This window comes from Engystomops pustulosus, chromosome 5, assembly GCF_040894005.1.
Source record: "Engystomops pustulosus chromosome 5, aEngPut4.maternal, whole genome shotgun sequence".
Lineage (NCBI taxonomy): Eukaryota > Metazoa > Chordata > Amphibia > Anura > Leptodactylidae > Engystomops > Engystomops pustulosus.
This window is the reverse complement of record NC_092415.1, coordinates 66322981-66467159: the sequence shown is the minus strand read 5'-3', so window position 1 is coordinate 66467159 and position 144179 is coordinate 66322981. Positions and strand designations below refer to the sequence as shown.

The 144179-nt window shown below is 42.0% G+C and overlaps 1 protein-coding gene across 6 annotated transcripts; it reads right to left on the bottom strand.

The window, feature by feature from the left end:
- Positions 1-52471: 52471 nt before the first annotated feature.
- MC5R (melanocortin 5 receptor) lies at positions 52472-140010 on the bottom strand. 6 transcript variants are annotated; one of them, XM_072154701.1, is made up of 4 exons: positions 87985-88223; positions 64601-64730; positions 61033-61105; positions 52472-53554 (listed from the first exon to the last, which is right to left on the bottom strand). In XM_072154701.1, the coding sequence occupies exon 4, from the start codon at positions 53466-53468 to the stop codon at positions 52494-52496; it is 975 nt and encodes a 324-aa protein (XP_072010802.1). In that variant the 5' UTR covers positions 53469-53554; positions 61033-61105; positions 64601-64730; positions 87985-88223; the 3' UTR covers positions 52472-52493. The 6 variants fall into 6 exon arrangements, with proteins under 6 accessions (XP_072010802.1, XP_072010800.1, XP_072010801.1 ...); XM_072154699.1 differs by lacking the exons at positions 61033-61105; positions 87985-88223 and adding an exon at positions 139897-139967; XM_072154700.1 differs by lacking the exons at positions 61033-61105; positions 87985-88223 and adding an exon at positions 139868-139888.
- Between the last annotated feature and the right edge of the window lie 4169 nt (positions 140011-144179).

The window sequence follows — 144179 nt, the reverse complement described above, 5'->3', positions numbered from 1 at the left end:
GCACAGCTGGGCCTTCGTGGGCTGAGGAAGTGGAGCTCCAGCAGGAGAGAAATGGGGGTCAGGAAGATCCACAGTGGATGGAGAGAGAGGGAGGGGAGGCGATGCCATCTGCGCCCCACTCCCCGGGTGTTTGGTCGGACACAGGGGAAGAATGACCGGCGACAGCGGTTGCGCACACCCCATGTCCCTCCCCCATGTCAACAGCGGTTTTTCCCTCACAATCGGGGCCATACCGCGTGAATGCTTCTATTGGCCATTCTGCATCTAATATGGCCTTTTCTCAGGATAAAGTGTCAGAGCCTCAATGAGTCATACTGTCCCAAGATTTTGGCGCTCTGACTGAATTACGTGCCTTCAGTTCCCATCTTCGTACCATTCCCACCAGGGATGATATGGAAAGCTATGTAGCCAGGTTGGAACAGTCTTTAACCGCTGAAATACATGCGGTTTGGGAGGAAGTTCAGCAGCTTGAATCTCGTGTAACAGCCACTGAAGTGTCCCAAAATGATCTTAGCGCCCGACTTGAGGCACAGGCTGCTACCATTGCCTCTCACTACTTACAGCTCCATCTACTGGCCGACCGAATGGACAATGCAGAGAATAGTGGGAGGTGCAACAATATTAGAGTTCGAGGGCTGTCCGTATCGGTGGAAACCTCTGATCTCCATAGCACTCTACGTTAGTTGTTCAACTGTGCTGGAAGTTCCGGCGGATACGCCTGTGGAATTAGACAGGGCTCATCATTCACTACAACCCAAACTGACTGCAACTGAGTAGCCAAGAGATGTCATATGCAGGGTGCACCGTTACCAATTAAAAAAGGCAATTATGTCCAAGGCAAGATCAGCTGGAGATATTACATTCCAAAGATCCTGTATCCAGCTTTTACCTGTTTTGTCAAAGTTGACCTTGCTTAAACGTAGGGCGCTGAAGCCCTTTCTGGAGGAGCTGCGTCTTCGAAACATACCCTACTGGGGTTTTCCTTTTCGCCTCCAGATTCGACAGGCCGATCGCAGATTTGTCATCAGACATCCCGGGGAGGTTCCTGCCGTGGCTGCAGCATTAAATATTCCGCCTCCTGCTATCCCGGAGTGGCCAGGTCTCTTGACTCCTCCGCAACAGGGGGGTGCTCCTCAACATGGGAGACCCCCCAGACGCCATGCCTGGCAAGGCCCGGGACAGGGAGGGGCAGGGGCGGGCCATGACAGTGGGCAACCACCCCCGGAATAATTCCGCCCCCTTCTCTGGGGGGGAAATGATGGCATGAGCTTGTTTTGATGCACTACAGGGGCCTCCATGAGGGTCAACCTGGAGCGCCATAATGCTATTTGTGTACCATGTCAGGGATAGACCCCCTGGGCTTATTAGATGCCTGAAAGTCTCATGGCTACCTGTTACTGTTCAAAGGTCTACTCTTCTTTGATGTCCTGTATTGAGTTGCCCTTTCTCTAAAATTCTTTCTTTGTTCTTAACACTGGTTTTGGTTACACTACCCACCGGGGACTCCCTGGCCAGCTCGTCTGACTGCGGTATAGAAAGTGTTGACTCCCCACCGTTCCGTGTTTGTCTGTTGATTGTTAGCTTCTCTTTGGTTTGTTCGTGATTGTCCTGTAGCTGTCCTGTTATTCTTCCCCCTTGTGTATTGTCTGTTACCCACTTACCCTTTACCGGATTCCTTCATCATAGTGCATATTAGGACAGGCCGTCTGTTGTTCCTTTACAAGCACAGCAGGGAGATAGAAGAGCTTCAGACTTACCATGGATACTTTACGGCTGGCATCCTTTAATGTTAGGGGGTTGAATGTCCCACAGAAGAGGTCACAAATTGTGTACGACATGCACAAAAAGAGAATTAACATCCTTTTCTTGCAGGAGACTCATTTTAGATCCAATAACGTGGCGAGCATCCGAGATCGTTATTATACACATTGGATCCACAGCGCCAACCCCGAGTCTAAATCGAGCGGAGTGTCAATCGCTTTTCACAAATCTCTGCCGCTCGAGGTCTTAGCGACTAATGTAGACGAGGAAGGCAGGTATGTTTTTGTGAAGGTAAGGGCCTTCGGGCAGGTGCTTACACTCGCTACCTGGTACCTCCCCAACAATAACCCAATTCCGACTTGCAGGACAATGCTGGGTGCACTCTCCGGTTTCATGGAGGGGCACTTGATAATGGGGGGGTGACTTTAACTTCCCCTTAGATCCATCTGTTGACACAACTCGGGGTCAGAGCGGTATCCCGCTCAACCACATACTCAGCCTCAGGAAAGACTTACACTCCCTACAGCTGATTGACGTATGGCGGATCCTACACCCCCAGGATCGGGATTATTCCTATTTCTCCCCCGCAAATGGTTCCTATAGCAGAATAGATTTTTTTCTCCTGAGCAACAATGCACTAGAAGGTCAATATAGATTAGTTTCCAAATGATGAATAAAAAGTCCAGATTTTTAGTTAGTAATCAAGTTAGTAAATAAAGGGCTTTTTACATAAATTGACCAAATAAATGCAATGGCCTGGATATATTATTATGTTTGCACTAAAAGAGAGGTCTTTTGTGGTTGGCTGACACATTATAAAATTGGGCATGGTAGTACTTATTCATTGTTTGTGACACATTTATGTTTAGACTCCGGTAGCACTGTGTCGCATGGAGTAGATTGAAAGGCGCCAACAAATAAAAGGTGCTTCTGCGTAAACACTTTTCCAAAACAGCGCAGTTTTAGGCGAAAAATTGAACAGCTCACGCCACTATTGGATTAGCTGGTGCAAACTGCACATTAGTGAGGCAACTACACTAGGTTAGTTTGCACCAGTTTTCATATACTTGGGCCAATGCCTCCATGCTGAGTAAGCATTCTGTTTATCCGATATAGAATTATATGTATATTTTTCTTAAATTCTCATATTTTTCTTATTGCTCCTTGAATGTGACGTGGGGTTACCATTAATTGTACAAGAAAGGTGAATATGTTATCTGATCAAATCTACCAGAAATAAACCTACATTATAATGCGACATAGGCATGAGAGTGAGTCATACAATTTATTGTATGGTTGATAATTGAGATTCATTGGTGTAAAATGAGGATTTATAAAGAAGGCAATTTATTTCAGCTATTCATATTCACTAAGCCTTATACTGGTGTCGTCATTCCTGCTGTTAATCTCACATTTATTCTACATTTTCTTTTTCACTTTTAGAAATATAGATTAGATCAAGCTATAGTAGTTTAGTTGTGCACCCACAAACACCTGTATATTGGGGTCAGGCTGGGATCAATGCAATTCCTACCCTTGGGTTGTACTCGAGTCAATAGTTTTTTCCAGTTTTTTGTGATAAAATTAGGTACCTCGGTTTAAACTCGGGTCAGCTTATACTCAAGTATATACGGTAGTCGAAAAGAAATATTTTTCAATTCTCTAATTTTGAAATGATTGATGAGGTCTGATTTTTTTAGATCAGGCTATAGTAGTTTAGTTGTGCACCAACAAACACCTCCTGGGGCAAAAGCTCCTTGGCTACATGTATAAAAATACTCCTGTTTAGATGTTGATAGTATATTTACTGGACCACAATTCACAATAATTAAAATTATTGTCTAGCAGGACTAAAAAAAACTTTGTTTAAATTTACAATTTAAATTGTGTGTAAACATCCGGACAAAAAGAAAAAAACTTGCTGAAATCAAACTTGGATGCCTGACATGACTCTGCAACCACTTTATCTACTTAAAACATCTCTAAGGCCTGTGACTGTCAAGACAACCACTCTATTATTGCATGTCATTAAAAGTTAATTGAATGATAACAAATTGGAGCTCAGCTTTCATTTTATAAACTGCTGAAAATGAAATCTGAGCTCTAATAAACAGTTTTGCTCGTAGACACTTTTGATAAATCTTCTTTATTGGTCTCTCACAGAAGACATGTCACAGAATGTCCCACGGTAGCCAAGACATAGGGTTTCCCACAGTAGCCAATAATCACAGTGCCCCCACATTAGTCACATTGCCCCCATAGTACCATTAATCATATTGACTCCCACAGTACGTAGTCATTAGTCATATTGATCACCACAGTAGCCATTAGTAATAGTATTGATTCTACTTAAAATTACTTTATTTAGCAAAAAAGTATAACATACCCATACCCCTTCTACTTTGAGTGATAAAGAAAGCTGTATCCAGCTAGTAATCAAGCTCACTTTTCTAAATTATGGATAAAAGGGGCGTGATGGATGTAGATCAGTAATGTTCCATCACTTGACCTCCTTAAGTGGTTAAAGTAGGTAACTCACCTCACCAGACCGCAATGGTGACCAGGAGAAAATCCACAAGAGCAGGGCACAAGAAAATCAAAGAATTCCTCTGGGAACACAGTCTCTACATTGGCGCCGAACCACACAGCCCAGGGGGAACCTCCTCAGTTGGAACAGAAGGCATCCTCTCTTCCTCCCCGAGACATGTACTCACCTCCAGCTCCCCACAGATCCTGACGTTGTCCAGGTTCAGTGCAGCAGCAGTGAGCCTGAGGATCACATCATCTCGGGCCGCCCGACAGGGATCTCTGTCCCAAGCTAGCGCCGGCCACTTCCACTTCTCTCTCCGCTAGCCCAGAGAAACAGATACCCCACATGTCAGCTTCAGAGCCCTCACCTAATGAGCTGCAGCTAATATCCAATGAAGAGGACCCCTTCTTCTCTATCCGCACATCTAACCAGGTGGAATCAGAAGCATTCATTAAAGACATGATGACAGTCCTGGTGGGGATTCCTGCAGTCAGACATGGCTAATATTGCACAACAGTTTGGCAGTAAGCTAGAAGAGTTGAAAAGCAGAGTAGACTAATTAGAAAACAAAATGGGTGAGCTGACAGGATCTCATCATGATCTTATAGAGACACACTATGCTCTGGCTGATGATGTACTGGTTATAAAACAAAAGATTGTGGATATCGAGGATAAGAGCCAAAGAAACAACATCAAATTCAGGGGGATCATCGAAACGGTAGCCCCTGCTGACCTGCGAGATTACCTAACAACCCTAATAAATTATGGTGCACATTCGGCGTCCTATACCTGACTCGAGTCGGGTATAGGACGCCGAACGTGCACCATAATTTATTTTAAGGCCTGTTTTTAATCTACTTTTGTGAGTATAATATTAAAATATTTTTCTTCACTAAATGAGAAGCTCTGCTGCACTATTTTTTGTCCCGTATCCCCTTTTCTCCTATGCAGACCACTACGGAGTAAAGCTGAACCAAAGGCGCTGAGACTGAGTTTCCATCTGGAGGAAATAGCAACTCACACACAGCCGCCCGCTGCACATCGCAAGTGGAAGTACGGGACCTACGTTAACACCGCAGAGCCAGCGACACATGGAGAACCTGATGACCTTATTTTTCCACCGCATCGCTTACTGGATTTAAGGTACTGTTTCTCTTTGGGTGTGTTATCACATGATGCAGAGGGAAAAACCCCTAAGACATTTTGTGACTACAAGGAATACTGAACTTCTATTCCTTCCCTTCTCTCATTGCGCCTTCATTTCTAAACAACTAGTTGGATCTTTAATTTCCAAATATTGCTTTGTTTCTTACTTGTTGTTGTAGAAGTGCTAAACATGCCTACTAAACTTTTATCTCACAATGTTATGGGTCTTAACTCACCATTTAAAAGATCCTCTATAGAGATGAGCGAACGCACTCGTCCGAGCTTGATGCTCGTTCGAGCATTAGCGTACTCGAAACTGCTCGTTGCTCAGACGAGTATTTCGCCAGCTCGAGAAAATGGCATCTCCCGCCGTTGTGATTTTTGGCGGCCAGAAACAGAGCCAATCACAAGCCAGGAGACTCTGCACTCCACCCAGCATCACGTGGTACCCTTACACGTCGATAGCAGTGGTTGGCTGGCCTGATAAGGTGACCCTGGAATAGACTAGCCCCTGCCCGCGCTGCTCGGATCATTCTCTGTCTGGATGCCGTTAGGGAGAGAGCTGCTGCTGGTCAGGGAAAGCGTTAGGTTGTTCTATTAGAATAGTGTTAGGCAGGAGTGATTCTACAAGAACCCAACAGCCCTTCTTAGGGCTGAAATAACGTTATATATTTTATTTTTAATTTGTTTGTGGCTGGGCTTGCTGGCACTAGTAGTGCAGCTAGTACCATATTGTGAGGAATTTGCAGGGAGACTTGCGACCGTTGTGTTTGGCTCTTAGTGACACACATATCCACCTCAAACACCGAAGTGGGACAATTTATTAGGGGTTTGATTTGAATTAGGCAGAGTCTGCTGATTTATTTTTTTTAACGTTTATTTACTTTTATAACTCAAAGTCATCAGGCACAGCACAACATCCAGTTGTGTGCTAACAGTGTAGGTTAGAAACTAGCCATAGCAATAGGATAGCATCATTTTGTTTAAAAAAAAAACAGTTTATACTTTAATTTTGAAAATGTTTAACCCGAGGGCTAGGGGTAGAGGACGAGGGTGTGGACGTGGGCGTTCAACTACTGCAGGGGTCACAGGCCGTGGTCCTGGGCGGGGTGAGACACCACCTGCTGATGAGGGAGCAGGGGAATGCCGCAGAGCTACATTCCCTAGGTTCATCATGTCTCAAGTTACTGGGACTCGTGGTAGAGCACTGTTGAGGCCAGAACAGTGCAAAGAGGTGATGTCGTGGATTGCGGACAATGCTTCTAGCCATTTGTCCACCAGTCGGTCTTCCACGCAGTCCACCCATGTCACCGAAATCAGCACTCCTCCGGCTCCTCCACCTCAGCCTCCTTCCCCCCAGTCTGCCCCCTCCCAGGAAAATTTGGCATTTGAACCGGCATACTCTGAGGAACTGTTTTCTGGACCCTTCCCAGAGTCACAAACCACTTGTCCGGTTGCTGCTGAGCTATTTTCCGATGCCCAGGTTTTCCACCAGTCGCAGTCTGTGGGTGATGATGACATTATTGACGTAGTAGAAGAAGTGTGTAAAGAGGTGTCGGACGATGAGGAGACACGGTTGTCAGAAAGTGGTGAAGTTGTTGTCAGGGCAGGAAGTCCGAGGGGGGAGCAGACTGAGGGATCGGAGGATGATGAGGTGACAGACCCAAGCTGGGTTGATAGGCCGGGTGAACACAGTGCTTCTGAGACGGAGGCGAGTCCTATACCAGAACAGGTTGGAAGAGGCAGTGGTGGGGCCAGACAGAGAGGCAGGGCCAGAGCTGGTGCATCAGCGCCAAATGTTTCACCTAGTCAAGCTCCCGTGGCGAGGGCTAGATTTTCAGAAATCTGGAGGTTCTTTAAAGAAACACCGGATGACCAACGGACTGTGGTGTGCAACCTGTGCCAAACCAGGATCAGCAGGGGTTCCACCACTAGTAGCTTAACTACCACCAGTATGCGCAGGCATATGAATGCTAAACACCCCACTCAATGGCACGAAGCCCGTTCACCTCCGGCCGGGCACACCACTGCTCCTTCCCCTGTGTCATCTGCTAGTCAGCCCCCTGCCCAGGACCCCGGCCCAAACACCTCCCGTGCGAAAACGCCATCTTCGCCTCCACAATCCTCCAGAGCATCCACCAGCGTTCAGCTCTCCATACCCCAGACGCTGGAGCGCAAAAGGAAGTATAGTGCAACCCACCTACACGCCCAAGCCCTCAATGTCCACATTTCCAAACTGCTTAGCCTGGAGATGCTGCCCTATGGGCTGGTAGAGACCGAGGCCTTTCGAAACCTCATGGCGGCGGCCGCCCCTTGGTATTCGGTCCACAGCCGCCACTACTTTTCCCGATATGCCGTCCAAGCCCTGCACCAGCATGTGTCAGACAACATCATCCGTGCCCTGACCAACGCCGTTTCTGACAAGGTCCACCTGACCACGGACACGTGGACGAGTGCTGCCGGGCAGGGCAACAGCAGGCGGTGCTCAAACTGCTGAGCTTAGGCGATAAAAGGCACACCACCAAAGAGCTATTACAGGGCATCACGGCGCAGACTGATCTGTGGCTGGCACCGCTGAACCTGAAGCCAGGCATGGTTGTGTGTGACAACGGCCGTAACCTGGTGGTGGCTCTGCAACTCGGCAGACTGACACATGTGCCATGCCTGGCCCATGTGTTAAATTTCACAGTTCAGCGGTTCCTCAAGACATACCCCAATCTGTCTGATTTGCTCACGAAGGTGCGCCGCATCTCTGCGCATTTCAGGAAGTCCAGCACAGATGCTGCCACTCTCAGGGCAGCGCAGTGCCGCCTCCAACTGCCCGCTCACCGACTGTTGTGCGACGTGCCCACGAGGTGGAATTCAACATTAACCATGTTATCCAGAGTTTACCAGCAGCGCAGAGCGATTGTAGACTGCCAAATGTCAACTTCCACCAGAACTGGTAGTCAGGTCAGTCAGCTTCCTCAAGTCTACAATGAGGAGTGGACGTGGATGTCTGATATCTGTCAGGTGCTGAGTAACTTTGAGGAGTCAACACAGATGGTCAGTGGCGATGCCGCCATCATCAGCCTCACCATCCCGCTGCTTTGCCTGTTGAAAAACTGTCTGGTCAGCATGAAGTCGGAAGCTTTGCGCTCGTCACAAGAGACAGGGGAAGAAGATTCCCTTGTTGATAGCCAAAGCACCCTCAGGTCTGTTTCTCAGCGCATATCGGAGGAGGTGGAGGAGGATGAGGAGGAAGAGGAGGAGAATGTTGGCGAGACAGAAGAGGGGAGCATTGTTCAGTCCTTCACTGTTCAGCGTGTATGGGCAGAAGAAGAGGAGTTGGAGGAGTTGGAGGAGGAGGAAATGGAGAGTCAGGCCAGTGAGGGGAGTGAATACCTTGCGCGTTGGTACTCTGGCGCATATGGCAGATTTCATGCTAGGCTGCCTATCCCGTGACCCTCGCATTCAAAGAATTTATTCCAGCACCGATTACTGGGTATTCACTCTCCTGGACCCACGGTACAATCAAAATCTTTCCACTCTCATCCCTGGAGAGGAAAGGAGTGTGAGAATGCATGAATACCAGCAGGCCCTGGTGCACAAGCTGAAACAGTATTTCCCTTCTGACAGCAGAGGGCATACTTCTGCGGGACAAGTAGCGAGGGAGAGTAGGCGAGCAGGCAGCTTGTCCATCACTGGCAGGGGTACGCTTTACAAGGCCTTTGCCAGTTTTATGTCGCCCCAGCAAGACACTGTCACCTGTCCCTAGTTTCGGCAGAGTAGGGCTGATCTTTACAGAAAGATGGTGAGGGAGTACGTAGCTGACCATACCATCGTCCTAAATGATCACACAGCTCCCTACAACTACTGGGTTTCAAAGCTGGACATGTGGCATGAACTGGCGCTATACGCCTTGGAGGTTCTTGCCTGCTCTGCCGCTAGCGTGTTGTCCGAGCGGGTTTTTCAGTGCAGCTGGTGGCATCATCACCGATAAGCGTGCACACCTGTCGACTGACAGCGCTGACAGGCTGACGCTTATCAAGATTAATAAAGCCTGGATTTCTCAGGATTTCCATTCTCCACCAGGTGAAGGAAGCTCAACCTGAATAATTTATGCACTCCTCCTCCTCATTTTCCTCCTTCTCCTCCTCTTTGTACACTAAAGCAGAGGAAACTGGCTATTTTTTGCCAGGGCCAACTGGCTCTAGCTATAGTACTTTATGGGGCAGATTTATCAAGCTGTCTGAAAGACAGAATTTTTCTAGTTGCCCATGGCAACCAATCACAGCTCCCCTTTAAAATATTCATGATCACTGGTAAAATGAAAGCTGAGCTATGATTGGTTGCCATGGGCAACTAGAAATATTCTGACTTTCAGACAGCTTGATAAATCTGCCCCTATGTTTTTAATTTTTCTGGAGGGCCACCTACCGGATCCTCTGTTTTAAACAATTTTTAGGAGTGCCACATACAGGCACTCAATCTATTTAATTTTTCTGGAGGACCACCTACCTGCTCCTCTGGTTTGAAAACTTTTTTGGACTGCCACATACAGGCACTATCCAAATTAAATTGTCTCCATAGCAGCCTCCACACGTCGTCTTTTTGGCTGCCTCCACACGTTGTCTCCATTGCTACCTCCACACGTCATCGCCATAGCTGCCTCCAAAAGTCGTCCATATAGCTGCCTCCATACATCGTCCCCTTAGCAAACGAGCTGTGTCAGGCAGAATTTTGGGTTGTTTTCATGGCTTCCACATCAAACTGGTTAACTTTGTCGCCACCCTGCTGTGTTATCCACAAAATATACTGGCAAACTTTTATCATTTACCGATATTATTTCAGCGCTTCTTGCGCATCTGTTTACATTCCCCTCACCCGCCATAACCCAAACTTATAAGAACACTACTACACTTTATCTTATACAAAAGGTTCTTAGAAGTGCTGTTTGGGGAGGAGCCGAGAGACAGGGGCTTGGACAGGCGAAAGCTCGCCTGGCAGCGGACCGCCAGCTCCATTCCAAGATCCAACTAACATAGTTTTAACTGCAGCATCTTTAATCTGCTACTACTACACTGCCTCCATACATCGTCCCCTTATCAAACGAGCTGTGTCAGGCAGAATTTTCAGGTGTTTCACCAGATACATAGTGGAACTCAGCCCATCTGTCGCCGCCATGCTGGAGACCTGAAGTTGCAATCATAGCAGCTCAATATGGATGCCCCATACTGTCACTCTTAATCATGGAACCATTTCCGAAAAAACTATTAAAAATAGAACCACTATGCTATTCCATTATTCCTACGTGAAATATTCAAACGACCCCGCCTGCTTTGAAAATTATAATTTTTTCAAAGTAAACGCTTCTGGCCCCCAGGCCCATTTTGGGTGGGGAGGAGCCAAAAGACAGGGGCTTGGACAGGCGAAAGCACGCCTGGCAGCGGACCGCCAGCTCCATCCCAAGATTAGGCAGCCTCAGAGGCATCCATGCATGCTGCCCCTACTTTTTCCTGTCCATTTTGCCTCCACGATCCTCCACAGCGTCCACCAATGTCTCCATGCGCAACTTTCAACTCTCTATACCCCAGACGCTGGAGCACGATAGGATATGCAGCACATCATCCCTTTATCAAACGAGCTGTGTCAGGCAGAATTTTCAGGTGTTTCACCAGATACATAGTGGAACTCAGCCCATCTGTCGCCGCCATGCTGGAGACCTGAAGTTGCAATCATAGCAACGCAATATGGATGCCCCATACTGTCGCTCTTAATCATGGAAGTCGTCTCCATGGCTACCTCCACATGTCGTCCCCTTATCAAACAAGCTGTGTCAGGCTCATTTTTCGGGTGTTTCACCAGATACGTTATGGAACTTGATCACTATGTCGCCACCATGGTGTGTTATCGACTAAATATACCGTCAACCTTTTGTTCACATAGGAAATCATTTCAGCGCTTCTTGCTCACCTCCTTTGGTTCCTCTCTGCCACCCATTGTTTTGAAGCCTGAGTCCATTTAGGGTATGTCGCCATGACACTCTCTAGCCTGCCACTGCTGCCGCTGCCTCTGCATGCCATCCCCTATAGTGTCAGGGTCAATTATTGCATATTTTAGATGCTATTTAGCCTCATTCATGGCCATGCTGTTGCCCATAATTTTGGCATAATCGTACGATTAAGCAGCCTCAGAGGCATCCATGCATGCTGCCCTTGCTGTTTCCTGTCCATTTCCGTGGTGTTTCCATCCTTTTCTGAGGTTCCCAGGTGTTTGGCCAAGCTGCCCTGTGCAGAGCTTTGGTCCCCTTGAAAAATGCTCGAGTCTCCCATTGACTTCAATGGGGCTCATTATTCGAGATGAGCACTCGAGCATCGGGAAAAGTTTGTCTCGAATAACGAGCACCCGAGCATTTTAGTTCTCACTCATCTCTAGTGCCAACACCAACCGCGGTTATTAGCGGTGGAGGTTTGCTGTGATATGCAACAAACCCCACCTGTGTATGAAAAGGGCTCAGCCCATGGGCTTAAAGACTCTGATGGGCTTGAGTTTGGAACTCACAGGGCCAAATTTATCAAAAGTAGCCTTTTGAGTGTGCCAGGGAAGTGTGCATCATCTTTCTTAAGGTACACCTTTAATATACAGCGTGTGACACAATTCTGTTGAGTCGCTGGATTAAATGTGTCACAAACTCTGACTTAGCACTAAAACACCAATTTAGTTGCACATTTTTTTCTGTCTTGGCGGCACAGTGCTGCATTACAAAACTGGCACAGAGACTTCTTAAATGTATCTTAAAGCTCCCAAGATGTTCTTTCTAGTGCAAAATCAGACTGAAAACTGAAGCAGTCACTTTAATACATCTGGGCCACAGTCCCCCATGGACATCCAAAAATATTTTTGACACCAATTAAAAATTTCCATTTGGTCACACACAAACACACACAGCTCTGCTACATCTTTAGACTCACAGACAGCTCTTCTACATCTATAAATTTAAATACAGCTCTGCTTAATCTATACAGTCACACACAGCTCTGCTCAAACCATTCCCTCACTAACACACTAAGCACTGCTGCATCCATTCACACACACACACACATTCATCTTCTTTGTAACTAGTCCCAGCCACAACTTCTTCTATGGCTTGTCTGGTCCCATTCCCATTCACTTAAAGACCTTGCAGTGATGCAGAGAGCATGTGCTCAATCACATGCTTCTGACATGACTCAAGGCCCTGGAAAAACAGGACAAGGAAGGAGAGAGAGATTAGTGTGGAGGCTCTGCTCTCTGGAGATTGGGTGAAATGCTTTGTCAGCATTTCACCTGATCTCCAAGACAAAATTCGGGAGAGTCTGGCAGTGCTGAATCCTCCTGACCATTGGACTATAAGACTCAGGCACTTTTTAGCAATATTTTTTCTTGATTAAAAAAATGTGTCTTAAAGTAAGAAAAATATGGTGATCTGGATTCCTATTTGAACAACTCTGCAAACAAAATATAGTTACAGAATATACTGAAAGTTTCTAATAAGATTACTATGAAATGTTTCAAACAGGGATATGTTACACAAGTCATTAAAACATAATTAAAAGATAAATTACTGTGTTAATTATAATTAGTTTTATTCCTTATTTTGAAAGATTAGCAGCATGAACTGTGCTAAAAGCCATAAAAATAAATCTATTCCTATAACCATAGAAATTATATGATATTTTGTCCAAAGAAAATCTAAGCTGCATTCTTTGTATAGCAAATGCAAATAACAGACAAAAATTGGTCAAGCAACAATAAATTTCAATTTATTGTGTTCTTTTTAATATTAAAAATTGTGAACATGAAATAGTTGCACCCTTCACTAAGACTCAATTATTTTCCTTGTGCTCAGTGATGGTAGCCAGTAGAAAGGGTAAAAAAGAATTGAAAAAATGTAATGGTTAAAGCATGGCACTGTATGAAAACTAAGATGTTACTAAGTTTTTACAGTATTAAAAATCATATACTATTTAATACAAGCTGCAGAATTAAGTATAGTATAGATTTATAACTATTTCTTTTTATGTTGTAGATTTAAAAAATCTGATAGCAAGGTTCCTATGTGATAATGGAAGAGACTAAATGTCTGGGAAAAATGATATAACTGATACAGTAGTTTCTTGTACTTATTTTTTTGTAATTTTTTCTGAACGTTGCATGGCACTTGAAACAGACATTAGATTGATGAGATGCTAAAGTGCTTTTATCACAGGAAAATAAATACATCTGTTATATAGATTGCATAGTGGAGTTTAGTGCAATGTGTTTTATATTGACACATTTGCTCTGTTCACACTTGTGCTAACGTGAAGTTTTTTCTTTTTCTCTTTTTTTGAGCTCTTTCATGCTAAAGTGCTATTATCATGTGACTAACTAGTACATGTATTTTATATATCGCAATAGAGATGTTTGATACATTGGCCCTGTTCATACTTGAAGTGAAGTTTTTTTTTTCTTTTTGAGCTTTGTATTACATTTTTATACCATGGGACCAGTGCTATTTAGGAAAAAACTTCATATTGTTGCACCTTCTAGTGTACATAACTTGTCAACATAGAAAGATCCCTTCTAAAAAAAGGGATTTCTGTGCTTTGTTTGTTTTGTTATATTTGAGTGTCTATTAGCCAACTGTACATAACATTTATTTTAGCTACGGTATTATCACACAAATTACCTCTGAAGAGTATTTTTGTATATAAAATGTATCAGGGAAGTGACATGGGAGAAGGGTGTAAGATTATTGAGGGTCAGTCTCGGTACTGCCCTTGTAAAGGTGGGAGTCATACTTTGAGGGCAAAAAGAGGGGCAGAATAGCCTCTGTACCGAGAGCCCAGACTTACCATATCCTTTACATATTCAACAGCTCTTTGTATGAGAATGAACCCCTTTAACCCTTGCACTCACTATACTACTCACTTCAATTTTCATTTTTCGTTACCCTACTTTCTCCGTATTTGCCATGAGCAAAAATCATATTCCCAGTGTATTATAACAGGGGAGGACATATTCAACTTTCTGGTTCTGTTTTTGAAGTAAAATACTAGAAAGGACTTAGGCCCCTTTCACACTTGCGTTGCAGATCACGTCTGATCAGGGTGCAATCAGGGTTTGGTCAGTGAAAAACTGACATTTTTCATCAGATTTTAATGAGTTTTCAGTCATAGTTTGTTCAGTGTCTCAGTTTTTCATGTGTGTTTTTTTGGCCATTTCAATTCATTTTTTACTCACAGTAATTGCACGTGAAAAAGACTCAGGACTGTGGTCTCTTTTCTATGGCAATTGATCAGTGAAAAACGCATTACACTTGCATTTATCTCAGAGTGCAATGTGTTTTTGACGCATCTCCATAAACTTGTATGGTGCGTTTTCTACGTGCAGGCCTCTTTCACACTTGCGTTGCAGATCACGTCAGAATCTGATCAGGGTGCAATTAGGGTTTGGTCAGTGAAAAACTGACAGTTTTCATCAGAGTTCAATCAGTTTTCAGTCAGAGTTTGTTCTGTATCTCAGTTTTTCACACATTTTTTTGGCAATTTCAATGCATTTTTCACGTGCAGATAATGAGCATGAAATAGACTCAGGACCGTGGTCTCTTTTCTATGGCAATTGATCAGTGAAAAAATGTACTTGCATTGGACTTTCATGTGTCACAGAGTGCGATGCATTTTTGATGCGTCTCCAAAGACTTGTATGGTGCGTTCTTCACGCACGTGACTTGCAAAAGTCTCTGAGATTTAAATGTTTGTTAAAAACAACGTGTGTGTGTGCATGAAAATAATGAAAGTCTGAAAAAAACATTGATTACAATGGGTGAGAGTGCAATGCAAGTTCTGTGCATCAAAAGGACGCACTGAACATGCGCGTGAAAAATGCAAGTGTGATATCTACCCCTGGTTTTAGCATAAGAACAAATTATCAGATAGGTTCTCTTCCTGAAAAAGGTACCGAACAGTTTATACAAAACATTAATCTTTAATCTTGCCGGCATCTTGCCGAGGATGTCATCGGGGAGCGGCGATCCGTCACCATGACAGCCTCGGGTTAACCCTTTCAATACAATATGCTATCAGCACATTGTAATGAATGAGAAGGAAATCCCAGGGAATGTGGTATGGTAGTATATGGTAGTATCGATCAGACAACCTAGGGTTAAAGTACCCTAGGGAGTCTGAAAAATAGAAAAAATTTAAATTAAAATATGTATAAAAAACATAAAAATTCAAATTACCACCCTTTCCCTAGAACTTATTTACTTAACAGTAAAAATCATAAACACATTAGGTATAGACCTAAATGCCAATTTTTCGCCATTTAAAAAAAAAATTCTATAAGTGATCAAAAGATCGTACAGTCCTAAAAATGATAACATTTTAAACATCATCAAAAGTCGCAAAAAATGATTCCTCCCAAAGCTCTGTATACCAAAGTATAAAAAAGTTATTATTGCCAGAAGATGGCAAAATCAAAAAAAGAATTTTCTTGTACAGGAGGTTTTAATTTTTTTAAATGTATGAAAACATTATAAAACCTATACAAATTTGGTATCCCCATAATTGTCATTCGGGGCGCACAGTGAAATCCGTAAAATCCAAGCCCACAAGAATACGACATGAATGCATTTTTTCACCAATTTCACTGCATTTGGAATATTTTTCCTGCTTCCCAGTGCCTGGCATGGAATATTAAAAACCACCATTTTGAACTGTGATTTGTTACGCAGAAAATAACCTATAACACAGTTCTGTACATGTAAAAATAAAAAAGTTATAGATTTTTGAAGGTGGGGAGTTAAAAATGAAAATTCAAAAACGAAAAAGGGCTGCGGCGGGAAAGGATTAATTCTGCATAACAAATTGCACTTTGCAGTGATGATATTTATTATTTCATGCCATGTACTAGGAAGCAAGAAAAAAATTCCCATTGTACCATTTTCTTCTGGCCTCAGTTTTTACAGCTTTTGCAGTGTACCCTTCTACATTATTCTTTGGTTCGGTACAATCACAGGGCTACTAAACTTATATAGGTTTTATTTTGTTTTCAAACATTTTAAACCCTTAATGACCGCCCTATTGGGATTCTACGTCGGTCATTAAGGGTACTTCTTCTGAAGAAAAAATATTATTTTTACATTATGGTGAGCGGGGGAAAAAAAATGCTAAAAATCCAAAATAAAAATTGATGATTTTATTTGTGTCCCCCTTGAAATAGTTAATAAAATCTCATGAATAAGCTATGGACCCCCTAAATGAATTATCTATACATTGTATCTCATTCCGTAAAAAATAAGCCCTCATATGTTTGCATTACCAAAAAAAATAAAAATGTATAGGTCGTACAATGTGACAATACAAATCTGCTGTGAATGGCGCCTCCATTCATTCTATACTTGGCCGTGCGCCTATACAGAAGTTTACCACCACATATGGGGTATCAGTAAACTCGGGAGGAATTGGGCATCAAACGTTGCAGTGCGTTTCATCATTTAATTTATTCTGAAACTGTCAGTTTGGCCTAAATGAATGTATTTTCCAAAAAAATTCCATAGTTTCTAAATCGCAGGTCCATATTGTTTTAACCCATGTGAAACACTTAAAGGGTTAATGGACTTAATAGAAGTTGTTTTATATACGTTGAGGGGTGAAGTTTCTATAGTGGGGTAATTTATGGGGTTTTACTATTATTTAGGCCTTACAAAGTCACTTGGAAGCTGAGTTTTCCCTCAAAATGTGAGTTTTGGCAATTTTCATGAAAATGAGAAAAATCGCACCTAAAGTTCTGCACCTCATAACATCCTAGAAAAATGAGAGGATGCATAAAATATCATCCCAACATAAAGCAGACATTCCATAAATGTAATTTATCAAGCTTTTTGGGTAGTTTTACTTCCTGTCTGGAAAGCAGAACATTTCAAACTTGGAAAATGAAGAATTTTTACAAACTTTTGCCAAATTTTCACTTTTTTTCAGAACAAATCGCAAAACGTATCACTTAAATTTTATAACTAACATGAAGCACAATGTATCACGAGAAAACATTCTCAAAATCACCAGGATATGTTAAAGCGTTCCGAAGTTATAACCAATTACCGTGAGACATGTCAGATTTGATAAATCGAGTCTGGTCATTGAGCTGAAAACTAGTGTCGGTGATAAGGGGTTAAAATGTTAAAACATAGTGTTTTTGCTAATATTTTTTTCATTTTTTCGGTGTATAGAGCTGTGTGCAAGATCAGCTGATATTTTCATTGCTGCCATTTTGAGGACTGTACAAACCTTTTGATCACTTTGTTGAATTTTTAATATGTTGCAGAATGGTGAAAAGTGTCATTTGCCCGCTATTTTCCCTTATGGGGTTTAATATTTTTTGATAGACTGGGCATTTTGGGATGCAGTGATACTAGACATATGAATGATTTAACTTGTTTATTTTTATATCAGTTTTAGGGAAAGGGGGAGATTTGAATTTTTAGGTTTTATTCATTTTTTAAATGTATTTTTACTATTTTTAAAACCCTCTAGGGTAGTTTAACCCTAGAGGGTGTCTGATTGATCCCTCTACAGTTTCACAGTAGATGGTAATTTTCCACATCATCTATTACAATGTGCAAATCCCACATTGTAATAGATATGCTAAAATGAGACAGCTAATGGTTAACAGCATATGGGTGTGCACAGTACTGTGCAAAGTTTTTAGGCAGATGAATAAGATGCAGAAAAGTAATGAAATGTATTTATATTTTATACTACATATAAGTTTTGGTTTATTCATAAAAAACAACATTCTAAGTGAATAATGGAAAGAGATCTATATTTTGTGTGATAACCCTTTGCCTTCAAAATAGCATCATTTCTCCATGATACTCCTGCACATCATCTTTTCGGGAAAACAAATCAGCAGGGAGCATGTTTCAAACCACAGATCTACTGTAGGCTGGCTTCTGTGTCTTCATGTCATCCCAGACAGGACTGATGTTGTTGAGATTAGAGCTCTGTGGGGGTCATAATGTGTCATCGCTTCCAGGGCTCTGTGTTCTTTTTTATGCTGAAGATAGTTCCTAATGACATTGGCTGGATGTTTAAAGTTGTTGATCTGCTGTAAAATAGATTTCTATCAATGCTTCTTTATATTTTTAACCCCTACTATTTTTTTCTGCATTTCCAATTGTTTTCTGATTTTTTACATAAGGAGAGGTTTGCTCTTTTTCTTATACAAATAATAGAATAAACATTTGCTCATCTAATAATTCCTCTACACCTTATTGGGCAATGTATATGTAGAATACCTGCCACCCAAACAATGTATCAGCTTGTAGATTGGGATATCAAAAAAGTAACACCAATCACATACCAAACACACAGATACATATGTCAAGAAATATAATGAATCTCTAGACTGCACTCACAACCTATTGGGCAAACCCCTAGTGGGAAGTGTGCTCTGGTCATATCGTATGCCCCTCAGTATATATAAAAGAACTAGATAAAAATCTGTACCATGCACTACTTACTGTTTTTACTCAACATGTGTTTATTGCATAAAATAGCACATCACTAATAATTGCTCTGCATATCATAAAATGAACCATAAAATTAAACATAAAATTTAACATAAAATAATTCATATTGTTATATATAATATCAGTGGGGCATTACGTACCTAATACTATCTATGGTGATATCCCACCGATATTATATATAACAATATTATTTTATGTTTAATTTTATGGTTTTGATTATAATCACTGCTGCACAGCTACCATAGGTGGTTGAGGGTTTTACTATTAAAGCAAGCCTGACTCCAGAAATTTAATTTTTAGCTGGTGACAGGTTCCTGTAAGCCTATGCTGTGCTATTTTAAAAATGCATATGTTAGCATTCTGAATCATTTCAGTAGTTTATAATAGTTTAATTTACATAATCTGGCTCCCTGCCAGCAGCATGCGATGAGTCCCAGAGGAGAAGGGGACAGCTGCAGCTTATGTGTGTCTGTGTCTCCTAATGTATTCTTCCTGTCCTCCACACCATCTGCTCCCCCTGCCTGCTGAATCACATGACAGGAAGTGAGAAGGGGTAAGGGAGCGGCATGAATTTGTAGAAGAGAAGATTGACCCAAGCACACACTGGATGGAGCTGCTCTCCCTCCCTTCCCAGGGCTCACAACACGCTGCTGGCTGGTAGCCATGTAATTTGAATTAAACTAATATAAACTACTTAAATGATTCAAAATGCTGACACAGGTATTTTTAGAATCTGCATAGCATAGGCTATTGGAACCTGTCGATAGCTAAATATAATATTCCTGGTGGCAAGTTCACTTTAAGCTCTACTTTTAGACACTGCTTATTAAGCACTTGAACATTTTTTTGGATTTGTATAGTAGTTTTTCAGATGTTGTTATATATTTATAACACATTTGCTGGTGGTATCCAAATATAGCATGTTGGAGAATTTTGGCAAATATAAACTTTGCACATCTCGGCTATTCTTTTTGTGCAAGCTTTGGTTAAGATGTGAGTTTTTGACACACTGCATTTAATGTATTTTTTATAGATCTGCAAATTACATGAAACTGTACATGACATGCAAAAAGGGAAATCTGTCTGGATATCTGTTTTCAAAGTATATGGGTTTTAGGGTTACACTTTAAAAGGTTCATATTTTCATAAATTTATGCTGTTTTCAATCATACCATTTAGAATTTTGAGCACAACATTGACATTTTTTGTCCTTACTGATATACTGAATACTGAAATAAGTGGTCCATGTTGATCTTCTTCTTATTCAGAAAGTATGGTGCAGTTAACTTTCTGCATTACATGTTAATTAAGAATTTTAATTAAAAACGACTACTTAACTGGATATTTAAAGAAGGCATTCATGTCTTTAAAGTTTTGAGTTGAATGTCAACAATGTGATAAGTTTCAGCTTTCACAAAACAAAGGGCTATAGCAGTTATTATGATATATTTTATGTTTTGATTTCAGTTAACTCAGTGGGGGACATGTTTTATCGTATCTGCGCCTAAAAAATGCCGGGATCTTTAGTTTTTTTTGGTGCAGAATTGTTGCAGATCATTTATAATGAGTTTGCGCCAGAAAGAACAGATGTTTCCAACTATCCCGACTCCTCTGTATTTTTTTGGCGCAAGTGGGCATGGACTAACTTTTCCACAATATCCGTCACATTTATGTGCATTTTGTCAGAATTTTTAGGTGCAATTTTTGGCGCAAAATTAAGGTGCAGTTCATGTAAGATTTTGGCGCACATCTCATTGATGTCGGCATTTAAAACATCAGGCTGTGCTTTCCGGAGACTGATCTCCAATGCCGACAGACGTGCTTGCGCCAGAATTAGTAAATATCCCCCCCCCCCAGTATGTTTCAAATGTGAAAATTTGCCTGGCTGGATACAAAATGCATCTTGCCTCCCTGCAATGAAAGGTGGGGCCTTGATGGATAGGACTTGTTTCTCTAGCACATCCCACAGATTCACAAACATATTGTGAGGGAATTTTAAAAGATTGGAGTATTGAATGCCATTCTTAAAGGGAACCTGTCAGCAGAAATTGATCTAATAAGCCGCTACCAATATGTTGCCAAATAGCTGAACACCTTCCAGATTATGTTTCTTTCATGACCCCGGGTGGTGGCATCATCCAGGAATTCAACTTCAAGTGAGATGTAAACTGGTTGTATAAAGTCAAGGAGGTGGAGATTTTAACACTGAAGTAAAGCTTTTTTCCTCAGTTACTGATGTAACACGTTATTGATGTATCCAGAGATATCAATAACCAGATCCGATGCATGATTTCAATCACAGAGGAGGAGGCATTCAGAGCTCATGACCTGGATGCCACCAAACTGGGTCAAAATCTAGAAGAATCAAAAACTAGAAGGTAATACGCTGTTTGACAATATACTGCTAGTGGTTTATTAGGCCACATTTTTTGATTATAGGTTCCCTTTAATCCCCCCTCCCCAGGCCCATCCCCCTTTTATCCAGGCCCCTTTCCTATCTGGGTATGCCCAGTTTAGGAGAAAGTGTGCCACAAATTGCATCTTTTTTCAAAACTAGTGGAAAAGGCATAGTAAATGTACGACTTGAAGATCTTTGCAATTTGGAGGCCAAGCCCTACATCCACGCACAGAAATCATTTGGTCACACTATAAAAGTCAGGTTTGCATATCCTCCTTAAAAAATAATACATTAATATATGGAATCCTTAATAATAAAATTATATCCAGCTTCCCGGGTCCTCATTAATTTTCTAATTTCCTAATTAATCCTCATTATTCGGTGCCCTCCTCATTAATTTACATTCAGCATCCCCATCATTAATTAATATACAATACTGCCTCATAAGTAATAAAATAATGAAACTTGTTAAACTGCTAGCAATCCCACACACTGGCGGCTTCCCCCTTCGGCCCCCCCATCAGCATGAGTTCCTGTGTGTCATGAGAAGGGGACATGTAGAGGAGGTTTCACTGCTGTGCTGATCACTCAATCATTGGTGTTTGCAACTTAAAAATGCAGGTGCTATTGATACTTTTTTGGTAGTTCGAGTTTACAAATTACTTTTCTGCTGGTACATACTAATGGTGAACCCCTGGACTCTCAGAGCTCACAGTAGTCGTGTGGTCTGTCATTATTGGAGAAACAGTAATCCCTTATTTGCATAAACTGTATGTTATATATCTCACTCCATAGTCGACCCATTGTTGCACTGTGGCAGTAAATAACACATTGTTGAGGTAGGTAGTATGAGTAAAAAAACCATTTGAATAAATGCTTACACCTAAGGGTTTCCAGAAAAAAATGACCAGAAGATCATAGTCCTTTAGCAAGCTGGTCTCCTTTCCATGTAGCTATACAGGAAAATGTGATTGACCATAAATGGTCACTACTAGAGATGAGCGAACATGCTCGTCCGAGCTTGATGCTCGGTCGAGCATTAGGGTACTCGAAACTGCTCGTTACTCGGACGAATACTTCGCCCGCTCGAGAAAATGGCAGCTCCCGCCGTTTTGCTTTTTGGCGGCCAGAAACAGAGCCAATCACAAGCCAGGAGACTCTGCACTCCACCCAGCATGACGTGGTACCCTTACACGTCGATAGCAGTGGTTGGCTGGCCAGATCAGGTGACCCTGGGATAGACTAGCCGCTGGCCGCGCTGCTCGGATCATTCTGTCTCTGGATGCCGCTAGGGAGAGAGCTGCTGCTGGTCAGGGAAAGCGTTAGGGTGTTCTATTAGCTTACTGTTAGGCAGGAGTGATTCTCAAAGAACCCAACAGCCCTTCTTAGGGCTACAATAACGTTCTACTTTTTTTATTTTAATTTGCATCTTTTACCATTTTGTGAGGAATTAGCAGGGGGACTTGCTACCGTTGTGTTTAGCTCTTAGTGGCACACATATCCATAGCAAAGACCGAAGTGGGAAAATTCAGTAGGGGTTGGATTTCTATTAGGCAATAACTCAGTGTCATCTCATCTGGCATAGTAGTGTGCTTCCTTTGATACTTGGCTAGAAAATAGCCATAGGAGAATACAAACAGCTTCTTGAAGCCTACAGTAGCGTTCTATATATTTGATTTCTGGTTGATCTGCTGGTGGCTGTAGTTTCTGCAGTGCATGTACTTGCCAATTCTGAGCAATTTGTAGTGAGACTTGCGACCGCTGTGTTCTGCGCTTAGTGGCGCACATATCCATAGCAAAGGCCGAAGTGGCAAAATTCAGTAGGGGTTGGATTTCTATTAGGCAATAACTCAGTGTCATCTCATCTGGCATAGTAGTGTGCTTCCTTTGATACTTGGCTAGAAAATAGCCATAGGAGAATACAAACAGCTTCTTGAAGCCTACAGTAGCGTTCTATATATTTGATTTCTGGTTGATCTGCTGGTGGCTGTAGTTTCTGCAGTGCATGTACTTGCCAATTCTGAGCAATTTGTAGTGAGACTTGCGACCGCTGTGTTCTGCGCTTAGTGGCGCACATATCCATAGCAAAGGCCGAAGTGGCAAAATTCAGTAGGGGTTGGATTTCTATTAGGCAATAACTCAGTGTCATCTCATCTGGCATAGTAGTGTGCTTCCTTTGATACTTGGCTAGAAAATAGCCATAGGAGAATACAAACAGCTTCTTGAAGCCTACAGTAGCGTTCTATATATAGATTTCTGGTTGATCTGCTGGTGGCTGTAGTTTCTGCAGTGCATGTACTTGCCAATTCTGAGCAATTTGTAGTGAGACTTGCGACCGCTGTGTTCTGCGCTTAGTGGCGCACATATCCATAGCAAAGGCCGAAGTGGCAAAATTCAGTAGGGGTTGGATTTCTATTAGGCAATAACTCAGTGTCATCTCATCTGGCATAGTAGTGTGCTTCCTTTGATACTTGGCTAGAAAATAGCCATAGGAGAATACAAACAGCTTCTTGAAGCCTACAGTAGCGTTCTATATATTTGATTTCTGGTTGATCTGCTGGTGGCTGTAGTTTCTGCAGTGCATGTACTTGCCAATTCTGAGCAATTTGTAGTGAGACTTGCGACCGCTGTGTTCTGCGCTTAGTGGCGCACATATCCATAGCAAAGGCCGAAGTGGCAAAATTCAGTAGGGGTTGGATTTCTATTAGGCAATAACTCAGTGTCATCTCATCTGGCATAGTAGTGTGCTTCCTTTGATACTTGGCTAGAAAATAGCCATAGGAGAATACAAACAGCTTCTTGAAGCCTACAGTAGCGTTCTATATATTTGATTTCTGGTTGATCTGCTGGTGGCTGTAGTTTCTGCAGTGCATGTACTTGCCAATTCTGAGCAATTTGTAGTGAGACTTGCGACCGCTGTGTTCTGCGCTTAGTGGCGCACATATCCATAGCAAAGGCCGAAGTGGCAAAATTCAGTAGGGGTTGGATTTCTATTAGGCAATAACTCAGTGTCATCTCATCTGGCATAGTAGTGTGCTTCCTTTGATACTTGGCTAGAAAATAGCCATAGGAGAATACAAACAGCTTCTTGAAGCCTACAGTAGCGTTCTATATATTTGATTTCTGGTTGATCTGCTGGTGGCTGTAGTTTCTGCAGTGCATGTACTTGCCAATTCTGAGCAATTTGTAGTGAGACTTGCGACCGCTGTGTTCTGCGCTTAGTGGCGCACATATCCATAGCAAAGGCCGAAGTGGCAAAATTCAGTAGGGGTTGGATTTCTATTAGGCAATAACTCAGTGTCATCTCATCTGGCATAGTAGTGTGCTTCCTTTGATACTTGGCTAGAAAATAGCCATAGGAGAATACAAACAGCTTCTTGAAGCCTACAGTAGCGTTCTATATATTTGATTTCTGGTTGATCTGCTGGTGGCTGTAGTTTCTGCAGTGCATGTACTTGCCAATTCTGAGCAATTTGTAGTGAGACTTGCGACCGCTGTGTTCTGCGCTTAGTGGCGCACATATCCATAGCAAAGGCCGAAGTGGCAAAATTCAGTAGGGGTTGGATTTCTATTAGGCAATAACTCAGTGTCATCTCATCTGGCATAGTAGTGTGCTTCCTTTGATACTTGGCTAGAAAATAGCCATAGGAGAATACAAACAGCTTCTTGAAGCCTACAGTAGCGTTCTATATATTTGATTTCTGGTTGATCTGCTGGTGGCTGTAGTTTCTGCAGTGCATGTACTTGCCAATTCTGAGCAATTTGTAGTGAGACTTGCGACCGCTGTGTTCTGCGCTTAGTGGCGCACATATCCATAGCAAAGGCCGAAGTGGCAAAATTCAGTAGGGGTTGGATTTCTATTAGGCAATAACTCAGTGTCATCTCATCTGGCATAGTAGTGTGCTTCCTTTGATACTTGGCTAGAAAATAGCCATAGCAATAGGATAGGATTGTTTGGTTTTAAAAACTCAAAAAAAAACAAAAAACACAAAAAAAAAAAAAAAACACAAAAAAACACCAAAAAAAACAAAAAGAAGTAAAAAAAAAAAAAAAGTTATAACTCTCATTTTAAAAATGTTTAACCCGAGGGCTAGGGGTAGAGGACGAGGGCGGGGACGTGGGCGTCCAACTACTGCAGGGGTCAGAGGCCGTGGTCCTGGGCGGGGTGAGACACCACCTGCTGATGAGGGAGCAGGGGAACGCCGCAGAGCTACACTCCCTAGGTTCATGTCTGAAGTTACTGGGACTCGTGGTAGAGCACTGTTGAGGCCAGAACAGTGCGAACAGGTGATGTCGTGGATTGCTGACAATGCTTCGAGCAATTTTTTCCTCCACCAGTCAGTCTTCCACGCAGTCCACCCATGTCACCGAAATCCCCACTCCTCCAGCTCCTGCACCTCAGCCTCCTCCCCCCCAGTCTGCCCCCTCCCAGGAAAATTTGGCATTTGAACCGGCATACTCTGAGGAACTGTTTTCTGGACCCTTCCCACAGTCACAAACCACTTGTCCGGTTGCTGCTGAGCAATTTTCCGATGCCCAGGTTTTCCACCAGTCACAGTCTGTGGGTGATGATGACCTTCTTGACGTAGTGGAAGTGTGTAAAGAGGTGTCCGACGATGAGGAGACACGGTTGTCAGACAGTGGGGAAGTTGTTGTCAGGGCAGGAAGTCCGAGGGGGGAGCAGACTGAGGGATCGGAGGATGATGAGGTGACAGACCCAAGCTGGGTTGAGAGGCCGGGTGAACACAGTGCTTCTGAGACGGAGGAGAGTCCTCGACCTGAACAGGTTGGAAGAGGCAGTGGTGGGGCCAGACGGAGAGGCAGGGCCAGAGCTGGTGCATCAGCGCCACTGTCAACTAGTGAAGCTCCCGTGGTGAGGGCTCTTGCGGCGAGGGCTAGATCTTCAGAAGTGTGGAGGTTCTTTAAGGAAACACCGGATGACCGACGGACTGTGGTGTGCAACATTTGCCAAACCAGGCTCAGCAGGGGTTCCACCACTACTAGCTTAACTACCACCAGTATGCGCAGGCATATGAATGCTAAGCACCCCACTCAGTGGCAACAAGCCCGTTCACCTCCGGCCGTGCACACCACTGCTCCTTCCCCTGTGTCAGCTGCTAGTCAGCCCCCTGCCCAGGACCCTGGCACAAAAACCCCATCGTCGCCTCCACGATCCTCCACAGCATCCACCAGCGTTCAGCTCTCCATACCCCAGACGCTGGAGCGGAAACGCAAATATAGTGCAACCCACCCGCACGCCCAAGCCCTTAATGTGCACATCTCCAGATTGCTTAGCCTGGAGATGCTGCCCTATAGGCTAGTAGAGACCGAGGCCTTTCGCAACCTCATGGCGGCGGCCGCCCCTCGGTATTCGGTCCCCAGCCGCCACTACTTTTCCCGATGTGCCGTCCCAGCCCTGCACCAGCACGTGTCAGACAACATCATCCGTGCCCTGACCAACGCCGTTTCTGACAAGGTCCACCTGACCACGGACACGTGGACGAGTGCTGCCGGGCAGGGCCACTATATATCGCTGACGGCACATTGGGTTAACTTGGTGGAGGCTGGGACCGAGTCTGACCCTGGGGCTGCTCATATACTGCCGACGCCGAGGATTGCGGGGCCTACCTCGGTCCAGGTGTTTCAGGCCTACTATGCCTCCTCCTCCTCCCACCCCTCCTCCACCTCCTCCTCCGAACTACCATCCGTGGGCACGGCGCCATCAGTCGGTAGCTCTAGGCACAGCAGCAGTGCCGTCGCTAAGCGACAGCAGGCGGTGCTCAAACTGCTGAGCCTAGGCGACAAAAGGCACACCGCCCAAGAGCTATTACAGGGCATCACGGCGCAGACTGATCTGTGGCTGGCACCGCTGAACCTCAAGCCGGGAATGGTTGTGTGTGACAACGGCCGTAACCTGGTGGCGGCTCTGCAACTCGGCAGACTGACACATGTGCCATGCCTGGCCCATGTGTTAAATCTGATAGTGCAGCGTTTCCTCAAGACATACCCCAATCTGTCTGATTTGCTCACGAAGGTGCGCCGCATCTGTGCGCATTTCAGGAAGTCCAGCCCAGATGCTGCCACTCTCAGGGCAGCGCAGCGCCGCCTCCAACTGCCCGCTCACCGACTGTTGTGCGACGTGCCCACGAGGTGGAATTCAACACTGACCATGTTATCCAGAGTTTACCAGCAGCGCAGAGCGATTGTAGACTGCCAGATGTCAACTTCCACCAGAACTGGTAGTCAGGTCAGTCAGCTTCCTCAAGTCTACAATGAGGAGTGGACGTGGATGTCTGATATCTGTCAGGTGCTGAGTAACTTTGAGGAGTCAACACAGATGGTCAGTGGCGATGCCGCCATCATCAGCCTCACCATCCCGCTGCTTGGCCTGTTGAAAAACTCTCTGGTCAGCATGAAGTCGGAAGCTTTGCGCTCGTCACAAGAGACGGGGGAAGAATATTCCCTTGTTGATAGCCAAAGCACCCTGAGGTCTGTTTCTCAGCGCATATCGGAGGAGGTGGAGGTGGAGGAGGATGAGGAGGAAGAGGAGGAGAATGTTGGCGAGACACAAGAGGGGACCATTGTTGAGTCCTTCACTGTTCAGCGTGTATGGGCAGAAGAAGAGGAGTTGGAGGAGTTGGAGGAGGAGGAAATGGACAGTCAGGCCAGTGAGGGGAGTGAATTCTTACGCGTTGGTACTCTGGCGCATATGGCAGATTTCATGCTAGGCTGCCTATCCCGTGACCCTCGCGTTCAAAGAATTTATTCCAGCACCGATTACTGGGTGTTCACTCTCCTGGACCCACGGTACAAGCAAAATCTTCCCACTCTCATCCCTGGAGAGGAAAGGAGTGTGAGAATGCATGAATACCAGCAGGCCCTGGTGCACAAGCTGAAACAGTATTTCCCTTCTGACAGCGCTAGCGGCAGAGTGCGTAGTTCTGCGGGACAAGTAGCGAGGGAGAGTAGGCGAGCAGGCAGCTTGTCCAGCACTGGCAAGGGTACGCTTTACAAGGCTTTTGCCAGCTTTATGTCACCCCAGCAAGACACTGTCACCTGTCCCCAGTCTCGGCAGAGTAGGGCTGATCTTTACAGAAAGATGGTGAGGGAGTACGTAGCTGACCATACCATCGTCCTAAATGATCACACAGCTCCCTACAACTACTGGGTTTCAAAGCTGGACATGTGGCACGAACTGGCGCTGTACGCCTTGGAGGTTCTTGCCTGCCCTGCCGCTAGCGTCTTGTCCGAGCGGGTTTTCAGTGCAGCTGGTGGCATCATCACCGATAAGCGTACACGCCTGTCGACTGACAGCGCTGACAGGCTGACGCTTATTAAAATGAATAAAGGCTGGATTTCTCAGAATTTCCAATCTCCACCAGGTGAAGGAAGCTCAACCTGAATAATTGATCCACTCCTCCTCCTCCTCCTCATTTTCCTCCTTCTCCTCCTCTTTGTACAGTAAAGCAGAGGAAAATGGCTATTTTTTGACAGGGCCCACTGGCTCTTGCTATAGTACTTCATGCATTTAATTTTTCTGGAGGGCCACCTACCCGGTCCTCTGTTTGAAACAATTTTTGTGAGTGCCACATACAGGCACTCAATCTATTCCATTTTTCTGGAGGGCCACCTACCCGGTCCTCTGTTTTAAAAAATTTTTGGGACTGCCACATACAGGCACTCAATCTATTCCATTTTACTGCAGGGCCACCTACCTGCTCCTCTGGTTTGAACAATTTTTGGGACTGCCACATACAGGCACTCAATCTATTCCATTTTACTGGAGGGCCACCTACCTGCTCCTCTGGTTTGAAACATTTTTGGGACTGCCACATACAGGCACTCAATCTATTCCATTTTACTGCAGGGCCACCTACCTGCTCCTCTGGTTTGAACAATTTTTGGGACTGCCACATACAGGCACTCAATCTATTCCATTTTACTGCAGGGCCATCTACCTGCTCCTCTGGTTTGAACAATTTTTGGGACTGCCACATACAGGCACTCAATCTATTCCATTTTACTGGAGGGCCACCTACCTGCTCCTCTGGTTTGAAACATTTTTGGGACTGCCACATACAGGCACTCAATCTATCCCATTTTACTGGAGGGCCACCTACCTGCTCCTCTGGTTTGAAAAATGTTTGGGACTGCCACATACAGGCACTATCCAAATTAAATTGTCTCCATAGCAGCCTCCACACGTTGTCTCCATTGCTACCTCCAAAAGTCGTCCATATAGCTGCCTCCATACATCGTCCCTTTATCAAACGAGGTGTGTCAGGCAGAAATTTGGGTTGTTTTCATGGATTCCACATCAAAGTTGTTAACTTTGTCGCCACCCTGCTGTGTTATCCACAAAATATACTGGCAAACTTTTACCATTTAGGGATATTATTTCAGCGCTTCTTGCGCATCTGTTTACATTCCCCTCACCCGGCATATCCTAAACTTATAAGAACGCTACTACACTTGATCTTATACAAAAGGTTCTTAGAAGTGCTGTTTGGGGAGTAGCCTAGAGACAGGGGCTTGGATTGGCGAAAGCTCGCCTGGCAGCGGAACGCCAGCTCCATGCGCATCATGCGCTTCTTGCGCATCTGTTTACATTCCCCTCACCCGCCATATCCCAAACTTATAAGAACGCTACTACACTTAACTTGGTGCAGGCTGGGACCGAGTCTGACCCTGGGGCTGGTCATATACTGCCAACGCAGAGAATTGCGGGGCCTACCTCGGTCCAGGTCTCAAAGGCCTACTATACCTCCTCCCACCCCTCCTCCACCTCCTCCTCCTCCGAATTACCATCCGTGGGCATGGCGCCATCAGTCGGTAGCTCTAGGCACAGCAGCAGTGCCGTCGCTAAGCGACAGCAGGCGGTGCTGAAACTGCTGAGCCTAGGCGATAAAAGGCACACCGCCCAAGAGCTATTACAGGGCATTCCACATCAAAGTTGTTAACTTTGTCGCCACCCTGCTGTGTAATCCCCAAAATATACTTGCAAACTTTTACCATTTAGGGATATTATTTCAGCGCTTCTTGCGCATCTGTTTACATTCCCCTCACCCGCCATATCCTAAACTTATAAGAACGCTACTACACTTGATCTTATACAAAAGGTTCTTAGAAGTGCTGTTTGGGGAGTAGCCTATAGACAGGGGCTTGGATTGGCGAAAGCTCGCCTGGCAGCGGAGCGCCAGCTCCATGCCAAGATCCAACTAACATAGTTTTAACTGCAGCACCTTTAATCTACTACTAGTTCACTGCCTCCATACATGGTCCCCTTATCAAACGAGCTGTGTCAGGCAGAATTTTGGGTTGTTTTCATGGCTTCCATGTTAACTTTGTCGCCACCCTGCTGTGTAATCCACAAAATATACTGGCAAACTTTTATCATGTACCGATATTATTTGAGCGCTTCTTGCTCACCTCCTTTGGTTCCTCTCTGCCACCCATTGGTTTGAAGCCTGAGTCCATTTAGGGTATGTCGCCATGACACTCTCTAGCCTGCTGCCGCTGCCTCTGCATGCCGTCCCCTATAGTGTCAGGGTCAATTATTGGATGTTTTAGATGCTATCTAGCTTCATTCTGTCACTCTGTCATGGCCATGCTGTTGCCCATAATTTTGGCATAATGGTGCGATTATGCAGCCTCAGAGGCATCCATGCATGCTGCCCCTGCTGTTTCCTGTCCATTTCCGTGGTGTTTCCATCCTTTTCTGAGGTTCCCAGGTGTTTGGCCAAGCTTCCCTGTGCAGAGCCTTGGTCCCCTTGAAAAATGCTCGAGTCTCCCATTGACTTCAATGGGGTTCGTTATTCGAGACGAGCACTCGAGCATCGGGAAAAGTTCGTCTCGAATAACGAGTACCCGAGCATTTTAGTGTTCGCTCATCTCTAGTCACTACCTTATTTTGCCCCATGGAAAATCGACTGGAGATCACTCTTCACTTTCTACCTAATATATCCATCTACATTATTCCCCATTTTGCATTGCCATAAGAATTCAGAGCTAATATTTTATTGTTTGAGGTTGGAAGATAAATAATGCAGATGCCTATTCAGTCCCTTTATGATAAAACAGAAAGGAATGATTGACATTAGGTGGGGAAATTAGACTACCTGACAGTGTTGCCTAATGAAATAACCACATTTTACATTAAAAACAATGCACATGCGTGGGAGTTAATCATTTTCCCCTGGAAAGCTCCAATTATGAAGATCAGAGATCAATGTTTCCAATACCTCCTCCTATTAGTCATTGCAACCTATTTCTAAATAAGGACACACCTTTTAAGTATTTTGATCAATATTAATGTATTTATTTGACCTTTATATTGCAACTTTAAAGAAGAAGACTTATTAAATGTTTTCACTATATGGCACACAAGGGCCGTGAGCCAGTTTACTGTCAGGCTTTGCACGTTGTTTTAGGTGCAAACTGATTGCACAGGTATTTGAAAAGTGTCCGCCCCACATTTATGTCGCACGTGACCGTTTTGTGGCGCGGCTGCAATACTAATCACTTGACACAATTTTCTGCACTGGAGGGGGCGTTCCGGTGCTCAGTCGCATTTAACATGAAAAGTCCAACTGAAATGCGTTGCACGCCCTATGTTAATGGTGCACTAAAAAGAAGTGGTGCACTCCATCGGGGCAGTGCAGAGAGCGCCAGATTCATGAAGAACGTGTGCCAGAAATCCTGACTCTGACTCCCTCTGCACTATACAGAGGCACACTGCACATAGTACAGTTTGCACTGTTCTTAGTAAATGTGCACCTATGTGTATGGGCTATTTCTCTGATTGCATTTCAGACTTGAAACTAATACTAGATCCTATCTAATGCAATGCAAGCCCTCAAAGTTTACCCCTGCCAAATGAATCTTCATTCTTGTACCTTTCTATATGTTTGACTTTTAGCTCTCATTTAAAAAAAATATTGCAATTTACAATTACATTGAAAAACCGATGGCTGCTGTGGTTTTCCATATCATTGATACAAATGTACATGAATTATATAGCTGGATAAAAGAAGTGTCCACTTCATAGAGTTTGCACTTATGTACAAATATTAATATAAAGAGGACTTATCCACATTCCTGGCTCAGTTTTTTTTAAATTAAATAACTGCATTCCCCATAGAATAGCAATTTTGGATCATCTTATAACTCTATAATGTGCTATTATGTATTTCCTCTTTAAAATAATTTAGAATTTAATCAAGTGGATTCTACCAGTAGAGTTTGTGTACCTGCACAACCGGCCACTGTTAAATCATTGCATATCATCCACTTGGCTTACTCCTTATTAGAGATGAGCGAGCACTAAAATGCTCGTTATTCGAGACGAACTTTTCCCGATGCTCGAGTGCTCGTCTCGAATAACGAGCCCCATTGAAGTCAATGGGAGACTCGAGCATTTTTCAAGGGGACCAAGGCTCTGCACAGGGAAGCTTGGCCAAACACCTGGGAACCTCAGAAAAGGATGGAAACACCACGGAAATGGACAGGAAACAGCAGGGGCAGCATGCATGGATGCCTCTGAGGCTGCTTAATCGCACCATTATGCCAAAATTATGGGCAACAGCATGGCCATGACAGAGTGTTCCACTATGTATCTGGTGAAACACCTAAAAATTCTGCCTGACACAGCTCGTTTGATAAGGGGATGATGTGCTGCATATCCTCTCGTGCTGCAGCGTCTGGGATATAGAGAGTTGAAATGAGACATTGGTGGACCCTGTGGAGGATCGTGGAGGCAAAATGGACAGGAAACAGGAGGGGCAGCATGCATGGATGCCTCTGAGGCTGCCTAATCTTGGGATGGAGCTGGCGGTCCACTGCCAGGCGAGCTTTCGCCTGTCCAAGCCCCTGTCTCTCGGCTCCTCCCCACCCAAAATGGGCCTGGGGGCCAGAAGCATTTACTTTGAAAAAATTATAATTTTCAAATCAGGCCGGGTCGTTTGAATATTTCACCTAGGAATAATGGAATAGCATAGTGGTTCTATTTTTAATTGTTTTTACGGAAATGGTTCCATGATTCCAACCTTTTGTATAAGATCAAGTGTAGTAGCGTTCTTATAAGTTTAGGATATGGCAGGTGAGGGGAATGTAAACAGATGCGCAAGAAGCACTGAAATAATATTGGTAAATGATAAAAGTTTGCCAGTATATTTTGTGGATTACACAGCAGGGTGGCGACAAAGTTAACAAGTTTGATGTGGAAGCCATGAAAACAACCCAAAATTCTGCCCGACACAGCTCGTTTGATAAGGGGACGATGTATGGAGGCAGTGAACTAGTAGTAGATTAAAGGTGCTGCAGTTAAAACTATGTTAGTTGGATCTTGAGATGGAGCTGGCGCTCCGCTGCCAGGCGAGCTTTCGCAAATCCAAGCCCCTGTCTCTAGGCTACTCCCCAAACAGCACTTCTAAGAACCTTTTGTATAAGATCAAGTGTAGTAGCGTTCTTATAAGTTTGGGATATGGCGGGTGAGGGGAATGTAAACAGATGCGCAAGAAGCACTGAAATAATATCGGTAAATGATAAAAGTATGCCAGTATATTTTGTGGATTACACAGCAGGGTGGCGACAAAGTTAACAAGTTTGATGTGGAAGCCATGAAAACAACCCAAAATTCTGCCCGACACAGCTCGTTTGATAAGGGGACGATGTATGGAGGCAGTGAACTAGTAGTAGATTAAAGGTGCTGCAGTTAAAACTATGTTAGTTGGATCTTGAGATGGAGCTGGCGCTCCGCTGCCAGGCGAGCTTTCGCAAATCCAAGCCCCTGTCTCTAGGCTACTCCCCAAACAGCACTTCTAAGAACCTTTTGTATAAGATCAAGTGCAGTAGCGTTCTTATAAGTTTGGGATATGGCGGGTGAGGGGAATGTAAACAGATGCGCAAGAAGCGCTGAAATAATATCGGTAAATGATAAAAGTTTGCCAGTATATTTTGTGGATTACACAGCAGGGTGGCGACAAAGTTAACAAGTTTGATGTGGAATCCATGAAAACAACCCAAAATTCTGCCTGACACAGTTCGTTTGATAAGGAGACAATGTATGGAGGCAGCTATATGGACGACTTTTGGAGGCAGCTATGGCGATGACGTGTGGAGGTAGCAATGGAGACAACGTGTGGAGCCAGCTAAAAAGACGACATGTGGAGGCTGCTATGGAGACAATTTAATTTGGATAGTGCCTATATGTGGCAGTCCAAAAAAGTTTTCAAACCAGAGGAGCAGGTAGGTGGTCCTCCAGAAAAATTTAATAGATTGAGTGCCTGTATGTGGCACTCCCAAAAATTGTTTAAAACAGAGGACCGGGTAGGTGGCCCTCCAGAAAAATTAAATACATAGAGTACTATAGCTAGAGCCAGTTGGCCCTGGCAAAAAATAGCCAGTTTCCTATGCTTTAGTGTACAAAGAGGAGGAGAAGGAGGACAATGAGGAGGAGGAGTGCATACATTATTCAGGTTGAGCTTCTTTCACCTGGTGGAGAATGAAAATCCAGAGAAATCCAGGCTTTATTCATCTTGATAAGCGTCAGCCTGTCAGCGCTGTCAGTCGACAGGCGTGTACGCTTATCGGTGATGATGCCACCAGCTGCACTGAAAACCCGCTCGGACAACACGCTAGTGGCAGGGCAGGCAAGAACCTCCAAGGCGTACAGCGCCAGTTCGTGCCACATGTCCAGCTTTGAAACCCAGTAGTTGTAGGGAGCTGTGTGATCATTTAGGACGATGGTATGGTCAGCTACGTACTCCCTCACCATCTTTCTGTAAAGATCAGCCCTATTCTGCCGAGACTGGGGACAGGTGACAGTGTCTTGCTGGGGTGACATAAAACTGGCAAAAGACTTGTAAAGCGTACCCCTGCCAGTGCTGGAAAAGCTGCCTGCTCACCTACTCTCCCTCGATACTTGTCCCGCAGAAGTACGCCCTCTGCCACTAGCGCTGTCAGAAGGGAAATACTGTTTCAGCTTGTGCACCAGGGCCTGCTGGTATTCATGCATTCTCACACTCCTTTCCTCTCCAGGGATGAGAGTGGAAAGATTTTGCTTGTACCGTGGGTCCAGGAGAGTGAATACCCAGTAATCGGTGCTGGAATAAATTCTTTGAACGCGAGGGTCACGGGATAGGCAGCCTAGCATGAAATCTGCCATATGCGCCAGAGTCACAACGCGCAAGAATTCACTCCCCTCACTGGCCTGACTGCCCATTTCCTCCTCCTCCAACTCCTCCAACTCCTCTTCTTTTGCCCATACACGCTGAACAGTGAAGGACTGAACAATGGTCCCCTCTTCTGTCTCGCCAACATTCTCCTCCTCTTCCTCCTCATCCTCCTCCACCTCCTCCGATATGCGCTGAGAAACAGACCTAAGGGTGCTTTGGCTATCACCAAGGGAATCTTCTTCCTCCATCTCTTGTGACGAGCGCAAAGCTTCCGACTTCATGCTGACCAGAGAGTTTTTCAACAGGCCAAGCAGCGGGATGGTGAGGCTGATGATGGCGGCATCGCCACTGACCATCTGTGTTGACTCCTCGAAGTTACTCAGCACCTGACAGATATCAGACATCCACGTCCACTCCTCATTGTAGACTTGAGGAAGCTGACTGACCTGACTACCAGTTCTGGTGGAAGTTGACATTTGGCAGTCTACAATCGCTCTGCGCTGCTGGTAAACTCTGGATAACATGGTTAATGTTGAATTCCACCTCGTGGGCACGTCGCACAACAGTCGGTGAGCGGGCAGTTGGAGGCGGCGCTGCGCTGCCCTGAGAGTGGCAGCATCTGTGCTGGACTTCCTGAAATGCGCACAGATGCGGCACACCTTCGTGAGCAAATCAGACAGATTGGGCTATGTCTTGAGGAAACGCTGAACTATGAGATTTAACACATGGGCCAGGCATGGCACATGTGTCAGTCTGCCGAGTTGCAGAGCCGCCACCAGGTTACGGCCGTTGTCACACACAACCACGCCTGGCTTCAGGTTCAGCGGTGCCAGCCACAGACCAGTCTGCGCCGTGATGCCCTGTAATAGCTCTTGGGTGGTGTGCCTTTTATCGCCTAGGCTCAGCAGTTTGAGCACCGCCTGCTGTCGCTTAGCGATGGCACTGCTGCTGTGCCTAGAGCTACCGACTGATGGCGCCATGCCCACGGATGGTAATTCGGAGGAGGAGGAGGTGGAGGAGGGGTGGGAGGAGGAGGAGGCATAGTAGGCCTTTGAGACCTGGACCGAAGTAGGCCCCGTAATCCTCGGCGTCGGCAGTATATGAGCAGCCCCAGGGTCAGACTCGGTCCCAGCCTCCACCAAGTTAACCCAATGTGCCGTCAGCGATATATAGTGGCCCTGCCCGGCAGCACTCGTCCACGTGTCCGTGGTCAGGTGGACCTTGTCAGAAACGGCGTTGGTCAGGGCACGGATGATGTTGTCTGACACGTGCTTGTGCAGGGCCGGGACGGCACATCGGGAAAAGTAGTGGAGGCTGGGGACCGAATACCGAGGGTCGGCCGTCGCCATGAGGTTTCGAAAGGCCTCGGTCTCTAGCAGCCTATAGGGCAGCATCTCCAGGCTAATCAACTTGGAGATGTGGACGTTGAGGGCTTGGGCGTGTGGGTGGGTTGCGCTATACTTCCTTTTGCGATCCAGCGTCTGGGGTATGGAGAGCTGAACGCTGGTGGATGCTGTGAAGGATGGTGGAGGCGAAGATGGGGTTTTCGCACGGGAGGTGTTTGGGCCGTGGTCCTGGGCAGGGGGCTGACTAGCAGATGACACAGGGGAAGGAGCAGTGGTGTGCCCGGCCGGAGGTGAATGGGCTTGGTGCCATTGAGTGGGGTGTTTAGCATTCATATGCCTGCGAATACTGGTGGTAGTTAAGCTAGCAGTGGTGGAACCCCTGCTGATCCTGGCTTGGCAAAGGTTGCACACCACAGTCCGTCGGTCATCCGGTGTTTCTTTAAAGAACCTCCAGACTTCTGAAAATCTAGCCCTCGTCACGGGAGCTTGACTACTGGCAACATTTGGCGCTGATGCACCAGCTCTGGCCCTGCCTCTCCGTCTGGCCCCACCACTGCCTCTTCCAACCTGTTCTGCTATAGGACTCGCCTCCGTCTCAGAAGCACTGTGTTCACCCGGCCTATCAACCCAGCTTGGGTCTGTCACCTCATCATCCTCCGATCCCTTAGCCTGCTCCCCCCTCGGACTTCCTGCCCTGACAACAACTCCACCACTGTCTGACAACCGTGTCTCCTCATCGTCCGACACCTCTTTACACACTTCTTCCACTACGTCAATAATGTCATCATCACCCACAGACTGCGACTGGTGGAAAACCTGGGCATCGGAAAATTGCTCAGCAGCAACCGGACAAGTGGTTTGTGACTGTGGGAAGGGTCCAGAAAACAGTGCCGGTTCAAATGCCAAATTTTGCTGGGAGGGGGCAGACTGGGGGGAAGGAGGCTGAGGTGGAGGAGCTGGAGGAGTGCTGATTTCGGTGACATGGGTGGACTGCGTGGAAGACTGACTGGTGGACAAATGGCTAGAAGCATTGTCCGCAATCCACGACATCACCTCTTCGCACTGTTCTGGCCTCAACAGTGCTCTACCACGAGTCCCAGTAACTTGAGACATGATGAACCTAGGGAGTGTAGCTCTGCGGCGTTCCCCTGCTCCCTCATCAGCAGGTGGTGTCTCACCCCGCCCAGGACCACGGCCTCTGACCCCTGCAGTAGTTGGACGCCCACGTCCACGCCCTCGTCCTCTACCCCTAGCCCTCGGGTAAACATTTTCCAAATTAAACTGTAAACTTTTAATTTTTTTTTTTTGTGTGTTTATTTTATTATTATTTTTTTTTAACAAAACGATGCTATCCTATTGCTATGGCTAGTTTCTAACCTACACTGACAGCACACAACTGGATTTTGTGCTGTGCCTGATGACTTTGAGCTATAAAATGAAATAAAGGTAAAAAAAATAAATCAGCAGACTCTGCCTAATTCTAATCAAACCCCTAATAAATTGTCCCACTTCGGTGTTTGAGGTGGATATGCGTGTCACTAAGAGCTAAACACAACAGTCGCAGGTCTTCCAGCAAATTCCTCACAATATGGTACTAGCTGCACTACTAATGCCAGCAAGCCCAGCCACAAGCAAACAAAAAAAAGGAAAATATAACGCTATTGTAGGCCTAAGTAAGCCGTTGGGGTTCTCCTATGGCTATTTTGTAGCCTACAATGAAAGCACACTGCTTTGCAAGATGAGTTTGAGCTATAAAATGAAATAAAGGTAAAAAAAAAAAAAATCAGCAGACTCTGCCTAATTCTAATCAAACCCCTAATAAATTGTCCCACTTTGGTGTTTGAGGTGGATATGTGTGTCACTAAGAGCTAAACACAACGGTAGCAAGTCCCCCTGCAAATTACTCACAATATGGTACTAGCTGCACTACTAGTGCCAGCAAGCCCAGCCACAAGCAAATTAAAAAAAAAAAAATGTATAACGTTATTGTAGCCCTAAGAAGGGCTGTTGGATTCTTGTAGAATCACTCCTGCCTAACTCTATTCTAATAGAACACCCTAACGCTTTCCCTGACCAGCAGCAGCTCTCTCCCTAGCGGCATCCAGACACAGAATGATCCGAGCAGCGCGGGCAGGGGCTAGTCTATTCCAGGGTCACCTGATCTGGCCAGCCAACCACTGCTATCGACGTGTAAGGGTACCACGTCATGCTGGGTGGAGTGCAGAGTCTCCTGGCTTGTGATTGGCTCTGTTTCTGGCCGCCAAAAAGCAAAACGGCGGGAGATGCCATTTTCTCGAGCGGGCGAAGTATTCGTCCGAGCAACGAGCAGTTTCGAGTACACTAATGCTCGAACGAGCATCAAGCTCGGACGAGTATGTTCGCTCATCTCTACTCCTTATACATTTCTATAATCAATAACAAAATGCACAACATTAATGTGTGTATGACTAGGGGCACGCTAGGCTCTAGGACCTACCTGTGGACTCCTGCTCCCCCATGGGCCTGTCTGAACCTTGGTTCCTACAGCCATGTTTGTTGCATGTGCAAGTTTTCTTCTGAATAAACAATGAACCGTTAAACTTGATGTGAGCACAGGGAAGCTAAATATCTGCAGTGTAATTGTGTTACAAAAACAATTTTTACTGACATTTTCCAATCAGTTGCTGCATGTCTGTTTATTGACATCTTCAGGCTGTTTCCAATCATTTATTTATGTGTAATGAACACCAACACGAAAACCGCTGAAGCATTTATTCTTATAAATTCTGTCCAAAGGCATTTTGTATCTGTTTATCTTGCAATCATTTAGCTGATACCTCCTTTACTTCCTAAAGACCACACTCTTGTATGTTATTTAAATGAAGGGATAAAGATAAGTGACTGTCAAACTTTTGTTGCAGAAAAAAATAACAGGATCATTGAGGATTGAATTCTTGTGTCCCATGAGGTTAACAGCTCACTTCTAATAAACTAATGTTCTTTAGGAATTGGTAAGATCAGCCAATTAATTTCAGTTTTATTTAGATGTTATTCAGATGTAACCACATGGCACATGGGTATATAATCTGCTGTCCAGGTGTCACTTAAGGGTTGTATGAATTCCATGCAAAAATATTACAGTGGCTGGCATTCTCTCTTCAGAACTCATTAAATCCCTGCTGTAAACCTAGTGTAGCATCTTTAGTCCAATCCTTAAAAGGTGGTGTGACAGCATTGGTCCGTGAACATAGACTTCTTGACACTTTAACTTGATCTGCTCAGCGTGCAGCTCCTCTTTGGTCATGGGTCCATCAGTCTCCCTGTCATCCTCTGTCCCATAGGGTATACAGGCGGTCCCCTACTTAAGGACACCCGACTTACAGACAACCCATAGTTACAGACGGACCCTTCTGCCCACTGTGACCTCTGGTGAAGCTCTCTGGATGCTTTACTATAGTCCCAGACTGCAATGATCAGCGATTAAGGTGTCTGTAATGAAGCTTTATTGATAATCCTTGATCCAATTACGGCTAAAATTTTGAAACTCCAATTGTCACTGGGACAAAAGAAAAAATTTGTCGAGAACTACAATTATAAAATATACAGTTTCGACTTACATACAAATTCAACTTAAGAACAAACCTCCAGACCCTATCTTGTATGTAACCCGGGGACTGCCTATATTGTTTTATTTCTAGAGTCATATTTATAAAGATTTAAAGACTACTAATTTCTGTCCCTTATTAATCTCTTGTAATACTGGTAACTTTCCTTATAGAGCATAAATGTTCCTGCAACAGTATTGTGTTCCTGCCTAATAACTTTCCCATGACACTGATTTAGCTTTTTCCCCGACTTTGTTACAGTTTGTCATCTTTCCTGCATATTTAACCAGATCACTAGGGTTGTATGTTAATATGGACCCATGGTGCTCACTCCAGCATACACTGACCGGCCACTTTATTAGGTACACCTGTCCAACTGCTAGTTAACACTTAATTTCTAATCAGCCAATCACATGGCGGCAACTCAGTGCATTTAGGCATGTGGACATGGTCAAGACAATCTCCTGCAGTTCAAACCGAGCATCAGTATGGGGAAGAAAGGTGATTTGAGTGCCTTTGAATGTGGCATGGTTGTTGGTGCCAGAAGGGCTGGTCTGAGTATTTCAGAAACTGCTGATCTACTGGGATTTTCACGCACAACCATCTCTAGGGTTTACAGAGAATGGTCCGAAAAAGAAAAAACATCCAGTGAGGGACAGTTCTGTGGGCGGAAATGGCTTGCTGATGCCAGAGGTCAGAGGAGAATGGGCAGACTGGTTCGAGCTGATAGAAAGGCAACAGTGACTCAAATCACCACCCGTTACAACCAAGGTAGGCAAAAGGGCATCTCTGAACGCACAGTACGTCGAACTTTGAGGCAGATGGGCTACAGCAGCAGAAGACCACACCGGGTGCCACTCCTTTCAGCTAAGAACAGGAAACTGAGGCTACAATTGGAACAAGCTCATCAAAATTGGACAGTAGAAGATTGGAAAAAATGTTGCCTGGTCTGATGAGTCTTGATTTCTGCTGCAACATTCGTATGGTAGGGTCAGAATTTGGCGTCAACAACATGAAAGCATGGATCCATCCTGCCTTGTATCAACGGTTCAGGCTGGTGGTGGTGGTGTCATGGTGTGGGGAATATTTTCTTGGCACTCTTTGGGCCCCTTGGTACCAATTGAGCATCGTTGCAACACCACAGGCTACCTGAGTATTGTTGCTGACCATGTCCATCCCTTTATGACCACAATGTACCCAACATCTGATGGCTACTTTCAGCAGGATAATGCGCCATGTCATAAAGCTGGAATCATCTCAGACTGGTTTCTTGAACATGACAATGAGTTCACTGTACTCAAATGGCCTCCACAGTCACCAGATCTCAATCCAATAGAGCATCTTTGGGATGTGGTGGAACGGGAGATTCGCATCATGGATGTGCAGCCGACAAATCTGCGGCAACTGTGTTATGCCATCATGTCAATATGGACCAAAATGGAATGCTTCCAGCACCTTGTTGAATCTATACCACGAAGAATTGAGGCAGTTCTGAAGGCAAAAGGGCGTCCAACCCGTTACTATTATGGTGTACCTAATAAAGTGGCCGGTGAGTGTATAATATGGGCTGAAAGTGCACACTCCCTGCTGCAATATGAGAATTTCCACATCCAAATCGGAGAAAGGGTTTAGGAATCATAGCTCTGTATTGCATAGCCTCCTCTTTTTCAAGGGACCAAAAGTAATTGGACAATGGACTCTAAGGGCTGCAATTAACTCTGAAGGCGTCTCCCTTGTTAACCTGTAATCAATGAAGTAGTTAAAAGTTCTGGGGTTGATTCCAGGTGTGTGGTTTTGCATTTGGAAGCTGTTGCTGTGACCAGACAACATGTGGTCAAAGGAACTCTCAATTGAGGTGAAGCAGAACATCCTGAGGCTGAAAAAAAAGAAAAAATCCATCAGAGAGATAGCAGACATGCTTGGAGTAGCAAAATCAACAGTCGGGTACATTCTGAGCAAAAGGAATTGACTGGTGAGCTTGGAAACTCAAAAAGGCCTGGGCGTCCACGGATGACAACAGTGGTGGATGATCGCCGCACACTTTCTTTGGTGAAGAAGAACCCGTTCACAACATCAACTGAAGTCCAGAACACTCTCATTGAAATAGGTGTATCTGTCTCTAAGTCAACAGTAAAGAGAAGACTCCATGAAAGTAAATACAAAGGGTTCACATCTAGATGCAAACCATTAATCAATTCCAAAAATATACAGGCCAGAGTTAAATTTGCCAAAAAACACCTCAAGAAGCCAGCTCAGTTCTGGAAAAGTATTCTATGAACAGATGAGACAAAGACCAACCTGTACCAGAATGATGGGAAGAAAAAAGTTTGTAGAAGAAAGGGAACGGCACATGATCCAAGGCACACCACATCCTCTGTAAAACATGGTGGAGGCAACGTGATGGCATGGGCATGCATGACTTTCAATGGCACTGGGTCACTTGTGTTTATTGATGACATAACAGCAGACAAGAGTAGCCGGATGAATTCTGAAGTGTACCGGGATATACTTTCAGCCCAGATTCAGCCAAATGCTGCAAAGTTGATCGGACGGCGCTTCATAGTACAGATGGACAATGACCCCAAGCATACAGCCAAAGCTACCCAGGAGTTCATGAGTGCAAAAAAGTGGAACATTCTGCAATGGCCAAGTCAATCACCAGATCTTAACCCAATTGAGCATGCATTTCACTTGCTCAAATCCAGACTTAAGACGGAAAGACCCACAAACAAGCAAGACCTGAAGGCTGCGGCTGTAAAAGCCTGGCAAAGCATTAAGAAGGAGGAAACCCAGGGTTTGGTGATGTCCATGGGTTCTAGACTCAAGGCAGTGATTGCCTCCAAAGGATTCACAACAAAATATTGAAAATAAAAATATTTTGTTTGGGTTATGTTTATTTGTCCAATTACTTTTGAGCTCATAAAATGTGGAGTGTTTGTAAAGAAATGTGTACAATTCCTACATTTTCTATCAGATATTTTTGTTCAACCCTTCAAATTAAACGTTACAATCTGCACTTGAATTCTGTTGTAGAGGTTTCATTTCAAATCCAATGTGTTGGCATGCAGAGCCCAACTCGCGAAAATTGTGTCACTGTCCAAATATTTCAGTCCCTAACTGTATGTACATTGTACACTGATAATCTAACCACATTGTCAGCTCATAGCATCTTCCACAACACTAGATGGATCATAATGGGGCCCATTTACTTAACCAGTCCCTCGGAGTTCCCGAAAGTGCATTGTCCGATGTACTATGCGCGATTCACTGAGTTCATGCACCCGATATCCTACATCTTCCTCTTCCCCGCTCAGGTCCGCCGGAGTTCCCCATCTTCTTCCTAGTGTTTGTTAGTGCATTGGTTGCGACACAATTTAAATGTTAAATCCCATGCTCATTCCGAATCAGTCGGATCGTCCAACGGCCCGCCCCCGATTTCTGTCGCATTAAAGCAGGCGCCACTGTGCCGAAATCCGATCGGGTGTGACACAATCCCTTTCTAAATACCTGTCAAAGGTAAAACCAAGACCAGTACGATGGAAATGCTATCCGTGGAGCCTTAGTAAATAAGCCCAATGTGCCTGCTTGGAGCGTCCCCGCCCGCAATGCACTGACCAACACTGAGTGTAAGGAGCTAAAACAGCAATAAAATTTAGTACAACTGTAAATTGTGTAAACATCACTTGGGTATTGAAATTTGATAATTTTCTTTCATGGGAAAAACTCCTTTAACCAGGGACATTTTTCTGACAAATTCTACATAAAATGGGTGTATGCATGAGACCTAAAATAATGATAATAATAATATAATAATATGAGTATTATTAATTATATGTACAATTCATGGCAAAAAAAGAGGAAGAAAGAAATAAAACTTCTAGTAAGAAATGTTTTGTATTGTAATCAAAATGAAGTGAAATCAGTAAGCTTCAGATGATGGTAATTTTCGCATCAGAATGGTAAACATGCAGAAAATGGTATTTTTTCTATTTTAGTGCAAATTCTGATTGATTACACTTCATAAAAGTCCACTGATTACTCACTTACCCAAACTGCTACCTCGATTATCCCGGGTAGACATTTTGACCATGAGTATTACTTTAAGTGACAAGAATGTTGACTTTTTTTATTTAAAACTAGAATGATTATGCAATATAAAAATGTGTACAATTATCTTTTACTTTTACATTTGGCTTATAGAAAAGTGTAGTGGGGCCACATACGCACATTTAATGGTCTCTCCCACAGTTAAAAGAAATCTACCATGATAAAATCAAACCTGAAAAACTAGGGGCAATTCCTGTTCACAGCTGAGGGAGCAGAGGGGAAGTTGAGACAGCGAAATAGCCAGATCGGAGGTATAGAAAAACAGCTCTCTACATACAATAATATGTTTGCACCATATTGCACCAATCAGTTAAACCTTTGATCCTTGCAGCCGGGAAAGCTGCCACAAGCAGTCAAAAGCTGGTGATTTGTGGGCACTTCCAAATTGGCTTTGACTTTTGCTCCCCATGACATCATTGGGGAATGATGATCACGTGCCAGCACCTTTCATTGCTGGAGATCTGTAACAGTGTGCTAGTGGCACACTTTTAGAGGGCTATTGCAAATTCTCCATATACTGAAATTTAGTAGTATTTTAGCCAAACAATAGGGAGGTAGGAGCAGCACTAGTGGGAAACAGCTGAGGGTGCAGGTCTTCACACAGCCGACCAAGCAAAGAAAAATCAACCAAAAAAAATTGAATAACAAAGCAGCAGAATTGATAATGCCTTCATAGAGAGGGAGAAACGTGCCATTTAGTAGTATTGGACTATATGGTAGGAGCAATCAGACTCCCTAGGGTGTCTAAAGAATAGTTAAAAAAAATAAAAGTAAAAAAACAAACAGTTGAAATATCTCCCTTTCCCTAGAACTGATATAAAAATAAACAAATAAAATGATAAACATGTTACATATCCTTGCATCCCTATCCCTATCAAAATTTAAAAAGGATTTTTCACAACATTGTGCCAGAAGCGTTTACTTTGAAAAAAAGATAATTTTCAAAGCAGGCGGGGTCGTTTGAATATTTCACCTAGGAATAATGGAATAGCATAGTGGTTCTATTTTTAATTGTTTTTTCGGAAATGGTTCCATGATTAAGAGCGACAGTATGGGGCATCCATATTGCGCTGTTATAATTGCAACTTCAGGTCTCCAGCACAGCTCGTTTGATAAGGGGATGATGTATGGAGGCAGTGAAGTAGTAGTAGATTAAAGGTGCTTTAGTTAAAACTATGTTAGTTGGATCTTGGGATGGAGCTGGCGCTCCGCTGCCAGGCGAGCTTTTGCCTGTCCATGCCCCTGTCTCTCAGCTCCTCCCCAAACAGCACTTCTAAGAACGTTTTGTATAAGATCAAGTGTAGTAGTGTTCTTATAAGTTTGGGTTATGGCGGGTGAGGGGAATGTAAACAGATGCGCAAGAAGCGCTGAAATAATATTGGTAAATGATAAAAGTTTGCCAGTATATTTTGTGGATAACACAGCAGGGTGGCGACAAAGTTAACAAGTTTGATGTGGAAGCCATGAAAACAACCCAAAATTCTGCATGACACAGCTCGTTTGATAAGGGGACGATGTATGGAGGCAGTGAACTAGTAGTATATTAAAGGTGCTGCAGTTAAAACTATGTTAGTTGGATCTTGGGATGGAGCTGGTGAGCTTTCGTCTATCCAAGCCATGTGGAAGCCATGAAAACAACCCAAAATTCTGCCTTACACAGCTCGTTTGATAAGGGGACGATGTATGGAGGCAGCTATATGGACAACGTGTGGAGGCGGCTATGGAGACAATTTAATTTGGATAGTGCCTGTATGTGGCAGTCCAAAAAAGTTTTCAAACCAGTGGAGCAGGTAGGTGTCCTCCAGAAAAATTAAATAGATTGAGTGCCTGTATGTGGCAGTCCAAAAAAGTTTTCAAACCAGAGTAGCAGGTAGGTGGTCCTCCAGAAAAATTAAATAGATTGAGTGCCTGTATGTGGCACTCCCAAAAATTGTTTAAAACAGAGGACCGGGTAGGTGGCCCTCCAGAAAAATTAAATACATAGAGTACTATAGCTAGAGCCAGTTGGGCCTGGCAAAAAATAGCCAGTTTCCTCTGCTTTAGTGTACAAAGAGGAGGAGAAGGAGGAAAATGAGGAGGAGGAGTGCATAAATTATTCAGGTTGAGCTTCCTTCACCTGGTGGAGAATGGAAATCCTGAGAAATCCAGGCTTTATTCATCTTGATAAGCGTCAGCCTGTCAGCACTGTCAGTTGACAGGCTTGTACGCTTATCGGCGATGATGCCACCAGCTGCACTGAAAACCCGCTCGGACAACACGCTAGCGGCAGGGCAGGCAAGAACCTCCAAGGCGTACAGCGCCAGTTCGTGCCACATGTCCAGCTTTGAAACCCAGTAGTTGTAGGGAGCTGTGTGATCATTTAGGATGATGGTATGGTCAGCTACGTACTCCCTCACCATCTTTCTGTAAAGATCAGCCCTACTCTGCTGAGACTGGGGACGGGTGACAGTGTCTTGCTGGGGTGACTTAAAACTGGCAAAGGCCTTGTAAAGCGTACCCCTGCCAGTGCTGGACAAGCTGCCTGCTCGCCTACTCTCCCTCGCTACTTGTCCCGCAGAAGTACGCCCTCTGCCGCTAGCGCTGTCAGAAGGGAAATACTGTTTCAGCTTGTGCTCCAGGGCCTGCTGGTATTCATGCATTCTCACACTCCTTTCCTCTCCACGGATGAGAGTGGAAAGATTTTGCTTGTACCTTGGGTCCAGGAGAGTGAATACCCAGTAATCGGTGCTGGAATAAATTCTTTGAACGCGAGGGTCACGGGATAGGCAGCCTAGCATGAAATCTGCCATATGCGCCAGAGTACCAACGAGCAAGAATTCACTCCTTTCACTGGCCTGACTCTCCATTTCCTCCTCCTCCAACTCCTTTTCTTCTGCCCATACATGCTGAACAGTGAAGGACTGAACAATGGTCCCCTCTTCTGTCTCGCCAACATTCTCCTCCTCTTCCTACTCATCCTCCTCCACCTCATCCGATATGCGCTGAGAAACAGAACTGAGGGTGCTTTGGCTATCAACAAGGGAATCTTCTTCCCCCGTCTCTTGTGACGAGCACAAAGCTTCCCACTTCATGCTGACCAGAGAGTTTTTCAACAGGCCAAGCAGCGGGATGGTAAGGCTGATGATGGCGGCATCACCACTGACCATCTGTGTTGACTCCTCAAAGTTACTCAGCACCTGACAGATATCAGACATCCACGTCCACTCCTCATTGTAGACTTGAGGAAGCTGACTGACCTAACTACCAGTTCTGGTGGAAGTTGACATCTGGCAGTCTACAATCGCTCCGCGCTGCTGGTAAACTCTGGATAACATGGTTAATGTTGAATTCCACCCCGTGGGCACGTCGCACAACAGTCGGTGAGCGGGCAGTTGGAGGCGGCGCTGCGCTGCCCTGAGAGTGGCAGCATCTGTGCTGGACTTCCTGAAATGCGCACAGATGCAGTGCACCTTCGTGAGCAAATCAGACAGATTGGGGTATGTCTTGAGGAACCGCTGAACTATGAGATTTAACACATGGGCCAGGCATAGCTCTTTGCGGTGTGCCTTTTATCGCCTAGGCTCAGCAGTTTGAGCACCGCCTGCTGTCGCTTAGCGACGGCACTGCTGCTGTGCCTAGAGCTACCGACTGATGGCGCCATGCCCACGGATGGTAATTCAGAGGAGGAGGTGGAGGAGGGGTGGGAGGAGGCATAGTAGGCCTCGGAGATCTGGACCGAGGTAGGCCCCGCAATCTTCGGCGTCGGCAGTATATGACCAGCCCCAGGGACAGACTCGGTCCCAGCCTCCACCAAGTTAACCCAATGTGCTGTCAGTAATATATAGTGGCCCTGCCCGGCAGCACTCGTCCACGTGTCCGTGGTCAGGCGGACCTTGTCAGAAACGGCGTTGGTCAGGGCACGGATGATGTTGTCTGACACGTGCTTGTGCAGGGCTGGGACGGCACATCTGGAAAAGTAGTGGCGGCTGGGGACCAAATACCGAGGGGCAGCCGCCGCCATGAGATTTCGAAAGGCCTTGGTCTCTACCAGCCTATAGGGCAGCATCTCCAGGCTAAGCAGTTTGGAGATGTGGACGCTGGGGGCTTGGGCGTGTGGGTGGGTTGCACTATACTTCCTTTTGCGCTCCAGCGTCTGGGGTATGGAGAGCTGAACGCTGGTGGATGCTGTGGAGGATCGTGGGGGCGAAGATGGGGTTTTTCGCACGGGAGGTGTTTGGGCCGGGGTCCTGGACAGGGGGCTAACTAGCAGATGACACAGGGGAAGGAGCAGTGGTGTGCCCGGTCGGAGGTGAACGGGCTTGGTGCCATTGAGTGGGGTGTTTAGCATTCATATGCCTGCGCATACTGGTGGTAGTTAAGCTAGATTTCTGAAAATCTAGCCCTCGCCACGGGAGCTTGACTACGTGAAACATTTGGCGCTGATGCACCAACTCTGACCCTGCCTCTCCGTCTGGCCCCACCACTGCCTCTTCCAACCTGTTCTGGTATAGGACTCGCCTCCGTCTCAGAAGCACTGTGTTCACCCGGCCTATCAACCCAGCTTGGGTCTGTCACCTCATCATCCTCCAATCCCTCAGTCTGCTCCCCCCTCGGACTTCCTGCCCTGACAACAACTTCACCACTGTCTGACAACTGTGTCTCCTCATCGTCCGTCACCTCTTTACACACTTCTTCCACTACGTCAATAATGTCATCATCACCCACAGACTGCGACCGGTGGAAAACCTGGGCATCGGAAAATAGCTCAGCAGCAAACGGACAAGTGGTTTGTGACTCTGGGAAGGGTCCAGAAAACAGTTCCTCAGAGTATGCCGGTTCAAATGCCAAATTTTGCTGGGAGGGGGCAGACTGGGGGGAAGGAGGCTGAGGTGGAGGAGCTGGAGGAGTGCTGATTTCGGTGACATGGGTGGACTGCATGGAAGACTGACTGGTGGACAAATGGCTAGACTAATAGAAATATTGATAATAAACAGAGGCGTATATTTTTATAACAACGGTCTAGGACTAGGCAGGATCTCCTTATCCTCCAAACAAATCGCTATTATGAATAGTGTCCTATACAACGACCACTTGAAACCGTAGTTGACTTATTCAAATTTTACTTAGTTGTTGTATATACAAATATTTACATATGTTTCATTTCACTTTTCATATCTTCAATACATTTGATACATTTTCATGACGTGCAATACGTTTTAGGCCCGTACTAGCCTAAAACGTATTGCACGTCATGAAAATGTATCAAATGTATTGAAGATATGAAAAGTGAAATGAAACATATGTAAATATTTGTATATACAACAACTAAGTAAAATTTGAATAAGTCAACTATGGTTTCAAGTGGTCGTTGTATAGGACACTATTCATAATAGGACAAATGGCTAAAAGCATTGTCCACAATCCAGGACATCACCTGTTCACACTGTTCTGGCCTCAACAGTGCTCTACCACGAGTCCCAGTAACTTGAGACATGAACCTAGGGAGTGTAGCTCTGCGGCGTTCCCCTGCTCCCTCATTAGCAGGTGGTGTCTCACCCCGCCCAGGACCATGGCCTCTGACCCCTGCAGTAGTTGGACGCCCACGTCCACGCCCTCGTCCTATACACCTAGCCCTCGGGTTAAACATTTTCAAAATTAAAGTGTAAACTTGAATTTTTTATTTATTTTTTTTTTTTAACAAAACGATGCTATCCTATTGCTATCCCTAGTTTCTACCCTACACTGACAGCACACAACTGGATTTTGTGCTGTGCTTGATGACTTTGAGTTATAAAAAAAATAAACGTAAAAAAAAATAAATCAGCAGACTGTGCCTAATTCAAATCAAACCCCTAATAAATTGTCCCACTTAGGTGTTCGAGATGGATTTGGTGTCACTAAGAGCTAAACACAACGGTCGCAAGTCTCCCTGCAAATTCCTCACAATATGGTACTAGCTGCACTACTAGTGCCAGCAAGCCCAGCCACAAGCAAAAAAAAAATATATATAACGTTATTGTAGCCCTAAGAAGGGCTGTTGGGTTCTTGTAGACTCACTCCTGCCTAACAGTAAGCTAATATAACACCCTAACGCTTTCCCTGACCAGCAGCAGCTCTTTCCCTAACGGCATCCAGACAGAGAATGATGCGAGCAGTGCGGGCAGGAGCTAGTCTATTCCAGGGTCACCTGATCAGGCCAGCCAACCACTGCTATCGACGTGTAAGGGTACCACGTCATGCTGGGTGGAGTGCAGAGTCTCCTGGCTTGTGATTGGCCATTTTCTCGAGCTGGCGAAATACTCGTCCGAGCAACAAGCAGTTACGAGTACGCTAATGCTCGGACGAGTGTGTTCACTCATCTCTAGTTAAGAAGTCTGTCTGTAACTAGGGGTCATCGCTAAGTCGGATCTCCTTAAGTAAGGGACCGTCTGTAATGTTGTTTATTTGCTCATATGGAGGCAGTTCCAGCATACACTTCCTAAGAATAGAAAAACCTTGTTTCCTCCACCCTCTGTGGACCTTTCACCATCTCTATCTCCTTCAACTTTAAATCCATTATTAGGCGTCATACTTCTGAGATAATTCACATTTTATCTTTAGCCGCTGGAGTTCCCAAGTATTCAACACCATTATTTTTAGCTCCCGAATGTCAGATGGAGTCAGGCTGTCTTTTTTAGCTCTGGACCACCAACCTGATAGTAGAGAACCTATTTAGCATATTGAGTCTACCCTGAATGTATACTAATTAGGCTCTCTACTATCAGATTGGTGGTCCTGGGCTGGAGCAATTGGCTTGGCATGACACTTCTGACAGTAGGGAATTGAAAATATTGACAGTGATTGTGTGAGAATGGTGGGCACCACAAAAATAAATCCAAATGTACAAAATCAGCTTATCAGTGCCTGATAAAGGATGTAAAAACTTGAGGCTGGTGAAAGTGAGCAGAGGTTTTCTTTTCGGACGGGTTCCACAATCATCAACCCTTGTGCTGCCTCTGTAGTAAACTGCACATAAGATACAGTAGATCTGCTTTGTTTAAGTAGCCAATACTTTGTAGAATGTGATTCAGACCCAAAAATAATGTAGATTTGAAGCTTTACTCTAAATCTTCGTACTCCACTATGAATATTATGAAAATTTGGTACTCATCAATTTGCTTTAAGCATTATTTTATTATTTTCAATGTGTCATCAAATCTATATTATGTTTTTTTGTTAAAGGAAATCAACCACATAAATAACATAAAAAAACTATTAATACTCACCTGCGCTTCTCTTGACCTTGATCTTGGTGCTGTCCATCGCTAACCCTGATCACTGGGATCACCTAGAAAAGAAAGTTATAATTAGAAGCACGGAGTGTGGGGACGAGATGCACGCCCCCCAAACTTCCCTCTCCCATACTGGGAGCATGGGAGAGCGAGGTGACAAAAGTCCTCGCTCTCCCAGCATGATTAGCATTCCGTGAACTCTGTCCCTGAACTCTGTGATGCTAATTATAAGTTTGTGTTCTAGGTGATCCCAGCGTGTCAAGCTTATCGACGTACAGCGCCGGTTTCAAGGTGCAGAGGAGTGCAGGTGAGTATTAATAGGTTTTTTATGTTATCTATTTGGTTCATTTCCTTTAAGATATAACAAGAGATTATTTTTGTCATTGACAAATCATATTCATAAACTTTTGTTGTGGGGGGTTACACAGCTGCTTGCAGATCTTTTCATTAAAAATATGAGAGAAAGACCAGTTTTTATTACATTTATATTGACTTTTTAAATAGCATTTGGAATGAAAGTTTTTTCATATTTGTGCAATCAATTCAGAGTGTGCTGTATGTATATCACCTCAACAGCCGCTCATAAAGCCATAAAAATATTTATGAATTCAGACAACTGAAACAGAATAAAATAAGTGACATGACGTTATCAGGTTTTTATTATTAATATTTACTAGGCAGTTCACAGGTGATTCGCAGGCTGCAACAACAGATGATTTCCTTGAATGTCTTTCTCATTTCTTGACTGCGGAATGCATATATCAGAGGATCGATGACGGAATTGCACATTATCAGAATAAGGTACATATTAAAATGAGACATGAAACAAAGGCAGTAAATGTTGTGTGGACAGGAAATCATGAGAATAAGGTGGAGAAAGAATGGCGCCCAACATACAATAAATATACCTATCAATATTGTTAGAGTAATGGCTCCTTTCATACTTGTTCTCTGGTGGACTGAGTTATAGCCTGGCAAAGCAGCTATCCTCTTTACATGAGTACGCGCCAGCAAGAACATATGGATGTATAAAGATACCATGAGGAAAAGCATGGTAAAAAACATAGTAATAAGACAAATAATGACGTAAGTAGATTCATAATACAGAATAAAAATAATACCACATCCTGTACAGAATGTCCAAATGCCAGCAATGATAGCCCCAGCTCTCTTTACAGTCATGATGTTATGGTACCGTAAAGCATAGAAGATGGTGATATACCTATCCACTGCTATGGCAAGCAAACTACACATAGAAGCCACCACTGAAATACAGATCATAGAGTCGAAAACATTGTCAATATGACGTACAAAGGCATCTTCCATGACTAGATGTTTATTGACGATTAGATTTATGGTGATTGTCTCCCATGCATTAGACACACTAACTAACATGTCGGCTACTGCTAAGCTACACACAAAGAAATACATAGGTGAATGCAGATTCTTGTTCTTGATGATAGCAGAGATGACTAGAATATTTTCAAGGAGGCTTACAATGCCTAGGGTCAAAAACACCTCAGCAGCTATTACCACTTGATCACATGAGGACATTGTCTCATTTGTTGGCACAGTATTGTTACCATCCAGGTTGCTCAAATTAAGTTCCAGTATACGTGGATGCAATGAAGAGTTCATCGCTACAACAGTGGATAGGCCTTTTCTTCTAAAAACTCGTCTTCAAGTTGATGACTAGAGTCCATTGTCACAAGTGCTGGAATATGCTGAAAATGAAAACATGAAAACCTTTAGTAAAACACAATATATTCATTTACTTACATTTTAAAACAGACAAATCCCCTGGATCAGATGGCATACACCCCCATGTTCTGATGGAATACTGATGGAATGTGAGTCTAGCATCAGTTGTTGGGAAAATAGTTGAGGATTTTTTTTAGAGATGTTATTCTGGAGTATCTCATTGTACATAACCTTATAACCCTGCATCAGCATGGATTTATGGGGGATTGGTTCTGTCAAACTAATCTGATTGGCTTCTATGAAGGCGAAGTTCTCAACTGGACCTGGAGGAATTTGATACAGTGCCCCAAAAGGTTGATACATACAATCAGACTGCTGGGAATAGGGGAAAATCTGTGTAGTTGTGTTAACAATTGGCTTACTGATAGTAAACAGAGAGTCGTCATTAATAGTACAGTGGGGCGCCACAGGGGTCAATATTGGGTCATCTTCTTTTTAATATTTTTTATTAATGACTTTATAGAGAGTTTACACAGTAGGGCTTTAATATTTTCAGATGATACTAAACTTTGAAAAGCAATTAACACAGAGGTTGATTGTATAATATTATAGAGGGATTCGTAGAAACTGGAGAAATGGGTGAAGAAATTGCTAATTAAGTTTAATGTAAATAAATGTAAGGTAATGCACTTAATAAAAAAACAAAGAATTATGTTTTAGCTACTAGAGCCAGGCAGTGGCTAATAAGGCAAATACAATTATGGGGTTTATCAAGAGGGGAATAGATTTTTATGAGAAGGACATCATTTTGCCCTTATACAAATCACTGCTCAGACCACACATGGAATATGGTGTAAAGTTTTGGGCAAGAGTGTATATAAAGGACATAGTAGAACTAGAACGGGTGCAGAGGAGACCAATCAAGATTATTAGGGGAATGGGGGGGACTAGAAATCTTAGAAAAAAGAAGGCTGAGGGGAGACCTCATTACAATGTACAAATACATGAACGGGCAGTACAAGGATGAAGATTATCTTATATTTAGGCTTGTGACCAGGACAAGGGGGCATCCTCTACGCCTAGAGGAGAGGCGATTCTACCATCAACATAGACAAAGGTTCTTTACTGTAAGAGCAGTGAGACTATGGAACTTTCTGCCGCAGGAGGTTGTTATAGCATACTCTAAGTATATGTTCAAGAGAGGCCTGGATGACTTTCTGGAGAGCAAAAATATCACGGGTTATGGGGGAAAAACATTTGTAGGTTGGATTTGACGTCCTGTATCTTTTTTCCTACCTTTCCTACCTTGATATGCTTTGGTGTGGTGTTAAGAGCAATGAAATTGTTAAGTAAGTGATTTATACATTGTAGCTTGAAACTGTGTGCTCTTGTTTATCATGACATTTCTTCATTACATTTTAAACTCATTTATATGCTACTGCTTAGGTTTAAATGCTCTGGCCCCATGGTAGACAAAAACATCTCTGGTCCTGAAGCACCTTAAAATCCAATCAAGCGTAGCATCAACATCAATCCTCAGATTGTCGATTCCTGACAGATGCAGCACTGCTACGTAGAATCTGACATTTCATGTGTCTGTAGCAAGTGAATATAATATTATGCTGGCAGTAGATTTATTTCCAGTAAATATTATTTTCTAGCATTAACAGCTTGTGTAAGCTTTCCATCATTTAATGTGTATCTCCGTTAGCTTTACTAAAAACCTATAACATGCTTTTTTGGTTTAATACATCAAAGTTTGCTGACATGAGCTTTCTCTCTTTATGTTTTCTTATATTTTAATAATAAAATAATATCCTGTTATTTAGAATTGATATTGCTTAGTAAGCAACATTGATCGAATGTGGGGCTTCAAGGACATCAATTCAGAATACACAGCAGCTGAGTCTATATACAGAGTACATATAGTAATTCACTGCACAAGATTAACTGCTCATAAACATACATAAACATTTCTTTGAGGAGACACACAAAGAACCAGTCCCCTTAGGTAAGGTATGAAATATCCTTTCTAAAATCCCCTTATATCTTAAATGTTGCCTGTTTACCTATATACAAACAAATTACCTCTAAGTTCATGAATAAACAAAATAAGAGTTGAAGAGAGATGAGTCATGCTGAGAAGCAAAAGGGTGAGCATCATTTTAGATCCCCATATTTTGGGCGCTATGTTACCTAGAATTATGATATTGGTATCATATTTAATATACAAATCCCTAGATGCAGCCCCACCAAGACTTAAGAAAGTGAGGAAGTTATTGAATAACACCCAATGGATGGAGCTGAAGGTGTATGTAAAAATGGGAGCCGTGGGCAAATTTGAAAAACAGTGGGATAAGTGGCTCGACTGTTCAGGAGTGGCCTCAGAGGAATTGTTAAGGAGTTAAATACGGGATTGACCTGGAGGACTGATGAGTGTGTGATGAGAGGTATGCCTTATACAGGCGGTCCCCTACTTAAGGACACCCGACTTACAGACAACCCATAGTTACAGACAGACCCCTCTGACCTCTGGTGACCTCTCTGGATACATTACTATAGTCCCAGGCTGCAATGATCAGCTGTAAGGTGTCTGTAATGAAGCTTTATTGATAATCCTTGGTCCAATTACAGCAAAAAATGTTTAAACCCCAATTGTCACTGGGGCCAAAATTCTTTTTGTCTGGTTCTACAATTATAAAATATACAGTTTCAACTTACATACAAATTCAACTTAAGAACAAACCTCCAGACCCTATCTTGTACGTAACCCGGGGACTGCCTGTACATATGATAAGGTGCATGCTGGAGTGGGCTGAAAGTGTTCTGGAAGTGCTATGCCGGCACGGATAGGTTGAATTGGTCAGAACGCGCGGAAGGGGGGGTGTTAAATATGTTGCTGTAATTGTTTTTGAAAAAGACTTGTCTGTCATATTGCCATAACATGACAATGTAATATCTTCTGTGGTATAAAAATCAATAAAGTGTTGTTTGATTTAAGAAAATAAATACAAATCCCATGTTTTCAATTGCAAATCCACAATCCGGATGCAATTTGAATGGTGAGATTCATTTTTTCAATATATTATAAAAAGCATAGTTCTGAATGTGGCACTCAGTGGCGTAATGATCATGATCGAGGGGTGTGCAACCGCAACCGGGCCCGGTGCTGGGGAGGGCCCGCGTCTACCTGAGAAAGGCCCCCCTTATGTGCACCTTTTAATTTGGGATCGCCCAGATGGCTCCATCTGCTACTGTCTGGCCCACCTCTCCCATCTGTGGCCCGCCTTTCCGGCTTGCCTATCCAGCTCCCGCCGCTGCCGCCTGGCTATCAGGTCCGCGGTTGCCCTCGCCTGATAATGTAAGTACCTATTTTATGTTTGGATGGTTGTGTATATATATATGTACATATAAATGTTTGTATGTATATCTGTATACCTGAATATGCTGTATGTGTGTATATATGCTGTGTATATGCTGTATGTGTGTATATATGCTGTCTATATGCTGTTTATATATATATATATAATATATGCATATATATGTGTGTGTGTGTATATATATATATATATATATATATATGCTGTATGTGTCTATATATATATATGCTGTATGTGTCTACATATATGCTGTATGTGTCTATATATGCTGTGCACATGCTGTATGTGTCTATATTTGCTGTGTATATGCTGTCATTAGGTATGACTAAGAACTAAGATGTAATAGTCCGAAACGTGTTACCTTTGCTAATTTTTGATATTGTATTTTTTGGTTGTTTTTTGTCTCCATGTTTTTCCACTATGTAAACTTTTAACACCTTGCCGACCGAGGACGAACTATATTGTCCTCGTGCCGCAAGGGGTGTATGGAGAGAGCTGACGAGCTGAGCTCTCTCCATACACAGCGGGTAACGGCTGTATAAAACAGCCAACACCCGCCTGTCACCGCGATCGGTGCCAGCAGTTAACCTGTTAAGTGCCTCGGTCGAACCAGACCGCGGCACCTAACTTACCGCTAAATGCCGGCCGCCATCTTGGATGGCCGATCGCCGCCCCCTGGAACGTCATCAGAGGGCGGCGATCGGTTGCTATGGCAGCCTAGAGTCTCATTGAGACTCATAGGCTTGCCAAGTGCAATTATTTCTAATAGCCAGCAGAGGGCAGGTATTAAAAATCATAGTAAAATAGGTATATACTGCAATACAGTAGGATTGCAGCATATAGTATAAGCAACCGGACCCTGCAGGGTTAAATTACCCTGGAGGATCTAAAATAATGGTAAAAAAAAATTAAAACAAATTTTTAAAAAAATATGAAAAAATAATTAAAAAAGTAAAAGTTTAAATCACCCCGCTTTCCCTAGAACTGATATAAATATAAATAAACAATAAAAATCATAAACACATTAGGTATCATCGCGTCCCAAAATGTCAGATCTATCAAAATATATTAGCGATTTTTCCCAGAGTTTAACCCCGTAACGAAAATTGGCGCCCAAATTCGAAAATGCCCCTTTTTAGCCATTTTGAAAAATATAAAAAATTCTATAAAAAGTGATCAAAAGCCCATACAGTCCTCAAAACGAAAGCATTAAAAACATCATCAAAAGTCACATAAAATGACACCACCCACAGCTCCGTGCACTGAAGTATGAAAAAGTTATTAGTGCCAGAACATGGCTAAATGAAGAATTTTTTTTTTTGTACAGAAGGTTTTAATTTTTTTAAATATATGAAAACATTATAAAACCTGTACAAATTTGGTATCCTCATGATCGTACTCAACCAAAGAATAAAATAGACATGTGATTTGGGGCGCTCAGTGAAAGTTGTAAAATCCAAGCCCACAAGAAAACGTCGCAAATACGTTTTTTCATCATTTTCACTGCATTCTGAATTTTTTTCCCGCTTCCCAGTACATGGCATGGAATAATAAATATCATTACTATAAAGTTACGCAGAAAACAAGCCCAAGCAGAGCTCTTTACATGGAAAAATTCTTGTACATAGGGAGCAGTATTATTGTAGTTAAATTCTTGTACATAGGGAGCAGTATTATAGTAGTTATATTCTTGTACATAGGGGGCAGTATTATAGTAGTTATATTCCTGTACATAGGGGACAGTATTATAGTAGTTATATTCTTGTACATAGGGGGCAGTATTATAGTAGTTATATTCTTGTACATAGGGGGCAGTATTATAGTAGTTATATTCTTCTACATAGGGGGCAGTATTATAGTAGTTATATTTCTGTACATAGGGGCAATATTATAGTAGTTATATTCTTGTACATAGGAGGCAGTATTATAGCAGTTATATTCTTGTACATAGGGGGCAGTATTATAGTAGTTATATTCTTGTACATAGGGGGCAGTGTTATAGTAGTTATATTCTTGTACATAAAATGCAGTATTATAATATATTTACTTAGGGGTAGTATTATAGTTACATTCTTGTTTATCGGAGAAGGTATTGTAGTCGTTTTTTTTGTAAATGTATGGCAGTGTTAAGTTGTGTTCTTTTAAAAAAGAAACATTATTCCAGTATAAGGTAGGTAGTATGAGTCTCTTTCGCTGCACTGTACTTGTTGATTTAGACCATCTATAAATAGTTTGTGTGGAGTTTAGTAACTCCACCCACATCATATGGTCACGCCTACTTGTTTTTTTCCCAGGGCCACTTTAAATTCCCCGTCCGTCTCTGGGTGTGTGTGTATTTGTATGTGTTGTGTGTATATAGTGTGTATAGAGTTTATATGGTGCAGTGTATATATATGTGTGTTATGCATATGTAGTGTGTGCTTATGTCTGTGCAAAGTATATATGGTATATGTGTATTCTTAAGAATAATATGCGCAATGGGGCCGTCAGACAGGGTTTAGGTAACGTATATGGGGGGCCCGGTTTCTAAGTTTGCACCTGGGCCAACTGGGGTCTTGTTACGCCACTGGTGGCACTATACAAGATATGGGCATCTATGGTAACACTCCCCGTTCAGCTTCTAAATGGGACTCTTCTCTGCTCATTTGAATATAGCTCTGGAGGTTGTTTTTTTAATAGGTAGATGGCCAAGATCTAACATAAAAGAAGAAATGCAAGAACATATATTTCATACCCTACCTGAAGGTGCTGATAGTTAGTTGGTAATCTCCCCTGCATAAGCCAACTATCGTTAAGCAGGTCCTATTCCTGCCTGTTTAAGGCCCCTTCCACACTAGCGAGTGTGATGCGATGAACTCGCATCACACTCGCAACGCAAGCTGCCGGGAACGCACGGCCCGAACGCTGCACCGCGGGAGTGAACTGACATGCTGAGTTCACTCCCGCGGTGCAGCGTTCGGGCCGTGCGTTCCCGGCAGCTTGCGTTGCGAGTGTGATGCGAGTTCATCGCATCACACTCGCTAGTGTGGAAGGGGCCTTACTGTGTTTTTCTATTGACAGAGGAGGGTGTGACCAGTGGTAACAAAAGAATAACCTCCGGCTTCCTTAAAGTATTGCACTACAAAACACTGAATTGGGGGATTAGGGTTCAATGATTTTTGATTGTAATGAGAGAAGGGGTCCTGTTAGGGAATTTGCCCAGGGAATTTTAAGACATTAAAACATTAATAAATCAATATACATTTGACATCTCCCTGATTGTATCAAATGAACAAAGTCTTCAAGACAATAGTTCAACTTGCAGCTTTTTGCTTTGGAATATTAAATGGTGTGAATATTTAAAATGTTTTCAACTAACTAAAAGCATTAATATATTTTTGTGACAGGAAAAAAGAAAGTGCTTGTGTTTGGAAGGAGGAGAGCAAAAAGAATAACACAAAGGAAAACAAAAAAAGGCGTTGTCATTAAGGGGTTAATATTTCTCAAAAAACATTTATTCTATACAGAACAAAACTCCAATAAACATCTGTTATCATGAATGACCAGCAGGTGGCAGAGCTGTGCACAGTTCAAGGCAGCTGTTGTCTGTAAGTACGGTTCATATATAAGGCGCACTGGACTATAAGGCGCACCTTTGATTTTTGAGAAAATCAAAGGATTTTTTGTGCGCCGATATAGTCCGAAAAATACGGTACCCCAGAAAATACAGCGACATAGCACATTTAACATTAAGACTGCTTTATGCTATCTCTGCTCCAAAAATCTTTACTATCCTGCTGTGATTCCACTAACGATATGCTAATTTTCTACATATAACATTAGATACTCTAATATCCCTGTGTTAAATGAAATCTAGAGCAACAGTGGAAATGATATAAAGCATCATATTACCTCAAACAAAGACAACACATGAGTTCATTGTGCATCTAATTACTAATGTACCTATATCTGTAACATATACTCCCATCATATCCTTCACTACACTATTATGCAACCACTTGAGTGAAAAAAACATACAATCCTTTCATCTCTCCCTCAAATAACATTTAAATTCAAACTCTTTATTCAATTCTAATAGAGGTCCCACATTCATAAGTCCAATAGCCTTCCCTTTGACTCGCCTTCCAAATGAGATCATCTGCTCTTCACAGTTGTGTTATGTTCTCGCTGTATATCCCTATTTCATTCCATACACTTGAAATATGTTGATTTGAAGGAGAGAAGGAATATATTGTTTTGCATTGATTTGGCTATATAACTCAGAATAGAATTATACTTTGGAAATATGGGGCAGGGTGTAAAAGGGATTTTCTCTGTTATATTGCAACACCTATATGGAAAAGTCAAGATATTATGGAATTTGCAGGGTTGATTGCGGTGTTAATTTTATGTAAATTATAAAACATAGTGAGGTTATGAAATGAGTTTTCAATGAATCCTGGTAATCCTCTGCAAGGATAAAAATATCGCGATATTTGATTAGCAACACCTGTCATGTGAACAAACCGGAGGGGTCATACAATCACACCACAAGACATAGCCAAAAACACTTGCCTTCAATATATATATATATATATATATATATATATATATATATATATATATATATATATATTAGTAAAACCCCTTTAACCATGTTTGCCATTGAAACATAATACACTGTACATACATACATACAGATGTGCCCTCCCTATATTTCAATATACCCTATATATCTTCACTGCATATTTGGATAGTATGTCACTATATTTAATAGAATTGATTTGCAAATAGTTTTTTATGCATATATAAGCTGAGGTTGGATACATTTATGTGTGTAAAGTGCTTGAATCATTACAGTTACTCTCATTTTCTACACTTTTCTGCTGTCATAGTAGAAAGAAATTGTTATTTGCTTTAAAGTACACAAAGAACTATGTCAGAGAGAGATTTACTCCAACATATACATGATAGTAGTAAATAATGTACAGAATTCATAATTCAGAATTCATAACTCCATAGTGAAAAAGAATCCTCTTTTCTGCATGATTTATTAGCCACATCATGAAGTGAATTATGCGTGCCATGGAAACATAAGCAGTGATTAAGTATTTATTTCTCTTGTATGATAGTTGTAGGGATCATCCGCCCACTAGATGGATTAACCACTTGCCTAGATAATATATATCCATTGTGTTCAGCAAGATGTATACTATTATCTTTACAGCGGCAAAAGGAGAGTGGCAGCCAGAATACGTGAAGATATATGCCGCACTCCATTGTAGCGGTGGCAGTTTAGTACCTGAGGACACTGTTGTGGCAAAACATCTTGGTAAAGCTGGTTTGTCGATTTTAATAACAACTTAATCATTGAACTCAGAAATAGAGAGTCAAGACCTGCTGTCAGGCCTCATACAAATACAAACTCATGAGAAATGTAGGGCGTTTTTACATTTGGGAGACGTACTGACAATAGACAAAGAATAAAGTTTTGGCACTAGTTAATCTACATGTAGGAGTTAGAAAGTCAGTTTCTGCTGCAGATTTTTTTCATGATGCATGATTGGAATTAGTATAAATCACATCCACTATACTAGTATACTATATTTACATCATACCAGGTCTTGGTCTTATATATTTTCGTTCTTATCTCTGTACTGCTCTCTGCCTCCTTCCCTGGTCCTCTCTAACTGCTTGTTTCTCCTCATTTGCTACCATTTGGGTGATCACTACTGCTTTATGGTCCACCTTTATTTGCTCTCTCCTTATCTCTACACCTCTACTCATTTACAAATGGTTTCCTTCCACAGGTTGTCCCAGGATAAGTGGGAAAAGATAAGTGACAGTGTAATACGTGTTGCATGTGTACGTGTAGTTGGCATAATGAGTTTAATGTTTGTGGAAATATGTGTGTTATCTACAGTATCTATGTATGTGTGCATCTGTGTGACGTGTGTAGAATGTGTTCTCTTTTTATCTTTATGTAAGCAGTCTTCTCATGCACCACATATCAGCAAGTATGACCACTTCCGCTCAAGCACACAATTTGGTCGTTTGCTAATAATGGCCAAAGATGACAACCATCAACAAAAATCTCAGAGAAGAATTTTTTGGTCATTTACAATTCTGAAAGGGTTTTGAAGAACATTGAAGACAGTTTTTCCAGGAGTTGATCTCTCAGGCAATTCACTCCAAGATCAGACTGCAATCCTTAGAGAAATTGCACAAAATCAACATTTCAGATTTCTTAGGTTGCCATTAGCATTTTATATGTTGATGTTCTTTACATTAGACTTAGAAACAGCGCTACCAAGTATTGCTTGCATACTACTGTATGAAAAAGTCTCCTCTTAAAAGAACGACTTGACTAAACTTTCAATATATCTGAACAAAACACCAGATCTGGTATCAATTTTTAGCTCTGTCACTGCCACACTCCCCAGCTGCTTATCATTTGCACTCCAGAACTGAGATCAGTCTTTGCCTAGGTAGATTGTAGCTATAACCAGGCTATAGTAAGTATATTAGGTGAAAGACACCCCACCTTGACCCACCTTTGTTCTTGCCCCTTTCTACACTTTTTTTTACATGAGTGGGAACAGAATAGGTAAAAAGCAGTAACTTCCATGACATGTGCCTTCCAAGGCAACTTCTTCTTTACTTACTCAATATAAAACTGGTATGCAAAGCATTATGCAGAGACCTCAATGTCTTTTAGACCGACAAAACCAAAGTCGAGATGTCAGCACCACATTTGGTAAAAACACACAAACAGCCCAAATCAAATATCAAGGAAAGAGATGTGATGCGTTAAAGCTAAAGCTTGGCCAAAACAGTCATATAGCAGGTCAGTGATGCCAAAAAAAACTATTTTACAGGACTATAAGAGAAAAGAATCAATGTATAGCAGAGGCCCAGACCTCAATATACAGGTATTCCCGAGTTACTTTGAAGTTATGCAGGTTTATATGTATGTTGGAATTAATATATTTTGTAAGTATAACTCCATTTTTTTTTTTTTGGCCCAGTGACACTAGGATTTTAAAAACATTGAACTGTCATAAAAAGTATTAATAAATGTTCATTGTAGGCACCTTTGATAGCTCTTAGAGTTCACCATTGCAGCCTGTGGATGAAGTTCAGTAAATTACCAGCTTGTGCAGCGCTGCGTAATCTGTGTGCGCTATATAAATAAAGAATTATTATTATTATTACCAGCATCCAGACAGCATCACCACAAGTCACAGTGGGCAGAAAGGTCTGTTTGTAACTATTGGTCAGGTCAGCAAGTCTGGTGTTCTTATGTTAGGATTGCCTGTAATTCAAAAGGTTGTGGCAGGACCTTTAGGCTGCCTGCATATTTCACGTATGGTGCCCAGATTTTAGTGCAGAAAATCCAGTACAATGCAGTCAATGCAGTGCAGTAAATATAATAAAGAAAATGTGGATTCCACTCATGCATTGTGTAACTCCTCAGCAGAAATCTATTAAGTGCTGCAAACTAAGTTTTGGCGCAAACTAAGATATCTACTCCATAATGTTTTAATGCTAATTATTAAATAAAGTACCAAAGCCTATGTTATCCAGGGCCATTTCAATGAAGAAGGTAGACAAAGGCCAAATACTATAAAGCTGGTAAACTAGTAACTATATAAGACTAATAATTATATAGATGCATCAATACAATGCCAAGCTGTAAAAAAGTCTTACCTGTGTTTGAGGGTTTGAAGATGTAAGCAGAAAACCATCTTTGACGAGATCATAGTAGAAAAGAAATTTTTCAGCAGGATTATAGACACGCATACAGCAGTAACATTCGCATATTAGTAATGGCTCATACCTGCAAAAATAAAAATGTTATATTACAGGTCACTAAGGGCTAACATACTCATAGTTACTCCATAATACTTTAAATTCCATATTATACTCACAATGAATTCCAGTATATGGTGCCCCCTAAAATTATTAAATGTATTACCCTCATAATAAATTGTAACAAATAACCTGGCTTTTATTATGAGGGACCCTATTTATACATTTTTATAACAATTAATTATGGAGGCAATATAAAGTATAATTTTATGATGGTGGGATATATATAAATATAGAGATATATAAATATTGTGGGGGCATTGTAAGAGATATGTATATATCTTAATCCCTTAATGCATTATGACATACATGTACGCCATAATGCCATTAAGCATACACCATATATACACGAGTATAAGCCGAGTTTTTAAGCACAATTTTTGTGCACCATTCGGCTTATACTCGGTATATAAAAATTCTAGCCTCTGTACTCACCTTCCCAACGTTTCCCCCGCAGGTCCACTACTTGATCCAGTTCCGCTGGCAGCACCAGGTCCATATGCCCTTGCAGCACAGAGACTATGAGGTCTGCAAGCAGTGTACAGACCTGTCATTACCGGCGGGACTGGATCAAGTAGTGGAGAAAGAGAAAGAGTCGTAAATGTGCATATAGAGTTTATTTTTTTTATGTTCTGGGCAGGGGGCTGGCTATATACAGGGCACTGGCTATATACAGGGGACTGGCTGGCTATGTACTGGGGCAGGGGCTGGCTATATACAGGGGACTGGCTGGCTATATACTGGGGGCAGGGGGCTAGATGTCTATATACTCTGGGCAGGGGATGGTTATATACTGGGGGGCTGGCTATATACTGGGGGAAGGCTGGGACTAATGCATTTTCCACCCTAGGCTTATACTGGATTATATTCAGATTGGCTTATAATCAAATTTATACAGTACAAGGAATGCTAACAGGCTGAGCCCTCTTCATACATTGTGGGTGTTGGCTGCATTATGCATCCAACATCCACTGCTGACACCAGCGATGGCGAGTGTTAACCATTTAGCTCCTGCTAGAAAAACCGGCAGCAGGTAATTTCTGGCAGCACATGGGCACCTCCATCTTGGATTAGATCAGCAGGACAGGCTTTTCCCATGGCAACTCAGAGAGTCCAGGACCTATCATCAAGCAGGAACTCTAACAGTGTGTCGGGGGCACATTGGAAACCGGCATGAAATAGGAAAGCAACCAAATGCAGCATATTTAAAATGTATGGACCAGTATTTGCTGATTATTGAAGACAAACATCACTCATTCTTGCACTACAGTCTCTTCTGCGAGAGTTCCTAATGTTGAACCCCTGATGATGTTCTATTTATCACCTTATATATTTAAAAAAACCTTATTTTCTATACTTTTTGTAAACATTTAATCAGAAATGGTTTAAAAATTGGACAATCCATATAAATACTTTTGCACCAATGCAAACAGCATAAAAAAAAATCCAAAGATGGAATGGAATTCATCAGTCCTCCTCAAAACGGCAGCAAAGTGGCTATTCATTAAGACAAAGGAAAATGAAGAAATAAAAATGAAAGTAAAAGACCAGATGAGTAAAGCACTGAGGTCTTGTTTTCCACTCTATTTAAGTGCTGTATCTAAATTTGCATCCCATTCCGAGAATTGGGTTCCAGGTGCACACTTCAATCTGTGCCTTAATGACTCCTTATTTGAAGTGCAGAGTCAGTAGGAATTTTCTGGTTATGTTTGCCGTATTATCCGCCTCTTTTAATGCTTTCAGAGCCAGCTATTTTATACAGATGCCCTGAGCATTTTGCAGCCTTATAGTTATGTAGAGGCAGTTGACTCTACATTTCTATACAGAATAATAATTTTCATGCACTGTTAGGTTTATTCATGATGAGGTTTTCAGAGACTTTGCCACTGTATTGTTTTAGGATTAGCAAGATAGAAGTATTTAACTGTGGGCCAAGATTTCCCTTAATTCATTCAATGTGCAACTCCCGTTAGACCACTGGGAATAATGAGTAGCTTTTCTACGGCACACAAAAGCATCAAGGGCTTAGGAAAGGTATTTACAAAGGAGTTAATGTGTCTTTGACACTGGAACAATGGGAAATAGTGCAGAATAAACCCAGATAGCAGTTAATAGCCACCATATGTTGTAGTTATGCAATTTTATTAATTAAAGAGAAATCAGATTAAAAGTAAACATAGAATGAGCTGTTTATTATATATGAATCTTATAATAAACTATGCAAAAACTTAGAGGAGCCTTACCATGATAGTATCTACTCCTAAATTCCACCAAAATTAATATTAACATTGATGTGACAAGTTCACAGTGAATATTACTGTTCAGATACACCTTATTTCACGCGTTCTCTGCTATTTCTTTCCTTATTGTGTAGACTGTGACATGAGAAACATTGGGAGGCGCCATACAATGGGCGGCAGAGTCCTACAAACCAGTCAATTTCTGTCTAATTGCTTCCACCTTGCTGGTGTCTACAATATACATAATAATGCTCCCCGTCACAGGACACAGTAGCTCCCCAGATACAGGCTAATTATACTACTGAAAGGAGGGGGGTTTACTATATATAATTTATACAAAACTTTGAGATTACTAAGGTCATTGATTAGTATAGGGCATGTAAATGGATCCCCATATGTCCTGCCAGAACAATGCAACAAAAAGATGACTCTTATCTCTCTCTGGATGTTCCACAAGGTTATTTAAAAGTTTCCTTTTTTAAAAAAAAGATTTTACTATTGTTTTAGACCCTCTAGGGTACCTTAATCCTGCAGGGTCTGATTGCTCATACTAATTACTGAATTACTACTGTATTGCAGTGTATAGTAATTTTACTGCTAACCCCTCATAGCTGGTTATTAGAGATCACAATCCATGGCAGGCTTTCACGTCTCTAAGAGACTGTAGGCTGCCATGGCAACCAATTGGCACCCTATGATAATGTCACGGGGGCGGCAATTTGACATCCAAGTTGGTGGCGCCAATCGGCAGCTCTGTTTGACCACACCACCAAACAGGTTAACTGTTGCAATCAGTGCCAGCACCAGCCAGTGAGCTCTCTATACAACCAAAGGAATAGAGAAAGAAATATTTCACTATGGCCGAAGCTCCCAATATTATTTTTCTCCCTCGTTATTCTGTCTTTAACCACCAGACAGTGAACGGCATCAATCCTTAGTTCCTCCTGCTGAAAGTATGCCACCATTCAGACTACCACCATCGCACTTTCTTTATCCTCTCTATTCCTTTGGATTTCTCTGAGACTGTGTGGACCGGTCTTGTGCCGTGAGTAGCTCCTCAGGGGGAAATTTGTGCACCACAAACAATTGTTTCTCTATACAACCCCCCAGCACCAGGATGTAACAGTCCCCTCTCATTTAATCTATCTATCCAATTAATATTAATGGTGTGGATGCAGAATATAGCACTTTAAGAAAATAACTTTTTTTCAAATGATCACAATTCCTAAAAAATGTGTTTAATTTCAAACTTATGCCCTTACCGAAAACATCCAGGATGTGGATTATTTCATTCTTTTATGTGTGAAATTCAACTTGAAAGATAAAGATACTGAAAAGCCTAATTACCTGTCCAAGTATACAGACTGACATGACTCATTCTTTTATAGTTATTCATTGGTTTCCCCAGCACCATCACACACATAGAAAGCACAGTTACATCTAGAGTTTGATGTGAATGGCAGTTTTCTTAGTAGAACCTTATTATAATTTATATATTAATGCATCAACCAAGGCAGTTTTACCAGTTCAATAGAAACCTTTATCTTTCGCATGACTAAGAGTTTTTGAAGTGGGATAGAACAAATATTAAGCAACTTAATAAAGAAAAACAGCTTATATTTGCTGTAATGGTTTTTCGCTGGCTTTGAAGAATTGGCCTAGATTATTTTACATTATGTTTGGATCCTGATATGGTTAAATAAAACGCATAAATTGTCAACTTGCCATATTTGCTTATTTTTTATGGATAGAAGAAAAGACTTTCTTATTCATTGTATAAAAAGGAAGAACATAAATAAAAGGGGCACTATCTGTCCTCTATGTTATTGGCACAATCAGTGATCCACCATAACACAAGGGTGAATGACCAAGAGTGTCCCTCAGCAGGTGGTGCTCTAATTTTAACACAATCCATGCAACAAATAGAAAGAATAAATATCAACCCTTAAAAAGTTCTCTTTTATTTATCCATAAAATTCTGCAGAAACAATGGCATTGAAGAGCAGAATAAGAGCGTGCACTATCAAGCAACCAGACAGAGCCTTCTATTACAAGCAACACCTCATAGGTTCGCCAATGAGGAGAGGTTTTAGACCACGTTAGTGCAGGTTAGTGCAGATCTTAAGAAGAACTGGAACATAGAAAGGAGCAGACCGGAGTGAAAACTGCAACAGCCTCCTCCGGGCCAGGGCAAACCTGATATGCATAGTCCGCTATGGAACTTTACAAAAAGGTTACTGTGTTTTCCATGGATTGTCATATAACAACAAATGTATTCACAATATGGTATGTTTTTAACCCAAATCACTAAAATCATTATCCAATAGGTATATTGATATTTTTATAGTATGCAACCATGTAATTTGGCACTTTAACAATCCAAAATGTAGAATATATTTGGGTGATATATTTTGTTGTATGTTAAAATGTATAAAATCATGTATAAAATCAATCAATGCTCTTATCCAAAATGCAGCAAATAATTCACTCACTGGGTTTTTTATCATTGACTTTTTGGTGTAAAAAAATGGCCAAATTTTGGGCCAATGGGGTGTGGCCCAAAATAATGCTAAAAATCTAAAACCAGAATTTTCTTTTCCTCAACACATTAAAGAGTTAATAAAATCTAATCAATAAGCTAGAGACTCCCCTAAAATGAAGTGTTTGTAAAGTGCATCTCATCTCTCAAAAAATTTCCCCGAAAAAATTGTATAACCTTTAAAAAGTGACAATACAAATCTGCTCAGTTTTCCACCAAGTGTGGCGTATTTGCATTATAGTGTGAATTTGAATTTTATCCACTAAGAATGTATATATTTTATTAAAAATACATTCATTAAGCCAAAATTATACAATTTCAAAATTGCCCTGGAAAACACTTAAAGGGTTAACAATAGTAGTAGTTAACATAATAGTAATTTTAAATATGTTGAGGGATGTAGTTTCTTTAATGGGTAATTTGTGGAGTTTAACTATTATTAAAGCCTCTCAAAGTCACTTGAAAGCTGAGCAGGTGCCTCATAAATATGATTTTTATGAAAGTGTGAAAAATCGCATGTTGGGTTCTAAGCCTCATAACATCCTACAGAAATGAGAGAATGCTTAAAAAAACAAGTCAACATAAATCAGGCATTTGGTAAAAGTTAATGTGGCATTATGTGTCGGAAAAGTATAAAAAATTTAAATAATAGAGAATTTTTTCAGAATGTTTGCCAAATATGCATTTTTTACATAAATTAAAAGCAAAACATATCACCAAAATTGTACAGCTAACACAAAGTGTCAAAAGAAAACAATCTCAAAATCAACTGGATATGTTAAAGCATTCCAAAGTTATAACCACATATAGTGACACGTCAGATTTTTAAAAATGGGCATTGTAATAGTTAACCAAATCCTGTAGTGACTTGAGAAAGTATACGACCCACTTGGCATTTATCGTGTTTTGCTACCTTACAATGTGGAATTTAACTGCATTAGATTTTATTGGATTATTCTGGTGCACATAAAACTTCAAGTCTGACCATAGATACTGAATTGGATTAAGGTCTGGGCTTTAAATAGGCCATTCTTATGTACCCCCCCCCCCTAAACCACTTGGATGTTGCTTATCTGTGTATGTGATATTTCAAATAGATTATGAGTAGAGATGAGCGAACACACTCGTCCGAGCTTGATGCTCGTTCGAGCATTAGTGTACTCGAAAATGCTCGTTGCTCGGACGAATATTTCGCCAGCTCGAGAAAATGGCATCTCCTGCTGTTTTGATTTTTGGTGGCCAGAAACAGAGCCAATCACAAGCCAGGAGACTCTGCACTCCACCCATTATGACGTGGTACACTTATACGTCGATAGCAGTGGTTGGCTGGCCTGATCAAGTAACCCTGGAATAGATTAGCCCCTGCCCACGCTGCTCGCATCATCCTCTCTGTCTGGATGCCGTTAGGGAGAGAGCAGCTGCTGCTGCAGGGATAGCGTTAGGGTGTTATATTAGCTTATTTTTAGGCAGGAGTGAGTCTACAAGAACCCAACAGCCCTTGTTAGGGCTAGAATATTGTTTTTTTCTTTGCTTGTGGCAGGGCTTGCTGGCACTAGTAGTGCAGCTAGTACCATATTGTGACGAATTTGCAGGGAGACTTGCGAACGTTCTATTGAGCTCTTAGTGACACACATATCCATCTCAAACACCTAAGTGGAACAATTTATTAGGGGTTTAATTGAATTAGGCACAGTCTGCCGATTTTTTTTTTTTTTACTTTTATTTTTTTTTCAAAACTAAAGGTCCTCATCACAGGCACAGCACAAAATCCAGTTGTGTGCTGTCAGTGTAGGTTAGAAACTAGCCATACAAGAACCCAACCGGCTTTCTTAGGGCTACAATAGCGTTATATACATATTTTTTTTTATTTGCTTGTGGCTGGCCTTGCTGGCACTAGTAGTGCAGCTAGTACCATATTGTGAGACTTGCGAACGTTCTATTTAGCTCTTAGTGACACACATATCCATCTCAAACACCTAAGTGGGACAATTTATTAGGGGTTTGATTGAATTAGGCACAGTCTGCGGGTTTTTTTTTTTTTTCAAAACTGAAAGTCATCACAGACACAGCACAAAATCCTGTTGTGTGCTGTCAGTGTAGGTTAGAAACTAGCCATAGCAATCATCATCATCTTCTGTGGTTGCTTTGTGATTTCTTCTGATCGTTTTGTTAAAAAAAAAAAACACCACCTGCTGATGAGGGAGCAGGGGAACACCGCAGAGCTACACTCCCTAGGTTCATGTCTCAAGTTACTGGGACTCGTGGTAGAGCACTGTTGAGGCCAGAACAGTGCGAACAGGTAATGTCATGGATTGCGGACAATGCTTCTAGCCATTTGTCCACCAGTCAGTCTTCCACACAGTCCACCCATGTCACCGAAATCAGCACTCCTCCAGCTCCTCCACCTAAGCCTCCTTCCCCCCAGTCTGCCCCCTCCCAGGAAAATTTGGCATTTTAACCGGCATACTCTGAGGAACTGTTTTCTGGACCCTTCCCAGAGTCACAAACCACTTGTCCGGTTGCTGCTGAGCACTTTCCCGATATCCAGGGAGTGAAGCTCCCGTGGCGAGGGCTAGATTTTCGGAAGTCTGGAGGTTCTTTAAAGAAACACCGGATGACCAACGGACTGTGGTGTGAAACCTGTTCCACACCAGGATCAGCAGGGGTTTCACCACTACAAGCTTAACCAAAACCAGTATGCGCAGGCATATGAATGCTAAACACCCCACTCAATGGAACCAAGGCTGTTCACCTCCGGCTGGGCACACCACTGCTCCTTCCCCTGTGTCATCTGCTGCCTCTGCTAGTCAGCCCCCTGCCCAGGACCCCGGCCCAAACACCTCCCATGCGAAAACCACACCTTCGCCTTCACAATCCTCCACAGCATCCACCAATGTCTCCATGCGCAGCGTCCAGCTCTCTATACCCCAGACGCTGGAGCGCAAGAGGGAATACAGTGCAACCCACCCACACGCCCAAACCCTCAACGTCCACATCTCCGAATTACTCAGCCTGGTGATGCTGCCCTATAGGCTGGTAGAGACCGAGGCCTCTCGCAACCTCATGGCGGCGGCCGCCCCTCGGTATTTGGTCCCCATCCACTACCCCCCAGGTCCCGCCACTACTTTTCCCGATGTGCTGTCCCAGCCCTGCACCAGCACGTGTCAGACAACATCATCCGTGCCCTGGCCAACGCCGTTTCTGACAAGGTCCACCTGACCACGGACACGTGGACGAGTGCTGTCGGGCAGGGCCACTATATGTCGCTGACGGCACATTGGGTTAACTTGGTGGAGGCTGAGACAGAGTCTGACCCTGGGGCTGGTCATATACTGCCGACGCCGAGGATTGCGGGGCCTACCTCGGTCCAGGTCTTTCAGGCCTACTATGCCTCCTCCTCCTCCCACCCCTCCTCCACCTCCTCCTCCGAATTACCATCCGTGGGCATGGCGCCATCAGTCGGTAGCTCTAGGCACAGTAGCAGTGCTGTCGCTAAGCGACAGCAGGCGGTGCTCAAACTGCTGAGCCTAGGCGATAAAAGGCACACCACCCAAGAGCTATTACAGAGCATCACGGCGCAGACTGATCTGTGGCTGGCACCAGTGAACCTGAAGCCAGGCATGGTTGTGTGTGACAACGGCCGTAACCTGGTGGCGGCTCTGCAACTCGGCAGACTGACACATGTTCCATGCCTGGCCCATGTGTTAAATCTCATAGTTCAGCAGCTCCTCAAGACATACCCCAATCTGTCTGATTTGCTCACGAAGGTGCGCTGCATCTGAGCGCATTTCAGGAAGTCCAGCACAGATGCTGCCACTCTCAGGGCAGCGCAGCGCCGCCTCCAACTGCCCGCTCACCGACTGTTGTGCGATGTGCCCACGAGGTGGAATTCAACATTAACCATGTTATCCAGAGTTTACCAGCAGCGCAGAGCGATTGTAGACTGCCAGATGTCAACTTCCACCAGAACTGGTAGTCAGGTTAGTCAGCTTCCTCAAGTCTACAATGAGGAGTGGACGTGGATGTCTGATATCTGTCAGGTGTTGAGTAACTTTGAGGAGTCAACACAGATGGTCAGTGGCGATGCCGCCATCATCAGCCTCACCATCCCGCTGTCTGGCCTGTTGAAAAACTCTCTGGTCAGCATGAAGTCGGAAGCTTTGCGCTCATCACAAGAGAGGAAAGGAGTGTGAGAATGCATGAATACCAGCAGGCCCTGGTGCACAAGCTGAAACAGTATTTCCCTTCTGACAGCGCTAGCGGCAAAGGGCGTACTTCTGCGGGACAAGTAGCGAGGGAGAGTAGGCGAGCAGGCAGCTTGTCCAGCACTGGAAGGGATACGCTTTACAAGGCCTTTTCCAGTTTTATGTCACCCCAGCAAGACACTGTCACCTGTCCCCAGTCTTGGCAGAGCAGGGCTGATTTTTACAGAAAGATGGTGAGGGAGTACGTAGCTGACCATACCATCGTCCTAAATGATTACACAGCTCCCTACAACTACTGGGTTTCAAAGCTGGACATGTGGCACGAACTGGCGCTGTACGCCTTGGAGGTCCTTGCCTGCCCTGCCACTAGCGTGTTGTCTGAGCGGGTTTTCAGTGCAGCTGGTGACATCATCACTGATAAGGGTACACGCCTGTCAACTGACAGCACTGACAGGCTGACGCTTATCAAGATGATTAAAGCCTGGATTTCTCAGGATTTCCATTCTCCACCAGGTGAAAGAAGCTCAACCGGAATAATGTATGCACTCCTCCCCCTCATTTTCCTTCTTCTCCTCCTCTTTGTACACTAAAGCAGAGGAAACTGGCTATTTTTTGCCAGGGCCAACTGGCTCTAGCTATAGTACTGTAGTATTTAATTTTTCTGGAGTGCCACCTACCCGGTCCTCTGTTTTCAACTATTTTTGGGAGTGCCACATACAGGTACTCTATGTATTTAATTTTTCTGGAGGGCCACCCACCCGGTCCTCTAGTTTGAAAACTTTTTTGGACTGCCACATACAGGCATTTAATTTATTTAATTTTTCTGGAGGACCACCTACCTGCTCCTCTGGTTTGAAAACTTTTTTGGACTGCCACATACAGGCACTATCCAAATTTAATTGTCTCTATAGTAGCCTCCACATGTCGTCTTCAGCGCTTCTTGCTCACCTCCTTTGGTTCCTCTCTGCCGCCTTAACCTGGCAAAATACTGATACATACAGTGCTACACGTTATCCTCGCCAAAGGGAATTTTTTAAATTGGTTTGAAGCCTGAGTCCATTTGGGGTATGTCGCCATGCCACTCTCTAGCCTGCCGCTGCTGCCGCTGCCTCTGCATGCCGTCTTCTATAGTGTCAGGGTCAATTTCTGGTACTGATGCTATCTAGCCGCATTCGGTCACATTGTCATCGCCATGCTGTTGCCCATAATTTTGGCATAATGGTGCGATTAAGCAGCCTCAGAGGCACCCATGCATGCTGCCCCTGCTGTTTCCTGTCCATTTCCGTGGTTTTTCCATAATTTTCTGAGGTTTCCAGGTGTTTGGCCAAGCTTCCCTGTGCAGACCCTTGGTCCCCTTGAAAAATGCTTGAGTCTCCCATTGACTTCAATGGGGTTTGTTATTCGAGACGAGCACTCGAGCATCGGGAAAAGTTTGTCTCGAATAACGGGCACCCGAGCATTTTAGTGCTCGCTCATCTCTAATTATGAGCCCGGGGGCAGGATTAGGAGCCTGACATTAACCACATTTTTAACAGTTCAACAGTAGAATTATACTAACACCCACTAACAAACCTTACTCTAACATTTCCATATTAGACTAGGATCCTGCCATAACTCTGACACAGCATGTCCGCTGTATTGGAGTTATTTTTTATTCAATTTTTCTTGTTCTCTTCATATGCAATCACTTTCAGTCTCACAATGTGATTAGAATCCACTTTTTCCTGACCATGGAAACCTCAAACACCATTATTGCTGCATGGATTCACTTTAATCTTGATTACTCAAACTCGCCTACCAAAATCTTTCCAGATGCAGAATCCAGGCTCATCTTTTGTTAAAGAAAAATGTTATTTTAATCATTATTTCAGAAATTGCAAAACCATAACAACCATTTTATTAAAGTATGTATACTCTATACTGTTTCCACCCACCCCCAGTTTTGTGTGCTCCCCCAGTACAATGTTTAATCTTTGCTATTGTAGTTTGGTGGGCGAGCAGTGTCACATGACCAATTTCTTCTTTGCCTATCTTTAACTCAATAAACGCCATTGTTTTCCCTTGCTCAAACCTGCCACAAATCAGTCTCTTTTTTCTCTCAAAGCTGTAAATATAGTCCCTAGTTAGTCTCTTTCAATGCTCGTCCCTTGTACTACATCACCTCTTTCCAATCCCAACACTTCGTTGTCCTAATGACCCTATTGCATCTTTCCCTAACAGTTTAAAGGAGTGTGACACCAAAAAAGACTCTTTAACATGTTTTATGGTAAACATAATTTTTTTATGGTTTTGAAAAAAAAAAATCTTTGATTTAAGGGGTTGTACCACAAATACTTGTTTTCATTGATGATAAATTAATAACTTTGCTAATTAAAACCTTTTAAGATGTACATTACAATATCCAAATACAGTCCGTGACTTCACCTGCTGTTATATCACATTATCAGTCTAGTAAGGCTGTTTTTATTAGACATGATCACTAGAGATCACTTTTTAAGCATCTAACCTGTAGGGATTTACAATGTAGGGATATACAGTGTTGTGAGCTGGTCTCTTCTAAAAGGCTTTCCTACTGTCATGAAAGTCTAATATGCTCAGTGATAAGAAGCTTGGCGCCATCTTGACAGAAAGCAGCCATAGAGGGATGCAAAGGACATTTCTGTTAGTGATTACCATCTGTAGAGCGACCATAGTGATACAACAAAGCCATATATCCTCAATCATACTGCTCTGACAGGAAAGATATTTAATAGAAATAGATGTCTCTGGTCTCAGTTTGGTATGAAAAATGGATAAGAACAATCCCCTTTTTTATAGTTAAAGCACAAAAAAATGATAATAAGAGTACATCCGCACCGGCAGGCAAGTAAAATCCAAAAAACTTTTATTTAATCCATGTTCGTTAAAAAGTGACATCTCTTAAAAAGAGAGGAGTATGTAGTTTACAGTTTACCGCATACTCCTCTCTTTATAAGTGATGTCACTTTTTTAACAAATATGGATTAAATGAAAGTATTTTGGATTTGACTTGCCTGCCAGTGTGGATGTACTCTTTTATGATTTTTTGTGCTTTAACCGTTTTTATACCTTGGAACCAGACCAAGTGCTTGAACATTTCCAGCACGGCTTCCTTCCTTCTTTTTGCAGGCCCCTTTCTTTATATCAGAGGTAAGATCAGCCTTGAGCTGAGGAGCTACTTATCACTAACCTGGGGTTTACTGTATGTAGGACTTTTATGTACCGTATGCTATAGGTGGCGGTAAACTACATTTAGCAATCAGACATTTAGGCCAGAACAAAATGCTTTATGGGGCTTTTTTAGCTGCCCCCACTCTCTCTCATGTTAGACTCTGCTCAGTGAGGGTAAGAAAGAGTTTAGAGATTTTAACCATTATCTTTACACTACAAATGGTGCCATTTTGAAAATGCAACTGTAACCACAAAAAAATAAGCCTGAATATGCCTGCGAAAAAATAAAAAGTTATCTCTTATCTTCAAATCCATTGTATAAATAGATGTATGTGTTTTCTAAAGCACAGAATAATAATGGAAATAATAAATGTCAAGAAAAAGGATCAAAGCTAGAGAACAGTTTCAGATACCTGGTATTGGTTATAATCAGATACCTGATATTGGTTATAATCTAGCACCTGGTGCTAATTTCTTTAATTAACTGACAAACCCTTATTAACTGTCAGCCTAACTGTCCTCTGCACTTAGCACGGACTTTGCAGAAATCCCTCCGGCAGCAGATTGTTTAGATGAAGGGGTAACCCTATCGGCCATAGAAGCTGGTTGTTCCAAGTCTGTGATTTCTAGAATATTGCATTTTTAAAATATCACAAATGCATTCATGTTCCCCAAGAAAAAGAAAAAGTCATATGCTCCATTCCTTATCCTCCCCACACAAGGTCCACACTGCTGGCGTCCTACAAGCTCAGTGTCAACCTTTATGTTAAAGACCGCTAACTTCTTCTTCTAACTTAAGAGTATACCAATAGAATTTTTATACCTATGCCTGGGCGAACTGCACGTATATGAATTGTACATCCTTTTCCACTCAGGATTCATAACAGTGTGGACCTCGTGAGGGGAGGACTATTGATGGAAGGATGGCTAAGGGTCTTCGATTCCTGACTATGGTGGAGCTGTGAGAGTGACTTCTTACAGGATGGAACTGTTGCATTTGACTTTTTCTGTATGTATTTGTAAGCATCGGTGAGAGTGTTCTCTGTGTAATTGCTCCTCTGATGAATCTCTCCTCATTAGTAACTTTTACAATCATCAAGCTCTCCAAGAAGGCTGGTCACCCTCAAAAGACAAATGCAAGAGAGTACAGGATAATGTGGAGAATCTCCATAGGTAATCGTTTCGACACTGCAGCTGGAATTGCTCACTGGTTCAGCACTGAACAGAGAAATGATCTGTCTTGTCATAAAGTGTCTCAATGTTTAAGAGCATTTGGACTGAAAGCTCACTCTTCAATAACCAACTCTCTCATTACCAGAAAGAATCAAAAGGCTAGACTCACCTTTGCCAAGAAGCATATTGTGTGGACAAAGGAGAAGTGGTCCACAGATAATTTTAGTGATGAAAGAAAATTTAATTCATTTGGGTCTGATGAGAAACATTATGTTCATCGACAAAGTCTAACAAAGAAACCAAAGTCTGTGAGGAAGTTAGTGAAAGGTGGATGAGGAAGTGTCTTGGTTTGGAGATTGTTTTCTACAGCTTCATACTTTAGCTGAGTGAATGTTTGTATCAGAACACTTTTCGACAAAGCATGATTTCTTCCTTGTTTTCTTCAATCAATCAGCCAGCAATTTTCATGCAGGACAATACATGATCCCCAGTCACACAATAAAACGGGTAAAGCGGTTCCTTGAAACAGGAACATTGAAAGGCCCGGAGATCTAAGCCCAGTAGAAAACCTCTGGAAAATCCTTGGTGACAAAGTTATGGCCAAGAAATCCACAACAGTCACAGAACTGCGGAAGGCTATGGAAAAAAAGAGTGGCCCAAAATCACACCAGAGCAGTGTAAGAGACTAGTGATGTCCTGTGGCTGCAGATGTGCTAAAGTCATTCAAAGCAAAGACTTGTGCACTTCCTGTTGGTGACTGTTGGAAGCTTCAGAAAATTTTGTAATAATCTTTAAGCTGTTCTCTAATTATGATCTTCATGTTTTTTCAAAATGAAGGTTTTATGATGATATACTTTGTTTATTTTGTAAAACACTGTTCTAGTGTCAAGGTGCACCCCTTACAAAATCCATCAAATGCTAATGAATGTGCAAATGGAAGAAATTACTGCAAACTACTGCATAAAATATGCAAAAAGATGCATTTCAATGTTTGATAAAATGCTCCTATAGTCACAGTATTTCCATGGCAACCATTTTATTTATGAATACTTTCAGAATGAAATGTGACGTAGCCTATATAGCTGGATGCAGCGGTCTTTGATGTATAGTAGTATAGTGCTTTTACTTATTTCAGCCTATTCTAGCTATTAGTAAGCACATAAAAAATAAATCTACTTTAACTAATCAATACCTTAAGAACTGAAATGTGTGTTTGGTGGCTTTACTTTTTTGTATTTAGAACAGCAGGTGAAGATCTAGAATATAGTATTTGACAGTGACTGCTAGTACAATATGAACAAAAAAAACCCACTATCACACACCCTTATTCATAAAAGATTGGGAGCATGGGTAAGTATACCTACCACTGACAAGAGAAAAAATGGGCTTATGGATAAAGCAATGTAAAATAATGAGTTTTTGCTGGCAGTATAGATCAAACAGTCCTGTAAGTGGTATCCAGGGTCGGACTGGCCCACCGGTGAGCCTGACACCTGGATACATCATGGATTGGAGAACCCGGAATAAAGTCCTCTTCCTGATGGAAAAGCTTGTCATCTATAAGATACTAGATGCCACTAATGACTCTCAGAACCTGTAGTCAATAACACAGTGTCAGTGAGAATGCCTGTGGGGATGTTAATTGTTAGTAATGTTTTCAGTCTTTACTGAACAGGGTGAGGGGCAATGGAACAGAAGTAGGCGGGGGGCAGCCTTAGGCAGCAAAATGGCCAGAATCGGCACTGATCCCAATCTGGGATTTTACAGAACTTTCTCTGTCACTCTATCCTCATACTACTCGCCTTCCACGACCTTGTCATCGGCGGTATCAGCACTGCAGGTAGGAGATTAACCCTCAGTGCTCACACAGCACAGGCTATAGACTTCACGTACTAATGATTTATACCCCTTATTACATGTTCCCTGCTCCTCCATGTGATGGAAGCTGCCAGGCTGGTCACCATATACATCCTGTATAAGCACTGTGCAGTGTGTAGTGGATTTACTTGTGGGAGCTAAATGGATTTACTGCTAAATTACTTAGAAAGCGAACACAAGGCATCATGGGATCTGTGGGCAGGCTAACTGGCCTCGGCTTGAGGGTATAGACCAGTGATGGCGAACCTTTTAGAGATTGAGTGCCCAAAATGAGACCCAAAACACACAGCAATTTAGGCAGTAACAAACGTATTGCTACCAGAATCTTTGAGCTCCAATCCGACCCTGTCAACACCTTCTCACTCTTCGAACAGGACCAGGCAGCACAGGATGGCTAACTTTAAAATATCAGGGCACTACTTGGTCTGCTTTAGACTGCAGGAAAGTGCCATGTCTGGTAAACTCTGTGCCTGGGAGACAGCCCGCGTGCCCATAGAGAAGTCTCTGAGTGCCATCTCTGGCACCAGTGCCATAGGTTCGCCACCACTGGTATAGACAGACAAACATTAGTCTCCGCCCACTTCACCTCTGGTGAGAAAGATTTATGTCACACACTTTCAGAACAGAAAATGCCAGAACTTTGGAAAGAAAAGGGCGAGTGGCACAAAGTAGGCATCATTCTGTTTGTTTTTAAAGGGGGAATCATATATAATAATTTGGTAAAATCATTATAACTTTACGGTAACGCTTTAAACACAATTCTCTATTTTATTTATATGGCATATGTATGCAAATAAGCGATCACAAATTCTACTTCAAGACAAACCGCATCATCTGTAAACATGCATCTCAAGTAAGGCAACTAATTAATTGTATTGCTATACTATAGTTTATACATGACAACTCAGATCCTAATGGGCGGTGTTGAATCTTACTATATACAGGAGCAGTGGCGTAACTAAAGGCTGATGGGTCCCAGTGCAAAGTTTGTGCCGAGCCCCCGACTATAATGTATTGTTTATAGTAATAGTCTTCTCATATGGAAAAGTGACACCATAAGGGCCCCCTAAACCTCTTGGGCCCTGGTGCGACCGCAACCTCTGCACCCCCTCAAGTTACGCCCCTGTACAGGAGTGTGATAAACAAATTATCAAGAAAAAACATATTGGGGATCATTTACTAAGGGCTTTGTGGCCGCACTTTCATTAGGTTTCCCGGATTTCCGGGATTTTGGCGCACGCGATCGGATTTTGGCACAAACGCGTCTTCTTTCATGTGACAAAAATAGGGGGGGCATGGCCTTCGGACAACCCGACGGATTCGGAAAAACCGTGGAATTTAAAAAAACAAAATGTGTCACAAGATCAAGCACTTACATGCACCGAGAAGAAGCAGTTGAACTCCGGCGAACCTTGGCACAGCAGCGACACCTGCTGGATGTCGGGCGCACAACCTTAGTGAATCCCGGCAGAACTCGAATCCATGTCAGACAATGCACCGCGGGATCGCAACAGAACCGGGTAAGTAAATGAGCCCCATTGTCTGAATATGTGCATCAGGTAAGTCGACCAAGTAATTTTATCACAATACTATAGTTTATACACTTTGGCAATTCAATACCTAATAGATGGTGTTAAACCTTACTATATGCAGAGCTATAATAAACAAGTTATCACAGTCACAGTCTTAACATGCACGTAGCGAGTAAGGTAACCAAGCTGTTGTATCTAGATACCATAGTTTATTTACATCGACAATTCATACCTGATAGGTGGTATAGGTGGTAGACCTTACTATATGCAGAGGCGTAAGGAACACGTTATTCCAATTTCAAGAAACATTGGGGGTCATTTACTAAGGGCCCGATTCGCGTTTTCCTGACGTGTTACCCGAATATTTCCGATTTGCGCTGATTTCCCCTGAATTGCCCTGGGATTTTGGCGCACACAATCGGATTGTAGCGCATCAGCGCTGGCATGCACACAACGGAAATCGGGGGCGTGACCGAACAAAAACCCGACGGATTCTGAAAAACTGCTGCATTTTATAAAAAAAATGTGTCGCGAAGCTTGCACTTACCTTCACTCAGCCCGGCTCCGTGTACTCCAGTGCGTTCCGGGGGAACTTCAGCGCAGAAGTGGCACCTGGTGGACGTCGGAGGAACTGCCTTAATGAATCCCGGCTGGACCCGAATCCACCACAGAGAACGCGGCGCTGGATCGTGAATGGACCGGGTAAGTAAATTTGCCCCATTGTATTTTCTGAACATGCACATATCGAGTAAGGTAACCAAGTAATGTCTAGGGGCGCTTGAAATGCATAATCTGACTTAATTACCACATGGATATGTAATTTTTTACTGCAATAATAAAGAAGGATGTGTTTTAAAGAGTGCCGGGATTCCCTGTTTTCTGCAATAAGATCTTCATCAAGAGGGGTCTTCATCAAGCCAGAAAGATAACATCAGCAAGATACTAAGACTTAGTGGCGTAGAGCACAAGTAATGTTCAGAAATTTAGCTCATCTTAAGAGTGACTTGTATGAATGTACAATGAATATTGGACATAAATCATAATTTTTGACTAACGCTTTTGAGACAACCCATTTATTACATGATCATGTTGTACAATCTCATTTGTTACAGGCAGCACCTTAGGAGCTGACAGCGTCTGGTAGTTTTATACTCCATATGGTAAAGAAAGACTATTGACCTACACAACTGCAAATTCTATACATGCAATGGATAACAACACTATATTTATTGAATAATTCAATCATATTTTAGGAATACAATATGGTTTATGTCTTTTTATAAAACGATGCTGATCCATCATCTATGAACACATGAATTAACCTCAGCAATATGAATGAATGCATTGCTACTTAATCATATTCCACTGGCATTTCCAATTCCAAACAACTGTACACGAATCTGAGGGTAGCATGAACCTGTCAAAACACTGTTAAGATTTTAATGAAAAAAGAAATCACACTATTGTTAACAACATTGCTTCTAAGACATTGACAAGGTGACAAGATGCCCTGAAGGAAACTTCACTGTAAGTCATGTCATAAGCAATTTAATGACTTTTACTTTGACATAAAGTAATTGATCAAAAAATCTACCTTTATATGGAAGCAATTGAAAGGAAACAGCCTGTATTTTCAATCTATGGTGACAAAAATTTCTGTGACTGTGCCTTTTATCTGAAGGGGACTGAAGAAACTGTAAAGGTAGAAACCAAATATACCCTTGTGGTACAATTCCAGAAAATCCTCAAAATGTGTCACTCCCATTATAGTATACTACAATATATTGTGGTACTACTTTTACTACATAAAAGAAAACCCTAGTTTACCCTGATTCTACCATGGTTCTCAAAACGACCATTAACATGTATTAAATTGAGTTTTCAATAATTATAAGGGTGTATATATGAGAAGCAACAATGTTTCTGGCCATAATTTGTCCTGCAACATTAATTTAACAACTTTTAAGTCTATATAATATTTGGTCAATGTAGAACTTGCAGATGCGACTCACTGTTCCCCTTCTGCTGATGGGAGAGGAACAAATTTGTAATAACAGCCAAAGTAAGTGCAGAAAGCAGAAGTTCTCAATAGAATATGGCAAAAATCAGGTTCTCTTTTAAACCTGATCATCTTATGCCATATCAGGTATATAACGAGCCAAAAGAAATGTAAGAATGAAGACATCTTTATTTGTATCCATATAACACAGATTTCATGTGTGCAATGATGAACACACATTTCTGCACCACATGGCAACCACTACAGGGGGCACTGAAGAAGGAGTTATCAGAGCACATTAAACTCAGCTTACAGCTATAATTACAAACATTTAAATTTCCCTGATCAGAGATGAATGTGAATTTGCAATTCTGGATTTGAATAAGCCCCTAACTTTCCTTGACAAGTTATTATCCAAAGTGCATTTTGCTTGGCTCTCACAGAACCCTTCAGCTGGTTAAAGAACAACTGTAAAGTATAACAACTTTGCACTAAGCTAATATAAGCAATTCTCTAATTTACTCTCATCTGCAGCTGTTTGCCTGCTAGCAGGGGCTTTACCTTGTCCCCCTGGCTGTTCTCCCTGCCTCTGAGTTGGAGATGAGACTGGGGTGGGTGGACATGTTTTAATATATTTTTCTTTGTGGAGTATTAGATTACTAAATAATAATTTCTTACTATGGTGAAGAGATCCAATGCTCTGTGCTGTCAGCTCTGTGTCTTTCCTGTCTTGCCCTGCACTAGATCTCTGTACAAGCAGTAACATTGATTCTGTATCGTGATTGGCTGCTGTGTTTGTGTATGTTCTTGTGAATGCCCTCAGTACCCCTAGCTGATGCCACAAGCAGGAAGTCCCGCCCACTTCAGGAGAAGCAGAGATGATTTTACAGATAGGGCTAATAGATATACTAGGCTGGATCTCAGGATAGGAAGAAGCCAGAAGTATGATACAAGTATAGTTGGAATCATTGTCAAGAGCTCTCTCCAGCTGTGCTAAAACAATTTTTTGTCAAGTAACGTTACAGTTACACTTAAAACTAAAACTATGGACATATAAGTTTGCTAATATAGAGCTACTATTTTCTTGTCTATGATTACTAGTGCCCTGTACATTGATCATGATCATGTAGGACATCTTTGATGAACCCTAAATTATCCATTTGAGTGAAAAGCGGTGATTTAATGGTATAGTTACTCTAAACGTAGTGCATTCCAAGTTTAACAAATATGTAGACAGTGCACAAGGATGTTATCACAGGTAACAGCAGCACCAATGAGCTAAGCTTTTTAAACCCCCCGCAGATTTGACTTAAGGGGAGGTGGAAAGATTGGGAGAGTCACTCTAACCAGGAAATACAGTTTGGAGTCATTATGTTGCCTTAGGGAAAAAAAACAAACGTATTGATTAGAGTTTTATTTGACTGAAACATGGGCACCTGCTATAGTGATCAAATACAAATGGATCTAGAATAAGTATCCAATATGTCTATTCCAATGCTCAGCTGTAATACCTTCTCATAAAACAGACCATTTTGCTTTTAGACAATACTACAATGTACTCATATATAGCATATTTTTTTTATATAAGCCTGTCCATTGTCCTATATATGCTTCAGCTTTACCTTGGATCATGTCTCGAGGTCTCCATTTATGTCATTTTTTGTGTTGCTGTATAAATGGAGAAGAGTGTGTTTCCATATTTAAGTATTCCTCTCCATTGTATTTTGTAAGTTTTATCTGCCACAATACAATAAACCAAGTTGTCAATAGATAATGAAAAAGACTAATGCACAACTCCAAACAATCTACAGACTAAGGATCGGTGTATGCGGTAAACTAACAACTTCCATTTTCTACTCTTCATAATATCACAAACTGTTGTGTTTCTAGAAATAAGCCCCATGGTATTATCTGTCATGTTGTAACATTAGTATGCTATAATGGACTGCTCTGGATATACTGTACTGTGCCATAAATACAGTTGTCAATCTTTCTCATGCATACTGTTCTATATAATATACTTAGCTTTCACCTAACACAATAGCTTTACATTGAAATACAATGGAGAGAAAAGAAAATGACATGTAAGAGTTATATTATCATATGAATACCTTTGTATACAGTATGTGATTTATACATAGGTTTCAATGTCAGATTCCCTCCTATTCATTGCTGTTCTTTTTATTCCCAGAAGCCTAACACTGGGGCATTTTTCTGTAAGGAATGTAAAATTCTGATGCAGTCATTCATACTAGTTCATGCACTTTATAATGGTTTTAGATTTTTTTCAGTTTCTATTATTAGAGTAGCTGACATTAAATGAGTGGATGTAATAAAGGAGCATTCCATAGAGGAACTCCGTATCGCCACAAAAATAGCCAAGGTAGAGAGAAGGAACTTGGGCAAAAGGGAAGTGTAAACAACCGGAAATTCTATAAATGTCCAATACATGGGATTCCAGCCTATCTTAAAGGAAACCTACCACTTGAAGTGGCAGGTTTCTGATGGAAATACCAGGCACCAGCTCAGGGTGAGCTGGTGCCGGAGCTGATTTTTGTTAGTGTTTTAAACCGCGGTATCGAGGTTTAAAACACTTTTTAAACTTTATAGCCGGCGCAGGCAGGTACGCGCTCGGCGCTTACCATGCGCGCGGCTACATAGGAAGTGAAGGAGAGCCGCGCGCATGGTAAGCGCCGAGCGCGTACCTGCCTGCGCCGGCTATAAAGTTTAAAAAGTGTTTTAAACCGCGATACTGCGGTTTAAAACACTAACAAAAATAAGCTCCGGCACCAGCTCACCCTGAGCTGGTGCCCGGTATTTCCATCAGAAACCTGCCACTTCAAGTGGTAGGTTTCCTTTAAGAACAAGGGTTTTCTCATATACAATCCAAAATAGCAGATATGTAAAAGATTTGGGCACCATAGGACTCTGTGGAGGCATTCAATATTGACTTTCTGACAGAAAACGATCATTATTATCATAGTTATTTTTTATTCTTGCCTTGCTGCGCCTGTTGTGCCTTTTTTATGAAGTGTCGGTGCCACAATATTGGTGCTTTTTGTACACTCACAGATTTTTATCTTTTGGATGCACAATTTGAGCACTGCTTGGGAATCCCACACTTTTCCTGCACACCTAGTTTTCCAAAACTGATTTTGGCGCACACTTAGATCGAAAAAGGTGTTCCATGAAGTTCTATTTTCAGTTCTAGCCTTTTTCGGTCCTGTGCCAATTCATTAACCACTCACGTTAACCACACTGCATGATTTAATAGATGTTATACCATAGTCCACTATAAGGTATATCCATTCTTACTGCAAATCATAATGATTGGGTTTTCAATGTGAATATATATGACTGAGCCACCATGTTGTCCAAGTATTCTTAGATATGAATAAGAACATCAGACCAAAGTTTGGATGTTTGTCTCCTGTCTGTGTGGATTTTTTCCAGGTTCTCTATTTTTCTCTCACACATTAAAGCATACTGATAAACTCACTTCCTAATATATACTTCACAATGTGTATTTGTATAAGATAGAGAAATGAGATTGTGACCATTATTTAGTGTTAGGTGGGGTTTAGCTTAAAGGGGAGCAATCTCTGTACAATACTGCAGAATATTTTGCCGTCATATGAATAAAAGAATCATTCAGATTTCCCACTGGAAACAACTAAAAAGAACTTTTAACAAGTGTATGCAAAATACCATTACTGTGGGAAACATGGCTCTCCCTTCAGAAATAATAACATTCTCCCACTTAACCTCAGAGTCCTAAATCACTAACTATCTGATATACTGCAATACAATGTAAGGGAATCCAACTCCCCAGTTAAAGTGAGTCCAAAGATATTTTGGTAACCAGTGTACAGATATATATATATATATATATATATATATATATATATTTTTTTTTTTTTTTTTTTTTTTTTTTTTAATGGTCTCATTATTGATCCTGTATACCAGAACAATATACATTAGAATCTACTTATAGCATCAAATTACATTATAATAATGTTGCTAATGATTGTAATCAATTATGAAATATAAGTAAATGATAAAACATATTCTGAGTTATTCCTTCATCCATAAAGCAAATAATAAGACAAATACGAGATAACAATAACCACATTTCATGAATTTAACAGTGTGACAAACTGGTATTATCCCTCCGAATCTTAGAACTATCTTTGGATTCTGTTATGATAAGTACATAGATGTAGCAGTGCCCAGTTTGTACACATCCTATTTCCAGAAAGCAGCTTGTATGTAAAACCACAAAGCCTGTGACAAGTATATATAACAAGATAGCTTTACTAGCTTTACATCAGAAAACACTTAAAGTTTTTTTCATTTCACATCATACACATAAATAACCATACACAATGCATATCAGCAAGCAGTCTGTTCTTTCCAGTTTTCAATATAGTAGTCTGGTGGAAATAGCCCTTTAACTGCTTCTATTACCTGGAACATTATTAGGATTCCTCATAAGATTTCATGTTTAACTCCTGATCATGCTGCACCTTGCCAATCTTTTCTGACTTGTCCATTATCCACTTTACACAGAAGCTGAGAAAAGGAAGAGCAGTGGAGAACATGCAGGTGTCTGGTTTTCTGAATGAATAGCTGATGTAGTCCACAGATCAGGGAGCAGCTATTGATCATGCACACTGAGCAGCCCTCTATTTTATACCTGCATCAGCCAACACACTGCTAAAGAGGGTTTTTAACTCCTCCTTTCCATTCTGTAATTTTCATTCAAGTCCTAAATCCAACACATCACTTCCCCACCAGAGGGCATACACCAGCATCTCAAGAAACTGCTTCTGCATCTGAAAGACCATGGTGAATTCTTACAAGATGCATTTGTACGTCTGTGAAGAAAATATATTTCTCTGAGATTCAACAAAGATGACCTACAGAGATGGGGTTGCCTTCTTTATTAACAATAATGAAAGTGATTTAAGCTAAGAAAGATAGATATATACACAGCTCAAAAAAAATAAAGGACGCACTCAAATAACACATCCTAGATATGAATGAATGAAATAGTCTCATTGAATACTTTGTTCTGTACAAAGTTGAATGTTCTGACAGCAAAATCACCAAAAAATCATCAATGGAAATCAAATTTATCAACCAATTCAGGCCTGGTTTTGGAGTCACCCACAAAATTAAAAACACACTACAGGCTGATCCAACTTTCATGTAATGTCCTTAAAACAAGGCAACATGATGCTCAGTATTGTATGACTTCCCTACAACCCCTTGGCATGCTGCTGATGAGGTAGAGGATGGTCTCCTGATGGATCTCCTCCCCGACCTGGACTCAAGCATCCAGCAACTTCTGGACAATCTGTGGTGGATGAAGCGAGACATGGTGTCCATGTGTTCAATCAGAATTCAAGTCTGGAGAACGGGCAAGTCAGTCCATAGCTTCAATGCCTGCATCTTGCAGGAACTGCAGCCAGATGAGTCCTAGCATTGTCCTTCGTTAGAAGGAACCCAGGGGTCTCACAAGGGGTCTGAGGATCTCATCTCAGTACCTGATGGCAGTCAGGCTATCTGTGGTGAGCATATGAAGGGCTGTGCAGCCCTCCAAAGAAATGCCACCCCACACCATTACTGACCCACTACCAAACTAGTCATGCTAAAAGATGTTGTTGGCAGCGGATTGCTTTCCATGGCATCTCCAGACTTGTGTCATGTCTCCTTGTGTACTGGCCTGTATCCTGGTAGTGCCTCCAGCCTCTGGACACTATGCTGACAGACATAGCAAACCTTCTGGCCACAGCTCACATTGCTGTGCCATCCTGGATGAGCTTCAATACCCTAACCACTTGTATGGATTGCCAATAATATCCACTTGTTGTCACAGCATGTGAAATTGATTGTCAATCAGTGTTGCTTCCGAAGTGGACTTTTTGATTTTATAGAAGTTTGATCTACTTGGAGTTATATTGTGTTGTTTGAGCATTCTGCAACACCCTCGCCGATGCAAGGCAGAGCTGTGTTTGCGAATATGTCCCACCGCGTAGCTTGAAGCCTGTGTAGGGTCTGACTAGCCCCACAGCATGTCACTACATAGTCCTTATAGGACACAGGGGAACACTGCAGTGGTAGAACCTGCCTGGTAAGGCAGGAGTTAAGTGTTTTGTGTGATGTCATATGTGTCAGCCAATCACATGTGTTACACTCTGTTTCTGAAAGCTGAGATGTAAATGGAGGAGTAGCCACCACCTGACCAGTGGGAGTAACAAAACCCCTGTTCAGGAAACTTCTACAGGGCAGAAGAAGTCAGTTCTCTCTCAGAAGAGAGTGCAGTGTGAGGAGAGAGTTCACTCTCTCAGATTAGAGACTCAGAAGAGTCTGTGCAGCTAGCACACCAGACCAAGAGCAGGTGAGCCAGCTCCCTGCCTGAAGAGTGGAGCTCATAGCTAGTTAGTGAGGAAAGGGGTATCATCCTACCTTTAAGGGTGATACCTGAAGCAATCCAGGATAAAGCTGAAGCATCCTTCCAGGACACAGCTACCTCCCAGCCTGCCCTTTGCATCCAGGCTGATGATCCATCCTGTGGCTCCCTCCAACTACATCTCCAGCACTCCACCATCCTGTTAAGGCACGTTGCTACGGTTCCTGTCGGTTCCAATAAAGAACTGTAAGTTGTTTTTGTTCAACGTCTGCCTCCGTCTGGTCCCTGCTACTACGGCTGCCATCATCACAGGCACCCTGTCCAACACACAGAGACTCATACTCTAGACACCAAAGGGTTGCCCCAGGGAGAACCGCTATAGCAGCCTCTCCCTCATCATTTCTTGCCTTCTGCTGGAGACCTGCCAGGCTGTAGGACAGCCCTCCAGTTCCCCATACCAAGCACTGTGACACTAGCATGCCTAGGCCGCAACCGCCAGCCACTCAGGTACTGCGGGCCCCGGCTGACTCCAGGCCCCAAGAAAAGGCTAGGCCTCGGTGGGGGATGTTGCAATTCCCTTTATTTATTTTTTTTAGCAGTGTACATTTATAAGAGTTGGAACACTCTATATGTAAGAGCTGTAGTAGCACCCAAGCAGACTTTGATCCATGGTCACTTACCTACATTATTATATGCCAGAGAAGCATTGCAACATTTCAAACGGATCATGTGTATAAAAAAGGTATACAACCACAACAAAGCTTGCTGTATTCTCTTCAATGTTCAGGAGATGTTACTCCTAGAAAATGGTGGAGTATCTCTCTGATGTGACAAACACCAAAGCACAGCAGACAGATCTACATTGGCTGTGTTCTCCTTTTTTATACAGGTTTTAGACAGATAAATTAATATGTGGCAGATAAATAGGTTGAAGGTAGATAGATAAGACACAGATGCAAAAAGGTGGTGGGGAAGAGAAAGAAATACAAAAAGTGTCATATAAGCTGTATGTGAATTTGACAGGGGTGATAGATACAGTCCGTGGGTGGACGGAGAGAGTGAGAGGAGAAATTGATAGGCAGAAATTGATACCCTGTGTATGCCTCTGGGTACCAGCTCTAAGGCACATGCCGAGGAAGCCTGCCCCTTCATATTATATACATGGCATAGGCTGGAGCCAGGACTATTGGACTTGATTATTATCTAGTTTGCAAAGTGCATCAGAATACTAGGGCAGAGTCCCAGATCTAACTTGCCAATTTCATGATCTTTTTAACCTGTTTAAGACCAGACCATTACTCTCCTGTTTAGGACTGCACACAATTTTGTTTTAGTTGTAATAGCAATGCCTTTTTATTATAAGGTTGTTTTAAATAATGTCTATATCTTTGTTGTGTCATTTTTATTTCACTATTTTAATCAGTAACAAAGTTGAGACAAGTTAGTGTCTGTCAGTACATTCATTATTTATTCTCTTTAGAATTCTTAGATTACTTTATAAGGCATCTGTAGAATTCCTGGGGGTTATGTTTGACATCCCATATAATAAACTGTAGCTTGATCTTTGTAAGTTGATTTATCACTACAATGATGGAATACAGTTGCTGTTTAATTCTTAACTTGATGATGATAATTCCTTTTTGACAGATTGTATGATATAGCCCGTTTGTTGGTATATATGTTGCATTAGAGGTCTAATCTTGTTGGGATCGGCTGACGTTTTCATTGATGCTAATTTAAGAACTCTCTCACCTTGTGTACAGTTTTTATGATGGCCTAAGCCCTTCCCTCCTCTTCCTGCCTGTGTACCTCCCTTGCCCCTCCTTGCTTTCACTGTCTTGGAAGTTTCTGTCCCCTCTCTCCTTCTCATGTCTGTGGAAGCTCATGCAGTCTTACATTTTTGTCTTGTTATGATCTCCTCTGTAAAGATCGCAAATACCCATGACTTTGATTAAAGCTATGCAAGGGGGTCTGAGAGCAAAAAGTGCTCCATTCTCTGCTTAGCATGTCATAGGTACAGATAGGTGGGTGAGGGAGCCGAGGGACAACCTAGTTATTTTGGGAGCTTGAGGCACACCATTTAGCTCATATGCATAGAGAATAAACATTTTCTTAACAACCATGGCACAAATAGAAATACAGTAGTATAAAAATATATACTATAGAGGGTTAGTGACTGTGAAAGACTTATAGTTTAGCATGCCTATGGTAGATAGATATTACAAATCAAAGTTGTTTGTTTGTTTATTGGAAATGCCAATTAATTGACTTTTATCGCATCATTCCAATTACTTGTTTCCAATCTTCTGCTATCCCCTATTTGTACTGCTTTGCAAACTGGAAACAACATTTCCTAAGACAATATTGAAGTCAAGGCTTCTTTACTTTTTTGCAACTATTATTTCAGACACATGTTTTGCACTGTACATATTGGTTGTATGGATGGATGTCTGTGTGTCTCACTGTTACAAAGCATACTTGCCACCTCCACTGCCATAGTGTTATGCCAGAACTGATTGCCCGCGTGATGAGCCAACTAATTGAGTACAATATTGAGTCTGGACATTCACTTCTTGGTTTTGGGATGGATAGACTTCATTTTGTGTTCTTCCAGCTGTGATAGCGCTCACATGATGCAGTATGGCAATTTTTGGGACTGAGACTGCTATCATTTAGCTGGATAATGCCGTTTCTCTTTTTTTAGAAAATCTTCTTTTTGATGCTCCTCATTTAAAACCAGTGGTGTTTCAATTGAGTATTGACCTAATAACACACTTAGCTATAGGGTAAAGTGAATCAGTTTTTAATTTATAGTATAGAAGAATAAAAAGGTAGTTTTATCAGCAGGAGCAAAAAAATAAGGCCTGTTAAGCACGAACATGTGCAGCCCGTGTATACGTGCACATAGTGCAGTGGATGGGAGTCCCTGCATTACATAGAAATATGATGCAAGGAGGTTCCCTATGCAGGCAGAAGAGCCACACAGGAACTGTAATAGTTAATACAGTTCAGGTGCCGCTGTACGGCCATCAGAGGGAGCGTCTATATTTCTTTATAATGCAGGGAATCCCGTCCTCTGCTCTGTGTGCAGCCCCTGGGATCAGGTCACCATATGGCACGTATGCACGAGTCTCACACGTTTTTGTGTAACAGACCTTACACTGGGTCTACATGACAAGAAGTGTGTATACCTAAGCATAGCCAAGATGGTCTATAAAATGGTAATAGTCCCATGTTCAAAACTGTATTGGATGGTGAGATAAAGAGCCTGAAAGTCAAAAGTTCAATAAATTGTTACCCTTGTGGTAACGAGGGAAAAATAATGGATGGAAGTGCTAGAAATATATTTAATCTTTCTTTAAAATAAAAAAATACACATGGATATCTTCATACTACATATCACGGTGATGTGTGATTGTGTTGTATGAAAAGCAATCCCATGTGAATTTCCACTTTAAAATGAACTCTTTGTAAGAGGAATAACCAAGAATAGATGAATATCAGCGAGGCAAGTATAAAGATGAAAAACTTAAAAGGCAACTCCTAGCGGGTCCCATTTTGTGTTTTGTTACAGAAGCCTAACCTTGTTCATGTGGGGGAGATCAATCAGCGATGAGCATATTGTTCCTCAGAGTAAGGTAGTGGAAGTGTTTGCTTTCCAAGGAGAACAATATTCTTCGTTCATGATTTGTACACATGTTGTCTCTATGAAGAGTGAGACATTGAATCTGCAGCTGCATATGACTAAGTGTATTAAGATTTAATGTGTGTGAATGAATGTATGTGAAGATGTCAATCTATATTGTATATTTTTAATGTATATTAGCTTTAGAACATTTTATCCCTTTCTTCTGCTCCTTAAACTTTATAGACTGTGGGCGGTTTCACACCTGCAAAGTAATAGAACGCTACTGAAAACCACAGCAGGGATTTGTTCTGTAGAATTTCTCCTACACAAAAAGCCATCAACACTCATGCTAATATTTTACACGCAGATGTGTCTACACAACAGATAGTACCTCATCCGCATTAAACCTATTTTCAGAAAACTTTTACAGGGCTAAAACTAGTGTTAATAAATAATATTCATAGTATATCTGTAGAACAGATCTTTATCTCTGCACCTATTTCCTCCTTGTCAACCAGGCTATTTCTCAATTTTTTTTTACTAATGCTATAATTGTTTTTATTTTTCTGTCACTATAACTGTATGAGATCTTGTTTTTTTCTGAATGAAATATAGTTTCTAATACGACAATTTTGGGTTTAATAACCCTTTTTGTACAGTATATTTTAAAAATTATTCAATCTGACATTGCTTTTTCTTATAACAATGTTCTGCATTTATTGGGGCTCATAAAGCTTTTTGATTTTGTTTAATGATTGCTTCATTTAATGATTTCATGTTGGGCATTGTTTTTGATTAATTTTTTTTCCAATCGTTTGTCAGAAAGGATTGTTGTTGTTTTCTACCCTGGGTTGGTACAAGTATCTTTCTTTTTCTTTAGTTCTTTTCTTTTATTGTGTATTGTACTTGCCACTTCACAAAACAGCATGTCATCAGGCCTTTCTCAAAATCCATTCAATAATATAATGCTGTCCACACAGATAGTTTCACATATGCAGCAGTTTATATGAGATAATACTACAATACAAAACATTTTATTGGTAAAATTACTGGGTATGTTCACCAAATATGCACAAACACTTCTGAATTCAATCCATGTGATGTTTGGGCCTAGCAGGTTGGAATTTAAAATAAATATGTTCTCTAGCACTTCCATAGATGAAAAGTACAAACATAGCTTTAATTTAAGCGTGTTAAAAATGTGCAAAAACAGGCAGATCTGTCTGGTTTTTGTATGTGGATGTACGCCACATTTTTAACATGCTTCAGTAACAGCTAAGTTTTTACTTTTCATCTATAAAAGTGCTTGACAACATCTTTTTTTGTAGACAAGTTATGATGAGCTGCCTGATTTCGTGTTGTGAAATATTATAACCTAGCAGGTTGGAGGCTACACGCAGAGCTGCTCATTTGAGCGATATGATGACAGGTGCATCATGTGAAGTTTTGGGGCAAGGTGTTTTAATATAAAACTTTTATTTTTTTATTATACTTTATTTGATTACTGTGTACCACAAGGGGGCACTGACTCTTGTTAAATACACTGTACTACTTATGTAGTGCAGTACAATATACAGTCATCTACTGACAAAAGTAATACTATGTCGATAATGGGTAGGCGATGGATGAAAGAGTGAGATACCTCCCTCTGCAGCTGCTTAAACACTGTGGTCTATATTTGCCCACTGTGTATCTAAGAGGTTAAGCACTAAGGATCAGAGCTTTTCTGATCTCAAATGTTCGGGTGGTGGCACACGTGAAAATTGCTTGAGAATGGCTGCATAGAGTCAGCCGAAACGTTGTATTTTTCCACTGGTGGAATAAAGAAACTTTGATTTATTTTGGAGTGCTGCTTCTAAATCGACAGCAATACAAGACGATTGCTGGCATAATCTTCACTGTGAACTGTTGGGAAGGTATCATTAAGAGAAAAGACAAAAACAAGATAAAAAAATTGAAATAAAAAAGAGCAGATAGAAATTATGGAGAATCATTAATGTCTTTCAATTTTTTTAAGGCTCTACATACATTTCAGACAATTGCAATGAATAATACACATCCAATGCACAAACTAATTTTCTTTTTCATAACAACCACACAATTGATATGTATAATTAACAGCAATTATGTAACAAACAGTGGTTTTCTTAAGGTGAAGGGTTTTCCCCTCCCATTGGGATGTATGTTGTAGGTGTTGAATATGTTATGTGTGCTATGTTGTATTAAACATCTGGTCATAGCACTGTACAAAGCAATTATACCCACATGATAAATAAAGTTTTATTTTATTGTATTGAAATGTATGACATCAGAATGTAGAATATATAGGCAAGTATCTATAGAAAAATGCTCATTAATTTCAGATTTCTGTTCTCTATCAATACCAATATAAATGATCATACAATATGTGCATACATAAGACAGATTACCTTTACAAAACACAAGTGGACACCTGGGGCGATGGGTATTTATAATTCTAAATTATACTAAAACCAATAATATCCTCATTTCTAAGATGCAGTTATTATTGATTAAGAGAGCATCACAGCAAGGCTCCTACTCTAAGCCCTTGTGCTACACCCTCTCTGTGACATAGGAAGCTCAATTACCTCATGGTTGTCCTGTATCCCTTCGCAATAGCTGGTCAGGAGTGAGCAGGAGGAGGATGCCGTGGATGCATCAGAAAGGCAAGAGGTTTTATTACTTTAAAATAGGGGCATTGTGAAGTATATAAATTATTCATGAGGAGGTACGGTACCTGAAAATTAATAGGGGAGACTGTGGGTATGAAAAATCATATGAGGACATATGAATGTCAATCATTTTTTTCTCCCTCTCTTCTTCCTCATATTTGGTGGGAAAGTATGTGAGGTTAAGTGGATTTTTTTTTATAATGTATATAAAAGAAAAAAATAAGCTTTGCAACAAACAAGGTAATTGCTGAATAGCTCTGTGATCTGCCCCAATGATCTGCCTTCAAACATTAGTTTTAAATCAGACAATTCATAAAAGTGCATACAATAGTATGTAAAATGAAATATGTACAATAATATGATATATACAATATACATTACATACATAAGTTAAAGTGATTACCAGATCATGAACAGGGACTTTTAAAACCTCTCATGTGGAGGAGCTCCTGCTCTTTCCCAACATATGATCTGTTCATGTGAGAACTATGTTTGCTGTTGAATAAAACATACTGACAACATGTGAAAAAAGTGTAAGAATGAATAGTATGGATTTATATACTATTATATTATAACATGCCAAATTAAGCCCATTTTGGTTGCAGTATTTATAAATAGAGCCCGCTTCTGATGCTGTTTTTCTGCACTGCATTTGGTTTTGGTGCTGTACTTATGTATGTTCCTTAGTTCTAGAACTCTACTTAAGTACTGAGCTATTCATTCAGGGAAGATACTGTAATTATTTTTGGCGGTGGGCACATAATTTAATTAAAGGAGTCAACAAAGTAAAACACCCCTTTTAGTGGAAGCAATTTTGTAAAATGCCCCCTTTTCATTTGCCATTATTTATAACAACCCCCTTACGTAATGCCCACACACATAATGCCTTCACTCTGTTGTCCCCCCAAAATAAACTGTCCTCTTTTCTCTAGGCACCCTATACATTATACCCTCTTTCTGTAGATGCCCTTTTATGGCTCCCTTTCTATGGTCTCTCCCCGTTTAAATTTACTTCCTGTAGCCCCCAAACACACCTTATGCCTAACACCTTTTTGCAGTCCCGCCCCTAATGGTCCCCCTTTTTAGCTGCTTGCTTTACTTTTCTTTTCCAATCAGATACCTTTCCCTGTTCCCACCCTCTTCTACTCTGCCACTGCTATGGCAGCTATGAAACAGACAGGCACAAAGTGGTCTTCACATTGCGCCTGTCAGACTTATCCACACACAGCAGCAGCAGAGACTCAATGGCCCAAATTTAGCAAAAGTGGTGCAAACTGCCATTGTCCTGTTTCCCCACTCATCTGTAGGTTTGTGCAATCATCACTGCTATGGAAAGAGTGCACACAAATGCACCTTTTTGTGCACTTTCATTATACAGTGTACAACACAATTGTGACAAGGCGCAGGAAAAAATGTGCTGCAAACTATAAACACACATCAACACACCCCTTTAGTTGTACAAATTTCTAAAGCGTCAGACAAAATGCACTCATGACACAAATGTGGTGCAAACATGTCATAAATACATGTGCAAGCCCCAAAGACATTCTTTAGTGCAACGATAGACAAAAAACTGGAGCAGACGCAATGATATATCTGGGCCAATGCTGGAGATGGGGAACTATAGCTCACTCCTCCACAATTGCAGTTAACTCAATCTGCAGCTAGAGGATAACTTTTAAACATTACCCAACTAAAAAAAGGAAAATAAGGCACATTTACCATCAGTTATTTTTTTAAGTATTTCTATATGTTTCGTTTTTTGTTTTGCATAGGTCTTTGCATAGGGGCATATTTATTAAGACCTGAAATAATCGCAAATACTAGCCTATTGCTAGCATTAGCGACTATTTGCCCCAATCCGCCAGCTTCATGTCAGTGGGGCGTGGGAAGGGGGCGCAGCCGGCTGGCCGAGTGCACTCTTTGCCGCCGGTGACTTTTAAGGCGCCGGCTGTGCTTATTTCTACACCAAGCCTGCCTTTGAGTTTTCTTTTTTGCAACTAAATCAAGGTTTGCAGCATACCCCTTTTTCTCATGGGTGAATTATCTTTTTCACAGTAAAAAAAACATATTATCTCAACATCACCCCGGAACTGTGAACAAATACTAGAAAACATGAGACTTTACTAATGACCCCTGAATTGGAAGCAAATGTCTTTGTTTTAACATCATAATTCGGGAAACCTGCGGCTATGGAGGTGGCAAGGTACCGGCTAGAATTGTATTTGCCACCTTGGGACTGGAATACATTATCGACAAATGCATGACTGTGATTTCTTTCAGCAGTGTTTTACAACAGGGGAATTTTAGTTCAAACAAATAGGGTGAGAATGAAACAAAACACCACATCACCCAATCCAATTCAACGCTAGTGAAATAGTTTCTAAGGGAACAAATTTTGCATGTTTTTTCAATCCTTTAATAGGTTTTCATTGTTTTGCAGCTGAATTGCATATACACACAAACACATTTTTCTTTGTATTAGTGACATTTTAATAATTTGCTTCTCCACCAGATACTTTATTGCTTTGACGTTATCATTGCCAGAAGAGGAAATTTGCCAAAAAAGGGAAATTAAAAATAAATATTATAGGGACGTTATTTGAATAAAGCACCATCTAATGCTTTGGGATATTTTCCAATTCACAATAGCACAAAGTCATTTTACAACATGGGACTAGAACAATCATAGCTGCTAAGTGCAGAAACACACCAGCATAATATCACAAAAGTATAAACCAATTAAGAGACATCTCTTTTCTGAGACATACCAGAATACAGCCTAGATATATATTGTAAGGGGTATTTCGATAATATGAACCTCTTATATATAAATATATAAATAAATACTTTAAAACTCAATGGGGGGCATGTATCTTAGTTTTTTTCCTTTGGTGTATAATTGATGTCTATTTTCATGGCTATTTTCATGTGATACATGTTTAGTTTTTCCTGGCAGGCACAAATTTTGTCTTGTTTTTTAGACTTTTTGTTGCAAATGTCTCAAATCCACATGGACACAAGCCATGTGGGTTATATACACTACTGTAAATTTTGGATTTGAGGCCGTGGCCTACATATGTGGCTGCAGTCACAAGTGGTGTTAACACACAACAGCTGAGGAGAGATTTGCCTAATTGCATTGCTGTGAACACTGCATTTACAAAATACATGTGTTAACACATGTTGACATAATATTAACAAACAAGTGTGTTAACACAATGTTAACATATGTTTATATTACATGTGTTATTTATTGTGTTAACTCATGTATTTTGTAACGTCATGTTGACAGCAATGTAATTAGGCAAATCTGCTCTTCTCAAATATTGTGATGTGTTTGAAAACACGTGTTAATGCCCTGTCTGACCACACCCTTAGGAGTAACCAATAAATGTAAATAAAATGTGAATGCAAAAATTTATAAATTAAAACAAAAAAAAAAAAAACAACCCAAACGTTCAGTGGTGTGCAAAATGTGCAAAATTTTAAACATTTGGAGCAGGTCAACTAAATCCAATTTACACATTAAAAAAATGAAAAAGTTGTAAAAATAAGCAAAAACGTGATACACAAGTAAAAAGTCACACGGAACATCTGAAAAATCAAGATACAAAAGGTACACTGCACAAAACCAAGGCGTTCTTGAAAAAGGACAACAAAAGTTGCAGTGAAATGTCACAAAAATGACAAAAGTCGCAAATATTAAAGAAAAAAAATAGCAAAAATAAAGATAATTAAAGATAATTAAAGGTAATTAATCACAAAACGGGGCTTAACAGGGTTTGCTTTTATGATGCATAAAATGTTATGGTTTTTCTGAAATAAGCAGAGTTAACTCCATGGTGGCCACCACAGGATACAACTCCCATAATCCCTCACTTCTCAGTAACAGCTCCTACCTCTTAGGAATAATAATGAGTATTGTTAACAATCTTGCACAAGAACATACAGCAAAAAAGAAAACCCACATCTGTATTGTAAACCTCAGCAGGGAGGCGCTTGAGAATGTTGTCTCAATGTCCATCCTGTTAGGTCTGGAAAGAGTGAGATCATAGCACTGTCAAAATCCATTCTTCGCTGCGCCCTCAACTTTTGCATAATTTGTTCCTTAAAGTTGTAAAAATGAATCCTACAGATTACATCCCTTAGTAGGAAAGGGTGCACCAGTCATAAGTGTCGCAGGGCTCTCAACAGAGCATGCCATGGCAATCGGAAGGGCAGGTGGCAGGTGCCAAGCTGGCGTGGTCATGGAGGGCTCCAGGACTCCCTTTAAGCATGGAAGAGCCTCAGGGGTCAGATACCTGGCTGCAGCTCTCTGACCCAGTGGGATACAGACTGGATACTGTTCCTTATAGCGTGACGTGGCCAGGAGTGTGGGGGGGGAATGGCTGGAAGGTTGTGATGGACTGAAGTAGCTGTCTATTGACAGGAAAACTGCTGGCTTTACCTGCTTCGGTAAGCAGGTCCCAAATGCTATGGCCGTGGATGGAGCTCCTTTTTTACACCTTTATGTACCATACATTTCACACAGAGATTCCAAGTGTGATACACATTGGCCAACATTTACTAAAAACTGTTAAAACGGCACAATGTATAGTAATAAAGTAACATCACAATCTCTCTCCCACAAAATCAGGTAGATTGTGCGGTGACTTCTACGTCTACCAATGTGAACGTTTTCCAGGCTGTGCAGGAAGCTTGATCTCCTTGCACTGTCTTCTTTGCTGAATGAATACTATGACAGGCTGTTGCAGTGTTCATTTGCCTGGAGACCACTGTGCTTCCTAATCCAGGTGCCCATCTTAAAAAAACATCATTTATAAATGACAGCTCATAGTTAAATGCCTACCACATGCAACGTATATAGTTGTACAGCAGTAGGCAAGTAGTTAACCATGACTTCTGGGGCACATATATTTGTTTTGAAAAGCAAGTATATAAGTACTTATATACTTGCTTTTTTTGCAGCCAGATCTTGTTGCAGTGAGCTCTGCAGATTTTTGAGGCAGATAACCTTTAAAAAAAGCATCAGAAAAGCGAGTGTACGAGCTTGGCGGCGAGTGTGCATTGATCCTCAGTGTGTGCAGTGTCTTAAGTGTGACTTAGGTTTAAGGGACTTAAGTTTGAGGGGCTTTAGCAGGTAACTGCTGTGTTTTGTGTTACTTTGACTGTAAATTCTTCTTTCTGTGCATATTTCTATTGTAATCCCCATTAGAATAATGGACTCCGTAAGTGGCATTGCTACACGGTGTACATCCTGTGCCATGTATGCTTTCCTTGAACAGCCGTTCGAGGGGGAATACTGCTGTGTGGGGTGTGTGAAAATTGCTCACCTGGAAGCCCAGATTCTGGATCTAAATGAGCAAGTTTCAAGGCTGCGGGCAATTGATAATATGTAACGAAGTTTGCTGCTCCTGGAGCACAAACTCTCTGGGGAAGATGGGTGTGGGGAGGGAAGTATGGAGGTGCAGAATGAGGGGGCAGCAAGTTGGGTAACATGTAGAAGGCGGGGTAGAGGGAAGAGTTGTAGGGAGTCTAGTCCTGATCTGGTGCACCCCAATAAGTTTGCCAGGCTGGCGGATGAGGGGGATATCAGCTCTGAGGTAGCAATGCTGCAGCAAGACATGGCCGCTAGCAACCAGGGGAATGTCTGCTCCAGTAAGAAGGGTAATGGGAGCACAGGCAAGGTCACACAGGTGCTGGTAGTGGGAGATTCCATTATAAGGGGAACACACAGGGCAATCTGTCACAAAGACCGTGCATACCGAACAGTGTGTTGTTTGCCAGGTGCTCGGGTTCGGCATGTTACGGATCGGGTTGACGGATTACTGGGAGGGGCTGGTGAGGAACCAGCGGTCATGGTCCACATTGGCACTAATGACAAAGTAAGAGGTAGGTGGAAGGTCCTTAAAAATGATTTCAGAGATTTAGGCCATAAGCTCAGGGCAAGGACCTCAAAGGTAATTTTCTTCGAAATACTGCCTGTACCACGTGCCACACCAGAAAGGCAGCGGGAGATCAAGGAGGTAAATAAGTGGCTCAAAAGTTGTTGTAGGAAGGAGGGTTTTGGGTTCATGGAGAACTGGACTGACTTTTCTGTCGGCTACAGGCTCTTCAGTAGGGATAGGCTGCACCTCAATGGGGAGGGGGCCGCTGTTTTAGGGGAAAAAATGGCTAGAAGGTTGGAGGAGTGTTTAAACTAGAGACCTGGGGGGAGGGCAACTACACTTGTGCAGGGCAAATAGACAGTGTACATAGAGAGCTGGGAAGAGTCATAGTCCATGGGGGAGGAAGGGGGGCTGGAATGAGATTGGGGAATAAGGACAAAAGGAATATGGACAGGGAAAACCATATAAAGTGTATGTACACAAATGCCAGAAGCCTCACAAACAAAATGGAGGAACTGGAACTCTTGATGTTGGAGCGGAAATATGATATAGTGGGTATCAGCGAGACATGGCTGGACAGTAGCTATGACTGGGCTGTTACTGTAGATGGTTATAGTCATTTTAGAAAGGATCGTATAAATAAAAAAGGTGGAGGGGTTTGTTTATATGTGAATTCTTGCCTCAAGCCTGTCCTGCGAGATGACATCAGTAACGCAAATGTGGAGTCCCTATGGGTTCAGATAAGAGGAGGGAAAAAGAATAATAAAATATTACTAGGGGTTTGTTATAAGGCTCCAAATATAATGGAGGCAGCAGAGGAAATGCTGATAAGTGAAATGGATGCGGCTTCAAAGCAAGGTGAAGTACTTATCATGGGAGACTTCAATTACCCAGATATCGACTGGGGGGCAGAAACCTGCAGGTCCTTCAAAGGCAGCAGGTTCTTGTCAACAACAAAAGACAATTACCTGTCGCAACTAGTCCTGGAGCCAACAAGAGGGGGGGCACTGCTGGACCTTGTCCTTACCAACAGACCTGATAGGGTATCAAAACTACAGGTTGGGGGAAACCTGGGAAATAGTGATCATAATATCATTGATTTTGTATTAGGCTTTACTAAGAGCGTTAGTGAAGGGGCAACCAACACTCTAAACTTCAGGAGGGCAAATTTTCAGCAACTAAGGGAAGACCTTAAAGGCATAGACTGGGATAATGTTCTCAAAGACAAAAGCAAAAAGTCCTGTGAGAAACACATACCTTATGCGAAAAAGCATAAAAGGAACAAGAAAAACCCTATGTGGCTAACTAGTCGTGCAAGGAAAGCAATAAGCGAGAAAGATAAAGCGTTTAAGGTGCCAAAACGTGAAGGTAGCGATGAGGCATTACAGGATTATAGAGAGAAAAATAAATCCTGTAAAAAGCAGATAAAGGCCGCAAATATAGAGACTGAGAGAAATATTGCCAGGGAGAGCAAAAATAATTCAAGTATATAAATGATAAGAAACTAAAAACAGAGAGTGTGGGTCCCCTTAGAAATAACATGGGGGTCATGGTGGAAGGAGATGAGGAAAGGGCCAATCTACTGAATGTCGCCTTCTCAACTGTCTTTACCCAGGAAAATCCCCTGGTGGAAGACACAATGAGGAATAATGTTAATTCTTTTTACAATGTCAACAGTTTAACCCAGAGGTACGGCGCCGCCTCGCAACCACTAAGATAGATAAATCACCTGGGCCAGATGGCATACACCCCCGGGTTCTGCATGAATTATGTACGGTGATAGACAAACCGTTATTTTTAATATTTGAAGATTCACTGAGGACTGGTTATGTTCCACAAGAATGGCGCATAGCAAATGTGGTACCAATATACAGAAAAGGATCAAATAGCGATCCTGGAAACTACAGACCTGTGAGTCTAACTGCTGTGGTGGGGAAAATATTTGAGGGGTTTATTAGAGATGCTATCCTGGAGTATCTCACGGTGCACAACCTTATAACCCAGCGTCAGCATGGGTTTATGAGAGATCGGTCCTGTCAGACTAATCTGATTGGTTTCTACGAGGAGGTAAGTTCAAGACTGGATCTGGGGGACGCGGTGGATGTTGTATATCTGGACTTTTCAAAGGCATTTGACACCGTGCCACATAAAAGGTTGGTATATAAAATGAGACTGCTGGGAATAGGAGAAAATCTGTGTATTTGGGTAAGTAATTGGCTTAGTGATAGAAAACAGAGCGTGGTCATTAATGGCACATTCTCAGATTGGGTTGATGTTACCAGTGGAGTGCCACAGGGGTCAGTATTGGGGCCACTTCTTTTTAATATTTTTATTAATGACCTTGTAGTGGGTTTACACAGTCAAGTTTCAATATTTGCAGATGATACTAAGCGGTGTAAAGTAATAAATACTGAGGTCGATAGTTTAGCATTACAGAGGGATTTGTGGAAGCTTGAGGGATGGGCAGAGAAATGGTTGATGAGGTTTAATGTAGATAAATGTAAAGTTATGCACTTGGGCCATGGAAACAAAAAGTATAATTATGTTCTAAACGGTCAATTACTTAGTAAAACTGGAGCTGAAAAGGACTTGGGGGTATTGGTGGATGGTAAACTTAATTTTAGTGACCAGAGCCAGGCGGCTGCTGCTAAAGCAAATAAAATAATGGGATGTATCAAGAGAGGAATAGATTCTCATGATAAAGACATAGTTTTGCCCTTATACAAATCCCTGGTCAGACAACACATGGAATATTGTGTACAGTTTTGGGCACCAGTGTATAAAAAGGATATAGTAGAGCTGGAATGGGTGCAGAGGAGAGCAACCAGGATTATTAGGGGAATGGGGGAACTAGAATACACTGACAGATTAAAAAATTTGGGATTATTCAGTTTAGAAAAAAGACGACTGAGGGGAGACCTAATTACAATGTACAAATACCTGAACAGTACAAGGACCTCTCCAAAGATCTTTTTATACCTCGGCCTGTGACCAGGACAAGGAGGCATCCTCTACGCCTAGAGGAGAGGCCATCACCATAGACAAAGGTTCTTTACTGTACGAGCAGTGAGACTGTGGAACTCTCTGCCGCAGGAGGTTGTTATGGCGGACTCTATGTACATGTTCAAGAGAGGCCTGGATGACTTTCTGGAGAGAAAAAATATCACGGGTTATGGGGATAAAACATTTATTTAATTCTTAAAGGTTGGACTTGATGGACTTGCGTCTCCTTCCAGCCTTATATACTATGATACTATGAAGTATGCCATATATTTTACGGTTTGCCAATTTGATTTTGACAGTGAAAGGGTGCATATGATCTGATGTGTTAGACTCTGCTTTAATTGCTGACAGTGCAAAGTACTTTATCCAAAACCCTTCTGGGGAATTACTATCAACCAGACACTTTAAGAAGTTATTAAGTCACATGAAATGATATTTTCACAGATCAGTTTTGCAGTTATTATTGCCTCAAAGAATTCCTAGATAACTGCCTAACACACTCTAACACTTCCAAACACTTCTAATAGTGAAGGCAGAGGACAGCTGACACAGCCATGAGCACAATATCATATGAGAATCTAATTGTAACCAAAAGTTTTCAAAGCTGAAATCAAAGCTCACAAAGTTTAATGATTTGTGAATAGGATAAGACATACTGTAGATTTCAGTTCCATTGACATTAGTTCACAATGATACTGTTAGATAAAACAACTTTTGCTTTCAGAACGCTCTGAATGGGTTCTTGCTGCAGTGAACTGGGTTATGAACCACATCCAAGGCTTCTCTGTTTGATACTGTGATTGACAGTTTGTTCTGCAGAGTTTACTTGGCTGAGTTCAGTGTGTGTTCTTTGGTGAGCTTGATGGTTTCTTCTTGGAGTTTAGTGCTTGTTTTAGGTGTGTGATTGACATCCCAGTGGCTAGGGCTGCGACAAAGAACTCTATTTATACCTGCACCACTTTTCTCTCAATTGCTGGTTATACTAGACCAGTGGTAGCAAATCTATGGCACGTGTGCCAGAGGTGGCACTCAGAGCCTTCTCTGTGGGCACCCAGGCCATCACCAGAGAGGACTTCCGGTATCTTCCTGCAGTTCCAGACAGTCAAGGACTTACTGTGCACAGAGCTATTTTAAAGTGACAGCTCTACCTGGGACTACTGGGGGAGTAGAAAGGTGTGGGTAGATCTGGATTATCATTGTAGCTCCTGCTCCAGTCCTGACAATTCTTCCTGTTTAGGGGACCCTGGAGGGAAGCTACAATGATCATCCAAATTTCTTCTTTTTTCTGCATTATTGGTGTTCTCATGGTGCTGATATGAATGAAAGCTGTGATAGAGCACGGAGCATAAATCACAAATTAAATTTCTGTGTTGGCACTTTGCAATAAATAAGTGGGTTTTAGTTGTAGTTTGGGCACTTGGTCTCTAAAAGTTTTGCCATCACTGTACTAGACTCTTGCTACATCTAACGTTATTGTCACTTTTTATTGCTGTGTATATCGAACCCTTGCTTTGTTATCTGATTACTCTTTTGACTAACAATTCTGTACCTTTCTGCAATCTAGGATTTGACTCATTTGCATGAATTTGCTTGTGTCTGTCTATTTATCTGTTGGATTGTCATCTGTTCTAAGCACAAACTCAGAGTTGGGACTGTCCAGTTGTACCCTGCAGTGTATCATAGTCTCAGTGAGTATGAAGTAACAGGGGTCATGGGTAAGCTCCAAATCTGCACCTCTTTCTCTTCCTGGACAATATGGGAATTTATCAAGAAGTAGCAATTCCTGACAATTGACCCAAGTGCACAAGGGTCTCTTAATATATCGAAGTGTGGGTCAGGGAGAACATCAAGAGCTGGCACTTCATGATGAATCCTCCCCCCCCATAATATTTAAATTATAGTTGCAAATGGGCATATTGGCATATAGTATCACCAAGTAAGACAATTTTTAACAAAAAGTGCTCAAAAAGCACCAAATATTAAACCATATCTTGTGTACCATAATGGAGTTAAACTCCAAAGTTACCTGGCGAAAAGTAGATTTAGCACAGCTGTAGTCTTTTACAGCAATTCCAGGTTTCTTCTTAGCCTGAAATACAGCCTGAAATATATATCATCCCTATCTGTAAAATCTTTTTCAATTTCTCCTGAGTGGGTGGGCACTGCCTTGTTATGAAATTAGCAAAAGAACTAAGGCGAGATGAGTTTTCCTCACTTCCCATAATGCTGAGCTCTCCTTAAATGCAATATCACCAGCAACCAATCCAATCAGAATCTAAGCCTCTCCTCAGCTTTACTGAGTGCAAAGAAGGCAAAGAAGATACAGAGCTGACAACACAGATCACTGGGTCCCTACATCCTGTGCTGATCATATAGTAATTCAGAGAGTTATGAGTTATACATGGGTTAAATGTATTAATTATGTATTACCCTTTGCAATTTTCTTCTATTTGAGAATATTATGATTGTAACTGGCTTAGGATTGTACTGTTTTATGCAAATATATGTGATCTGGAATGATGTTGTTTTCCCCTTAAATATCTACTTATTTCCATTTCCCATTTTGTACTGGTACTCTATTATATATTTTTATATACCGTATATACTCGAGTATAAGCCAACTCGACTATAATCTGAGGCCCGTAATTTTAACACAGAAAAGGCGAAAAACCTATTTATTCGAGTATATGCCGAGGTTGGGAAATGCATTGGTCACTGCCCCCCCAGTATATAGCTTGCCAGTCCCCTGTAGTATATAGCCTGCCAGCCCCCTGTAGTATATAGCCTGCTAGCACCCTGTAGTATATAGCCTGACAGTCCCTCTAGTGTATATCCTGCCAGCCCCTGTAGTATATAGCCTGCCTGCCCCCCTGTAGTATATAGCCTGCCTGCCCCCTGTAGTATATAACCTGCCAGTTCCTGTAGTATATAGTAAATAGAAAAAAGAAACTTCTTTTCAGCTTACCTCTATAATGTCCTGCTCTGCAGGTGCCGGTGGGGAGTAACTGAGTCAGAGTCAGTTTGCAATGGAGAAAGAGATGAAGGTTATCCAGCAAAATTCTTGAGGTAGTAGAATTAAAAACAACTTTTATTCCATAATTTTAATAGAATGCCATCATAAAAAAAATTTGAAAAATTATGGATACAGATTGGCGAATTTTTCAAAAATTCTATTCGCCAAGTTTGCTGAATTTTCTGTCAAAATTTGATTAGACCTGGATCGAATCATGGTGAATCACGTTATGCATAGGGAGCATAGTTTGGTATTCAAACAATGCTGTGTTTTAGTATGACAGCCTCTGCTCTTAGAATCGCTTCACTTTTCAATTCCATGGGCACTTACAGGGGCCAACTTGACCAAATAAGTGAAGCGGGAACACAGCCTGACAAGGTAACATCTGTGCCAGTTCGAAAGGATCCCACTATAATATCAAAGAATGCACTCTTTTTACACTGACATCAGAGGATTCCATAGATTACGACAGAACCTGTTCTGTTAAACGCTGATACATGTAGAAACCCCCCAAAAGAGTGGAGAGGGTGTCGGCAGTAATTTTGCATTGACGTCACTGATCATTTTGCCCTTCTTTTCATCCGTAAGAGTCTGCTTTCAATTGGTCAATAATCCATCAGTATTGCTAAAGCCAAAAACAAACAGGAGTAGATCCAAAACAGAGATGACCAGTAAATGGGATATTTACATAGCATCTGTGTTCTGTATCCACTCTTGCTTTTGGCTATCAATCCTGAAGCTTTTCATTCATTCCGACAGATGAAATGAAGGGGAAAACCAAACATAGTGGCAATGTCATAGAGTGATGGAGGGTAGAAACAGCATTTTGGAAATCACAGGTTGTTCCAGGGAGACAGTGGTCAGTTGGCAGCAGCATGAGTAGGCTGCAGAGTGTCACAATGGCAAATAATGCAGGTGGCAGCATTATCATAGGCCACAGAGTGGCAGAATGACAAAGTGTGGGGGTGGAAGCAGCAGGAGTTCAGAGAGTGGCACAATCACAGTGTGTGGAGATGGGTGACAATTCCAGATCCTGGTAAAGATGGTGGGAGGCAGATGGAGCAACTGGCAGCAGATGTGTGGCATCAGGCGGGTGGCAGCATCAGAATAATGGCTGAGGCAGGTAGTTAGAATCCAGACTCATTTCTCAACGTTTGGGAGAGGTGTCATGGCTGATCTAATCTAGTATCATAGTATCATAGTATATAAGGCTGGAAGGAGACGCAAGTCCATCAAGTCCAACCTTTAAGAATTAAATAAATGTTTTATCCCCATAACCCGTGATATTTTTTCTCTCCAGAAAGTCATCCAGGCCTCTCTTGAACATGTACATAGAGTCCGCCATAACAACCTCCTGCGGCAGAGAGTTCCACAGTCTCACTGCTCTTACAGTAAAGAACCTTTGTCTATGGTGATGGTAAAATCGCCTCTCCTCTAGGCGTAGAGGATGCCCCCTTGTCCGGGTCACAGGCCGAGGTATAAAAAGATCTTTGGAGAGATCCTTGTACTGTCCGTTCAGGTATTTGTACATTGTAATGAGGTCTCCCCTCAGTGTTCTTTTTTCTAAACTGAATAATCCCAAATTTTTTAATCTGTCAGTGTATTCTAGCTCCCCCATTCCCCTAATAATCCTGGTTGCTCTCCTCTGCACCCGTTCCAGCTCTACTATATCCTTTTTATACACTGGTGCCCAAAACTGTACACAATATTCCATGTGTGGTCTGACCAGGGATTTGTATAAGGGCAAAACTATGTCTTTATCATGAGAATCTATTCCTCTCTTGATACATCCCATTATTTTATTTGCTTTAGCAGCAGCCGCCTGGCTCTGGTCACTAAAATTAAGTTTACCATCTACCAATACCCCCAAGTCCTTTTCAGCTCCAGTTTTACTAAGTAATTGACCATTTAGAACATAATTATACTTTTTGTTTCCATGGCCCAAGTGCATAACTTTACATTTATCTACATTAAACCTCATCAACCATTTCTCTGCCCATCCCTCAAGCTTCCACAAATCCCTCTGTAATGCTAAACTATCGACCTCAGTATTTATTACTTTACACCGCTTAGTATCATCTGCAAATATTGAAACTTGACTGTGTAAACCCACTACAAGGTCATTAATAAAAATATTAAAAAGAAGTGGCCCCAATACTGACCCCTGTGGCACTCCACTGGTAACATCAACCCAATCTGAGAATGTGCCATTAATGACCACCCTCTGTTTTCTATCACTAAGCCAATTACTTACCCAAATACACAGATTTTCTCCTATTCCCAGCAGTCTCATTTTATATACCAACCTTTTATGTGGCACGGTGTCAAATGCCTTTGAAAAGTCCAGATATACAACATCCACAGCGTCCCCCAGATCCAGTCTTGAACTTACCTCCTTGTAGAAACCAATCAGATTAGTCTGACAGGACCGATCTCTCATAAACCCATGCTGACGCTGGGTTATAAGGTTGTGTACAGTGAGATACTCCAGGATAGCATCTCTAATAAACCCCTCAAATATTTTCCCCACCACAGCAGTTAGACTCACGGGTCTGTAGTTTCCAGGATCGCTATTTGATCCTTTTTTGTATATTGGTACCACATTTGCTATGCGCCATTCTTGTGGAACATAACCAGTCCTCAGTGAATCTTCAAATATTAAAAATAACGGTTTGTCTATCACCGTACATAATTCATGCAGAACCCGGGGGTGTATGCCATCTGGCCCAGGTGATTTATCTATCTTAGTGGTCGCGAGGTGGCGCCGTACCTCTTCCTGGGTTAGGATGCATAAGGCATTGGTGTGTTGAAATCCTGGTCGATCGACTCCTGATTCATCTTGACACATTATGGGTGGACAAGCAGGTTTTCCAACCAGCTATGTGGATTTGACATGGATTTCTTGATACCTACTTGAGCAACAAAAAAGAATTGAAATATGGGAAATACAGAACCCCAAAAACTGACACCCTGGACTTTCAGAAAAAATCACTCCATCAGCTACTGAGTACAAGCAGCTAGACGCTAGAGACACCACATGCAGTGTGAAATGACGTGATTGCAAATGGCCGTCTGATTTTATAGGGCTTTGTTTTTATAAGCCTGCCGGTCGCTGATTGGCTTACATGTCTGCACATGTGATTGAGGGTGTTCTTTTTTTCTTCCCGAGTTATAAGAGGACCTGCCTGAAGGGAGTCGGAAGGTGAGTACACTGTTTGTTTTTTTTCTTGACTCGAGTATAAGCCGAGGTGAGGTTTTTCAGCTAATTTTTTGCACTTTTATTATATATTTTTCTTTATTTCGTGTCATTACCAACTTTGTGTCAGGGTTTTTGAATTCCCTATCCTTTTGGATTTGCTACATGGTTTTAATTGTGTTTATGTGATAAATAAATATGAATTGATTCATAGATTGTGGTGTGAAATAATCTATTTTCATGTTTCAGCTTTGAAGTAAGCTTTCTGAAGAGTTTTCATGGATTTGTTGACATTCACAGAAAATTAGGTGATTATGTGTGGTTTTAGTTTGTTATATTTTTCGTTTGTCTCCTAATGGTGTCCCCAGCACAAATGTGATTCTAACCTAACAAATAAATGCAATGTCAGTTTTACACCCTTCTATACCTACTAACATGCATTACAGTTACAGTGACCTAGACACACATACACCTATGCACTTTTACACAGAAACAGATTCAGAGCTAATCTGACTGCAGCCTTGTCACAGCCTAGAGGGAAGAAGGTGGTGTGCAGAGCTTATGGATAATAATAGAATCTTCATTAAACTGAGCAGCTGCGGTGGGGGGGACTGTGTGTGGGCACATGAGTGCAGACTGTGGATAGGAGAGAGCAGACCAGCTGCTGCCTATGGAAGAAGCTACTTCCTGTAAATTACTGAGCAGACACTGAAATGAGCACAATGCATTGCTCACCCCTCACTCACAGATGACCCTGGGGTATGTATCCTGCATAACTGTTAAATCCTGTTTCACTGTAAAATTTCTTCCTGGCAACCTTAGACAGGCTGAAAGCCGAGCATTAACAGACAACAGCTTCAGTATGGTAATGAACATATATATTAGAAAAAGTTTACTTTTTAGCTATTACAGCTATAGAAAAAAAACTTTATATATGGTACTTTACAGTTATACTTCAACCTATATTATAATTGATTAATTTAAATATGCTATTATCAAGATACTATACGTTTTTCTTTTTGTTTTAAAGCAGCAAACTTTGGGTATGGGTATTTTTTACTGGTATTTTCTCGTTTTGTTAGTTTTCTGGTATATAAACTGTCACAGGGTCTCATAAAAAGACACCAATACAGTGCAAATCTGAGCACCTCATATACAAAATTTATGAAACAGTCTAAGCCACTATGATAAATTCAAGGACTAAAGCCTAAAACCTGCATTTCTAATGATAATGTAATGATGGCTCGGGGATACAGGGACAACAAACCAGACAGTGAGCCCTAAGTCTGAGCCCCCCAATGCTGTCACCTGCCTACTTGCCTCCGGTATCCTATTGATACGGGACAACCACGAAGACGATCCCTTCCTAGGTCACAGTGCAGACAAAGAACACGACAAACAAACAATACACAAAGGTAGCGAAGTCAGGTAAACCGGGTCACAACGGAGAGAGCAATATATAAGCAGAATCAGAAAGCGAGAGCCGAGGTAAGTAACGAAAGCCAAAGTCAGAATGCCAGAGAAGTCAATATAAGAACAAAACGCTGAAAGGACTGGGGAGCTGAAAATACGAATATTACCAGCGCTGGGGAACCTGTGCTGGGAAGTAATATAGGTGACTGGGGAACCTCCCCTCAAGGTGACTGGAGGAGAGATCTGTCATTCACAGCAGGTTAACTGTTGCTAGACTGCAGGGAAGCGGGTGTGGTGCAACAATCAACCCTGCAGCAATCTCAGTCTCAGTTCACACACAGGAACACTGAACAACCTCAACGCCTTCTAAGCCGCATACCGTGGACAGAAGACGATACAGGCAAAGACGTAACAGATAAACTCCCCAAGTGTAACTCAAATTGTAGGCATTTCACATATTAACCTGCCTTTTGGTGCTGTTTTAATTTTATTCAGGTCTGTTTTGATGTTATTTACAGAAGCCTACAGAGAGAAATGGCAAAAGATAAGCAAAGTAACAAAACACAACATAGTGAAATCAGATTTACACTGATTATTTCTCACTACATGCTTTTGATGCTTTTGAAAAATACACAAAGAATACACTAAAAATGCACTGAAAACATATCCGAATGTTGTGTACAAGACCAGCTTGAGGTCAATATTCACAAGCAGTTATGCGTCTTCTTTAGTGAAAGCAATAGATAGAGATGAGAGGGAGCCATAGTTAGTGTACACAGACTTAGAAGGCAGTCCCCGGGTTACATACAAGATAGGGTCCGGAGGTTTGTTCTTAAGTTGAATTTGTATGTAAGTTGAAACTGTATATTTTATAATTGAAGTTCTAGACAAATTTTTTTCTTTTGTCCCAGTGACAATTGGAGTTTCAAAATGTTTGCTGTAATTGGACCAAGTGTTATCAATAAGGCTTCATTACAGACACCTTACAGCTGATCAATGCAGTCTGGGACTATAGTAAAGCATCCAGAGAGCTTCACCAGAGGTCACAGGTGCCAGAGGGGTCCGTCTGTAACTATGGGTTGTCTGTAAGTCGAGTGTTCTTAAGTAGGGGACCACCTGTATTACAAAACCAGCTTACAACCTTTATAAGTAATCATGAATGATGTTACTCTATAACCACTACCTTTAAGTATCTTAATGATTGTTGGGTTGTACCATGTGGCCAGAAAGTGTTCAGCAAATACAGCGAATGGTTTGAGGTACCATTAATAGCAACAAAATTGATAGATAATTAATAAATAAAAGACCAAGAATTAGAAATACAGTAGGGGACCACCTGTATTACAAAACCAGCTTACAACCTTTATAAGTAATCATGAATGATGTTACTCTATAACCACTACCTTTTAGTATCTTAATGATTGTTGGGTTGTACCATGTGGCCAGAAAGTGCTCAGCAAATACAGCGAATGGATTGAGGTACCATTAATAGCAACAAAATTGATAGATAATTAATAAATAAAAGACCAAGAATTCATGGAAAAGAACACATTGTTCTATTTTATTGCATTTATATCAATAGCTCAGATTCTAAGTCTATGAATACTGTATATACAATGCAATAAGCTGGCCCACATAGACTCTACAGAATCTTAAGGGTTAATGTAAGTTAGTCTTCTATGCATGTGTACGTCACACACCTTCATGCCATCAATTAACCTCTTAATCACCGGTTCACCAGCGCATGGCAGTGAACAGATTAATCGGCGCTCTGCGAGTCTCTGAAGAAGCTATTATTGAAGGACCGGCGTGCCTGTCGCAGGGATGTGTTTAATCAGTTCCCTTCACAGACAAAAATAGATCCAGAGAGCAAATATCATCTTTTCTTTGCCAGTAAGAATTTTCCGCATAATAATTTCCTCTACCTTCCTGGATATGTACAATCACAAATCCCCTGCTTCAGCTCTTCTATAACTATAGACCAATGAATCAGCTTTTCATACATCACAGGCTTATCTGCAGTCTTACACTTTATTATTAAATTTATTATAATGTCAATGCTGGTAGAAATTTATTTTTCATCTAATTTTAGTGGACTTCAATGAATTTGCCTTATATTCCTCTTTGTATCCTGATTGAATTCTGCACTTAGCGTCAATTCACATAACAGTGTAAAACGGCCATGAGTGCCCCCTTTTTTTAAACTCATAGCACCCAACTGCACTAAATACAATACTGTTTATAAGATCAATTCACACAAGTTGGAATTTCATTGTTTTGCTTGCTCACCTTGTGGAAAAAAGGTTTACATTGGGTAATGTAGGAATGCTTGAATGCTTTTTTTTACAAGTTCTGTACGAATCAAGTACTATTCATAGGAGGACTTAGAAGGACCCGAGTCCATATCTAGCCCAGAAGAAAAATGTCTCATCTGGAGATGTTTATGAAATTCCTTTTTTGAAATCTGGTAACAAGTAATGCAGTAGGGGACTGTAACAGAGTTGTCATATAATACTCATACAGTAGTTATCCCCAGGGGCGTAACTTGTGGGGGTGCAGAGGGTGCGATCGCAACCGGGGCAAAATAGGCTTTGGATGCCCATAAGGTCTCACTTTCCCATATGAGAAGACTAGTACTATAAACCATACATTATAGTCGGGGCCCTGGCACAGACTTTGCACTGGGGCCAATCGGCTTCAAGTTATGCCACTGGTTATCCCCTATGTATTCAGAGCTTAAAGTCAGATAACTGTGTGTAGCAGTGTAAGCAGTATATATCTAGGTTTTTGGGGAGTTTTGGGGAGCTAAGCAGACCTTTCCATAGTTCTGTGGCCGCCGTCATTGGAAGAATCAGAAGTGGGAAATTACGTTTGGAAATTCTAGCATTAAAAAGAAAGTTACAGGGAGAAGAGGCGGCAAGTAAATGAGATTCAATGTTCACCCACAATTTGTCTGGATCCTCATGTCTTAAAGATTTAAGCTGCTCTGCTATGGCTGCACGATAGTAAGAAAGTATGCATGGACATCCAAGCCCTTGCTCAACCACTGGCTGTGTGACATTTCCAGACATAAGTTGTTATTACTTTTTGCAGACTAAATAGTAAGGAATTGGGTAGATTTAATATTTATATATTCTAAAGCATTTTTTCCATTGAGATCCTGCCTAACCAGTAGATGGGGATGTTTTGTAGGATTTCATTTCTACTGCTGAGGATTCCATAAGAGTGTGATAAGAACTGGGCAGTTTCTAGGTCTAGGTTTTTGTACAGGACTATTCTCAAACCTCCCCCTTCCCCCATGGTTTTTAAGATATATACAATGCTCCCTGAATTCTAGCATAAACAGCCCCCCCCCAAATTAAAAATATTACAAACATGCACTTACGTGTGGATTTTAGTGTATGCAGCAGTATTACTCTAAGTTAGCTTATGCTTTGCTACCCCAAATTAATTCTAACATATACAGTGCCCCCTCTATAATTAAATTGCACCATGTTCAAATGTTTCAAACATTTGAACATGGTGCAAATAGTCTGTACTATGGGAAAAATTCACTACAAAAAAAAATTCTGCAGGTGCTCCCACAAAGGCAATATCCCACATTTAGCTGTCATTTTCTGCCTAGGTATACAGAAGGGCTTAGAAGGGATGGATCATCTTTTAATTATGTTGCATTTGAAGAGTTCCTAAGGCATTTGTACAGTTAAAGTAAAAAAAACTACACGCAAATGCAGATGCCTGGTTTAGACAGGTTTCGCAGTGTTAGGTGTTTTCTTTTCTCACCCCTCTAGTGCTGCACAGGAACTATCCTAGAGATCCCAGATGTACTACATCATTATAATTATAGTGGAGACATTTTGGGCCGAGGACATGCTAAGGGACTGGTTTTGAAAATACAGCCAGAAAACAGAAGGCTGTAGTAAAGTATGTCCTTGTTCCAATAGGTATGTGCAGTTAGTTTTTTTTTAAGTGCCCATGTTATCTACTTTAATACATTATTCCAATATTTAAAATGCACTTTATCTTAATAAACTATTTAAATCAACTTATTTAATTAATATATAAGTTCATATATATAGCAGAGAAAAGGTGGACTCAGCAGAAAAAATTGTGATCTAAAAAACAAAATGTCACAGTAGATGACAGTTTATCTCTATAACCATCTCAAATCGCAATTGGTCCATGGCTGGTGTCACCAAGCAACCAGGAAACAAGACAGAAAGGAAAAGGCCACAGCATCCAATATGATGAAAAAGGTGATAAACCTTTATTCACACAGGCATGAAAAAACTGCAAGTTTTCAATTCGCCATGAATCTTTATCAAGCATTGGAATGATTTGTCACCCTAGCTCTTTGAGATTGTCATACTCTGCTGTGTTTTGCTGGCTTTTTGCCAGTACTTTGACTATTCTACTACCTTTTGATTCTGTAGCTCATCATCATCTTGGTTTTTTACTTGTTTTTCTTGACCTTGCCATATGTCTGTTGATATCTCTTTTTTGTGTGTCTTACTGTTCTGTGGACAAACCCAGGGTAGGGTATTTCCCACTTGCCACCTGCTATTTACTACAGGTCCGGCAAGCTGGTATGGACAGATGTTTTGCACTTCTTCCCTGTCTTAACAGATTAAAAGGCCCTTTATTACAATATATATTCTAATATAGAACTCATCATTGTTGTAGACAAAGAATCTAGTCCAATTAGTACTGGACTATGCTAAATGTGTATGAGTGTGTGTGAAGTTACCTTAAATTTTGGAATGTCTGTGCTCTCAGGGCCCAGTTCATAGTATAGTTAGACATCTAAATCCTCAAACTGCATGAGGCTTTGTCTTTTGCAGTTATGTTAGATAGGCGGCTTAAAGGAAATTGACCATTAATATCAAACATGGTAAACTAAGAACACTGGTTCATAGATCTGGACACTGTGACAGTGGTAATCTCTTACATTTGTTATCCATGGTCTACTTCTTTCTAAAAACAACTTTTAAAATAATGCTAATGAGACAGAAGAGTTTTATGGGAGCATTACAAGAGCCCCTCCATATAGCATCCCAGACTATTACAATGTGCTGGAACATGCCACCCCCTCTCCTTGCTCCCTCAGCACTTCCCCCATCCATCTATCTGCTGTAATATCATGGCAACAGTGAGTTTTAGTATAAAGTGGGAGAAATGCTCCTGCTCGGTATGTAAAGCTGCAGAAAATAGGGGCTTTGGTTTCTTATATATAAGAAGATTACCACAGTGAGTAAGTACCCATGATTCATCATGCTTGATTTTGATGGTAGATTTCTTTCAGGAATGTAAATATGAATGTGTTTCCTCTTTTCCTGCTTGTTCTCCTCTGTCACATTCCTCATAAGGTGCCCATGCAAGTAGGAGCCACTTGACCCCATAAACACAGAGATCACTGGAAGCAAAACACTCTGTGCTTCTACTGTGGCAAATTAGGTCATTTCATGAGATCTTCTTTAACGAGGACACTGCTGGGAATCTACAGCTTACGTTACAATCGAGGACAATCACCACAGGAATTTTCTGAATCGTCTTAAAAAATAATTTTACCAATATCTTTCTTTGTAAAATAAATTAGTGTCTAGTAAGGTCTTTATTGATTCAGGTTCTGCAGCCAGTTTAACCCCTTAACGCTCTGCGCCGTAGCTCTACGGCGCAGAGGTATAAGGGATGTATGAAGAGGGATCACGGGCTAAGTCCTCTTCATACAAAGGTGGTGGTTTTTGCATATTGCAGAAAACCCCCACCGCTAATAACTGCGGTCGGTGCTTGCACCGATCGTGGCTATTAACCCCTCCGTTGCCGCCGGCAAAGTCGCCGGCGGCATTTAAAGGACAGCGGCGATCGGTTGCCATGGTAGCCTCGGGTCTTCGTTTGACCCGAGGATACATGGCTTCTGCATATTCATTACAATGAGCCTGTGGCTCATTGTAATGTATAGTGTGCAAAAATGCCATATATTGCAATACAGTAGTATTGCAGTATATGGTAGGAGCGATCTGACCATCTAGGGTTAATGTACCCTAGATGGTCTAAAAAATAGTAAAAAAAAAAAGAAAAAAAAAAGTTTAAAAAATAAAATAAGTTCAAATCACCCCCCTTTCCCTAGAACGGATATAAAACATAATAAACAGTAAAAATCACAAACATATTAGGTATTGCCGCGTCCCAAAATGCCGATCTATCAGAATATAAAAACGGTTACGGCCGGCGGTTACCTCCGAGGCGGGAAATGGCGCCCAAATGTCCGAAATGCGACTTTTACACCTTTTTACATCACATAAAAAATGAAATAAAAAATGATCAAAATGTTGTTCAGACCTCAAAATGGTAGCAATGAAAACGTTGCATCATTTCACAAAAAATGACCCCTCACACATCTCCATGCGCCAAAGTATGAAAAAGTTATTAGCGTCAGAAGATGGCAAAAAAATTTTTTTTCTTTTTTGTACACATTCGTTTAAATTTTGAAAATGTATTAAAACACAATAAAACCTATATAAATTTGGTATCACCGCGATCGCACCGAACCAAAGAATAAAGCTGAGGTGTTATTTTGAGTGCACAGTCAAAGTTGAAAAAACTGAGCCCACAAGAACGTGACGCACGTGCAGTTTTTTTTTTTTCAGTTTCCACATTTGGAATTTTTTTTCAGCTTCGCAGTACACAGCATGTTAAAATAAATAACATTACGGGAAAGTAAAATTTGTTACGCACAAAATAAGCCCTCACACAGGTCTGTACTTGTAAAAATGAAAAAGTTATGGATTTTTGAAGTTGGAGAGCGAGAAATGAGCGGAAAAACCCTGCGTCCTTAAGGGGTTAATATAATTGTATTTTTGGCCTTTGACATTGCAACATTTGCCTAAACCGATCCAGATAACCAGGGTGAATGCTACCCCATTGGGCATTCTGTATATAGGTTATTGACTTCCACACTCTCAAAATTACTAAAATGGTAGGCTCATTTTTTGTTGAGAGATGTTGTTTATTAGTAATGGAGAGTTTTTCCTGTAGATATTTTGTCTTTTCCAACCTGGCTTCACGCCAATAAATCAGTTTTTGATTGGCGAACAGCTGAATTGATTAAATTTAATTCCCAGTGTTCTGTATGCCAAGTAAATTTCCAGGATGTAAATGGGAAATTTCTACTTGCATATGTCTTTGATTTTCTTTATGTTTTTTCTAAATGAGCAACTGAGGTCCTGCCTCTGCATCCCTCCGTTTTTGATTGTGCCATTGATCTAGTTCCAAAGCCAAAATTCAACAAGAATAGAAATATTTAAACTCCCAGCTTCTAAAAATGTAGCCATTAACGATTATGTGCAAGTTAGCCTCCTTTAGGTGCTAGGTTCTTTTTTGTGGGTAAAAAGCATGATTGTGGAAGCTAGACCTTAGAGGGGGGCCTATAACATCCCATTAACTCACCAGAGGGACATTTTGAATATCCTATCATGCCTTTTAGTTTGTACAGTGCCCTTACTGTTTGTCAGCATTTTGTTGGTCTGATTTTCTCTCCTGACTGTGATTATCATGTGAGGCAGATACAAACTGGATACAAACTGACACCCAATGATTTCAATTTGCATCTAAGCAAGTTCTGGGCCATCTTGGATTGAGTGCTAACCACCATCTTAAAGGCATTCTAGTGTTTGTTTACACTATGCCAATTGTTATATGAAATGTATTAATGTTTCAGTGGTGGCCAAGCCCAAGACAGATTTAACCAGGATAAGTTCTGATCTTCATTTGTCTCCTGAGGCTATGCAGGCTTACTGGAGTTTTTCTTCCACTACTTCCAAATTTCTAAGTAAATGTGCCCCATTATGTCTTATCAATTATTCCTTCACATTATCCACCTGAGCCTATCTTTTTGAATTCCAGAGGGTTTCCCACAGGTACCTTCCTTTCCAGAAGGAGAGGATGCGGATACCTTCTATATGTTCATGCTCCCGATCTCATCAGGAAGTTTGATGCTCTGATCCCAAATAATTCTCCTAGAAGTAAGGCGATACTGTCAGAACTCCTGCAGAAAATAGTTCAGCAGATTGAGTACTCCTGGCTGAGCACAACACCTAGGTGCTTGATTGAGTGGTCAGTAGCAGCTCTCATTCAGGAATGTGTGTGCATACCTCCCTATCAGAGTGCTGGAGTACTGCACCAATCAGCTTCTATTCAGGTGTTCATTCACTATACATATTCTTGTTTGGCTAGTATTCAGGTGCCTATAAATGATATGTCTTCCTGGCATTTTGAGATTCTGATACTCTGCTGTGTTTTGCTGTTATACTGATCTTTTACCTGTACTTTGACTATTTCACTGCCTTTTGATTTCATATCCTCCACCATCTTGGCTTACTCTCACCTTGGCTTAGACTTTTTTTTATCTGTCTTGTCTCACTTATCAGTCTATCTTACAGTACATATACTCAGGGTAGGAACTGCTGCCTAGTTCTCACCTGTGGTTAGCACAGGGTCGTCAAGTAAGTAGGAGCAGAGGTCATTGGAAGCACATGTCTTACACTTCTTCACTGTCTTGATACACTGCTTTGTATAATGTCAACACTGTTTTTTTGTTGTAAAACTTTATGCACAAATAATGCATTTTGTTCAAAAATATGTTGGGTAAATTTATTTTCTATTTAAAATTTAGTTTCAGGTGACAATTGAATGGCATTATCTATTGTGAGAAATAGTCTTCTTACTATCGGTAAACAAATATGCTTGTTAGCATCCAATAAAGTCTCAAACATGTTAAATGTATAGGAAAATAAGTTATACCTTTTGATAGGATCTATATGTAAGGGTCTGCTGTAAGGGTAGGAGGGGTAGAGATGAATAATTCTCAGGTATGACATTTATTGTTGTTGTTATGTGTTCCTATGTGGATTTTGTTTTATCATTGTTTACTGTCCTATCTTTATTGTCAGGATTATTTATTGCTCTCTCCAAGCACTCTCTATTTGGATGTGAAGTATTGAGATCAGATGAATTGAAAGAGGCTTGACGACCCCATACATCACCTCTTCATTCTTCTTTTTGAAAATGGATTTAGGTGGTCTATATGTGTTATTTTTCTTCCACTTATGCCTTGCACCCTTCATGGAGTCATTACCAACCCTTTGATATTTCTGTGTTTTTGTATATTTCATTATATTGTCATTAAGATCAGGTACTCCAATAAAGCAGGACATTGCGTTAAAGAATACTTTTTTGTTGTACTTTCTTTTTTTAGTTCTCCCATTCACAATTCTTCATGTCCATTAATAAGAGACAAGAGTTTTAATGGACAATCATTTAGAATGTAATTTATTGCATTTTAAATGTTTGTATTTGACTATATAAAGATTAGTAGTTTTTAAATTAGTAAACCTCTTGGATTTTTATTAAAAATTTTTTCCACATGTTGTGATCCTATCACATTCTATGTTCATTATAACTTTATGAAATTTGTTGAGCTTTTTATAAACGTTCAACACTAACCTTTTACCATATTTCATAAATCTATTTTTTCACCTTGTTGCAGGTATAGGGTCTCTAAACAAAATCCTAAGTGATTGGTAGATAGATTCACTTACAACTACTTGTACAATATGATCTATTAGAAAGACTTATTTTGCTAAATGGAACTGAATTCATAATTTGCAATTTGGCACAAATTTTTGATTGGGCCTTATTTTTGGCGCAAAACCCCATTCACCCCCTGGCATAGAAATAGGAGAAAACCCACTACGAAATTTATCAAGACATCAAGGTACATGTGCGCCAAAATGAAGAACATGTTGCGACAAATGCAAAAAAAAAACAATATTATAAGACAAACCAAAACAAATACAACAACATACATAAACTAACTTGATGAATTCAGATAAAACTAAAATGGAATTCAACAACCAAGTCATAGACAAATTGTAATGATGAATTTCCCCCAGAGACCATGTAGAGAATTTGAAGGACTTTTTAATTTTACTGGATTTGAATCTTTTGAAACCAATTACAGATTTCATTGAGATATTTCTTCAGGCAGAAGGAGCACCAGTGGGATCAACATTCTTTCCCTCCACAGCTAATTAAAGGAAATTATCAAAATCAAGCATTATAGACCAGGGGCACTTACACATAGATCAAGCAAACATGACTGTGGTAATATTCTGAGATTTGCTATCCAAATCAACTTTTGAAGTTATGCTAATCAGCCACAAGGGCTGTGGTAGATGTTACCAGAGCCCCCCATGCTTTAACTCCATGGGCTCTTATACTGTCTCAGCCTCCCCACTGCTTCCTCAGTACTAGCCCCCTCCTGCACCCCAATCGGTCGCACCTGACACAATAGTGGCGTGGACACTCGATCTGACCTCTTTGAATGGAGAGGGGGTTGTTCAAGGAGGCCAATTCTGGGGTCCTTTCTTTGTTAATGCTAAACCTGGAGTGTGCTGTGGTTTAGTCTGGCACAGCTTGCACATTATTTATACATTCCTGATTCCTGCCGCAAACACTTTTGGGATCAGATACATTTTATTGTGATAACATTTTGGGCAGGTATGCTGACATTTGATAAAATTTATCATTGTGAATTAAAAAATATCAATCCTTTTCCATTATGTATTTTTAACTTTTTTATGCCTTTCAATATATAACATAGGTAACATATTAGCTTTATATGGATCAGTACAATTACAGTGATATTTCATCTATATAATTTTTTCATGTTTTGCTTGTTTTTTTGTATTGTCATCTCCTGGGAGTTCTACAATTTTTATTTTTGGCATTTTATAATATTTTATTTAATGTGAAACACAGTAAATTATTAGCTGAAACATAACAGGGTAAGAGAGACTAGGCAGCACTCTGGGACATCCAGTATATCGTGTAGCAAGTGGTTTCTTTTATTCCATGTTTTTAATGTACAGCAAAGTACAGCAACGTTTCGGCTCACTTGGAGCCTTTTTCAAGCCAAGTAACAAGAGTGAACATCGTATATATTGTGGGAAATTTGGCCCAGTAGAGACTGTGGTAGCAGTGATACGTGATGCAGTTCAAGACAGTGACACCAAGGTACAGTCCAAAACAGGTCTCGTCTGCGTTTATTGCAGCAGAAACAAAATAAACGGCCTTCACATTCAGGCATCAAAAACAAATAATAACCTACCCGTCAGGGTGCTAACTATACAGTGATTCTCTAACTCACCACTAAGAAAAAAGACTTTGCTGCTCCAGGCACAGAGGTCAGGGCTGTGTGCTCTCCAGCCTCCTTTCAGAGAGACCACACTCTCAGCTCTGCTCAGCCACTTTATGCAGACTGATTAGGCTGCTCCCATCACCTGTGTCCAAGGTGCTGGACAACACAACCTCAGCACTCAGGCCTCGCATAGTATGAAAACCTAGGGGAAACATACCGCCCATCCACAGTTAACCCCTTCAGTGTCTCACATACCCTCCCCCTCTGTTTGACCCTGTGGGGGCAAACACTTTTGGCCATCAGACAGTGTGTACGAGACAGGGCATCGGCATTCCCATGCACCTTTCCTGCTCGATGTTCTACCGTGAACTTGAAATTTTGTAACATTAGGAACCACCTTGTGACCCTGGCGTTCCTCTCTTTAGCCTGACTCATCCAGGTGAGGGGAGAGTGATCGGTTACTAGTGTAAACTGTCGCCCTATCAAGTAATATCTCAGGGATTCCAGAGCCCATTTGATCGCCTCTCAACTATACTATAGTTCTTCTCAGGGGGTGTTAGCTTGCGGCTCAGGAATATCACAGGATGTTCCTCACCCTCCACTAATTGGGACAGGACAGCCCCTAAGCCCACGTCAGAAGCGTCAGTCTGCACAATAAAGGTCTTGGTGAAGTTAGGGGTGATCAGTACCGGTCCCTCGCACAAAACCAACTTAAGTCGCTGAAACGCCCCCTCAGCCTCTTCACTCCACTTTACCATTACCGACCCGCTACCCTTGGTCAGGTCAGTCAGTGGTGCCGCTATTGTCGCAAAATCGGGAGTAAATCGGCGATAATAGCCCAGTATGCCTAGGAAAGCCCTCACTTGCTTCTTGTTCACAGGTCGTGGCCACTGCTGTATCGCCTCCACTTTATTTAGTTGGGGTTTGATGACACCTCGCCCAATACGGTACCCCAGGTAACGGGCCTCTTCCAGACCAAGCGCACATTTTTGGGGGTTCGCTGTCAACCCTGCTGCCCTCAGGGAGTCTACCACTGCTTGTACATTGGCTAGATGACTCTCCCAATCGTTACTATAGACTATGATGTCATCCAGGTAGGCCGAGGCATATCTCCGGTGAGGATTAAGCACGAGATCCATTAACCTCTGGAATGTGGCGGGAGCCCCATGTAGCCCAAAGGGGAGTACCACATACTGAAATAGCCCATCAGGAGTAACAAAAGCTGTCTTCTCTCTAGCCCTGTCAGTAAGGGGTACCTGCCAATACCCTTTCGTCGGGTCAAGGGTGGAGAAGAACCTAGCCTGTCCAAGTCGTTCTATCAACTCGTCAACTCTAGGCATAGGGTAAGAATCAAATTTGGATACCTCGTTCAACTTCCTAAAGTCATAGCAGAACCGTAGGGAACCATCAGGCTTGGGAATCAACACAATAGGACTCGACCAGTCACTTTTAGACTCCTCGATAACCCCCAGGTCTAACATCTGCCTGACTTCTTCGGTTATGGCTTGCCGGCACGCTTCAGGGACCCGGTAGGGTTTTTGGTGTACCCGGATGTGGGGTTCGGTTATGATGTCATGCTTGATGACTGAAGTACGACCTGGTAACTTAGAGAACACATCAACGTTTCGGAGCACAAACTCCTTCGCTTCCTGAATCTGGGCTCTGGAGAGGGACTCCGAGATCCGTACTTCAGGCACCTTGGCATCGGGTACACCTATCTCGGGTGTCACCTTCTTGGGGACAGACGCTTTTCCTACTCCCACGGCCATCAGGGACTCTCTTTCCCTCCATGGCTTTAGGAGGTTCACGTGGTATATCTGTTCGGGTTTCCTCCTCCCCGGCTGATATACCTTGTAGTTAACCTCCCCTACTTTCTCCATGACCTCATATGGACCTTGCCATTTCGCCAAGAACTTACTCTCTACGGTGGGCACAAGAACTAACACTCTGTCACCTGGGTTAAAGGTCCTGAGTCTGGCTGATCTATTGTAGACCCTAGACTGGGCCTCTTGTGCCCTTGTCATGTGCTCCTTTACAAGGGGCATTACTGCCGCTATGCGGTCCTGCATAAGGGAGACGTGTTCAATCACACTACGGTGGGGGGTCCTTTCCTGTTCCCAGGTCTCCTTAGCTACGTCCAGGAGTCCACGCAGGGAACGGCCATATAATAGCTCAAAGGGTGAGAAACCTGTGGAAGACTGGGGTACCTCACGTATGGCAAACATCAGATAAGGCAACAAACAATCCCAGTCCTTCCCATCTTTGCTGACCACCCTCTTTAGCATCCCCTTCAAAGTCTTGTTATACCTCTCGACCAGGCCATCTGTCTGTGGGTGATATACAGAGGTGCAGAGCTGTTTAACCTGCAGTAATTTACACATCTCCTTCATTACTCTAGACATGAATGGGGTACCCTGGTCAGTCAAGATTTCCTTGGGGAGGCCTGTGCGGGAGAATACCTGGAACAGCTCCCTAGCAATGTTTTTGGAGGAGGTGTTCCTTAATGGGATTGCCTCTGGATACTGCGTAGCGTAGTCCAGGATAACCATGATGTACTGGTGCCCCCTTGTGGATTTGACTATGGGGCCAACCAAATCCATTGCAATCCATTCAAACGGCACCTCTATGATTGGTAATGGGACCAGAGGACTCCTGAAGTGGGACAACGGGGCAGCAAGTTGACACTCAGGGCAGGAGCTACAATACCGGTTTACCTCCTCCCACACCCCGGGCCAGAAAAATCTCTGCAGGATTCTATCTCGGGTCTTCTCAGCACCTAAGTGCCCTCCCAGCCCATGTTTATGTGCCAAATCTAGCACCAGCCTACGTTGAGATTGGGGTACTACAAGTTGCTCAACCTCCTCACCCTCCTCACCCCGTATCTGGTCAACCCTGTACAACAGTTCCCCAACAATCACCATTCGGGGGTATATTTAGTCAGCCCCTGGTATTGCGAGTACCCCATTTATCACTTTAACATTCTCCCGTGCTTTAAATAAGGTAGGGTCCTGTAGCTGTGCAGCCCCAAAATTTTCACGGGAAATCTCAAGGTCCGGCATTTCAGCCCCCTCCTCGTGACCCTCAACCTCACCAGCTAGGACCTCTAGGGGAGAGAATTCATCACATGGGGTCACCCCTACTGCTGGTGTGGGTACATTGGCCTCGAAGGGTTCAGGGGCCAAGGCCGGGCATATCCGATGTCCATTATCTGTATTAGCACCTGAGGTGGGTCTTCGTCTCCAGAGGTCCCAAAACACCGGTAAATCTCTGCCGATAATAGCCTCATGAAACAGGGTCCCCACCACCCCCACTTCATGGGTGATATTACCACAAGGTGTATGTAGGTTGATGACGGCAGTGGGATATTCGCGAGTGCTTCCACTGTGTGACCACCGATTGTGACCATACACACTTGGGGTTCTGCATCCGTGACTGACTCAGCTGCCAGAACCGGCCAGGCAAACAGTGACATTCGCCGGGTCTGGTTGCAGTCCATTGGCTCCACTGACAGGGGACAGTTGGCAGCAATATGGCCCATTTCATGGCATCGCCAGCACTGGATACGGCTATGACCTCTGTCACGAGCCTCACTGGGTTTCTGTGTATCCAAGCCCCCCAGTGGACCCCCTCCCAACCTGACCTGTTTCCCTTTTTCTGCAGTAGCAGTCTTACCAGATGGTTTAGTGGCCTTGTCACTGGCACTGCTTCGAGTGGGAGAGATAAGTAGAAGATCCTCCGTAGCCCGATATCTCTCTACTAGGGACACGAGTTCCTCAGCATTTGTGGGACCGGCCTGTCCAACCCATCGCTGGAGCCGAGAGGGCAGAGAACGGGTGAACTTGTCAAGAACCACTCTCTCGACCATCTGTGCTGGGGTGCAGTCCTCGGGCTGTAGCCACTTCCGGACAAGATGGACCAGGTCATGCATTTGGGAGTGCGGGGGTAGTTTTTCAGAGTATGCCCACTGGTGGACCTGGCTGGAACGAACTTGTATGGTGACCCCAAGACGAGCCAGAATCTCCGCCTTTAGCTGGAGGCACTCACGGGCCTCTGTTTCACTCAGGTCGTAGTAAGCCTTCTGCGATTCACCTGTCAGGAACGGTGCCAAGACATCTGCCCACTGCTCAGCTGGTAACTCCTCTCGCTCAGCTACTCGCTCGAACACAGTGAGATACGCCTCCACATCGTCGGTCGCCGTCATCTTTTGTAAGGCCTTCTGCACTGCAGCCCGTGAAGAATGCTGGACAACTGGGTACCCTTGCAAACCAGTATGGGACCCCTCAGTAGTCGTCGCTTGCGGTGCTGCCATAACGCCAGAAAACTTTTCCATCATCAGCTGGAACATGGCTTGGGACTCTTCCTGCTGTTGCTGGAGCATGGCTTGCTGCAGCTGCCGATCATCCCTGGACTCTTCCTGCTGCTGGCGGAACCTCTCCTCCTGTTGCTGAAACATGGCTTGCTGCTGGCGGGACCTGTCCTCCTGCTGCTGGCGGAACCTCTCCTCCTGCTGCTGGAACATGGCTTGCTGCTGGCGGGACCTCTCCTCCTGCTGCTGGAGCATGGCTTGCTGCTGGCGGGACCTCCCCTCCTGCTGCTGGAGCATGGCCTGCTGCTGCTGCCGATTAGCTCTGGCCTCCTCTTGCAGGTATTTAATAAAGTCCTCCATCTTGGCTTTATCCTGCAATTTGCCTGCTGCTTTCACCCAGGCCATGCACTGTTGCAGGATGTAGCGAGCCTTTCAGGTGTGTGTTTTTTGAACTGCCCACAATCCGAAGCACCATATGTGGGAAATTTGGCCCAGTAGAGACCCTGGTAGCGGTGATACGTGATGCAGTTCAAGACAGTGACACCAAGGTACAGTCCAAAACAGGTCTCGCCTGCGTTTATTGCAGCAGAAACAAAATAAACGGCCTTCACATTCAAGCATCAAAAACAAATAATAACCTACCCGTCAGGGTGCTAACTATACAGTGATTCTCTAACTCACCACTAAGAAAAAAGACTTTGCTGCTCCAGGCACAGAGGTCAGGGCTGTGTGCTCTCCAGCCTCCATTCAGAGAGACCACACTCTCAGCTCTGCTCAGCCACTTTATGCAGACTGATTAGGCTGCTCCCATCACCTGTGTACAAGGTGCTGGACAACACAACCTCAGCACTCAGGCCTCGCATAGTATGAAAACCTAGGGGAAACATACCGCCCATCCACAGTTAACCCCTTCAGTGTCTCACAATATATATATATACACTCACCGGCCACTTTATTAGGCACACCTGTCCAACTGCTCGTTAACACTTAATTTTTAATCAGCCAATCACATGGCGGCAACTCAGTGCATTTAGGCATGTAGACATGGTCAAGACAATCTCCTGCAGTTCAAACCGAGCATCAGTATGGGGAAGAAAGGTGATTTGAGGCCTTTGAACGTGGCATGGTTGTTGGTGCCAGAAGGGCTTGTCTGAGTATTTCAGAAACTGCTGTTCTACTGGGATTTTCACGCAAAACCATCTCTAGGGTTTACAGAGAATGGTCCGAAAAAGAAAAAACGTCCAGTGAGCGGCAGTTCTGTGGACGGAAATGCCTTGTTGATGCCAGAGGTCAGAGGAGAATGGGCAGACTGGTTCGAGCTGATAGAAAGGCAACAGTGACTCAAATCGCCACCCGTTACAACCAAGGTAGGCAGAAGGGCATCTCTGAACGCACAGTACGTCGAACTTTGAGGCAGATGGGCTACAGCAGCAGAAGACCACACGGGGTGCCACTCCATTCAGCTAAGAACAGGAAACTCAGGCTACAATTTGCACAAGCTCATCGAAATTGGACAGTAGAAGATTGGAAAAACGTTGCCTGGTCTGATGAGTCTCGATTTCTGCAGCGACATTCGGATGGTAGGGTCAGAATTTGGCGTCAACAACATGAAAGCATGGATCCATCCTGCCTTGTATCAACGGTTCAGGCTGGTGGTGGTGGTGTCATGGTGTAGGGAATATTTTCTTGGCACTCTTTGGGCCCCTTGGTACCAATTGAGCATGGTTGCAACGCCACAGCCTACCTGAGTATTGTTGCTGACCATGTCCATCCCTTTATGACCACAATGTACCCAACATCTGATGGCTACTTTCAGCAGGATAATGCACCATGTCATAAAGCTGGAATCATCTCAGACTGGTTTCTTGAACATGACAATGAGTTCACTGTACTCAAATGGCCTCCACAGTCACCAGATCTCAATCCAATAGAGCATCTTTGGGATGTGGTGGAACGGGAGATTCGCATCATGGATGTGCAGCCGACAAATCTGCGGCAACTGTGTGATGCCATCATGTCAATATGGACCAAAATCTCTGAGGAATGCTTCCAGCACCTTGTTGAATCTATGCGACGAAGAACTGAGGCAGTTCTGAAGGCAAAAGGGGGTCCAACCCGTTACTAGCATGGTGTACCTAATAAAGTGGCCAGTGAGTGTATATATACCAAACATAAATGATCACATGATACAATTGTTCCCACCCCCCTAATTTACATATTTTGTCATAATAACATTATTCTATGTGATATAAGTCAAGTTTCGATATACAATACATAAATATAGACATTTATAAAGTGCTAGTGCACTTTATCACTTTATCATATATAGAAGCCAATAAATTACACCAAATGTGCTCTGTGTCAGTAAAGTGCTGAGTATAAATGGTGTGAATGAACATACAAAATTAAATAAATGAATTCAAATACATTTAGATTAAAAGCGGGTGTTTTACCACTTCATCCACAGGCTGTGGGGGCAAACATCCAAACATCCGATTGCATGCCAGTGTAAAATAAAAACAGCGCGCCAGTGTGTGACGGGCTTGGTACTCAACAGTGGAACGCAAGCCATGTAGTGCTCAAATGCGCATGTCCAGGGGATCCGGGTTGTTTGGGGAACGGCTTGCGTCATATATCAACAAGCTTCACCAGGGCCGGATTATAGGCGGGGCTCACGGGGCTAGAGCCCCGGGGCCCCCACCATCTTGCCCCCCCCCCAGGGGGCCCCCACCAGATCGCACCCCCGGGCCCTGACTCCTCAGCTGCCACCTCCCTCCTCAGCCGCCACCTCCCTGAGCCGTCCGCCCGGCCCCCGGCACAGGTGACCGCCTCCCCGCATATCCCCCTGCATCGCCTCCCCGCCCGCCCCCAGGCACAAGTTACCGCCTCCCCGCCCGCCCTTCAGGTGCATGGCCGAGCCGTCCGCCCCCCGGCACAGGTTCCCACCTCCCTGCCCGTCCATCCCGCTGCATGGCCAGGCCTTCCCGCCCGCTCGCAACCCCGCCTCCCTCCTCCCCCGCCTGAACAAGCGTCCGTCCTCCGCTCCCCAACCCCCCCCCCCCCCCGCCCGAACAAGTGGCCGTCCTCCGCTCCCCAACTCCCTGCCCCCCGCCCGAACAAGTGGCCGTCCTCCGCTCCCCCCCTGCCCAAAAAACGTCCGTACTCCGCTCCTCACCCCCGGCGGAACAAGCGGGCTTCCTCCATCCCCCCCAGCCGAAGCAAGTGTCCGTCCTCCACAACTCCCCCCCCCCCCCGAAACAAGCGCCCGTCCTCCGCCCCGGCGGAAAAAGCGGCCGTCCTCCACCCCCCCCCAACAAGCAGCCGTCCTCCGCTCCTCCCTCCCGGCGGAGGAGAGCGGACGTCCTCTGCAACATCCTCCCCCCCTCGAACAAGCGGCCGTCCTCCGCTCTCTTCCGCTCCTCCCCCCCGGCAGAAACAGCGGCCGTCCTCCGATAAACCGCCCCCCCCCTCCCTTCCCGGAACAAACGTCCGACCTTCGCTCTCCCTCCCCCCCTGGAACAAGTGGCCTTCCTCCGCTAGCCCCCCCCCCCGTCCGAACAGGCAGCCGCCCCCCCCCCTCCCGTCCGAACAAGCAACTGGAAGAACCCCCCCACCCCGAACACCCGCCTCACATTACATTATGTATTTATCTGTGTGTATATAAGATGTATATTCAGTATATATGTATATATGCATCTAATGTCTATATGTGTATATAGGCATCTCCTGTCTATATATATATATATATATATATATATATATATATATATATATACATACATACACACACACACACATACTGTGTATATACGCATCTACTGTCTATACGCATCTACTGTCTATATATGTATATACTGTATTTATTCATATATATATATATATGATTTATGTTTATATGCTGTGTATGTGGTATGTATGTATATGCTCTGTAAACGGAATGTGTGTGTGTGTGAGAAAATGCTGTATATACTGAATGTGTGTGTATTTGCTATATGTGGGTATATTCTGTATGTATATGCAGCATGTGTGTATATGGTGTTTTTATACTGCATGTATGTGTATATGTGGTCAGTGTATACTGTATATATAGTATATAATGTGTATGCAGTATGTGTGATGTGTATATACTGTATGTGTGTATATACTTTATGAGTTTGTGTATACTCTGTGTATTAGTGTGTATATATCAGTGTATAAATGTGTGTAATTGTATAAACTGCGGGACTGCATGTCTGGTGCGGGCTGAGGTGTATGTTAAATGGGACTGCAAATCTGGTAGGGGTGAAGGTAGATATAAAGATGTGTTACTGGGGGCGAGGCGGCTGTACGTAGCTGTGCTACTGGGGGCGAGGCGGCTGTACGTAGCTGTGTTACTGGGGGCGAGGCGGCTGTACGTAGCTGTGTTACTGGGGTGGAGGCGGCTGTACGTAGCTGTGTTACTGGGGGCGAGGCGGCTGTACGTAGCTGTGTTACTGGGGGCGAGGCGGCTGTACGTAGCTGTGTTACTGGGGGCGAGGCGGCTGTACGTAGCTGTGTTACTGGGGGCGAGGCGGCTGTACGTAGCTGTGTTACTGGGGGCGAGGCGGCTGTACGTAGCTGTGTTACTGGGGGCGAGGCGGCTGTACGTAGCTGTGTTACTGGGGGCGAGGCGGCTGTACGTAGCTGTGTTACTGGGGGCGAGGCGGCTGTACGTAGCTGTGTTACTGGGGGCGAGGCGGCTGTACGTAGCTGTGTTACTGGGGGCGAGGCGGCTGTACGTAGCTGTGTTACTGGGGGCGAGACGGCTGTACGTAGCTGTGTTACTGGGGGCGAGGCGGCTGTACGTAGCTGTGTTACTGGGGGCGAGGCGGCTGTACGTAGCTGTGTTACTGGGGGCGAGGCGGCTGTACGTAGCTGTGTTACTGGGGGCGAGGGGGCTGTATGTAGCTGTGTTACTGCGGGGTTAGTGGATAGTGAGCAGGAGGACATGTATACACGCTGCACTCAGTGGGGGCCTCCACCAGATTTTGCGCCCAGGGGCCCCCACCAACCTTAATCCGGCCCTGAGCTTCACGTTCCCTGTGAATCTGCTATGTGATCGTCTATGTGCCGAAATAAGAGTAGCCATTTCAATTCACTGAATACTAAAGGCAATAAAGTGGCAGGTACACTGTCACAGCAGGAAGTGTATAGAAATAGACAAAGTGTCACAATAGAAGCAAATATATAGTGGGCTACTTAGTGGAGGAGCGGATATTTTATAAACCCCTATTTATAGGGGAAAGCAAAAGCACATATGGCAATATTTATTCACTAAGGTCTATAGAAGACCTATCCGGGATATATAGTATCATGACCGCTAAACTCCCATAAAGCCCTGTACGTATACAACAACACTTCCATTGGCACATATTGTAACTACCAAAAAAATGAGAAGAAAAAATTTATTACTGCCGGCAAAAAACAAAAATTGGCGACATGGATCAGAAAAACCAGACAGCATGTTGTGGAAGGGACTGGTGAGAGCATTCCCAGTGTGGCTTTCTTGTTGTTCACGAAATACGTAAAAACAGAAGAATAAATTGTAATTGATATCTTGACATCATTAAAAATATGTTAAGTAGTTCTTGTTACTAGAAACCCACACTTGATGTTGGAAAGTGAGAAAAAGAATAGTGCAAGATAAGAACTTTGTAAAGATATGTCAAACCAGTTGAACACAATGGATGAATTAGGGATTTATATATAAAAATGTGAAATGCACAACAAATGAGCAAAAAACATATATGCATTTTAAGGCAATTGGTTTTCTCTAGCAGCGGTTTAGGTTTACCTATACTTCAGCTCAAATTCTTGACCATCCCTTGCATCTTGATTTTTTTTACTGCATTGTCATTTTTATGTGACCCAGATTTATACCTGTGACCTTTTCTGGTTTTCTGGCATAACCTTTTTGTTTTCACTTGGATCACTGACTATGGTTTTGTCTCCACTATCCTTTACATTATTCAGTGTAGGGAATATCACCAAATTGATGGTCATCATCTAAAGTGGTCATCAAGTATACAGTGACAGCTGTGGACATTAGTTTCAGAGCTCACCTACCCTTATCTATCCCTCACCTGATCAGACAGCTTACTCATAAAATTATCTACGTCCAAAAGCAGTAAGGGCTATATGGAGACGGTCACATGCCGGTTGACGCCCTCTGTGACATCATTGTTAAAAGCTCACATACCTTTTATAAGCATATTGTCAGAGTGATTGTTGGGTATTTCAACACACATATAAAAGTAAATAAACAAGTAAAATACTAAACATGCTAGGTATCCCTGTGTCCCAAAATGTTCGATCTATCAAAATATATAGAACATTTTTCCTGGAGGTTAACCTCATAATGGAAAAAAGCACCCAAGTTGTAATCGCCACTTTTTTCTGTGACCAAAACGACCTATTAAACAAGGGGGAGTTGTTGTTTGTACCACAAAGTAAAAGATGTAAAAACAAAGCGTATAAGAATATGGCGCAACTGTGGGTTTTTTTGGCAATTCTACCATATTTGGAATGTTTTTCAGCTTCCCTGTACAGAGAACAAAATATAAAATGAAGCCAAGCATTGATTTCCCCTTGTAGCACTGACATTTTGTTTTATCACCCCAGAATCCATCCATGTATTGTGTATCCTTCCATATGATGCTTGTTTCTGGTCAGACGAAAAAATGTAATCTTCAGGAACATGATATCTAATTTTTTTCTAGTAACTGAAGAGAGTGCTCCCCTCCTCCCAGTTGCAATTGTATTTTATCTTGAATGGAAGACTACATCTCTCTTTGTGGTAAGATATACATTTTATTAACATTGTAGCTGATAGTTTCTATATGTTTTCAGTTCTCTGTTTGATATGTGAGTTTTTTTTCACAAAGGGCCACGTGAAATATTGTGTTATCTATTTAATATTAAACAAGGATGAGAGAGTTTCATCACCAAAGGCTTGATATATAAACCTTTTCTTCCTCTCCCTCAGGATATACTATTATCCTAAGGTTACAATGTCTACAACTATTTTCAAGGTCAGTTACTTTCATTTTCAGTTAGTGAATCTTATTGGAAGGATCATTCAACCATGTTTGTACTTGAGTAGTGTCATTATATAATGTATTGTATTATAGATCATCTATCTTTTCTTTACTCAGATCCCTTTAAAAATAACATCTGCTGTCATTTCCTTGACCTACAATATTTATTTAAAGCCTTAATAATCTCCCTCTGGGATTATTTTGTCTTACCCTCTTGCCTTCAGTTTCCTGTCTAGTTTCATTTTGCCGGTGTGGTGGTTGACCGATTCTACCAGTAGATTTTGACTTATATTTCTAATAGTGTTGAGTGGGCCTGAATGGCAACGTTCAGTAGCAACCCGAACTTTGTGGTTCAGGCCCGCTCAACACTATAAGAAATACATTTTAAAATCTACTGGTATCGATTGGACTATTACTTGGCCTCCACCACACCACAGATTTGAGAACCCCGAACCCTAACTTCATTAGAAGTTCCAGTCCAGATCTTGGTTTGTATCAACGCATGCAATCAGTACTGGCAGGACACCACCATTTTGAGGAGGATCATTGCTCCCTGTTGACGTCATTCAGAGTGACAATCCTACCCAAAATGGAGGTGTGCAGTGTTGCTGGCATCTTAATGCAGGCTCACGCCCATTTAAAAGCCATTCAAAAATTTAAACAGCACCAATTGTGGTTGTTACTGGTTGAGGGTTTACAGGTGACCAAACACAGGTATTAACTGTTAAAATAGCTGGTTGATGGTCTGCTCATTTCTAATTACTAATTGTGGTACAAATGTTTCTCTGAAACAATAAAAATATCTAAAGTCAATGAACTTCAAATGAAATTTTGTTCTAAACTAAAGCAACAAATCACTTATATAAATAAACTATAAATCTCAGGAAATCTAAAAGGTTAATAATTTTACCAACTGTTTTTGCAGCAATAACATAGATACTGTATACCATATGTTGATGACTGCTTAGCAATACAGAGTGCTGTTTGTAATAGACACATCTAGACCTCCACGCTCTAATGTCTAGATGTGTCATATCTGTGAAGAAGTGTAAACCCATAGGTGACACCAGCAGAACCAGACATAAGGAAAGATAGTTTTTACTCCTCCATATTGTCAAGTGACTTGAAAAATTTATTTAATGATTTATTTTTTCCATGCTTCAAAATACTTCCTTCACAGAAAATGTGTATTGATCACAATACAAAACAGAACATTTTTGATTGTCTTTTTATATACAGTTCTCTTTTAATACATTTGTAATTGTTAGACATTTGCATCCCCTGTGGATACTTTTCTATCCTACATTAAATATAGATTGCCTTCATTCAAGGAACTGTGTTAATCGTTATATTTTTCTTTTTTGTACCATTTTTGTGTCAGTGTTTATCAGGAAATATCAATAGTAATAACTGGAAAGATTATTAAAATTGCTGCTTTCAACCAAAATGTAATTATTGTGTGAACATCATCAATAGTACAGTGGTAGCTTGAACACACGTGAACCTCCTTTATTTAACTATCTATCTTTTTGACCAACAATATCCTGAGCAGCAGTAGGACCTTCTAGAAATCAAGTACTAAATGTAATAAATTATGGGTTCCTCTTTACCATTGGAAATCACCTTTGCCTTATAAGATTACATAATTAGCACCTGGTCCATAGACAAACTGTCCCCTCTCCTTTGTGTGTTCCCTTTCCCATGAATAGAAATGTTAATTGATACAGACTTTGTGTCTCCAAATCCCTTATGTTTTACCTGGTGTCTTAAAATGGCTGCTTTCAGAAAATGGCAAAATAATACTTCAAAGAAAACCTTGTCATAAATCAAATACTGTATATACTTGTGTATAAGCTGAGTTTTTCGGCACAAAAAATATGCTGAAAAACCTCACCTCGGCTTATACAGGAGCCTATAAAAAATAAATTTACATAAAAACCTTGCAGCACTCCCGATGCTTGGTGCAACTACCCGATGCTCCCGTCCCCACAGCTCCTCTTCTTTCCCATGGACGCATCTCTGCCCGCTGTTACAGCAGAGAGAAGAAAGAAGAGGAACCGCTGGGACGGGAGCCATGCTGAGCATCAAGAACGCTGCAAAGTGAGTTTGTTTTTTTCAAATGGCTGCAGGGGGAATTTCATCAAAAGGGGGAAGGGGCTGACTGCATGGGGCATTTGATAACTGGGGTGGCTGGCTGCATGGGGAATTTCAGCAGTAGGGGGGGTTGGCTGCGTGGGGCATTTCATTACTGGAGGAGGCTGTGACCAATGCATTTCCCACACCAAGGCTTATACTGGAGTCAATATGTTTTTCCAGTTATTTGTGGCAAAATAAGGGACCTTGGCTTATACTAGGAAAATTTTTTTAAAAGTATACGGCTCAACCATCCACTATAAATTCACAGTGTTCGATCTGCTACATTCAGTGTGAATGGTGCCCAGGATGCATAATCCGAAAATGCTGTGTCGGTCAAGGTGATATTGTAAGAGACAAGTTGGAGATCCAGCACTCGTGTTCTTGAAGTTAAAAAAACATTTTCATTATTATAACTCCATTAAAAATAGAAAAAAGTGACATTCAAAAAAGAAAGTAGTAAGCTTACATACAAGATAAAAAGTATAGCACAGATGGACCTAAGCGTTTCGGACGTTACATATTTCGTCCTTAGTCATGGTCACACATTATGCAACTATTCACAATCAATGAATTTTATTTTTTTGTATGTCAAACACTAATATCAAGGATATTTAAAGGGCGATATATTGATTCTTTAGGATAATTAATTATTTCAAGAAGATTGAATCTTCAGAGCACATTCACAAGTTATTTACTCGGCTAACAGCAAGCTGCTGAAAACTGGAAGTCATTTGACCTTTACAGGTAGACAATTACATAAATTTTTTGCAGGACTGATTCTTCCGGTCCGCTGCTGTATACATTGAATCATCTGTCAATGAAGTCAAGCAGCTTCTCCAAGCTTCACTTAGCAATCAATCATTAATAGGTGAGGCCTAGTATATGTCTGCAGATCATTACTACATATTACTTACAACCAGCAGGGCTCAACCGAAATCCCTTTGTTATTCTTAGCTCTGCATGATAGATTCCAGCTGGGTATTAGTGGTATCTAATAATGGACTTCAGAAACACATAGCGATGAAAGACTTGTAAAGGGAGCCCATGGATACATTTCTGTACAGAAAGGCAGCAGATACTGACCATATTAAGGATGTGCTTGGATAATATTATATATTAAAATATTTAGCTGGCATTTGATCATGACTTATAGGATATATGAAAAGCTTCCTCAAAAGTGTTTTACAGGAGAAGGAAAAATATAGCTTTTTTTCTCCCAGAAAACAGTGCTACACCTGTTTACATTTCTCATCTTTAACTTTAATGACCCTGAGCTACAATATCAGACTCTACATTTTTAAAGTTTTATTTGATTTGGTTTTTGATATTTTTGGTATTTTGGTACCCTAGTCAGACAAGCTGTAGATGCAAGCCAGCACATACCCCTAGTATATAGATATCCCACCTCATGCCTCCAGTATATATGTATTCCTCCACATGCCCCCAGTATATATGTATCCCAGCATTTATTTCCAGTATATAGGTATCCCACCACATGCCCTCAATATATATGTATCGTAGGCCCAAGTTTACAGTGTTGATCCAGGAGGAGGCCAAAATTGTGCTTCCTGGTTCTCTGTTTTTGTGAGGGAAATCTTTTCTAATCCATTTTACTACCAGAACAATACTAATTGTGAAGTGTGAATGTCAGCGCCACAATTTAGCTTCTTTTCAGAAACAACTTTTTTTAATTGTGATTACTAAAGTTGTTCGCTGCTTTGAATCCTGACACTTTTCCTGAACTTCTAGTTTCCTGACATTTTTTATGGTACAATTTTTGGTGCATAATAAAGCCAACAAAAAGCAACTCTACCAACTTCTAAAACCCTTCATGAATGTGGAGTATAATTTCTGCTGCTCATTTGTTCATCTTACGGTTTGCCAAATACATTAAGGCTGTGAGCCACAATATATGATCAGTGCAAAACACCGCTATAATTGTGCATCACAAATAATAAATACAACCTTTATGTGGACGACTGAAGGACCTCTCAACACAATAATGACTTTTAGCACAAGAGTACATTCACAAAGAATGAATGTAAAGAATTTGAAACTATGGAATTGGATAGTCAAAAGGTACAAGCATCGAACCACTGAAAAATAATGCATCTAAAATGTTCTTCATGAAGGACATAGAAATAATTTCATATGATTTTAGAGATTTACATACAGTTATAAAGTCTGGAAGAGGATGTTTTGCCCAAGAGAGAAGTCAGTGGCATAGATGTAAAGTTGTAATTTTAGTTGCTATTTCAAAATCAATTTAGCTTTGTATATAGATCACATACTTTACTTAGAGAGCATAGAACAATGTAAACTACCATTCTATCTGTCATTTTTTACACTCAGTAAATGTTATTTGCATCTGTTTTCACAGTCCACATCTTAGCTCTCACAATACCTGTTTCTTTGACAGTTTCCAGGACTTACCTTTCAACAGCTAATGTTTGCCAGTATTGAATGCAACAGTTGGACCCAACAGTAGTTTCCATCATGCACCACTTTCATAATGTCAATAAGCCTAAACCAGCATTTCAGAGGGGTTAAGGTCTGAGCATTGATAGGGCTATTGAGACACCTTGATTCTTTTGTTTTTTTGGCTTTTCTATTGCAGATTTTGGGCACCCAAGTCCAAAGATGCACATGTCATTACATTACCTCTGATTTAGATATATTTTACTTTATTCTAATTGTATGTATTTTGCATGTATTATTTTGTTTATCCAGCAAAATATAAACATGGCCTGCTATCAACATGGCCTCTATCTTGAAATATGGTAATAGGTGATCATTTTTCGTGTAACTAGGTAGTGGTAAATAAATATTGGCATTTTTAAAGGCACTATATAAATAACGATTAATATTATTATTATTATTATTATTATTATTGTATTATCATTTTTTGTATGAAAGACACCTGTTACACCATTAGTTAATGCGGCACAAAAATTGAAAACTTTCTGCATTACATTGTAATGGTAAATTTGTTTTGCAATTTGATAGTGGGGATGATAAATTATAAAATATGAAAAATCCATTCTTAACAATGTAACTTTGACTCTATATGTAAATAAGAATAATGTGGAGTATATAAGTGAATTAGCACGATGGACTGCATACGCCCCAGAAGAAGCTGAAACTCAAGTCGGGTAGGAGCTCCAGATGATCTGTAACTCCGTTTTAAATTACTTTTAAAAGGCTTTTTATACTGCTCTTTTTGTGAGTATAATAAATAAATTTTACCTTTCATTAGCTTTCATTCCTATAGTCTGCATGCAATCAGTCCATTGGAGGAACTTTGAGTCAAATGCACTCAAGCTGCGATTGTGCACGGAACATCTAACCAGTGGCTCCTTTTCGTGAGTCTTCATTTTGGGGAGAAATCCACACCTGAGTTATCTGCACTGGAAACCTGGAAGTCGGGGGTGCTTTTCCATGCTGAATAGAGAAGATCAATAATCACTACCCTTTCTTGTTGTTTTACTGGGATGTATTGTGTATATCTGATTAGGAACGTTGAAAGCAAAAGGGGATCCTTTCTGATTTTCACTAATTTATGACTGACACATTTTTCCCCATTTAGCGCCGTTCTTCTAAGTTCCAGTTGAGGATGGACTATTTCCATGCATGTGTGAGATCTCTGTGCGATAATTATCTGTATCAAGCTGAAGGTGATGGGGTTGATAATCGACAAATACAGGGAGAGTGGATGTGAACTCATAGTGAGCCAGAGACACACACTACGCAGGCTGGAATAAAGATACCTACAAGAGAGATCATTACAATCTGTTATTTTACAAACTTAGCAGAATTTCTTAATAAAGTATATCAGAAAAATGTTCACAACAATGCATCCAATATTAAAATTTAAAAATTATCTCCAATGACGGCTACATATTGTTCAAGAGCCAATAGATTGTAATGAAATGTCTTCCAAATAATCAGAAAAATGCTCTTAAAGGATTTTTGGTGACTCCATGATGGTTGAACCCTGCATTTTATTTCCTAATAAAAAGTAGACAGTTTAATTATGATGCAAAAAGGAAAACGGTTAATGACATTGTGGATCGTGTAAAAGGAAACACAGTATTAATCCTATGTGACAAAAAACTTTTTAATCCCTTTAGCCCCGAGGCCCTTTTTTTTGCATTTTCGTTTTTCACTCCCCACCTTCAAAAATCTATAACTTTTTTATTTTTCCATGTAAGGAGCTGTGTGACGGCTTGTTTTCTGCGTAACAAATTGCACTTCATAGTGACGGTATTGAATACAGGCAGTACAAGATAGGGACCGGAGGTTTGTGGGTGGGTTTTCCAGGGTGACAGGTCCTTTTTAAGTAGGGGACCGCCTGTATTGCACTGGAAAGCAGGAAATAAGTTCCAAGTGCAATGAAGTTGGTGAAAAAATGCATTTGCACCATTTTCTTGTGGGCTTGGATTTTATGGATTTCACTGTGCGCCCCAAATGACATGTCTACTTTATTCTTATGGTCGAAATGATCATGGGGACACCAAATTTGTATAGGTTTTATAAGTTTTCAATCATTTACAAAAATTAAAACCACCTGTACAATTTTTTTTAATTTTGCTATAAATTTAATACAGAGCTGTGTGAAGTGTAATTTTTGTGACCTTTGATGGCATTTTCAATGCTTCTATTTTTAGGACTATATGGACTTTTGATCACTTTTTATTGAATTTTTTATATTTATCAAAATGACAAAAATGTGCCATTTTCAACTTTGAGCACTATTTTCTGTTACAGGGTAAAACATGGTAAAAAACTGTTATTATATGTTGAGTTATCAGGAATTTTCAGTTGCGGCAGTACCTAATGTGTTTATGATTTTTACAGTTTATTTATATGGGTAAAGAAACTGATTAGCACAATCACCAAGGTAGAAGGAGCCTGTGCAAATGAATACATACAGAAACTCATGACACAGAATTGCACAAAAATTGGCTCAATAAAAGTATACTTTTACTAAATCAAAATATAATACATTTTATTAAGCAACAGACCAGAAGAACAGGACATACATTTAAAAAAATGTGAAAAATATATATACACACAATACCAAATAAGGGTCAAATACCATGTAAGGTAGAAGGAGCCTGTGCAAATGAATACATACAGAAACTCAAGACACAGAATTGCACAAAAATTGGCTCAATAAAAGTATACTTTTACTAAATCAAAATATAATACATTTTATTAAGCAACAGACCAGAAGAACAGGACATACATTTAAAAAAATGTGAAAAATATATATACACACAATACCAAATAAGGGTCAATACCATGTAAGGGTCAAAGCTAAATACCACTGTCCAGACACTTAGTAATGCCTCCGAACCTCCCTCAAGGTAAACAAAATAGCCAAAGATAAATCCAATATGCAATATTAAACCATACTTCCTACCTCTATAGATGCAATATGAAATACAATAATGAGACACAGGATAAGTCAAGTAGTCTACTATAAAGACAATAATGAATAAATACAACCTAGGTGGCAAAATAAAAAAAAACACAAGTACAAAAAAATAAGCGAAGAAAGTGCTAAGTGCTAAATTTTGTAGTTTAAAGTGTGATCCTGAGAATGGCTAGAAAATGAGTAGATACAGTACCAAGCTGCTATGGAGTAGGCATACAGGTGGGAGGGGGAGTTGGAACAGTGGTAGAGGGCTCCCCACGCGTATCGACCTCAAAGGACGACTTCCTCAGGGGTCCTTTGATGACGATACGCGTGGGGAGCCCTCTATCACTGTTCCAACTCCCCCTCCTAGGCAAAGTTGCCGCTGCGCTTCAACAGCTGCTTGATTCCCAGCAATAGGGTTCTGCATCTACTCCTGCTTTTTCTCCACCCAACCCGGCATTATCTCCAACAGCAGAGCCACGACTCAGGCTTTCTATGCCTGATAAATTTGATGGTGACCCCAAACACTGCAGGGGTTCCATCACCCAGTTCTCACTGCACTTTGAACTTATGCCAACTCAGTTTGCCACCGAATGCTTGTTTGTCACCAGCATTCATCCTTAGCCTCCTTTGCGGGAAGGCTCTGGCCTGGGCTACTCCTCTGTGGGACAGAACCCAGTGACGGCTTCCCATACCACCTTTCTGGCTGAATTTCGCTCTGTCTTTGAAGACCCTCCTCTGCTGAAGCTGCTCTGCTGAACCTGCGCCAAGGACATTCTTATGTGGTCGAGTATGCTGTCAAGTTACGTACACTAGCCTCTGAGATCTCCTGGAATGATGCACCTTGTCAGCTACCTTCAAGCAAGCACTGTCCCCACAGGTGAAAGACGTACTGGCTACCCGTGATCTGCATCACAGAACATGATGGAGAATTGGGTCACGAGCAACCTCAAGTCAGGCTTCCAAGTCAGCCATGCTTAGCTCTGGTTTTCCAAAAGCCACCCCAGCCTCCAGCCGCACAGTCTGAAGTGGAGCCCATGCAGGTCGACAGAGTCCGCCTCACCATCGAGGAACGTTCCAGACATCTCCGGTAGAAACTTTTCCTGTACTGTGCTAGTTCCGAACACTCCATTGGGGCTTGTCTCCCATGTCCAGCAGACACCAACACCTTGGGCTTCTGGGAGGTACTTCCCTAGGGGTTAATGCTGTGTCTACACGTCTGTCGGTTCATGTGCTCCTCGGTGTCAGTGCTCGCTCTCCTGTACAAGTCTCAGCACTCCTGGACTCTGGTTCT

Excerpts from the sequence above, each read along its gene's own strand:
- MC5R (XM_072154699.1), bottom strand. The coding sequence starts at position 53,468 with ATGAACTCTTCATTGCATCCACGTATACTGGAACTTAATTTGAGCAAC.